The following is a 104,007-nucleotide window of genomic DNA, read 5'->3' as shown; positions in this document are numbered from 1 at the left end:
AATAGCTGCTTTTTAGTTTTTATGAGACTCTTTCTGTAGGCCTGCATGCAGGGGAACAAATTGATTTTCTCCACGCTTTCCGCCATACATATTTTTTATGTCCCATCCATGGACAGGGTGCATGGTTGGGATAAGTGCTTCTCTGACCGCAGCCTATTTTTAAGCATAAGTATAAGCAGTGCTCAGCCCATAAATAAGCACAAGAGTTTTTAAAGCTGTGATCTGAAAAGCATTAGAAACTAATTACAATATTTCCTTATACACCCAGAAACTGACTAGAAAGGTGTAAACAGATGCAATCAGCAAATGCCTAAAGCTATAGGACTGAGGGTATGTCTACACCTACAATTTTGCAGCGCTGGTTGTTACAGCTGTGTTAGTACAGCTGTATAGGGCCAGCGCTGCAGAGTGGCCACACTTACAGCAACCAGCACTGCAAGTGGTCTTAAATGTGGCCACACTGCAGCGCTGTTGGGAGTGGTGCATTGTGGGCGGCTATCCCACAGAGCACCTCATCCCATTTCGGCGCTGTGGCTTGTGGGAAGGGGAAGGAAATGTGATTGTCTTTCCGCTTCCTGTTCCAACGCCCCGTGGTGCTTTGGTACACATTCGGAGCAGTGTGGCAGCATTGTGATTGTACAGCGCTTTTTCTGCGATTTTTTTTATAAATGGATCCTGAGCAGCTGACAACCTTATTGATGAATGTTGCCAGCACATCGCGCTTGGCAGTGGAGCTATTCCTTCAGCTGCAAAATGAGAGTGAGAGTGAAAGCGACAGTGAGTGACAGTGAGAGTGAGGAGTCAGACGATGATATTGAATCGCCTCACTGTGAAGACAGTAAATTGCTTGTAGCAGTAACAGACGTGCTCAGCTCCATGGACCGGCGCGTTTGGGCTCGGGAAACCAGCACTCAGTGGTGGGATCAAATCGTCCTGCAATCCTGGGATGACGAGCAGTGGCTGCAGAACTTTCGGATGAGAAAAGCACTTTCATGGCACTGTGTGCTGAGCTCGCCCCTACCCTGCGGCGCAGGGACACGAGATTGAGAGCTGCCCTGCCAGTGGAGAAGCGGGTGGCTATTGCAATCTGGAAGCTGGCAACTCCAGACTGCTTCAGATCGGTGGCGAACCAGTTTGGAGTGGGAAAGTCCACCATTGGAATGGTGCTGATGCAAGTTTGCAGGGCCATTAATCGCACCCTGCTAAGAAGAACCATGACTCTTGGGAACGTGCAGGACATTGTAGATGTCCACCTGGCATCAGAGTATGTTAATCGCAAGGGGTATTTCTCCGTGGTTCTGCAAGCGCTTGTGGATCACCGTGGGCGTTTCACTGACATTTACTCAGGATGGCCTGGAAAGGTGCACGATGCATGCATATTTCGGAACAGTGCCCTGTTCAGGAGGCTGAGGGCCGGGACTTTTTTCCCAGACCGCAAGATCACAGTAGGGGACGTCGAAATGCTCACTGTGATCCTTGGAGACCCCGCTTACCCCTTAATGCCATGGCTCATGAAACCATATACAGGGAAGCTTGAAAGGAGCAAGGACTGGTTCAACTACAGGCTGAGCCGGTGCAGAATGATTGTGGAGTGTGCTTTTGGCCGTTTGAAAGCTCGCTGGCACTGTCTTTATGGGAAGCTAGATTTGGTGGAAAGCAGCATCACCGCTGTTATATCCGCGTGCTGCACCCTCCATAATATTTGTGAAGGGAAGGGTGAAAGATTCAGTGAGGAATGGACCTCCGAGGTTCGACGCCTGGAGGATGAGTTTGCTCAGCCAGAGGGCAGGGCTAATAGGGAGGCCCAGGAAAGGGCTTCAAGGATTAGGGATGCTTTAAGGGAGCAATTTGATGCTGAGAGCCAACAGTAATGTTTGATGCATTTGATGTGCTTTGCTTTACCTTGCTGTTTAATATTTACCACTTCCAGCAACAATAAAACATAGTGAAAGAAATAGAAAAAAAAAACTTTATTCAACATACAGTACATAACAGGCAAGGGGGTAGAGTGGTGGACTGTACATTTACAGGTTTTAATATGTCCTATTTTGATCAATATTCACTGTCTGCTGCACTTCAGGATTACTATGCTGCAGAATAATGGGGGTAGAGTGAACAGGGTAAGAATTATAGTTATCAGGGCTGGTAGGTGATCTTATAGGTGTTGGGGGCAGCTGGGGATAATACAGAACTGGCTGCTGGAGAAAGTTGTTTTGTGGAAATACTGGGGAACAAGGAAGAGGGCTTTGGGAGGGCTGTGGGTTACCACGGTACATATTTGTCTGCATGGCTACAAGAGACTCGAAAGACTCAGTTTGGCGAGACAGGAGGCTTATCATCTGCTTTGTGGTTTTTTTGGCAGACAATTCCTTTCTCCTGATTTCTGTTTGCCTCCATTCGTGTACACTCTTTCTCCACCCATGTACATTGCTTCTCCATTCATAGGTCTTCTCTCTCCATTCCTCTGTCTTCCTACTTTCTCTGTTGTAGTGGCTCATTACAGACTTGATCAATTCCTCTTTTGATTTCCTAGGATTCCGTCTCAAGTTCTGCAACCTACGTGAGGCCGGTGATACGGCTGCAGTAGTCAAGGTCCCTAGAAAACAGAGAGATAGAACCATGTAATACACAGAGGCTTCATTGTTTATTATCACAGTTTGAAGGACTTTTTAGACTTTTGGTAGCATCCTTCTCACATACCTCACATAACACAGGGAGGGCAGGCAAGCTAAGTCATGGCGAGCAATGGGGTGAGTGGTTTTGCCCCAATTTCCCCTTGGGAGTGGGAATTGACCGGGGGGGGGGAACACGGTGCTGGATGCCTGCTCGGAGGGTGGGTGGGGAACACCAGAGCACACCGCGGGGCAGGATGCCTGCTTGGAGTGGGGGTCGAGGAACACCGGAGCACACCGCGTGGCTGCCTACGTGCTGGGGGGGGGGTGGGAAACACGGGAGCACACCGCGGGGCTGGATGCCTGCTTGGAGGGGGGGTCGGAGAACACCAGAGCACACCGCGGGGCAGGATGCCTGCTTGGAGTTGGGGACGGGGAACACCTGAGCACACCGCGGGGCTGCCTACGTGCTGGGAGGGAGGGTGGGAAACACGGGAGCACACCGCAGGGCTGGATGCCTGCTTGGAGGGTGGGTGGGGAACACCAGAGCACACCGCGGGGAAGGATACCTGCTTGGAGGGGGGGTCGGGGAACACCGGAGCACACCGCGTGGCTGCCTACGTGCTGGGAAGGGTGGGGGTAAAAACAGAGTGCCATGGGCTGGGGAACCGCGAATCTGGTGCCCTGCACTCAATTATCCCTAAACTCTCAACAGGGTTTCCTACTGCCAGACATATCATTGCTGCGTGTTACCTGGGAAGAGAGGGAGGGTCTTCTACAGGAATGTGGATACCGCCCTGGCCCCTATGCAGCTTGCCTGTGTGCAGCCATGGTCCCCCCACCCCTCTCTGCACAGTGGATCGGATGAGTTAACCTGACCGGGACAGGGACCACGGTGGCTCTCCCGATCAATTTGAGAAAGCAAATTGCAAACGCTCTTGCAGCATTTCAAGAGATTACCGAGGCAGATTACAGAGACGTTATAGATCAAATCAGTGGGCTATTCCACGTTTACGCATGCATGCAGGCAGCGATAACCAAAATCCTCCTCTCACAAAACATTGAAATCTACTTACCACGAGCACGATCCTCAGCTTCCTCCTCAACATCAGCTTCCAGCTGCTGCGACTGGCTAGCCTCCTCCGGGCTTGAGAAGAGCTCCTGGCTGCATGTGTCCTGGGACTCCGGGGTGTCTCCCTCCACGCCAGTAGCCTCACTGTCTCCGTCCTCTACAACATCCCCCACTTCTCCCTGCTCTGAACTCTCCATCGTGCTCCTAGGATTTGCAGTGAGGTCACACCCAAGTATGGCATCCAGCTCCTTGTAAAACCGGCAGGTTGTGGGGGCAGCTCCTGAGCGGCGATTTCCCTCACGGGCTTTGCAGTACGTACTCCTCAGCTCTTTAATTTTTACCCTGCACTGCAAGGCGTCCCGTTCATGGCCCCTTCTCATCAAGGACTGCGATATCTGCCCATACGTATCATAATTTCTCCTTCTGGAGCGCAGCTGTGTTTGCACAGCCTCCTCTCCCCAAACACTAATGAGGTCCTGCAGCTCTGCATTGGTCCATGCTGGGGCTCGTTTGGTGCGTGGAGGCATGGTTGCTGAGTGATTGATAGATTAATTGCACTCCACACCTGGCTGAGCAAACAGGAAGGGGATTTTTAAAATTCCCGGGGCATTTAAAGGAGGGGTCAGGTGAGCACAGGGCAATGGAGTTTGCTTGATTACCAGAGAGGCTTCTTCAGGTATGCTGGGATACCTGCTTATGCCACGGAGGTCAACAAAAACACTGGTGAGTGTCTACACCTGATGACCAGCGCTGGTGATCCAGAGCTGGATCCTCTACACCCGAGGCTCGACCGGGTGTACTGCCAGCGCTGCAAACAGGGAGTTGCAGCGCTCGTAGTGCCGTGCAGGTGTGTACACATCCTAAGTTGCAGCGCTGTAACCCCTTCACCAGCGCTGCAACTCTGTAGTGTAGACAAGCCCTAAGTAAGGACTCTGATCAGCGTAGACTGGCACTCTTATTTTCAGTGCAGGCCTGTGCTCCTTTGAAAGAAGAGGTGATGCATTGAGTACAATTAAAGGTAGAGTGCACTGTACTGCAATGCACTCAGGCTAAGGCAGAATGACAGACAGGTTTGAAGATTCTTTGTTATTTCTCAAAAATACTAGAGTTGGTTGGGGTGGGGGGAATCAACATCTTTCCCCCACAAAAAATTATGGGGAAAAATATCTATTTGAATTTTCTCAGTAAAAAAGTTGTTTTCTGTGAGAAATTTTAAAAACATTTTAAAATGAAACATTAAGTCAAAATGAATTTTTTTCAATTTTTGGAAATCAAAAGATTTCGGTTTTACCTTTTCAGATTGCTTCTCCCCCAAAAATCCAAAACCTGAAAATGGAAAACTGATTTTTTTTGGTTTCCAAACACTGAAAGAAATTTCAAATGTGTTTAATTTCAAAACATCAATTCAAAATTGAAAAAAAAAGTTTTGAATTTCACATTTATACAGTTACTCCAAACTACTATAGACTTTTCTAGTAAGAAAATAAGAATATTTCATCAAAATTTTCCTATAGAAATGCCAGTGTCAACAAAAACTACATTTTCTGATGGAAAAACAACGAAGAGTCCTGGTGGCACCTTAGACATAAACAAATTTATTTGGGCATAAGCTTGTTGTAATATATATACTGTTTACTGTTTCTTTCACTCCATATAGCTGATGAAGTGGGTTTTAGCCCATGAAAGCTTAGGTCTAAATACATTTGTTAGTCTCTAAGGTGCCACAAGGACTCCTCGTCGTTTTTGCTGATACAGACTGACACGGCTACCACTCTGAAATCTGATGGAAAAGTTTTTCAGTCAAGTTTTTGTTTTTTGACTCTCTCTAATAATTATCCTACAACTAGTCTGATCAATATTTTTAAAATATAATCGTTTTTTGAATATTGTCTTGTCTGGAGTCTTATACCATTCTTGACACCATTGCATTGGAGTAGCTTACACCAGCAGCAGATAAAACATGTGTAAACCTGCAGTCCTGTATGTCAACAGGATTCTGTCCAGAAGTAAAGCTCAGTTTGGGAATGTGATCATCAGAGAAAGTGCTTCCAGCCTAGAGTGACTCAGCTTATTTTCAAAGTTCTATTTCTGGAAGATGGTCTCTCTCTCTCTGAACTCTTTCTGCTCCCACTCTTCCTTTTGGGCAGGGCTGGCTCTAGCCATTTCGCCGCCCCAAGTACGGTGGCACGCCATGGGGGGGCGCTCTGCCGCTCGCCGGTCCCGCGGCTCTGGTGGACCTCCTGCAGGCATCCCTGCAGAGGGTCCGCTGGTCCCGCGGCTCTGGTGGACCTCCTGCAGGCGTACCTGTGGATGCTCCACCGGAGCCGCGGGACCAGCGGACCCTCCACAGGCAAGCCTGTGGGAGGTCCACCGGAGCTGCCTGCCTCCCTCCCGGCAACCGGCAGAGCGCCCCCCGCGGCATGCCGTCCCAAGCATGCGCTTGGCGCGCTGGGGCCTGGAGCCAGCCCTGCTTTTGGGATTATCTTTTACTCCTTTTTATCTAGAATTGTTAATTTCTATGGGCCCTGAGCCTGGTTTTTGTATACATTTATAGCTGGTTTGTATTAGGCACAATACTATACCCTAAAGACACGATTTGTTTCTTCTCTAGTTATGATGTGAAACAAGGATAGCTCATCCTGGTGCTGATTACATGATGGGACTTTTAATATCCTCTCCATCCCACCCCCTTTGGTGGACTTTTACTCCTCTCTCCCAAGTTGGCCAAAGAGACTTCTTTCAGTTTGATTTCTTGAGAGTTTAGGGCAAGAGTGGGAGGAAGGAACACCTAATTGAGCAATGTTACAAAGGCAACCTCTGTTCTTCTGGGAGCGTGCCTGCACATGCGTCAGCAGAAATGGTGCCAGATGCCATAGGCAGGCTGGTGTCTGTCAACATGGAAATTAAACAACATTCCCCCAAATACTTTAAACATCCCAGGCTGTGCAAGGTCTACAGCTAATATTTTAATCTATTCACCACAGGGTAAACAGCCAAAAGGACCTATGGAAAAAGAGGGTCTGAAAGCCTAATATCAACATCAAGGGATGTACACGAGGACAGGGTAGGGCAGACCTCCCAAGAGTCCCAGGTTTCATGAGACGGTCCTGCTTTGACCCACAAAATTCCCTGTCTCGGTTGAAGTGGCTCTTGTCCCGGAGGGTTGGCTAAGCTCAGCTGCCCTTTGCGGCCAGGCCAAATCTGTATGTGCTGTGTCCCTATACATCGGGTCGCAATGCCTTGAACAGGGAGCTGAGCCCAGCCAGTCTGGCAGAACTAGAGCTCCTGCAGCGTGGGGTGGTTTGCTCTGCAACTCTCCTCCCCCCAGGCCTCCCAGCCCCAGCCAGCAGGATCCCTGCTGCCTTAATGTTGAGAGGAATGATAGGCTCTATAGATTCTTCCTTTCCTCCCACCTATATTCGTGGCTGTCAAGGGTAGGACAGCTCCTTAAGTTACATGTCACAGGAGCAAGCGTGCCAGGAGGCCAGGGGATGCTCCCCTCATTTATAGTGTCACCAACTCTCAGGATACCTTTGCAAGTCATAAGATTTCAGCAAGGGCTGAATGGAGCCAGACCAGTGAGGACACCAGAACCTCCAGCCCTGTGGAGCATTTCAGCACTGGTCGGGAAGAGGGGGGGAACCCCTCTGACTGGCTGACTTCTCCACAGCCCCTGCCTCCCCCTCCTCATCCTCCACTGTCAGGAGCCAACACCATTCTCACAGAGACAAAGAGGGGAGAGGATTGGGACACTGTGGGAGTGAGGGGGACTCACTGGAGGTCGGGGGGGCAGTGTTGTTCCCTGTCACGGTAGCAAGCCCGGGACACAGTGAGAGCCATCAGTCAGCGCCACCCTGTGGGACCCTCCCCCGAGGGCTGGGAGCTGTTTGGGGTCCAGCAGCTGTGGTTGTCGGAAATGGACCTGATGCCAATGCAGGGGAGGGACCAAATCGCGGCTCTTTCTGAGGTGCAGCCTCTGCTCTGCGAAAACCCTGGACATTTCATGTTATTTGAAAAATTCCCCTGGCTAGAGGCTCAAAAAAGAGGCTATATCCTGGAAAACCCAGATGTATAGTAACCCAAGAAGGAACAGAAAGAGCCCTCCTCTCCCTCCTGCGAGTAACAGGGACAGCTCCTCTCCCCTCCCTCCCTGCAACACCCATCCTGGGAAGGGGCAGGGGCCCTCTACCCCTCCTGCAGCTCCCCCGCCCCCGACCTGGGAGAGGGGGGTTAAGCAACTCTAGAGCTGCAAGAGGAGTAGAGAGAACATAAGAACAGCCGTACTGGGTCAGACCAAAGGTCCATCTAGCCCAGTATCTGTCTAGTGACAGTGGCCAATGCCAGGTGCCCCAGAGGGAGTGAACCTAACAGGCAATGATCAAGTGATCTCTCTCCTGCCATCCATCTCCATCCTCTGAAGAACAGAGGCTAGGGACACCATTCTTTACCCATCCTGGCTAATAGCCATTTATGGACTTCACCACCATGAATTTATCCAGTTCCCTTTTAAACATTGTTATAGTCCCAGCCTTCACAACCTCCTCAGGTAAGAAGTTCCACAAGTTGACTGTGTGCTGCGTGAAGAACTTCCTTTTATTTGTTTTAAACCTGCTGCCTATTAATTTCATTCGGTGACCCCTAGTTCTTGTATTATGGGAATAAGTAAATAACTTTTCCTTATCCACTTTCTCAACATCATTCATGATTTCATATACCTGTATCATATCCCCCCTTAGTCTCCTCTTTTCCAAGCTGAAGAGACCTAGCCTCTTTAATCTTTCCTTATATGGGACCCTCTCCAAACCCCTAATCATTTTAGTTGCCCTTTTCTGAACCTTTTCTAGTGCTAGAATATCTTTTTTGAGGTGAGGAGACCACATCTGTATATAGTATTCAAGGAGGAGACAGAAGTGGGGGAAACTGAGGCAGGATTGATTGGGGCGAGAGCTTCTGCCCTAGAGGATCAACATCACCTTTTGGGGGAGTTGGCACCACTAATTGACATAGGCTGGGGATGGGCCACAGGAGTTCAGAAAATAAAAAAAAAGACAGACCCAACCCCTTCTTTTTTTTTTTGGTAAGTTTCAAGATTTAAGGTCTGACTCGTGATTTTTGAATTGTTGGGGTAGGTGATACCACATTCCCTTTTCTTTCATTGTGAAAGAAACCTCTAACCTGCCCTGAGCGAGAGACACTGCAGCAGCCACCTCTTCTTCCTCACAGCCAAGTGGGAGCAGTAGCAGGAAACAGAAAAGAGGCAGCCTGGATGCCTGTTCCTCATAACAAACCCACGAATCCCCAACTAGTCTCCCAGATGCCTGGCAGTTTGTGATGGGAAACCCTGGGGAGCTGAGGGAGCCTGGGGTCAGTACTGGGCTCCTCACCTTGGGCCACCACTACAATACCATCTCCTCCCAGTTGTTCCCTCCTGGCTGTGCTGCAGCATGGGAGCCACTGGAGCTGAGACACAAAGGGCAGATGAATATCTGCACAATGGCCCCAAGTGGCCAGGAGGCACAGCCATAAGCCTGATGCCTGCCCACAGCTCAGCTGGATGGATGCATGCCAGAGAACCCAGCTGAAATGCAGGCAGCTGCGAGAAGGCTGTCCAATGTGAGAGTTTCACAGGCCATACAGGACACCTGCCAGCCCTGTTTATTATGGACAGGGTTAAATTTTGCTCTCATATCCCTCTTTTCACCATGTATGTAACCAAAATAAAACCACATTCCTCAGTAGTTACACAGAGTTCAGGCATGGTATGTAGGATCAGCTCCCTCATTCACACTCTGACTCAGAGTGTAATTCTACCCGTTTGCAAGAGAGAGGGGCAAAGTCTAATAAATATTGCACTTGCATAGTAACCTTTCATTCAAGGGGTCTTACAGCACTATATATCATCCACATTTTATAGGAGTGTAAATACTAAAGCAAAGAGGTGAAGTGACTTGCTCAAAGATATATGATGAGTCAGCAGCAAACAAATAGTAACTAAATCCCTGGCCCCGCTTTAGCCACTAGACAACACTACCTCATAGCAGCAGGGATGCCACCACATAAACACTGACAGAAGCACATCCCCAAACTTTCAGGCTCAAGGTTGGTTAGGCCCTTTTGGAGGGCACTTAAAAGGAAATTGCCAGGTATTACAGGAAGTTCTGTCTGAGATTCCAAAGGGTAAAACTTAACCCCCCGAGTCAGAACTTAACAGTATCCCAGTCTGGCACTTCCAGTCATCAATTGCTAGGTGTTAAATAGCCGGAGTGTGCCATTGGGTATGTACATATCATACACATAGCTATCAGACTATGTTCAGACTTGGGTGCCTAAAGTTAGGCATGTACAGTAAGTGGCCTGATTTTTTCCACGAGAGTCGGTCACCCCATCTCCCACTGATTTCTATGGGAGCTCCTGGTGCTCCGTACATTAAACTGCTGGAGACAGAAAAGTGCCGTTAGGTCTTCTAGCCCATTCAATGGCCACTGTAGGATTGCTCCTACAGTTTTAATAGTTTTTTTTTTTTTGTTTTGGTTTTTTTTTGGTCATCTACCTCCCGTTCAGACATTGTGGAGTGAAAGATCTGGAGAGCGGTTGTGGGTACACAAGCATATCCGTATGATCTTTTGGCTAGCCTTCCAAATGCTGACCTCTGTTCTAACATGCCTGTCTTTTTGACAGACTTTGCTCCCTCAAAGTGCAGTGTATTAACTTACAACTTGCTGTATCAGGGCCGTAGCTTTTTGAAACAAGACCAGCCTTGTCTGTGAATTGCAATACAAATGTATAGTGTCATAGAAATAAGACTCAGTTCCTTGATACCTCTCCACTCCCCCCCTCCCATTATGACTGGAGAAAACAACTTGTACATTTCACGTTTTATTGCAAAATATTAAAATAAATTACATTTGACACAGAGTTATCCAATATTTACATACATTGTGATTCCAGTGACAATCACCAAACAAAGAACAAACAGATGTTGTATCTGTTCACGTGACAGAGTGACAGAAGTGAGATCACCAGGACTGTATAGACTAAAAATTAGGGGCTCTTTTACATATTTTTATAATTTTTAAGTTAAATGCATCAAATTAGTAGACTGAAGCCTAGAAGGCAAGAAGAGTATAGAAAAGATAGAGCTCTCACGCTCCTGTTAAGGCCAATAGGTTTCTGTATAACTTTTTTGTTCCTATTTTACTGAGAATGTTGGTATATTTTTTATCTGTGCCACTCAAATCAAATGGAGAAAAAAATCATATCTTATGCAGGATGACAAGGTGTCTGTCAGTAAGCACTGGTTTTGGTTTAAGTTTTGTGGCATCCATTGGCAGCAATGGATGCACACAAACCCCCAGCACTGGAAGAACACGGCTCTTTTTTTCTACTACTCAGCAGTTTCGTACCAATGTATCAGATTTGTTAGTCTGCCTGCCACAAAACACACACACACACACCCACATCATTGAAGCCCATTTAGTCACCCTCAAGCCAGTCTAATTGGCATAAGACAGAGGGGAGAGCAAAGTGGAAGATGAGGCCCCCTTGTCTTTTTAATTTGGATGTAGGAACAACATTTTAAAAACACAACATAAAGACCTGGTTGCAACCGCCAATGCCTTTTACAACATTGGATCGTCTTGGCAAATGGAAATCAGGCATGAAAGGGGAAACCATGCTCAGATTTAATGGCCCAGAAATGGCTGGAAATAGGTTAGCAACTGGAAGGATTCTCCCCTCCTCACCCCCACGTCTATATCTGCCATAAATTTGTTTTTTTTATTAAAGGTCGCACCCGACCCACATAATCCCACCTATAAAATTTAAATTATTGAGGAATAAACCACAGCCCCAGTTCACAAACCCCAGTGAAATTCTAAATGGTGGCAAACAGTAAACTTAAGTTTCCTTGAACTACTTCACATTATACAAAAATTTTCCACAAGCAGCATCTGGGAATTGAAACTAGCTATAGGCACTTTTATGTTGAAGAGCTAAAATACTGGACACACTTCTGATTCATTACATGAGAATCAAAGGGCAAGAAGACAATGCTAGTTAAGGCCCCAGGTTGCTGCTTTTCTTAAAATGTGGAAGACGGGTGGACAAAGAGGGCTGGTTGGCTTAGAACTCAAGCAATTCTGAGATGGCACCAGATCTGAAAAATACTGGCGGAGGAGGAGGAAATCACCTCTTCGGTTTTGTGCTGGCCCTCTGCAATGTACCAATTAAATCCCAATTAATCTTTGGGTGCAAAGCAGGATTTAATTGCTGCACAGCCCTTGTGCTGGCCCACTGCAAAGAGGTGAATTTTGCCCAGTAGCATTACAGTAAGGCACATGGGTGGGTTGTCTTGAGTGAGATGTGTTTATGTCTCAAAAAAAGAATTCTGCACTTAGTTCCAGGAAAGTTAATCAGTACCTGAACATTTATGGTGTTTATAATGTAGACTTTTATATTTTATGTCGGGAAGGTCCAACTGAGGGCCACGTCAGCAGCTTGGCAGAAGGCAGAGAGCTGCACCTAACTTGATAACATGAAACAGATTACATCCCTCCACATCTTTAAAGACACAGCTGCAGTTTGATATGGAGATTGTGCAACATTCCATCTCAGTCAGAGCAGCCAAGAGAAGTGTCTGGGTCATGTAATTTCTGTATTAAAGAGAAGCCACATTCTAAAGCTTCATGGACCACACTTTGGATGCTCCTCTTCTCTACTTAACAGAGAATACCAAGCTGGACTTACTTTCTCCATCTTTTTCAGTGTGCTTTTCTGCATTACCCTAACACTGCATTAACTGTCACTAAAACTTTGATCTGTGTGTCAACAATGGAAGACAAGCTGGAGAACAAGAGTAGTTTTTTGGAGTGTTTTGTTTTGTTTAAGTGATGTGCATTTCTTTAATGAGAATATTAGACTTGCCACAGTAAAAGTCACACCTCTATAAATGGAGCACTGCCTCCCATTTCTTATGGTTGAAGGAAAATCCCCCCAAAAATAGTGGCATCAAGAAATAGTTATCATCCAAAACCTTCTACACAAGGAGGCATACCTGAGGGGCTTGGAATCATGATGAAAGGCTGTGAAAAGAAAACCTTATTAGAACTCATCAGAACCTTTCTAGTACAGACACTCATTCATTCCAGCCTGTTGCAAATCTGGTCACCTAGTTACCAAGACTCCAAAAAGCAATAAAAGTATGAAATTACACTTTGAGTTAGATTCTCTCTTCAGCTATAATATTGTAAAGGTGGAATAACCGCTGCAACCAATAAAGTTAATTCCACATTTTTGCCAACATTTTTAACAGCGCGGGATCTTGTCCTTTGTTACAATTAGGTTACACACCTTTATGAACATAATACAAGTTTCCATAGAGCAATCAAAACAGACATTCCTTGTTTTACAGTAGGTGGCTTCAGAACTTCTTGTCAATGTGATATCTAACTGGAGTGCTGGGTTCCCACAGTTTCTCCTCCTAATGTGTAAGGAGAGACCCATGTTTCAAGCAGCGGCCAATATTTACAGTTATTAGTACATGTAGTCATTCAAGATTAGTATTACAAAATTCCACACAATCCTTCTCATCAAGTTCTAGAGGCAGCAATATTTACCCCTCTCCTTCCCAAATCCATATATTTCAGTACTGTTCTCTGAACTTTCAACATTTCTAGGGCATCTTGGAATGATTTAGATGCTGTAAAACAAAAACAAAAGCTTGCCATTTTAAGTCCAAAGGTCTTGACAATTCTATGTTCTAAAAATACTTTGGATACTGGGACACTGTCCTTTCCCCTCCCTCAGCACACCCTCTTCCGCAGTGTCCCCACTCTCCAGAGTAGCAGCACCTCTTGCCAACACGTAATTAAGAGCTTATTTGAAAGGGTTTTACATGGTGTATGCATGGATATCTTTTTTTTTAAAAAGGGAAGAAAGATATATTACCGTTTTCTTTTTACTCAAAACATCTGGGGTTAACTTTTTCAAAAAACAGCCCATGTGCCCCACAACCACTCAAAAGCTCTAATTAGAGGCAAGAAATAAAATTTTCAGATATGCCCAAGTAACTTAGGAGCCCAAGTGACTCAGACTCCTAAGGGCTTGTCTATACAGAGAGTTAGCATGAAGCAAGCCAGGGTATAAAATCTACAGTGCACTCGCTTGGTGCACACTAACTGGCCAAATGGACCCTGCTAGAACACTAAAAGTTCCACAGTATGCTTTCATATGGGAATATGTCAAAGCACACTAAAGAGATTTTAGTGCATGGTAGCAGGGTCCACATAGCCAGTTATCATGCAGCAAACTAGTGCACTGTCGATTCACATTCTTATCTCTTGCGCACTAATACTTTGAGTAGACAATCCCTAAGTCAGTGGCACTTCTGAAAATTTTACCCACGTCTACGATTACACAACCTTCTTGGAAGTGGGGTAGAATAACCACTGAATACCCAAGTAGGTCATGCTTTAAAAAAAAACATTCAAAATGTGACTGTTTTTAAAACCATCTCAACTTCAAGTCTAATCTGAAATATCAAGTTGGGGAGGTACAGCAAGAGTTTCTGAACCAGAGATAGTGATCATACCGTACAGGTTTCTGTAACAGCTCTTCAGGTCCCTTTGACAGGTATTGCAACATTCAGACAGGATTTGATACCCAAAAGGTGATTTTACTCAAAAGGACAGTTTAACTAAAACTTCATCTGTACAGACAAAGTGTATTCAAGTATTTTCTCTAAAATATGGACAGTGGAAGGACACTTTCCATGTAAAAAGTCTGTCATATCCTTTGTGCTCCTCTTTATTTTGATCACGGTGGCTTTTCCTCCCAACTTCTTCTTGCACAGGTCTTGGCTGCTGGACACAGTGAATTTTAGCCACAAGTGCTTTTCATGTCCCTAAGGATGATTTCATCCCAGGTAGGTTCTTGTTTGCTAAGCAGGCTCTCTAAGTCAGTTCCTTTGGCGCTTTTTTAATTTAATATTTTTGTTCATAAATTCACTGCTCCCCATTTACTAATAGCACTGGCATAACCCAGATAAACACCATGGTAGCTCTGAAGCTTTTTTACTCACCACTGCCAATGCACCTCAACTCTGATCTTAAGTACATTCTGCTATTCCAATCCCAAGCTTCTCCTGGAGAGAGACTACCAGTTATGCCACATCTAGTGGTAGCAAGTTGGTGATGTGTGGCTAGGATAAGACCACACACTTATTTTCACTTGTGAACTAGGCAGGACTTGAATCCAGCTTTCCAGAGGTGAAGGCTAGTGCAGTAATCTAACATGTTCTATATGCCTAAACCAGTTTGTCTGCAACTGTACAGTTTTACACCCAAATGAATTCTCCCATGAAAAGCAAAATTAAAAAAAAAATAGGTCCAGTGTAACAACTTTAGTCATTTCCTGCCACTTTCTTCAAGAACTAGAGTCCCAAGAGGAAGCAAGATGCCTCAAGCTTTAAATTGTCATCTTGCAACTGTTCTAATGTAGACAAGCAAAGCTGATTGGCTCCAAAAAGCAAACAACTGTTGATGATATTAAGACATAGGAGGTTTTTGGTTTGGGTGTTAGACAGGAGGTGCTAGCAATAAATCTGCCTTCCTCCTGCATAAATTTTGAATAGACAGTATTAACCACCTTCAAAAAACCATTGCCAAAATGTGTGCTGCTTCACGTTGTAGCTGTTACATTGTTTACTGTGTTGTACACATTCATCAGTTGTTCATAAGGCACAGAAATTTCCGACTCATTACTGGTAAAGGTAGATTCATCAGAGGATGGGAAATTCACCAGTTTTTTGGGAGTCTCAGGTTCCTCTGCAAGATTGTCATCCATGGAGGACTTCGAAGTTTCCTCATCATCTGAAAGATCTTCCTCATCGTCTTCTTCCTCATTTACAAAATTTATATTGGCACTCTCAAAGATTAAGGGTCGGTAATCCCTGGAGTCCCAAACTTCCCCTTCTTCCTCGCTGATCCGGTCCAGCTGGTTTATAAACACGGTGCCCTCCAGGGGGCTGTCTCCAGTGCGTTTGTCATTTAGGTGCCTCATGATGTGACTGTTTTTGAGTCCTAGGGAAACATTGTCATACTCGAATGATTTGCTCTTTGTATATGTCACCAGGGCATCCCTGTTGGCATTCTGGATATTTGGTTTGACATTTTCTGCTTTAATCATTTTGTCATTGCTTGTCTTCAGAGCCTTCTTCCCAATCTGCTTGATGAGATCATTGTATGTCTCTTCCTTCTTGGAAAGGAAGCTGAAGATGTTCACATCCTTGGAGCTGCCCATCTGATGGGCTTTTTTAGAGGGAGAGTGATTTTCAAAGGACTCTTTCCTTTTTTTCCTCCGTTTCTTGATTGCTTTGTGGACTTCCACAAACATACTGACCTTCCAATTGACAAAGAGCGAAAGCCAAGCTAGGCCAAGGTAGATCCATAACTCCACAAAATATCTGTAAAGGGCATGGTAGTTCACGTCCGGGTTCACACCTATAATGAATTCAAAACAAGAAAGGTTATATAACAAAAAGTATATACAAAGTTTAAGGAAGTTTTAGTCTGGATATAACTTGAAGTCCAATGAAGAATCTTCAAGGAGTTTGCAGACCACCATTTTCATACCTGCCTTCCAAGAGGAAAGCTGAAATAGAAAACATGTGGAGGTTTGCATTTAAACTCTCCTAGAATGAGCTACTGCATCTGAATGATCTTTCGTTAAAAAAAGCATTTTTTTTTAAAATTGGTTAGGGAGAAAGGACAATCTAGTTATCAAAGCAGAGGTCAGTAATTAAGATTCCGGATTCTGTTTCAAACTCTCCTGCATGGTTTTGGACAAGCTATGCCCAAATTTTCAGGAGTGCTCTCTAATCTAGGGCATTGTACTCTAGATATCTTGGGCTCAATATTCAGAGGTGCTGGTCGCCCACAGCTGCCACTGACTTCAGTTAAGTTATGAGTGCTTGGCACTTCTGGGGAACAAACACAACTTATCAAAGCAGAGCCTAGCTGGCTGAAGTTGGGCACCCAAGATTAAAGGTAACTCCTTAAAGATTAGGCCTCAACACCTCTGTGCCTCATTTTTCCCATCTGAGAAACAGGGACAATGCTTGTGCTTACCCCAGTGATGCTATGAGGCTTGTTTCTAAAAGTTTTATTTGCTCTAAATATGTATGTATGTATGTGTGTGAGAGAGAGAGAATACTTAACTCAAATTAGGATTATTGAGACAGGTATAAAGAATTCAATTGACTTTCTTGAAAGGGGCTCTATGGTTTCCCAGAGCTTTGGCCTTACCCAATACTTTTTCACTGATGGGGTTAGGTCACAAGCCTTCTGGGTCACTCCCACATGAGGAGATACTAGCAAAATCCTGTGGTTGCTAGGACCAGTGGAAGCAAGGGCAGGAATGGAGCAGCGTCTCCCACTCCACAGTGCTGAGACAACTCTCTTTATCTCCCCACGCCTATCTGTTTCCCACAACCTCTGCAGAGCACTGAGCTCAGGGTCTAGGAAGTGCCATTTAGAGAAGTTGCAGGGCCAGCTCCAGAGTCTCTTGGAGTACTGCTGATCTTTAATAAAAGCTTCAGTAACGCAAAAGCCTCCAGATGCACCCAGACCTCAGGAAGTTAAGTACATACACCAGAGCACTGATATTTACATTGAAGACAGACACATCTCAGGTAATATACAAATAATAAAATAGGAAGTAAACTGACCAGCAACAAAGTCTCCAAATCCTATAGTGGTGATTGTGATGAATGAGAAATAGAGACCTTCAACGTAGTCCCAGCCTTCAGTCACCATAAAGACAAAGGGAGGAATGACCAGATGGACTAAGACTCCCCAGACAATGAAAATAGCTGTGCATGTAATTTGTGCCTTTCGCTGTGAAGGATAAAGAAAAAAAATTATTCAGAAAACACAAGTCAAGTTTTCTTCCACCCCAGTGCATTTTACAGTGTGTCCATCAATGTTAGCCCAAATACTGAAGTCCATGAGCATATCACCAACCCTGCACAGTGGCTGCTGGAGCAAAAGATAAGGAGTGCTCTGGTAGTAAGGAAGGGGGTTGTAAAAGGCCAGTGGAGGTAGAGGCACAGTTGACAGAAGAGGAGCAAGTGATCAGTGAAGCAGCACTATGGGACTGACAGGAGATAGCACTGGAGGGTTCAAGAGAGAAAGGAGAGCCAGGGCATGTTACATGAACTAAACCTGCAGTATTCTGAATTCCTAGGCTTCATTTCTATCAAAGCGTTTTGAGAACTACACAACCCACTCAAGCTGCACTAAGGTGTAGGTGACACCACTAACAACTTTGAGAGAACAACAGCCCTGTAATCCATATCAGTCTATTAATTCTCTATAGGCAAAACTCATCCTGTTACAGAGAGGCAGAACGTGGTCCCCACAGCGCTTAAGCTCTGTGCTGGAGAGATGGGATATTGTGGCTGGAGTAGCCATAAGAGTGATCACCACACACACTGCAATTCATGGCACACATGGAGGGAATTTTAGCACTTTCCTTCCCATTCTCCCCCAATGCCTGCACAAAACCTATTTACCTGCTTGTGTACATACATGTATTTCACCCTCAATAGTTTCCTGTACCTGCTTGGTTTTACTGCATTAAACACTCAGGGCTTGGCTACACTCGAAACTCCAAAGCGCTACCACGGGAGTGATCCCGCGCAGCGCTTTGGAGTGCGAGTATGGTCACGGCGCCAGCGCTGGGAGAGAGCTCTCCCAGCTCTGCAGGCACTCCACCTCCCTGTGGGGATTAGCTTGCAGCACTGGGAGCCGTGCTCCCAGCGCTGGGGCACTGTTTACACTGGCGCTTTGCAGTGCTGTAACTTGCTGCGCTCAGGGGTGTGTTTTTTCACACCTCTGAGCCAGAAAGTTGCAGTGCTGTAAAGCGCCAGCGTAGCCAAGGCCTCAGTTATGTATACCGATTATACACATTTCTGTAACAATGTTTTGTAAATGTCTTCATAGTGACTATGATATCATCAAATGTTTGTATTGTCATATAACCCAGAGGGCCCAATCAGGGCCCCATTGTGCTAGGTGCTGTACAAACTCTAGTGGTCACAGATCCTGTCTCTTACAAACTTACAAACAGGGCTGAGTCCTTTTCTCAGTTCAATCCATGTAATCCCATTGCAGAATACGGTCCTTAATAGCCAAGTACACTACCTAGATTAGCAGACAGCTGAAGAACTAGAAGTTCAAGTCATACACCAACCACACCCTGCAAGAGGAAAAACAAGCAGAAATCCATACCAGGCTTACTCCTCGCTTTGTTAGGAACTGGCCCAGCCTCTTGGCACGCCCACCAAAGAACTTCCCCAAAGCACTGATCCATGTCAAGCAGAGAGGAACTCCAAAAAGCCCATAAAATATGCAGAAGACACGTCCAGGGGGTGTTTTAGGAGCAACATTTCCATAGCCTGAAAGAGATAAAAGACCATTTACACAGATGACAATTCAAGGCAGTTCAGCATATACATAGGGAATTGTTCCCTGACATCTGCTGTACGAGAAGCCCCAGGTAAGACAGCTCTTTTATGAGAACCATTATGAACATCTACGCCTTGGCCTGGTATTTCTGCAGATAAAGGAAGCCTGGTAGTGAAGAAGTAGAGGAAAGGTTGGGATAGAGCAAGTTGCCTTGGTGAGGGCTTTGGCCCTCTGATAGCAACTGAGGTGAGCAAATATTCTGAGCACGGATCCAGGCAGGGCAACTAGTCAGATTTCAAACCCTCTGCCAGAATTCTCTTGATTAAACCAGTTTTTGCTTTCTTGAACTTTTTTAACTTCTTTAACTGGAATTTAAAGAACAATGAAGTCAGGGTTTTTTTCCCCAAAAGGTTTTTAATAATAGTAACAAGCAGAACATGATGCTGTATTTGGTTTCACAGTAAGGTTTCCATCTCCCCATGTCAATTTGTGATTGCAAACACTGTGTGTTCCTTGTCAGGACAAAACAAACAATGCCCCTGATGTTTTCTTGCATCTTGCAGGGTTCTCCGGACATATTAGCAAAGACCTTCTGCAAAAGCAAAGGCAGATTTTTGCAAAAGGGTAGCAGCTGATTTTGCAAGTCCTGCAGCACAGTCTGTCTGCATTTCTGAGATGAGGAATAAGCCTTACAGTGCAATAGGATTCCACATGAACAAATCAGCAGTGAGATTAAGGAGAGTGCATCAATCTGCCCAGCTTTCTCCAAGAAATACGGGAGACAAACAGGAAGGCCTTCTGATCTGTCTCTTTCACTAATGACAATGCATTTATCAACAGCTTGTTTGGGAGTGTGTGGGATTGTACGGGATAAGCGAGTTTCACAAAATCTCATGCATGTGTGGATGTGCCAGGCCCCAAAGAATATGTCTTTAAGTTAAAGGCAACATTCTGTGCTAAATTTATATCACACAGACTTGAAAGTGTAAGCCTTGATTTGAACTAAGAACACATTAATCCCACATTGTCAGCACATAGGATTTTAACTACTCAGTAAGGGAAATATTTCTATTACGTATTTCAAGGATTTGAGTTCTGTGGGCACAAAGTGAAAAACTGTGATCGCCTCACCAAACGTGCCTTAAAGATACATTTTCTAAGGTTTTTATTGATTTGTATACACTTCCTGTAAGTTTTTATCTTCCTTCAATGGACAGCCAGTTTGACAAGAGAGGGTACCAGCCCATTGGACTTAAAGGCCAGGAGACTTTACATGCTAAATACCCACCGATTGTTGTGATTACTGTAGCAGCAAAGATGACAGCATTAGGCCAATTCCAGTTGTTGAAGGTGGTGTTCCCAGTGATAGCAACCCCTTGCCCAGCAGCATCTGACACCACCTACAAGGAAACAATTTATAGATAAAAATCATCTGGACATAATGCCCAACACAAAGCTTGAAGTAGAAAGTTATACCAGTCAAGACTTCCCCTTAGTTCAACCTTGAAAAATGGTAATGAAATTTTACTGGACACCAGGTACAAAGTTTACTCACCCATCCTTGCTAAGACTGGGGGAACGGGGAAAGAAGGAGACACAACCAACCACATGAATGGCCATAGTGGGTCAGACCAATGGTCAATCTAGCCCAGTATCCTGTCTTCTGACAGTGGCCAGTGCCAGGTGTTTCAGAGGGAATGAACAGAACAGGCAATCATCAAGTGATCCATCCCCTGTCACCCATACCTAGCTTCTAGAAAACAGAGACTAGGGACACTTCAGAGCGTGGTTTTGCATCATAGCACATCCTGGCTAATAGCCATTGATGGATCTATCTTCGAGCTTATCTAGTTCTTTTCTGAGCCCTATTATAATCTTGGCCTTCACAAAATCCTCTGGCAAAGAGTTTCACTGGTTGACTGTGTGGAGAAATGTTTCCTTTCGTTTAAACCTGCTGCTTATTAATTTCAGTGGGTGACCGCTAGTTCTTCCATTGTGAGGAATAAATAACACTTCCTTATTCACTTTCTCTATACTAGTCATGATTTTATAGACCTCTATCCTATGCCCCTCTTAATCATCTCTTTTCCAAGCTGAAGAGTCTTACTTAGTCTTATTAATCTTTCCTCAGATGGAAGCTAATAATTTTTTTGTTGCCCTTTTCTGTACCTTCTCCAATTCCAATATATCTTTTTTTAAGATGGGGCAACCAGAACTGCACACAGTATTCAAGGGGTCAGCATACCATGGATTTACATAGAGGGAATATGATATTTTCTATATTATCATTTATCCCTTTCCTAATTCCCAACATTCTATTGGCTTTTTTGACAGCCGCTGCACATTGAGTGGATGTTTTCAGAGACCTATCCACAGTGACTCCAAGATCTTTCTTGAGTGGTAACAGCTAATTTAGACTCCATCATTTTATATGTATAGTTGGGATGATGTTTTCCAATGTGCATTACTTTGCATTTATCAACATTGAATTTCATTTGCCATTTTGTTGCCCAGTCACCCAGTTTTGACAGATCCTTTAGCAGCTCTTCGCAGTCTGCCTGGGACTCAACTATCTTGAGTAGTTTTGTATCATCCGCAAATTTTGCCACTCCATTGTTTACTCCTTTTTCCTAATCATTTATGAATATGTTGAACAGTGCTGGTCCCAGTACAGACCCTTGGGGGACACCACTATTTATCTCTCTCGATTTTGAAAACAGACCATTTATTCCAACCCTTTGTTTCTTGTCTTTTAGCCAGTTACTGATCCATAAGAGGATCTTCCCTCTTATCCCATGACAGCTCACTTTACTTAAGAGCCTTTGGTGAGGGACCTTGTCAAATGCTTTCTGAACATCTAAGGATACTATATCCACTGGATTATCCTTGTCCACTTGCTTGTTGATCCCTCAAAAAATTCTAGTAGATTGGGGAGGCATGATTTCCCTTTATAAAAACCATGTTGACTCTTCCCCAACAAATCATGTTCATCTATGTGTCTGATAAGTCTGTACTTTACTATACTTTCAACCAATTTGCCTGTTACTGAAGTTAGGCATACCGGCCTGTAATTGCTGGGATCACCTCTGGAGCCTTTTTTAATAATTGGCATCACATTAGCTATCCTCCAGTCATCTGGTACAAAAGCTGTTATAAATGACAGGTTACATATCATAGTTAGTAGTTCTGCACTTTCATATTTGAGTTCCTTCAGAACTCTTGGTGAATACCATTTCGTTCTGATGATTTATCACTGTTTATCAATTTTTTCCAAAATCTCCTCCAGTGACACCTCAATCTGGGACAGTTCCTCAGATTTCCCCAATCCACTAATGAAAATTTTCTTGCCTATTTAAACTTCTCTCCACACAAGTAGTGTTTTGCAAAACCACAGCAGTGTTTAAACAGGTTTACTTGGGTATAAGCTGTGGCTAGAGTTACATGGTTCCCCACACAGCTCATCAGCTAACTCCCACATTATGTTGGTGAAGTAATATTCAGCTGGTGTCTAGCACAGCTACTGAATATGGTTTAGTGGGAACATATTCTGCAAAACAGTCAAACAAATTGTAAAACTTTCAAACATTGTTACAAGGCCTAGAGTAGCTTGGACGTGAACAGGGCCTAATGGAATCCTTTGGCCAAGTTAAATAAAGCATAGGCAAGTGCTATTTCGCCTGCTGTCCCTGGCAAAGGCTGATGAGCCAGCACAAAACTGGGCTCCTTTTGGTTTGTTTTCCTTTGCTTAACTTTTCCAAGTTATTTCATGCTATCTGGTCTCTATTTTCTTGAATCAGCCCTGCTTTTCATTCAGCTTTTTTTCTCATAACATGTCTTTGTATTAACTGAGCTGATTTGAATGCTAAATGTTTGTTTATAATATTTTGTGGTGGGAAAGATCAATATTTTTGCTTTGCAGAGCTAGCAAATCAAAAGCCTAGCAAATCAGCTCAGGTCTACAGGGCACTGAAGACTCATGGAGAATCCTCACATTTGTAGGGACAAATCTTTGGAGGTATTTTAGCCTAGCCCAGTGCTTCTCAAACTGAAACACAGGGAGGCTGCACTGGAAACCCCAAAGCCCAGTGACAACAGATAATTTGTATAGAAGTTTACAAGATTTTAAATAAATTAAATAAATAAATAAATAAATAATGCATATGACCAACAGTTCTGATATATACTTGAACCTTCCTCACTAGAAATTGCTTACCCAGTTCACTCTTATGCCCTGTCTACACTAGCGAGCTTACAACAGCACAGCTGTACCAGTGTAGCTGCGCTGCTGTAAGCTCACTTGTGCAGCTGCTCTACACCGATGGGAGAGAGCTCTCCTGTCAACATAGTGCTGTCCACTTCCATGGCACTTCTGTTGGTGTAACTTATGTCACTCAACGGTGTGTTTTTCAACACCCCTGAGCAACCAATTATATCAACGAAAGTGGTAGCGTAGATATGGCTTTAGGATACGTCTTCACTAGACTTTTGATTGCAATTAATTCGAGGTAGTTAACACATTTATAAAAGCTGGCATGCACCTTCCCCGCACCATTTGATCCCGACTATAAATGTTTGTTCTTTACCCTTAATTGGCAATTAACTCAATTAATTAATTCAGAAGTCTAGCAAAGACAAGCCCTTAATAGAAATCCATAACTGATTAGTTAGTCCTCACTCTTCAATTCAAAATGCAATTTAGGACTTCTGAGGTTGCACTCCAGGCACTTTTAATGTAGGCTAGTCTAATCTAAGCACAGAGAAATGATCTCTTCTAGGGTCAGAGACAACATGGGGGAGGGATAGCTCAGTACATTATAAACGGGTGTTCTGAGGAGAAGACTCTCCTTACACTGGGCAACACCATGCAGGTAAGTCTCTCTCTCTCTCTCTCACCCATGCACCTACCCTTCCTTCCTTGCCAATGTAGATCAGATACTGTACTTAACACAGACACTCAAACCCAATTAATAAACACACAGCACTAATTAAATAAATATAATAAACCCCAGGTTATTTAATTTTGGGCCCTAATACATACAACTACCCCTCCTGCAACAACATTGTCCTCAGAGTGCATTTATTAGGTATGTGGTGGAGAAACACAATTTTTTTAAAAATTAAAATGCATTTCACTATTGGAGACCATTTAGAGATAAAAAGAAGGGAGCTTTGGAGTCTGGATGAAGGAACTACAGAGCTCTGTACTGGGGAAGCTTGACAAGCAGGCAAGATTGCGCACAATATTTGTTGTAGGCTAAAGGTTATATAGCTAGAGACGCAGGTAGAAAATGGGTCTGGCCTGCTGAGGATTGTTATCAGTTTATAGAAACCACAAAGATGGGTGTTGCTATAGTCAGATTTGTTGAAGCCACAAGTGCCCCTAGAAGAGGCAGGTGTTCTAGACCAAGGGTCAGCAACCTTTCAGAAGTGGTATGCTGAGTCTTCATTTATTCACTCTAATTTAAGGTTTCGCATGCCAGCAATAAATTTTAATGTTTGTAGAATGTCTCTTTCTATAAGTCTATAATATGTAACTAAAATATTGTTGTATGTAAAGTAAATAAGGTTTTTAAAATGTTTAAGAAGCTTCATTTAAAATTAAATTAAAATACAGAATCCCTTCAGATCAGTGGCCAGGACCCAACCAGTGTGAGTGCCATTGAAAATCAGCTCGTGTGCCTCCTTCGGCACTCGTATCATGGGTTGCCTACCCCTGTTCTAGACACAGCAAAGTTGAGGGAAGAATGCTTCCATTAACCTAGTTAGTGAGGCTGGAGCTCCTACAGTGATAGAAAAACCTGTTCTTTCATTGTAGGAAGCATTTGCGCTATGGTGCCACAGTTAAGCTGCTGTAGCCTACACTGTATACATGGCCTAAGTCTTTCAATTACAGCTAGGGTGACCAGACAGCAAGTGTGAAAAATCAGAACAGGAGGTGGGGGGTAATAGGAGCCTATGTAAGAAAAAGCGCCAAAAATCGGGACTGTCTCTATAAAACCGGGACATCTGGTCACCCTAATTGCAGCAGCTAGGCAGATCATACGAAATAGAAATGCAGAGCTGAATGCCAGCTGACAGCCCATACGCTCTTCATATGCATGCTGAGCAGGAAGGAAATGAGAAAACTAAGGCCTGCATGAGAAAGTTGCACTGGTATAAACTAGGGTTACCATACATCCATATTTTCCCAGACATGTCCAGCTTTTTAGTTCTTAAATTGCCATCTGGGAGGAACTTTTAAATATCTAAAAACATCTGGGAAAATACGGACATCTGGTAACCCTAAGTCCAAAGTTCCAGGGCTGGTGGCGCTTCCTTGGACAGCTCCCGGCGCCCGCCTGCCGGCAGGAGCCTACAGTGTGGGCAGACCCTAGGCACAGAGGCGGAGGGGGTCTCTGCGTGCTGCTCTGGCTCCCTCCTGCTCAATCAGAGCTGCGGGGGCAGGAAAAGCACCAATGAGAGCTGCCGGAGCCGTGGAGCAGGACTTGCAGGCGCCAGCAGCACGCAGAGAGCCCTCTGCCCGCCCACGACCCGACCCCAGGAGCCAGAGGGACCTACCAGATGCTTCCCGGGAGCCGCCCCAGGTAAGCATCACCGGGACTCCCTACTTCTCCCCCCAGCAGGTCCCTCTGGCTCTTAGGATCAGGTTGGGGGGGTATGTGTGGTAGAGGGCTCTCTGCATGTTGCCAGTTCCTGCAAGCCCCGCGGCTCCGGCAACTCCCATTGGCACTTTTCCCAGCCAATGGGAGCAACGGAGCTCACGCTTGTGGCAGGTGCAGCATATGCAGACCCCTCGGCCGCCCCTGATCCTAGGAGCCAGAGGGACCTGCGGCAGGAGGGGTGAGTAGATGAGTAGGGCGGGGTGAAGAGGTGAACAGTGAGCAGTGGGGGTTGAGTAGGTGAGGGGTGTGTAGGTGAGCGGGGGGGACGCCAACAGAGGTTGAAGAGGCGAGCAGTGAGGGAGCCAGGAGTGGGTAGGCAGGCGGGGGTGAGGAGGCAAGACGCGGTGACCAGTGGCAGGCGGGGGTTCTCGAGGTGGGCATGGGGGTGAGGAGATAAGTGGCAGGTGAGAGGAGGCGAGCGGTGGGTGGGGGACTGAGGAGGGATGCAGCAAGCCAGTGGTGGGCCAAGGGGTGAGGAGGGGTGCGGTGGCAGGGCCGAGCGGGGAGGGGGCAGGACCTGGGGCAGAGTGGGGGCGGAATGTGGGTGGGGCCAACACCCCCTGTGGAGTGTCCTCTTTTTTGAATGTTCAAATATGATAACCCTAGTATAAACTAAGGTGTCAGTTTAAACCGATGTAGTTAAACTGCGTGCGCATGGACACTTTTTTGATGCAAGAATGGCTTTTCTGTTTAGTTTAAGTCAGTTGGGAATAGGTTTAAGTTAAACTGAAATAAGCTACTCTTGCACCAAGATCAGTGAATGTCCATACAGGGCTTTGTATGAGTTTAAGTTCAACAAGTGCGCTTTCTCTGTGTAGACAAAACCTCAGTGAAATCCCAGAATGAGGAAACTCTTGGAACAGATTAACTGCTTACACAATCCTCTGTCCCCCCTTTTTTTGGGAGGTGGGTGGGGGAGATGAATGGAGCCATTCCAAAATGGGCTTCAACTCTTGCTAGGGACTGCAGATAGCTTCAAACCTCACAAATCAGTGGTGTCCAAGGCAGCTGACAGATATGGGGAACTCTGCATGGATGCCTGACCTTCATCCATCACCGGAGAAGATGTATATTAACACTGCACTAGATGTTGGTCTAATACCATTCACTCTCCAATTACATCTCATGCTCCAAAATATACTGAATTAGTTTAATTCCTCACAAGACAACTGACCTCAAAATACACACTAAATCCTACATGTTGAAATTTCAGTCTGCATGGTCATTGGGCGATCATATCATACCACATTATTGCACCCTCAACTTGAGCTAAGGAGCTCTGTTTACAAGTCTATGAAAGCAGTTAAGAGCACTATCTGCAAGTGGTGGGGGAGATAGCTCAAGAGGAAGGAAGAAGGCAGCTAGAATGGAAGAGAAGCCCACCCCTGGTTTAGTGACCTTCACAATGATTCAATTAGTGTCCTAAGAAAGACACAGGGCCAACTCTTCTCAATGCTTTGTAAACACTTCACAATTTAGATTCATAGACTTCCCTCCCACCAAAGCCACACCTCCCTCTTGTCCACAATGACATGCAATTATCTATTAACTGCAGTCTTGCCTGTCCGTCTCCACTTTCATTCTTGTCTTAGTACTTTTTGGCTGTAATAAACTTGCGTGTGGATGTGAGGCCACCAGGCACATTCATCTTTTACAACTCAGCTGTAGAAGCATAAGATAAAACATGCCCTTCTCCTTCCCTCCTCCACTTTGTATAGAAGTAATGTCCCTTAAATAGCACAATGTGAAAGTTTCTTGGTAGGAACCAAAACTATTACTATTGGTATTTGACTGGACAATCAAAATAAGGTTATGGACTTCAAACAAGAACAAAAGAGCACTTAAAAAAAATTAGTTTGCAGGAAGATAAAAGAGTAAGGAAAAAACATTATGGACGGATAGATGGATCTCTCTCCTGACATCTTTCTTTTCTGGTAGCATGGAAAGGAGGGAGAAAGAAAGCTTAGATAGCAAAACAAGAATGTGTAAGGAGGCTGAGCCTTTCCAAACAACCAAACCATACACGCATATACTTTGCCTGTGCCTACACCAGCATTTTCCTTTCAAATTTCCCACCACTGCAATATCAGCACAGCTCCAGTGCTAGCAAGGATGTGAATGTGTCACTAAAGACAAGACACCTGTATTTCAACTTCCAGGCTGTCTGATTATGCTCAGAGCAGGTCTTTAAGGTGGTTCAAAAGCAGCCAGTGGGTCTGTTTCAACTATTGCCAGACCTGCTGTTAGTGTAGTGGTCGGAAATTTGAATAAAAATGGTACTGTAGACAAGACCTTTGCGTTAGTGCAAAGGGGACAAAGGAAAGCATGCACCCAGCCCTCTGAGAAAAGAGCAAGAGAATGGTGGGGACTTGGATGAAGAATACAACTGTAGAATGACAAGCAAACTTGGCCACAGTAGCCCCCGGGCTTGTCTATGCTATTAATCAAAGCCACTTGACCATGTTAAATTACAACAGTTGGACCCTGCCTGTGTGAATAGGAGTGAGCCATACCATAGCCAGATATACAAAAAGCATGCTGCTTTAGCCCCCATTTTAAACTTTAAAAAAAAGTAGACTTTTACGTTTTGTCTGTGCAAATAAACCTGTACATGATTCATGGCTCCCCCTGCCCTCTTTCTCCTTTTTAAACAAACCAAACCAAACCAAACCAAACATGTAACATAGTTATGGTCACATCCACAGCAATAAGATGCAACTTTGTTAAACAAATGTGGTCAATTCTGCAACACAGCGGGCCTCTACAACCACAGAATACCATTCAGGAGCAAATGGACACTTTATTTTAGGAAAGTCTGGTCACATATACATTAGGGAAAAAATCCACATTACATCTCTCCTCATGAGGGAGAAGAAAAATTGACATTGGTCACACACTGTCTCCTGTTTAGACACCTGCAGTGATTTTCTGGCTCATCTCCCATCCAGGTAAGCTCTTTAATTGGAGTGTTATGGCTGTAACTGGCACAGCATTATCTGAAGATAAGTCAATACATTCAAAATTTTAATCTGCCCAGATAAGGCAGAAGAATGAGATGTACATAAAAAAAATCTGCTTTGTTACAGCAGCAACATGTTTTGGCCAGGTAATGCCTGTTATCGCTCTGTCCTTGGGCACAAGGCTGACTGAATGTCAGTGCAAGTAGAACACCCAGTAAGAAATACTACAGTAAGAGTTAAGGAATAGGAGAGGGTTGTATGAACCAGTCCCCATTAACCCTTTAGGAATCATCACCCCCCTACCCTTTTTTTTTTTTTTTTAAATAAAGTAAACTTGTATATGTTTGGAAAGGAATGGCTGGGCAAGGTTACATAAGCAACAGAAAAGGAGATTTCCTGAGCATTAGCCAGGTGGGAGAGCTGAACATGGTAGGTAACTACAAGGATGCTACAAGACAGAATAGTTCACCTGCCCAACAGGCACTTTATTTTCTGCCTGGAAAGGACAGCAAGAAACCATTTGGCTTAAAGACTAGATCCCCCTTTAGATTAGCTGCATTGCCTCTCTTCCCATAAACCCACTCAAGTCACACTGGACAGATCTGATCACACAAGGCAGCGGCAGTTGCAGAGATAATCTCTGCATATCCTTTCCTACATTTACCCATTAGATTCAGCTTGGCTTTAACTTGCAATTTGTTTTATGTCGCACTCATTGAGCAAAACAGTTCTCCAAGTTTCCCAGTTTCTTTCATGGCATTTTAAAACTCCGCAGTGTGAACAATGATCTTGTCCTAATGAAATAATTCTCTTAAGTCAGAGCAGGTCAGAGTAACCGAATCCCGTAAGCCTAGAAACAGGGCAGTCAGCTTTCATTATACTCTCACACTGGCATCACCATATCTACTCTATATGCCACAGAGGTCAGTACTGAATACTGCATTTGAGAGCACATTCTATTGGTTAAAGCAGTGGTTGTGATGTGCCCCATCAGTAGCCCGTTGCTCTGTCGCCTGCTCTGACCCCAACACTGAATGACCCTAAAACGTTGGGCTTTGTTGACACTGGAACTTCGTTGGCAAAACTTTTGTTGTTCTGGGGTGTTAAGAAAAGTGCTGGTGTGAACAATGCTTTGTTGGCAGGAGCGCTCTCCTGCCAGCAAAGCTGCTGCTGCTCATTGCGGGGTGGAAGTTTTTTGTCTGCAGAGGAGCTCTCTCCTGCCTACAAACAGCAGCTCCGCTGCGTGCCTTGTAGTGGCACGGCTGTAGCAGCACAGCTGTGTCACTTAAAGGTGCACAGTATAGACAAAAACTTTACTTCAGTTCTCAATACCTTATATATTCCTCATTTGTGAAATTAGGACAGCCCACAGGAATGTTCCAAGAGGTTAGAGGTTTTTAAAGTGCTTTAGAGACCCTCCAGTAAAAATATGCTAGACAAATGCAAAGCATAAGGTAAATGGAAACTAACTGATAACACTGGTCTACAATTTTTGAGAAGTCGTCTGCTTCAGAGATAAAATGTGATATTTATTATGTATTTTGATGTGCTGAATTCAAATATGACAATTAAAACAACTGATTGGCTACTGTTTCTTAGATATTTAAGTTTTTACATTTTATGTCTATGTATATTGTGTAGATAGTAGAGTTTTAATCATAAGTTGTAAACCTAGGTCTTTTCATGTGTTTATGGTTGCTTTACATGATAATATTTCACCTGTCCTGTTTATGTAACACTTTAAAAATCAGCAAAAGGGTTATATAAATAAAATTTATTATGAAACAAAAGGCAAAAAACTATTATGTACATAGTTTAGTCCTATTCAGTGTTTACTCGGCGCTTCTTGGCTTGTCTCTTGTATTCATTAAATGGAGCATCTCTTGTCACTGTCCAGCAATAGTCTGCAAGCATTGATGGGCTCCATTTGCCCTGATAGCCTGCCAGGAGATTCCACTGCTGTAGTCTGGAGCCCAACAGCTCTGCCTTACTCTTGGGTAGTTCCAAATCCCTGACAAGGTCATTCAGTTCACCTTGTGTTATGAGGTGTGGTTCAGAGGAGGAGGATGGGAGAAAATGTGGGTCCTGTGACATTGATGGTTCAGGACCAGAAGTTTCATCCTCTTCCTCGTCTGACTCAAGTGAGAATGATTCTGGTGCATCAGGAACCGGCAGTCCCTCTCCGTGGGGTACTGGGCGTACAGCTGATGGAATGTTTGGATAATGCACCGTCCACTTTTTCTTCTTTGACACACCTTTCCCAACTGGAGGCACCATATAAAAGTAACAAGTGCTGGTATGATCTGTTGGCTCTCTCCAAATCATTGGCACTGCAAAAGGCATAGATTTTCTTTTCCTGTTCAACCACTGGTGAAGATTTGTTGCACAAGTGTTGCAGCATATGTGTGGGGCCCACCTCTTGTCCTGATCTCCAATTTTGCAGCCAAAAGAAAGGCGATAGGCTTTCTTAACCATAGTGGTTAGACTGCGCTTTTGTGATGCAAAAGTCACTTCACCACAAACATATCAGAAGTTATCTGCACTGTTCACACAAGTACGAGGCATCTCTGCTCACTTTGGCTAAACAGAAATGTGTCCCTTTGCAAAATCAAACACTGACAAATAAGAGAGCACGACACTGTATGATTTCTAGAGCTGATATAGGGCAATTTGTTCAGCAGAGTGATGTAAGCTTCGTTATGATTGCATCATCCATGACTTCTAGGAATAACATGATGCAATTCATATCATGTATGACACAATACCAGCTTCAGATTGCATCATTCATTCATTGTTTTGCCTAAAAAAAAGTACTGTCCAAACCCAGTCATAGATTTATTCATAGATCCAGTCAAAGATGTATTTTAGTCATTTCTGGTTTAAATTGAGATCCCTTCCCTTTATAACTCACTTATCCTCCGCCATTCCCAAGTCACGGGTCGTATATACTGACCCAATAGCATAGCTTGAAAACTAGAGCCAATCAACAATTTTAAGCATCATTTTCGTTCTCAGTGACCCAGAATTAGTAAAGTTGGACTACATTTATTTCAGAAGCATTTTGGCTGTCGAGCAGTGTAATGTGTACAGTAACAGTATTGCTTCTTGGGATTGCATCCTATTCTATAGATTGTTTAGCTTACAAACACTGGAACATATGCCAAGCAGGCATCTAAAGGTTTGTATGCAATCGTCAAATCCGTTTCCTGATCAACTACCTTCTACATAATACGCACTTGGTATTTGGCTTCTTTACAGCAGACTCAGTTACTATTTACTGGCCTAAGCCACCAAAAGGCTCTGAATTCCCATAACCTGCTCATGTTTCTTTCCATTACTTGCTGTACCTCAGATTTTAACAGAGATCTCATTTTTCATGCCTACATCCGGAGTCTTGAATGTAAGATTTAAAGATAGAAAACACTGTGGATCAGTTATCTAATCATGAGTACACACAATACCAACAATTTAGCCAATCACAATAAAATGTCCAGAGGCAAGGGGTTTGCATTTATAATCAGATGAAACTTTATACTGCCATTCCTCTTTCAGCAGTTTTTATTTTAACAGAATCCAGCAGCAACAGAGTGAAATAGCAGGAGACGACTAATCCTCAGGCAATCGGCACCGCAGTCACGTCTTTGATTTTACTATATCCCATTTCAAGAGGGGAAAGAGAGATCAAGTCAACAAATGAGGAAGGAGACCCAGGGTGGAGGAAGAGCCAGATATGCTTGTACATATGCATCCACAGGGTAGCAATGGCTCAGTCCAAGGGGAGTGACGTCTCCACCTGTACCTATTGAAAGAGAACTTCCATCCCTCTTCTTTTTTGTCCCTGGCTGTCAGGAAAGTCTCTGTAGTAAAAGCATTCATGTAAAAAGAACCTGAAGTGGGGTGCAATGGTAATGATGGAGCAGGCTATGGTGGAGGGAGCTATATTAAGAGGGGGGGAAATAAAATAAACTTACTTGGAAAGCACTTGCTCAGACCCCTCCAGAAAGTCCTATATTAATGTAGGTGAGCATATGCACATTCCCCAGACAATAAGAGACTTAATCCCAATGTGTAGAGGTGAAAGCAATTCATGTTGCATTATCTTCATATCCAGCCACCTAGAGACAGAAGCCTAGTCTATATTCAGAGTTGCACCAGTTTAACTCTAGGCGTTATTTATGGAATTGAATTAAAATAAAATCAATATAAACCAGTTTATTAACCTAATTTAAATAGAATTAACAGAGTGTCGGCACAGGATTTTGCACAATTTGAACTACATTGGTTTAAAGACACACCTAGGATTAAACCTGCGCAACTAATGAACATGAGTAAGCCCAGAAACCAAGAGACAATATTAGAAGGATGCAAAGCTCTTCGTATGCTAGTAAAGAAATAAGTGTCTGGCACTGAAAATAATCAGAGTTTATACATTCAGCAGCTTGAATATAACAACGTTGACCTTGGCAATATTGAAGAAACTGATTCACAGGTTCAGTTATTCACTAAAACTATCTTCCTTTGGGAGATTCACAGTAAGTGTCAATGAGTTTAGGCACATTACATATGATGGAATTAAAGTCTGAAGATTTCAACAAACCTTGAGTGTATCCGTACTGGTGGACAGCATTCCCCACTTGTGTGTTGCAAACAGAGATCATTGTGTTAGTTTTTAGCAGTTAAAGTTTCATTTTATGAACTCTCACAATCTAGCCTTTGCTGTGTGAGCTGCAGTACTACAAAAAAGGATTTAAAGCCAACAGGAGGACTTTTATGTACTGTGACCTGATACAGTATACAGGGTAAAAAAATATTCTCATCTGTAAACACTCTCGGGCTAGGGGTGGAAGAGAAGGTGATAATCTGATTAGTGGCTTTATCGAAGTGTAAACTTAGACAAACTGTTTTCTGCCTTTTTCCTCTTGATTAAAAAGGTTATAATGGAAGGTCTGTGTAGCAAAAATGCAAGAATGGTGGCGAAGGGGGAGATTATAGCTTATGATTTCAGGGACAGCTGAGAAAGCTGCAAAGGAAGGAACCAAACCACATGTAGCCATGTACAAAACAGCTGCACCCTTTTAAGACTCTCCTTCTACTTTTGTATATTTCTTCCAGTCATTTGGTATGAGGTAAGTTGTTCATGGTATGTGTGTAATGTATGAATTCTCAGGAATACAGGACGACTCCTTCCAAATGGATCTAAATCAGCAGGAAAGCACACACTTTTGGTTACTGCCCATCCCAGTTTTCCATCTCAGACATAATGATAGCATCATCATGATTGTTTACTTGGCCCTTCAATCCTCGGCTGCTTGAAACATGCTGGCATGTGACCAGGGTCAGTGTGCACAGCCAAGCAAGCAAGCCCTTCAGGAAGCCTCAGGCACTTGATAAAGTGTGTCTGCGACTCTGGAAATCAACAGGACTTAGGATGGTTGACCTTTCATTTCCCCTCTCTTTCAGCATTATCTGGGGCTGGAATATGATTCTGATGTTCATCAGGATAACAGCCATGCCAGATGAGGAAAAAAAAATTTTTTTAGGAGAGTCCTGGATTTCCTAGTTTGCTTTTGTGGGAATGGTTTGTGACATTTCTTTGTAGAAAGAAAAATAAGACAGGTTAACCACATTGTCTCCAACTAACAGGCAACACCCTGGTGCCGTACAAACTTGTGAGAGTTTAACTGTCATTTATGATCTATGTAGATCGTAGCCATTAGGAGGTGTGTGGGGCAAAGCCTCCAGGATATGAGTCAGCAGCAGCATTCAATTGCACCTGCACGAGGGAAGGATGGTGAGTGATAAATCCAGTGAGAAATAAATTCCAGTTTTTAAAATGAGCACAAATTCAATTCCTGATCAACTGAGCGTGTTGTAAACGGACCCTCAGTTAGAGAAGATGCTTTGAGAGGTGTCTCCTCCCCACCATCTAATCCCAGCACTCCAGACTTCTAGGATATGCAGAGACCCTTGAATTCCTGTAGTAGTTTTATTCTTCCCAAGGAGAACATTAGCAGGATTCCATCTAGCGGCAGCATATGATCATTGCATTGAATAGTTTATGACACAATGGGGCCAAAACCAGTGATTAAATGATATCAGCTAGCAACAATCATTTCAACAATTGTTTTAAATGATTTTTTTATCTTAATAAATAGATTCCCACAGCAGGCCAAAAGCAAAGTTAACTAAGTTTAAACTGCTCTTTTCCCAGTCTTATTCAATATATAGCTTTGTGTACTACAGTGGGACACTAACAGGCTTTACTTTAGGGTGCATCAAACATAATCCAGTCATGGGTGTGTCATCATTTTAATGTACAATTCTGAAGTGTGCATGTGACCTGTTCAATTTTCCTCAATCCTCTGAGGAAGGGGAATGTATTCTCTAAATAGGGGTCAAGTCAACATGATGTGACAAGTTTCAGCAAGACAAGTAGCAACTTCCTGCTACCTACACTAGCAATTCTTTTAAACAAACCACAGATATCTTTACAGGCAGAACATGAAGTTTTAGTGAGCCCTTAGACAAGTTGTATGCAATTTAGTTATCAAATATTTAACTCTTATCAAAATAAGATAAAAAATAAAAACAAAGAACCTTGGCTCCATGGTACCTAACACCTGTAAGTTGTTAAGCTAAAAAGTTGCTCCTTTTCCATTTGCCCAGTCAGTTTCTCGGCTTTTCATGCTAATTATGCAACAGTGCAGCTCTGCACATAGCATAGGAGGATCCAAGTTACGCTACTTGTACTTATTGCTCCTAACTTTACTCTGTCCACAACCAGGACTTAAATGTGAGCAAATTTCTCCTTACCTCATAGAGCCTCCAGCACATATAGAGCCTCCAGCTTCATATAGAGCTGTCCCTGCCTCTGAGTCTGATATTTAAAGCATGCAAGTAAATATATGCCTGGTTGCTGCTTTGCATATTGGTTTTGAAAAAGGACAACAAACCAGATATGATTTGAGAGATGACAGGCCAAACTATTTTTCTGCTGTTTTTACAACCTAGGTCTACTAATTCATTGCTCAGTATCTTCAGAATTCCCTACGGGTTTTTAGAAACTACTAATGGGGATTTTTTGTTTCTTTCCTTCCCATTTCTACTCCTCGCAGTACTACTTTATCAGCAGATTGGCTAGTTTCGCAGAAGGAAGAGAACGCCTAATCAGCTTGCACTGCACAGGACTTTAGAACCAGTCAGGTTCCAAGGAAAGCAATCAAGCATAGATTAGGAGGGGAGACTAAGGATCAGTGCTGGAGGTTCTTCCAAAAAATCACTGATTAGCCAGAAAAAAAAACAACAAAAAACGAACACCACGGAACAGATTGTCCTAGCATAAATACATGAAGCCCAAGATGACAAACACAGCAAAGCACGTAAGATACTAAGACACCTAATGATGAGTTTTGATATGGCAAAAATATTCTGCCTCAATGACTGCACCACCCACTCCTTGCCTTGAGGAAGGCCATGTTTAGTTCCAAAATAAAAATCAACATGGTTATCTAGAACAAGGGATTAAAAGAAAGAAAGAAAAAAAGCTATGCTCTTGCAACCCCAACGTTAACATTATTGTGGTCCTGGGGAAGTTAGTTTCAGGGCTTTGTACAGGAGTGAACAACTACTAAGGGAGATGACCAACAACTGACAAGGCTTTGAGTTTCAAGAGTATCTATTCTGGGTGCCCAAAACCACTATGATACATATCATAACTGGACTAAGGAAGACACGGATGTGAGTCAGTTATCCAGGACTTCATCTTGCAGCCTCTGACTACATGAGCACTAGCCTCAGTAAAGTTATTGAAAGGATTTCGGGATCAACCTCCTACAGACATTGTTATTTGCATTTCCATTGAGCTTTAGACCTGCTTGCGTAGTCTATACAACAAGTAGAAAAATATAGGAAAGGAATCTCCTTTCATTTCTACATCACTGTATTTGAAGAAAACTTTTGTTACTTCTTTGACTCTGACCAATACTAGCCATTTCTGGTTAATAAGTTACAGGTCACCCTTGAAGAGAATGACTTGTTCTGATAAGGGGTTGATTAACCAATCTTCTTTTTAAGGATCACCTGTTCTGGTTAAATTGTAAACCTCTGACAAGAAACAAATGAGCAACCTCTCTAAACAAGAGAAAGTGAATGTTCCTGGTTATTACAGAGATTCCTGTTCACAACACTGATTCTCTGTGACCTGTCAGGGGAAAATGGGTAGGAGTTTGTTTGGTTGAATCCCTCTTCAGAAATCAAGTACAATGATGCAACACCATAAATACAAAAAACAGTGGATTAAGATTCTGCCTCTAGCCACTGTCTTTACTGCAGATGTTCCTGTTTCACAAGCAGAACAATCAAGTTCCTCTCGAACTGCAGCTGCTGGAACAGTTACAAATGAAGTAATAAGCTTGATACTCAGCACCCAGAACAGTTTCTCTTTTTAAAAATCCTCCCTCCCCCCAAATACCATATTTTTCTCCTTTCTATTGCTCATAAGACCCTCTCCACACCACAAAATTCTCATATAAACATACAGATAATTCATAATGTGGTGTAGAAGAAAGGGTCTACAGCAGGGGTGGGCAAACTTTTTGGCCTGAGGTCCACATCTGGGAATAGAAATTGTATAGTCATCCATGAATGCTCACAAAATTGGGGTTGGGGTGAGGGCTCTGATTGGGGGTGTGGGCTCTGGGGTGGGGCTGAAGATGAGGAGTTTGGGGTGTTGGAGGGTGCTCTGGGCTGGGACCGAGGGGTTTGGAGGGCGGAAGGGGCATCCGGGCTGGGGCAGGGGTGTGGGGAGAGGCTCAGGGGTGCAGGCTCCAAGTGACTGTGGCGCTTTCCTCAAGTGGCTCCTAGAAGCAATGGCATGTCCCTTCTCCAGCTCCTACGCAGAGGCACAGGCAGGTGGCTCTGCGTACTGCCCCATCCACAGGCACTGCCTCTGCAGCTCCCATTGGAGCATTGGAAGGGGCCATTGGAGTGCATAGAAGCCAGAGCAGGACCATGCCGCAACTTCTGGGAGCCGCATGGTGCGGCCGCTGACCCCGTTTCCTGGCTGGAGTACTGGAATGGGGCCAAGCCACGTGGTGCGGCCCCCAACCCTGTGTCCCAGCTGGAGCGCCAGAGCTGGGCAAGCCCCAGACCCCGCTCCTCAGTGGGAGCTCACAGGATGGCTTAAAATGGGTCATGGGCCAGATGTGGCCCATGGGCCATAGTTTGCCCACCCCGGTCTAAAGAGAAAAATACTGTCAACAGCACTTAGAAAGAGGGGAAAAAAGACCTATTTAAGAAATCCTGGAAACAGAATGGTACCAATCAGAGTAGAAAAGACCACTAGATCAGCGAGTCTTTCCCTTCTGCACCTCTGCAAAGGTAGGATAGATTTCTAGGCTCTTACAGAGAGAACATTTTCAAAAGGCTCCTAGATTCCATTGACTTTATGGGTCTTAGAAACTGAAGTGCTTTTGAAATTTTACCACAAGCACATTTACATGGGGACACTCAGGGTAGGTCTATACTACAAGCGCTACGGTGGCACAGCTGCTGTGCTGCTGTTGTAGTGTAGACAGTTAATACAGTGACAGAAAAAACGGTTACTAACCTTCCGTAACTGCTGTTCTTCGAGATGTGTTGCTCATGTCTATTCCATTGTAGGTGTGTGCGCTTGCCACATGCACTGGTGCCAGAAATATTTCCCTCACTGCTATCCATAGGGGACTGGTTCTGGTGACTTCCAGAGTGGCATGTGTATGCGCCCTTATAAAGGGTGCCACCAGCTCCCCCCACCAAACTTCCTTCTTGCCTGAACTCTGACAGAGGGGATGGAGGGTGGGTCATGGAATGGACATGCCAACACATCTTGAAGAACAGGAGTTACAAAATGTTAGTAATCGTTTTTATTCTTTGAGTGACTGCTCTTGTCTGTTCCATTGTAGATGACTCTCAAGCAGTACCTCTGGAGGCAGGCAGGAGTTCATGGACGTGTCGATTGCAACACAGCTCTGCCAAGTCCAGAATCATCTGTGGCCTGCTGGATAATGGTGTAATGTGGTGAACGTGTGAACTAAAGACGTTCTGGATAGGGACATGCGCCAGAAAGGCAGCTGAAGATGCCTGAGCCCTAGTAGAGTGAGCCTTTACAATCAGTGGAGGCACACCCTGCGCCAACTCGTAACAAGTGCAGATGTAGGTGGTGATCCAGTCTGAAGTCCTCTGAGAGGACACCGTAAGGCCCTTCATCCTGTCAGCGATCGCAGTAAAGAGCTGAGTCGATCTGCAGAAGGGCTTGGTGTGCTCCAAATACAAAGCCAGGGCATGCCTGACATCTAGAGTGTTCAGGCGTCTCTCCTTGTTGGTCATGTAAGGCTTTGGACAGAACACTGGAAGGAAGATATCCTGGTTGACATGGATGTGCGACACCACCTTTGGCAGCAAGGCTGGATGGGGCCACGGCTGAATCTTGTCCTTGTATAATACCGTATATGGAGGCTCTGAAGAGAGGGCTTCAAATCTCGAAGACTCGCCTTGCCTCAGGAATGACTACAAGGAATGCAATCTTCCATGACAGGTGGGAGAGGGAACAAGAAGCCATAGGTTCAAAGGGTGGACCCGTAAGCCTGGAGGAGGACCAGGTTAAGGTCCTATTGGGGAACTGGGCCCCGGATCGGCGGAAAGAGTCTTTCAGGGCCTTTCAGGACACTGATCATCTCATGTGAGAATACCGATATGATAGCCAGATGCACCTTGACTGAGGAAAAGGTGAGGCCCTGCTGTTTCAAGTGAAGCAGATAATCCAGGATGGACTGTAGGAGATATCTGGGTTGGGAAAATATTCCACTCTGACATCCAGCAGGAGAAAATGCTCTCACTTTGCCAGGTAAGTCTGGTGGAGAGCTTTCTGCTCTCCAAGACAGCCTGCCTCTGCAGGCTTGCTCCACTAGGTTCAGCCACACAGCATCCAAGCTGAGGTGGAGAGAGGCACGGTTCGGGTGCAAGAGCTGACCATGATCCTGCAAGAGTAGGTCTGTTCCCGCCTGCAGAAGGCCCTGCACCTCCTGACTGAGTAGATGCTCATGAGAAAGGTCCCTGAAGAGGGACTGGGAGGGAGAGTAGGAGGGAGGAAAATAGAAATAAGTAGAGGGTATATCCCCCAGCTACTGTGCTGAGGGCCCACTAGTCTGATGTTCTAGAGGCCCAGGCAGGGAGGAGGGGAGACAGGCAGTTGAAAATAAATAGGGATGTTGGATCCAAGACAGAGGCTGGAAGGTCACTCTCGAGCACACCCTCAAAATGCCTGCGTATTACCCAACTGGGTACGGGTAGAACTCGAGTGAGCTGAGGCGGATGGCTGATGGCTTGGCCGGTGCTTGTAGCCCATGCCCTTTTTATGGAAGGGCTCTGAATGGGAAGGGCCTCCGAACCTGTGGGACCGTTGCAGCTTGAACCTCTTCCTTGCAGGCGCCTGCATGTACAGGTGGCACTAGAGTCTTTTAGGCCATGCAGCTTGCTGTGTCTGTCTATTCTGCAAACAGCATCAAGCTATCGAAGGGGAGATCCTGGATGGATTGTTGGACCTCTGCTGACAAGCCTGACGACTGAAACCAAGATGCCCGCCTCATTGAAATGGCCGAAGCCATAGACTGTGCACAGAGTCCACCACATCTGAGGCCACTTGGAGGGCTGCCCTGGCTACTGCTCTGCCCTCCTCCAGAATAGCCAGGAATTCCTTCCTGGGCTCCTTAGGCAGCAACTCTGAGAACTTGGCCATTGATTGCCAAATGTTAAAATCATAGTGGCCAAATAGGACCTGATGGCTGGCCAGTCTTAGCTGGAGGCTGGCTATAGAATAAATCTTTCTACCAAAAAGATGGAGCCTCTTTGCCTCCTTATTCTTAGGGGTTGATCCCGGTTGGCCTTGTTTATCATGCTCATTGGCTGTTGACACCAGTGAGCTTAGGGCGGGGTGTGTGTACAGGTATTCAAACCCTTTGGCGGAACATAGTACTTCCACTCCGTCTGCTTAGAGAAGGGTGGCAGGGAGGAAGGGGTTTGCCAAAGGGCTTTGATCAGTTTCACAATTCCCTTGTGGACTGGTAATGCCACCTTTGAGGGGCCTGCTGCACTAAGCACATCCAACAGGGAGTCCAAGGGCTCTGTCAGCTCCTGGGCTTCTAGTCTGAGGTTCAATGCCACCCTCTTTAAAAGCTTCAGGTGGGTTTTTGCATCTTCCTGGGGGACTGCGTGAGAGGACCTCACTATCACCTCATCAGGAAAGATGATGATGAGGCAGGTATAGATGGGCCTGGTAACTTCACTGCGGCTGCCTAGGGAGCTTTGGTTGGAGCTGGCTGTCCCTGGGGAGCTTTCTCTGACTCCGCTTCTGAGTCGTGGGCAGGCAGGGGACTGTGGCTGACCATATTTCTGATGCCTGAGACCGACTGATGCCCCTGCGACCGCTGGGGAAATGCCCAGGGGTTCCACAGGTGGCCTTGGCCCGCAGGCAGTTCTTCGTACTCACTTTTTCAGAACCTGAGGATGCGGAGGCTTGTCTGGGGGACCAGGACAGGACTGATGTCACCTGTCTAACCCATTCCCATTGGCTCGCTCTGTGGACTTCTGCTGGGGAGCTGCATTGTCTCTTGGTGCCGCGATTCAGGTGACTGCATTCAGCGGATTGGCGACGGTACTCCGACGATCGACATGTCACGCTAGGAGAGCGGTGGTGCTCCGTGGACTGGAAGCGAGAATGGGAGCTGGAGGATCAATATTTTGGAGACCGTCGACACGCCTGTGGGAATCCATACTGGTGAACTGGAGACGGGACTCTGGGGACAGCATATCAACCCTCCGGAATGGTGCTGTGAGCCTGGAGACAGATTTGAACACTCCAGGCACTGGACCTCTGGGGACATGCCTCCAAGGGTCAGTGCCAGGCAGCCGGCGATTGACACTGAGATCCCAGCGAACACTGCCTAGAAAGCGGGGAATAACGCCGGGAACTCTGGCAGGTAAGTCAACGCACTTCCGGGTGGTGGTGGTGCTGTTCAGGTGGAAAGTTGGCGGGACACTCCCTGTGGTGGGGAGTGGTGCTGCACTGATGGATATGGCTGGAAGGGTCCCTAGGCGGGTTTTCCCCTTGAATGAGGCACCTCAGTAGCTGGCATGGGCAGCACTGGCAGGGACAATATGTCCTTAGCAGCCTGAAAAGCCTCTGGTATGGATGGCACTGTCAGGTGCCGAGTGCCTCTGCCACTTTCTAGGGTGGTGGGTGGGTCTCAAAGGGAGCTCAACAGCTCAGTAGGTGCTGGAGCCCAGCCACCATCCTCAGAGAAAAAGAGCCGCCACTCGTGATCTTTGCTGTCCTCCGGCTGCCTCCTTCCCTTTACAGGACGCAGGAGAATGCCCCCTCCCAGTCTTTCTTTGCTTTTCAGCTGGTACTTGGGATAGGGATCAGCGCTGGTCTGAGGTTGCTGCCAGCAGCGCGCTCTGCACAGAGGCTGCAGTGCTCGGAGCAGAGTCTGGTCTAGTCGGCTCCAATGCCAGTATGATGGCTGACTCCGTAAGGAGTGCTGGAAGACGAATGTCGTGCTCCTTTTTTGTTCGAGGCCTGAAGCTCTTAAGGATGCGACACTTGTCGCTCACATGGGTTTCCCCCAAGCACTTTAGACAGCTTTTATGGGGATCACTGGCTGGCATAGGTGTCTTGCAGCAGACACAAGACTTTAAGCCCAGGGACCGTGGCATGCTCTGTCCCAAAGCTATGAACCGTCCGGTACTAACCAACTAACTCTAACACTAAGGAAAAAGTTTTTAACAACTATATACAAAAAGTCAGGGCCATTCCTATTTATGGTGGTTCCCTACACAGCGCGAGCACCTGCACCCCCTCTGCGGAGGGGGGGGGAAGCCCTCCACAGGGGGTGGAGAGCTGAGTTCAAGGGCCACAGTGCCACGGGGGCAGGAACTGTGGGGGGCAGTAGCAGGGCAGAGAGGCCCAGGGCAGTGCAGAGGATTAATGAGGGGCCTGGTGCCGGCAGCAGGAGTCAGGCCCGCCCCCGCACTCACCAGTGGCAGCAGGAAGCAGAGCGACCCGGCCCCAGCCCGCTCTGCTGCCCCAACTCCCAGCCCTTTTTCTTGGGGGAGGGGGCTTGGAGGAAGGGGTCAGGTCCACCCCTGTACTCACCAGCAGCAGCGGGAAGCGGAGCAACACGGCCTGGTCACTCTGCTTCCTGCCGCTACTGCTGGTGAGTGCGGGGCTGGGCCCAACCTCAGTTTCCCCATCTGTAAGAAAGGGATGATACTGACTTCCTGTGTAAAGTGTTTTGATATCTACTGAGCCAGGTATCATCATTATTCTGGAATCGGAATATCCAGACAGAGTTATTTTGTAACATCTATTATTCCAGAATAACTTCATGTTTAGACAAGCCCTGAGTGACTGATTCTTAAAGTGTCATCAGAAGCGACTTGAAGAGCTACTTTGTATTCGACTTTAAGACATTATTTCTACAGCACCATGCATGCACAGAGACACTGCTTTATACATAAACTTCCTGCCTTGGAGAGCTTACAATCAGAGTTAGTCACAGGATAGCTAGGGAGAAAATGCACGAGGTACAAAGAGATGAGCAATTTAATCTTGGGAATTTCTAGCGTGCTCATTCTCTGCATACTTTTAAAAGTTATGTAGTCTAAATACAAAAGAGCAAAGTACACCCCATCCAGATCAGACAGTTATGTGCTAATTGCCTTAAGAGTTCATGTTACCAGGTGCTCCTTAAAATAAAATATGCACTTAGATACAATGAATTCCAAGGGATCTATATCTCTTCAGAGAGACAGTGTCCTTCAATGCCACTGTAAAGTAGTCTAAACTATTTGTTCAACCAGCGTTAGGTGGCATCTCCAATAAAAATACTCTGGCACCACCAGTTCTGACTGATGCTGGTATTGTTCCCAGAGTGTGTGTAGGTGGAGGAGGGCGAATAGAAGTTTCGGGGAATTCTGTGACATTTCCAACTATCACATAGAAAATTACCGCTGAACAAGAAGCACTAATGTAGTGAATCTAGCTGAGGACAGGATTCTTCCCGAGACATAAATGCCCTCTCTCTTTTTTGTTTTAATTTTTGTCCCTTGGCATAGAGAACAAGGGCTGAGAATTTTAAAGGAAATGGAAAATATCTTGGGAAATAATGATCATTGACTTGACAAGAAAACACTCTCCTGTGGGACATTATCTTATTACAAATAAACAGGCGGAGAGTAAGTGAATCTCCCCTCACTTAACCCTCCCAACTCCCCTTTTCATTAATCTTTAAACACTGCAGAAGTCACAAATTGAGAAACAAGAGTCCCAGGAGGGGATTTTAACTGCTCTTAAGCCACAGATGTATTATTAAGTGATGGCTGTTACACACACACACAATTTGTCAATGGAAATGTGCCTGTCCAGGTAGATTAACATACAGAAAGACAAAGACAGACCCACTGGGAATCCAACTGGCTTGGCTTAATTCTGTCCTCTCACAGAAGGAAGCAGGTTCAGGCAAGATGAAACTTACAAAGATGACGAATGGGTACAACTTTTCTCTTGCTGGTCTGAAGACAGAATCAAAGTAGAGAAGATGATGTCAAAAACTCCATCGCTGTTTTGGGCCTTGACCGTATGCCCTTTGAAGCCAATGGGAGTTTTGCCATCAATTGGAACATAAGAATGGCCATACTGGGTCAGACCAAAGGTCCATCCAGCACAGTATCCTGTCTACCAAAAGTGGCCAATGCCAGGTGCCCCAGAGGATGATTACCTGTTAGGTTCACTCCAGGTGATCTCTCTCCTGCCATCCATCTCCACCCTCTGACAAACAGAGGCTAGGGACACCATTCCTTACCCATCCTGGCTAATAGCCATTAATGGACTTAACCACCATGAATTTATCTAGTTCTCTTTTAAATCCAGTTATAGTCCTAGCCTTCACAATGTCCTCAGGCAAGGAGTTCCACAGGTTGACTGTGCGCTGCGTGAAGAAAAACTTCCTTGTATTTGTTTTAAACCTGCTGTCCATTAATTTCATTTGGTGGCCCCTAGTTCTTATATTATGGGAACAAGTAAATAACGTTTCCTTATTCACTTTCTCCACATCACTCATGATTTATATACACCTCTACCCCGATATAACACGAATTCGGATATAACGTGGTAACGCAATGCTCTGGGGAGTGGGGCTGCGTGCTTCAGCAGATCAGTGCATCAGCGTGTCTGGCTCCGACACGCTGCTCTGAGCTGTGTGTTAAGGGTGCTGGGCTGGAGCCAAGAGGCTGGATAAGGGGCAGAGGGCCCTGGGGGAAGTGGTCAAGGGACAGGGGGGAGCCACAGCCCAAGGTGGGTAGCTGCAGTGCAGGGGAACATCACACGGGCTCCAGACAGTGCCGAGAAGTTGGGGAAGACTGGTCCACATGGGGAAGTTGCAGATCAAGGGCAGGGAGAGGTGCCTGTCCTAGACAGTGCTGTGCAGGTGCCCCTGTCCCGGAGCTGGAGGGCTTGGCACACAGCAGGCCCAGCTGGCAGGCTATACCCCATTCACAGCAGCACCGGGCAGGCTCTCTGGGTCCACAGCATGCCGCACTACCTGCCTGCAGTCAGGGACTCCATGTGCCCCAGCGAGCAGAGATGGGCTGTGCAGGGCTCTGCGGAGAAGGAGAGATGGGCTGAGCGGGGGCATGCACAGCAGGAGCTGCCCGCTGATGGCTCACCCTCCCTCAGCACTGCATGGGCATAGGGTAGGGATCAGACACATGTGGCATCTTGGGCAAGGCTGCCCACCCTGCTCCCCCTCACGGGCTTAGCGGCTGCACCAGACTGGGTGTGCTCCGTGGACAGGGCAGCGGCCGCTGGGCCACTTCCCCCTGTCCCGCCCCCATGGGGCTCACCCCAGCTGATGTGGTCAAGCAGGTGTGAATGCCTCCGTGCGCCGGCTTCCCAGGTCCTAGTGCCTGTCCCTGTGTGGCGCATGGCTCAGTGTTGGAGTCCTGGGGGTGATTAGAGACGGGGGGGAGAAGTGAGTTGAATGGGTTGGGGGTTCTGAGAGGACAGTCAGGGGGCAGGAAGTAGGTGGAGGTCAGATAGCAGGCTGGGCTATTTGCTGACTATTAATAATGGAGATGCTAGAGGCCAAAGCAAGTTCGATATAACGCAGTTTCACCTATAAACATGGTAAGATTTGTTGGCTCCTGAGGACCACCTTATATCTAATATATTCCCCCTTAGTCTTCTCTTTTCCAAGCTGAAAAGTCCTAGCCTCTTTAATCTGTCCTCATATGGGACCCATTCTGAACCCCTAATCATTTCAATTGCCTTTCTCTGAACCTTTTCTTATGACAGCATATCTTTTTTGAGATGTTGAGACCACATCTGTACGCAGTATTCAAGATGTGGCCACACCATGGATTTATATAAGGGCAATAAGATATTCTCGGTCTTATTCTCTATTCCTTTTTGAATAATTCCTAACATCCTGTTTGCTTTTTTGACTGTTGCTGCACGCTGAGTGGACGTCTTCAGAGAACTATCCACTATAACTCCTAGATCTCTTTCCTGATTAGTTGTAGCTAAGTTAACCCCCCATCATATTATATGTATAGTTGGGGTTATTTTTTCCAGTGTGCATTACTTTACATTTAATTCATATTAATTTGCCATTTAAAGGTCCTTAATTTGTAGTGTACCATTTTGAGATAAGCCACTGCAGTCCTTCAGTAAGCAGAGAGGTAATGATAGAAGCAGTCATAAGGCAGGTTGGATTTACCTTTCTGCATGGTTTAAAAATGAACAGATATGGGAGTGATGCCATAGGAAAAATGCCTTTGCGGAGATTGCTCATATTGCTCTATGGCACATGCTGTTAATAATAAAATAGAAATCCTGAGTACAGCCAAGCATTACCACCTCACTGGGTTTGTGGACAGCATATGTTCTGAACTGATTTCAGCTGATTCGGCAAACATCTACACTCAAGTTTAACTGTACACATGAATAGTTCTATTGCTTTAATGTGAAAAGGCCCCTCTGTGGTTCATCATCCAGTTGCATTTTCCAAACGAGCTCTGAAACGTTCTACTCACCAATGGCAAGTTATTTCCCCACTGCCCTCCATTGGACAAGTACTTTGTTAACATTATCAATTGTAAACCACAGGAGAGTAGGATTTTCTGCCTGGCTGATCGATTTTATTGAGTTTTGCATGGCTGCTCAAAAGAATGAGGATAAGACAAAGGTGATGTATTCTGAGGAACAAATCATTCCAGCTCTGAAATTCTCATCATGATGACTGCTCTGAAAGTTTCTGCTAAATACTATTCACAGCTTTGGAACAAAGAGCAAGTTCTTTGTATAGAGCATACAAGGAACATCCAACAATCACACCTTTCCACCAGCATGTTACGAAGATATGCAGGAATTCTCCCGCAAGGGCTGCCAAAATGTTACAAAGGTGTATCAGAACAAAGGAAGGCCAAAGGGTGAAAGTCAATCACCTGGGCACATCACTATGGAAATAACATAGTTAATAAAAACAAACAAACAGCACACAATAGAAACTTGCTCATTTGCATTTCTGTCTGGGAGACTCATTACAAGATGCTAACTCTTTGGGCAAATTTTTAAAAAAGCAAGGAGCATGAATCACAAAATATATTTTCTTCTCTTGATGTGTGTTTCAGTGGGGTTCCAAAACTTATACATAATGTTTTATGAAGTCTTGATAGTTCAGTATAAACCTCTGCTATTAAAAAATAGAATCAAACTGCAGATTTCTTTCTGTGATAACCCGTATGATTCTTTACTTGTACAAACTTCTGCATTATCAAAAGTTTGGACATAGCTGATATAAAATACAAAGCTGTCCTCAGATTAAGGAAAGTTTGCATCTAAATATTTTAACTTGTTAATGGAGATAGGATCAAAATCAAGGCGTATATTGCAACTATAAAAAAGGAATAAAAATAAAAACAAAAATCAAAATATCGCCAAGCTACACATTAAACAAGAACAGGGTGTTGTCTACATAGTTGTTGTGGCAAGACAGACACCAATTTCATTACTTCCACTTTAAGAGATTCCTATAAACTCAAAATATAGTGTGTTTACAAACGAAACAGTTGGAGAGATGTTTAGTCAACATGTAAATGCTGAAAAAAATTATCCCCACTTTGTAAACCATAAACCTTAGTTGCACTCTGCTGAGTTCTAGCTTGATTCTGCTGATGGATATTAGCACTCCTTCTTCAGATTCATGTGAAATTTGCAGCAATTATAGAGCCAGCTTTTTTTTTTTTTTGCCACACAGCCCCTACACCCCTTCTCCCCCCCCACCCCGCCTCCAAAAAGAGATTTAACTCTCAACAGGAATTCCAGAATGATTTTTTTTATAATCTTCCTTGTAAAGGTGTTCAGCATCAGAACCAGGGTTAGTTTTTGTTCCCTCTCTCCCTTTTAAAAGAGAAGCAGAGACCAGACCACTGCTCTTAGGCTATATTTACACTACCAGGACTATGCGGGCTTAGCTATGGTGCTATTGCGACGCTGGCATGAACCTGCAGACACAGCCTACACTGAGGGAACGCTATTTCCCCAGCCAATGATAGCTAGATTGACTAAAGCGTTCTTCCACTGACTTAGCTGCATGTATACCAACAGGTTAGATTGGCACAGCTGTGTCATTCAGGGTCATGGATTTTTCACACCCTGCACAATGTAATTTAAAAAAAAGTGTAGACCAGGCCTTAGTCTCACTCCTGCTTTTAGAAAGCAAAAAGCGTTAGCATTTTTGTTTCTTGTTTAATGTACTAAACAAGACATATGAAAAACAATTATCATATGGGATGACCATAAAAAAAAAAAAGGTGGGACTGTATTTGGGTTCCTAGATAAGAAATATCGGTTGTTCTTTCAGTGCATGACTCTGTTGCCTCTTAGGGGGTTGCCACTTTCGTCATTTTTTCAGTTTTACTTTACATCATGTAACTACTGCGTCCCTGCTGGAAGGTACAGCAGGGCTGAAAGAGGTACCTTTATTGCTAGAAATTAGTTTCAAAGTTGTTGTAAGGCAAGTCTTTAACAGGTCGAACTAACCAATTTTTTAACAAGACAAGACCATTCTCTACTCTACCAAAAGATACAGAATGGTAAGAGAAGGCAAAAATTTTGCATGTTTCACTCCAGACAGGTTTCCTCACACTGGGACTGAGACCACTGTTCTTGTACAGCACGATGGGGTCCTGCCAGCCCCATGGAACAGGCAAAAGATTCAGCCTCTAAAGCAGAAGACAGCCTGCAGGGTCACCTGTGCCTTAGCACAACCTGCTCTGCTACCCACCTTTCCCCATAGTATTACAGGTCCTTAAGAAGTCATGCTGTTGTTGGTTCCAAGAACTATGCAGTAGCAACCATGAAAGGGATATAGTGATTTAATACTTCTTGGAACAACAGAGAAATAAAAATAAAACAGTAAAGTTTAGAGTATTTGTCATTTGTAAGATGAAGTGTGAACAAGACAGTAAAAATCACTTAAGTGCTTAGGAAGACGGAGAGGACTGCCAGGAGAAAGAACGACGAAATGTGAAGGGGAGGTTAAAACTTGGAGCTCTTCCATTCTGCATTCAGAACTAACTGGATATGTTACTATCCTCTCTGGGAAGAATTCTGATGGGTTTGTGCATTTATCTCTTGGAGGCATGTCAATATTTTCACAAAAAGTACTGTTTAAGATCTGCTTGTGTATGAAGAATGCCAGACAGTTTTCCTATAAAGCCATAATTCATAGGACAGACAAAAAAATGAGGGGTATTAATGGGAAGAGAGCAAAGAGGTGATTTCCTCTTGTACTTTTCTGCAGCGTTAAACAATAACTTGCTGAATTATGAGTTTTAGTTGGATGGAACTGTTCTGTCATTGCAGTAGTGAAAATTGGAACTTACCACTCCTGACACTCACAAGTCCCACATGTAGATATATCTATCAGCCAGTCAAATGCTACTTCACTTCATACAGAATTTCCCTCATTTGCTTGTGAAGTACTTTAAAAGGGCTGTACACTCTATATAAGCCATTGGCATCTTTGTCACATGACACGGACTACACAGTTTAAGGGCCAACATTGACTATTGAAAACAGACACAGTCACTCTCACCTAAAGATGTATGCAAGAAGGCTAGGCTTTTTTACCTGGGCCTGGTCTACACTGAAAAACTAGTTTGATCTAGCTATCGTGCTGAGGGATGTGAAAATTTACACCCCCAAGAGCTGTAGTTAGGTTGACCTAATCTCTAGTGTAGACGCAGCTAGAGTGGATGGAAGAATTCTTCTGGTGACCTTACTATAGCCATGGAAGAAACCCTTCCATTGCTGTAGGAAGAGTCTACACTACGGTGCTACAGCAGCAGTGCAGTATCTGTGCCATTATAGCAACTGCAGTGTAAACAAGCCCTAGATCAGAACACAATTTCAGAAATTAATGCTCTGAGTAGCCATTTAGTGCCTCACAATCACTGTTTTTGTGATTAAGAAGCAGAGGAAACTAAGGCTGTATCTACTCTAGAAAGGGTTTTCCGGTATACTTATACTGGTAAATCCTCCTAGTGTAGATGCAGCTTATGTGGGCAAGAGTACAGTTTTGCGAGTACAGTTTCCTGAATGAAATAAGCTAGACCAGCAAAAAGACTCTTTTGTTGGTCCAGCTGTCAGCTAAGGGTGTGATTTTTCATAGCTAAACTTAAGTGCTGACCAAACCTAGTTTTCATTAACAGAGTTGATTGACCCATGACAGCAGATGTCATGAAAACAGAACGCTAACAGGGCTTTTCAGTCTCCTCTTCCCTATGGAGTGCTTCAGACTCCTTTTCCTTAGGTCTTGGCTACACTGGCGCTTTACAGTGCTGCAACTTTCTGACTCAGGGGTGTGAAAACAAACACCTCCCTGAGTGTTGCAAGATACAGCGCTGTAAAGTGCCAGTGTAATCAGTGCCGCAGCGCTGGGAGCGCGGCTCCCAGCACTTCACGCTAAACCCCATGAGGATGTGGAGTACGTGCAGCGCTGGGAGAGCTCTCTCCCAGCACTGGTGCTGCAACCACACTCGCACTTCAAAGCGCTGCCACAGCAGCGCTTTGAAGTTTCAGTGTAGCCATACCCTTAGTCAATACTTGGGACATTTACTTAGGCCAAGTCTGTACTAGGAGTGCTTTGCCATATAGTTATACTGATATAGTAACAGCACAATGCTATTAGTGAGGACACTATCTGTATCAGAAAAATTTCATTTTTGCCAGTATAGCTTATTCAGTCCCCTAAATGAAATAGCAAAACTATGCTTTTGCCAATATAGGTCAGTATAACTGTCCACACTAGTGATTTTTGCCAGTACAGATATGTCAGTCACAAATCTCATCTCTTCGTATCCCTGACTGACACAGCTATTCCACAAAAGGTTGTAGTGTAGACTTATCTTAGTCATGATCAGGACATGAAAATATGAGGCATAATTGTGTGTATCGATGCCTCTTAGGGCATGTATACTCAGGAAAATTAAGCTGAATTAACTGTATGTATAAATTTAAAGAACATTTGTTAAGGTGCATTAGACCACTGAGGGGATGCTCTGACTGAAAAAAGAAAGTGGCCATAGAATTAAGCTAAAGTGAACTGACTGCTTTCTTTTCTGAGGCCAGGTCCACACTACAGCGTTAAATCGATTTAAACAGCGTTAAATCGATTTAAGGCTGTAACTGTCCACACTACAAGGCACTTAAAATCGATTTTAAGGGGTCTTAAAATCGATTTCTGTACTCCAGCTAAACGAAAGGAGTAACCCTAAAATCGATATTACTAAATCGATTTAGGGTTAGTGTGGACGGATATCGAAGTTATTGGTCCTATTCTTTTACTGAGCTACCCAGAGTGCACCGCTCCGGAAATCGATGGTACCCTGGGACCATGGACGCACACCACCGAAGTAATGTGCCCTAGTGTGGACGCGTAAAATTGATTTTATAAAACCTGTTTTATAAAAATTGATTTTATTAATATCGATTTAAAGCTGTAGTGTGGACGTAGGCTGAGTGAGAGCATCCACACAGGGGTTTAATCACGGTACTTTCACTAATGCGCTTTAAATTCACACCTTCAGTTAATTTGGCTTAATCTCCTGAGTGTCCCCATATAGACATAACCTTTCTTTTGCAGGAAGAAAGGTTGTTCAAATACTGTTGTGTTGCATCAGCTGAACCAAGAAGTTGGTAAGGAGGCAAATTTAGTCTGCCAGTGGATCTAACAAAATACCAATATGATGGGTAAATACCTCCCTTCTGGCTCAGCTTGAGTAAATGCTGTTGCCTCCCATTTTATAGATAAGGAAGTGGAGGAACAAAAAGGTAAACCCACACAGCAAGTCAGTGACATACCAAGGATTAGAACCAAGATCAAGACCTTGTCTACACAAGAAATCTGTATAGTTTAACTAAAGGTGTGATTTTAAACTGATTTTGGTTAAACAGGTGCAAACCAGTATGGAGACTTATTTCAGTTTAAGAGTGGCTTATTTCAATTTAGTTTAAACAGATTTTTAATAGACTTAAGCCAAACCAATATAAGCCTCGTTTAAACCAAAACTAAATTGGTTAAAAAAAAAAAAGTGCACCTTTCGTGCAAGTAGCAGAACTTCCTCAAGCAGACAAGGACTCATGAGCTCTTGACTAGCACCCCAGTGTTAATTTCACTATACCACTTCACCCATTTGCAAAATGCAGCTCTAGAAGTGTCTCTAGGAGAAGTAGTAAAATTGAAGAATAAAGTTTCCCCTTATAATTTCAATTGGATACAATTAAGCAAAATGAGAAAAAAATTCAGATGAACCACCAGGCTATCTAGCAACTTAACCTACAGAATTCTAAAGACCCACTTAAGTCACTGAATATGATGTGGTATAAGCTACTGAAAACACTGATGTTTGTATCTGTCAACCTCTCACTTTACTATAGTAACTAATATATTATACATAGATCAGACCTTAGTGAAAGCAACTAGAGGTTATTTGAAAGAGAGAGATGATTTAACTTTTATGTGAAAGATCTAACACAGCTAAAAGTAAAAAGGTTAAAGATTTTACTTGTCTCAAGTTAGTTTTGAAGGTTAACAAATTTAGCAATTATTGTCAAGGTCTTGCTTCGTTAAGGAAGAAAGCTGGAAGATACTGTCCAGATATTTTAATCAAAGAAGGACTCATTAACATTAGTCCTCCCACTTTAAAACTACCACGATACGGCACACAGTTAGAAAGTTAACAGACACAACAACTTACATTAAGAATTTTCTCAGTTTACAAATCCAAATATGATATTTTCCTAATGCGTGGCAACCCAAAACCTACAACGGGATGAGCCAGAACATTATCAAGAATTTGAATGTCAAGCCAGTGTTATTGGTGGTTTTTGTTTGTCTGTGGACGGGGGACTGATATCTCCAGTAACAGTGTCTGCAGAACAAAAACATTGGCCTAACAACTGTGGAAGAATAAAATCCGGCTCCTCTTCCACAGCTCCATGGGTGCTACAAGCTAACAGAAGTAAGATCAGCAGATATGACTCAAACACACACAGGGTGCATAGGTGCTGAGTAAGGTGATGGCATTTTTACTGGGTGACTTTTTGGGCTACAAAACAGAGGCAGATACTGCACTGTAGGCTATACAGGTGTTCCGATGCAGTACCTTTACTAACTTTCACCTACTTAACTATAGGGTGACCAGATAGCAAGTGTGAAAAATTAGGATGGGGTGGAGGGTAATAGGAGCCCATATTATAAAAAAGCCCCAAATATCAGGACTCTCCCTATAAAATCAGGACATCTGGTCACCCTAGTTAACTACCATGGAAATATTTCTGCTGAAAAACCAAGCAAAAGTCTTAAACACATTAGTTACTCTTCTGCTCTGTAACATTTCAACAAATGAGAGAGGGAAGCAGGGCAAGTTTCCAATGTCAATAATGACAGGATGCATTTTAAGAGCAGCGAGGTGATAGTTTTATTTTAACAGGAATGTGGGAAAAATTCCACAGAAAAACTACAGCTACATCTATACTACAAACACTACAGCTACATTGACGGAAGGGGTTTTTCTGTCACTGTCATTAATCCACCCCTCCAAGAGGTGGTAGCTAGATCAACAAAAGAATTTTTCTGGCAACCAATCCGTATGCTTAGGTCAGCTTAACTACATCTCTCAGGGGTGTAAATTTTTCACACTCCAAGCAACATAGATGGTACAACCCAAGTTTTCAGTGTAGACCAGGCTAACTTTTCTTTGAGACTTACACTACTATGCATCCAGTTTAATGCATGTCCTGACCACCACACCATAATGACCCCAGTTTTCCCAATTGTTAGGGCAAAACACTGGCCAATATCCACCGCAGTCCCATCTATCATGTCATGATTCCCTCCAACACAAGTTCCGCACTCAGCTCTAGACGCTTTCAAAATGAAAGAGGTATTGCACATCTTGGATGAATATTTGTGAACAAGTGAAAACAAACAACAACCACCACCACCAGCACAACATACACTCTTCAGTTAGTTTCTCACTATGTCCAGCACAATTGTGTTATTAACACTGTGCTCTGTGGTGTTCAGTACACAAGAATAAAGACATTTTCTGCCCCCAAAGAGCATCCAACCTAAAAGCCAGACTCTCACACACACAAAGAAAGGATGCGCTGGAAATAAGTTTGTTTTTGTAAGCAGTTTCTTGTCAGTTTTGCATCACATTCAGTCCTTGGGCAAGAACCCATTGTAAATAAGTTGTCACATTTAACTGGGATATATCCTGTGGAAAATATCTTGAATAAATAAATAAAAAGCCATTTTGTTTGACTGTGACAGCTTTAGCAAACTTACTTTCACAGCTTGAGTTCAGCTTTATAGTTTGGCCTATAATTGTTTTTACTGCTTTATTAAATTAACAGTTCTCAGTGGTTAACTTGATTATATCTTCATGTTGAGCCTTAGAAACACAAAGTTCTCACATGCCGGTTTTAACATGCACTCCTACCCTCAAAAACAAGACTAGATTTGTTCAGGTTTCAGCATGGCAGTATCTTGCAAGATATTTCAAAGTTGTGCCATCATGCAAAGCTGCATCATTATATCCTCAGAGGTAGTAATGATGTTAACACATTTCACAACAAGGGCGATTTTCTAGTGTACATTCAGGGCTTGACTACACTCGAAACTCCAAAGCGCTGCTGCGGGAGTGCTCCTGCGATAGCGCTTTGAAGTGCGAGTGTGGTCATGGCGCCAGCGCTGGGAGAGAGCTCTACCAGCACTGCAGGTACTCCACCTCCCCAAGGGGATTAGTTTACAGCGCTGGGAGCTGCGTGCTGGGGCACTGATTACACTGGCACTTTACAGCGCTGTAACTTGCTGCACCCGGGGGGGGTGTTTTTTCACACCTCTGAGTGAGAAAGTTGCAGCGCTATAAAGCGCCAGTGTAGCCAGGGAAGAAGCCAGCTTCCAGACTGGGAATAAATAAATAAATAAATAAATAAATAATCTGAGGGAAGGGAGATTGGGAATCCCTAAGGGACGGGGGGAAATCATGAGCCTTCCTTGCCTGAATCAAGAACTTACAACACAAGTGGCCAAACTTTCTGGCCCTCAGAGCAACAATATGACAATTTTCAGAAGTTCAAGAAATGGAGTACACCTGCCGGGGCTAAGGGCTTCAGCCCCGCAGGAGGCAACTGTCGGGGCTCAGGGTTTCATCACTGCTCCTGCTGAAGCCCCAAGCCCCAGCAGGCACACCCTGCAGGGCTGAAGACACGAGACTCCCCTCCCTGCTGGACAGAAGTCCCTACCCCTACCACAGGGCAGAAGCCCTGAGCTTTCCACACCCCCCAGTCTGGGAGGTGAAGAATAGGGGAGGGAGTGTGGGGGCTCTGTGAGCCATAACTTTAACTGTAAAAGAGCCGCACGTGGCTCATGAGCTGCAGTTTGGCCACCCCTTAGGAGCAGGGGTAGGCAACCTATGGCACGCGTGCCGAAGGTGCCACGTAAGCTGATTTTCAGTGGCACTCACACTGCCTGGGTCCTGGCCACTGGTCCAGGGAGCTCTGCATTTTAATTTAATTTTAAATTAAGCTTCTTGTACATAAAGTAAATAAGCTTTTTAAAATGTTTAACAATAGTTTAGTTATATATTATAGACTTCTAGAAAGACACCTTCCAAAAATGTTAAAATGTATTACTGGCATGCAAAACCTTAAATTAGAGTGAATAAATGAAGACTCAGCACCCCACTTCTATAAGGCTGCCGACCCCTGTCTTGGAGTGTACAGTAGTCAAAATCCCAGCTTCACTTCATTCAAGTCACATAAGGCAAATGATACACAAACAGGAGAGAAGGTGCGTGTCACTATAGTTTCACAGTAGCCACTATTCCTCTAAGACTCTAGAAGTCTTGAAGACTTGAATCAAGGCCCTTTAGCGTTTTTTTTTTTTTAATTAAAGAATCCACAGCTTCTGGCATAATGGTGTAGGAAGGAACGAAGAAGTCTCAGTGGCGTCTTTCACATCTATACTTGCAACTATTCCTCAGCAGGAGGTTAAATCTCTCCCACCTCAGAAATAACCTAATTTGTATAGTTGCTTTTTGTGCTTGAAATTGGTTTGGTTGAGGATATCATTTTGCTCCAATTTCTCTTTAAGAGAAGAAACACACTACAGCAGGTGGATGTTTTCCATGGTATATGGCCAAAGCTGACTATTCTATGACACTTGGAACAACTGAAGAGCTTCACAGGTGTTTTTAAAAAAATATCGTAGAACATTGTCAAAGGCATGGAGGTGGAATTCTTGGCTGCTGGAAGGAGCTGAGATGAAGCCGCTCATCATGCTACTAAGGTCATAAAAGGAAGTCATGCTGCACCTCTCTATAATGAAAGCTCCAATTAATTTTTAATCTCATTGAGAAGCTGGGACACGTATGTCAAGGTTATTTTGATCTATATCCTCCTAACTCTACAAAAGAACTAAAATTTACTTCCTTGAGAGGGAACAATTAAGTGAAGACAACTTTTGTTCTAGTTTCCTCATCTCTGCCATGGACTTGCGAAGTACACAGTGCCTCAAGGATTCGCAAAGCTTTTCACACTACAGACCTCATCTTAACATACACTGCCACATGAACACTTCCTTTTCCAATCTGCTATCTCACAGACCACCTCCACAACCCTTCACAATTGCATAAGATCCCCATAGAAACTACTGGAATCTTTTGTTATATTTACTTAATGTATAAAACTAATTTTTAAATAATCCTCCATCTACAATTCCTGATTTCTCCTCTCAAGGGGAGTCAGCGGGTACATACAAAAAATAATTAGTCAAAAGGAGCTAACTGGAAATAAACCTACAAACATTTTAAATAATTTCCCAAATGTCCCATATGACCATCACAAGTAGTACTTTGCAAATGGTTTAACTAAGTGCCAAGAACATTTAAGATTACACTCAAATCAGCAATCAAAACCTTCACAAATTCATAGGTCTGAGATTTCACTAATGACTCCACTTCAGCTAGCGGATTTTACAACACAGTAAAGTAAACTGTGGGACAGTAATCACTTAATTTCAAGAGCAGCACTTAGCATAGAACAGTTTCAATGTATTTGGAACAAGTCCAAAACGTCATATGAGAACTATTGCCTGTTGAACTGTGTGCACTTCTAGAGCAGCAAGATAGTTTCTATGTATTTGCAGCATATTCTTACATATCCAACAGATTGCTATTGGAAGCAAAAGGCAATATTGATACACCTCTACCCTGCTAAAACGCAAACCGATATAACACGGGTTTGCGTATAGCGCGGTAGCAGCAGGGCTCCGGCGGCGCTTTAAAGGGTCCGGGGCTCCAGTTGCTGCGGGGAGCCCCAAGCCCTTTAAATCCCGCTGGAGCCCTGCCGCCCCTACCCCGGGGCTGTGGCAGCGGGGCTCCACCGGCAATTTGAAGGGCCTGGGGCTCCCTGCAGCAGCTGGAGCCCAGAGCTCTTTAAATCACCACCAGAGCCCTGCTGCCCCTACCGCGATATAGCGGGGTTTCAGTATAACACGGTAGGGATTTTTGGCTCCCCACAACCACGTTATAGCAGGGTAGCGGTGTTCTTAAGGGTAAGCAGCACAGAAAAAAAAAAACCCCAGAGGATATGGAAAGCTGAGTCATACTTGATCTTCTAACTGAAGAAACGATCAACTAGCTAGCACAATTACTGTGAAATTGCAAGCTTCCATTTAGGACGCTTTCTCTCCTTTCTGCTTCTGTAACAGACTCAGCAAGTGACTCTATTTACTCCTCCTTACATGCCACAGGGTAAAGGAAGTCATTGCTCAATTAAATTTCCCTCTTTGCTATGCAGAAACATCTTTAGCTCAAGAGCTGCTCACCATCAGGGCACTTTGAAGGTCATCAGAACCCTAGAAAAATTGTAAGCAGATGAACTACACACCCTTCCTCTCAAAGACACACAAGTTCAGCAGCAAGTTCTTTCTAGCATCTAGTCTGAAATTACATTACAAAAACATTCTTCAGCCGGAAAAGAGAAAGCAGCTGTTGTGACATCTGTCCAACTGACCAGCTGGCCATATTGCTGCAAAGCTGAGCATGCATTCTTAAGTGTTTGCCAATAAAGCCAGGAAGCTCCAAAAATATAAGCTAAATTTTACTTTTAACGAAAGTAAAATAAAAAGAGGTGTATCTACACTAGTTTTATTGAGTAAGATGTAAGGTGTAGGACCTTCCAAACAGATACTGTACAGCAAAGTTATCACAAATAGACCACATATACAACACGCAGGTGATGAGTGTAGTATATTTATTATTTATATCATTGTAATACCTAGGAGCCCCAGTAAAAGACCAGGACCCACATTGTGGTAGGCACTGTATGAAACAGAACAAAAGGATAGTCCTTGTCCCAAAGACCCAATCGTTTTCTCTTACGATCATGCCTTGAAAATCTAAACCTGCTTTACAATTTACCTACAAAGAGGTACAGTGAACTTGATTGTGGCCTTTTTTGCAGCTTTATGGTGAAGACAGGCAGCCAAGAAGGCTCCCACATTAAAAACAAAAACCACACACACTTGGGTTCCGTCCAGATGGCCAAAGAAGTGTCACTAACAATCATTTGGGCAGAAGCTGTCGCGGGTAAAACCTCCTCATTTCTTCAGATGCATGGATCTGCATTTTTCTACCCATGAAAGACTATGCCCAAATAAATCTGTTAGTTTTTAAGGTGCCACTGGACTCCTCACCCAGTTCCACCCCCTCCCCTGAGTGCACTCCATTCCCACTCGCCCCCCACCAAGGGCCTTCTGCATGCTGCAGAACAGTTGATCGCAGCAGGCGGTAGGTGCTGGGAGGGAGGGGGAGGAGTTGGTTGGTGGAGCTGCTGGCAGGCAGGAGGCACTGGGGGGAGAGGGAAGAGCTGGCTGCTGATGGGTGCTAAGCACCCACGGAGTCATCACTTATGGTAGTTTGTAAACTATAGAGACTGTCAGATGAAAGCTGCTTTGGGAATCCAAAGTACCGTTAAATAGCAGATAAATATGTAGAGCCTTGTTGTTACAGAGAGCCATGATTCATATTTCTAGGATAACAGAGGAAGTTTCCCTTGATGGAGCCAACTGAGACATAAAATTAGATAATGGATATTAGAGTATTGCACCTGCTGCGACTTCAAAAACAAGCTAGTTTATATATACATCAAGCAGACACACAAGTCTGAAAGGCTTGGGTTTTATTTCTGAGCAGCTGGAAACTGGTTATACATAATCGTGGGAGGATGCATTCATAAAACACTAACAGAATCCCTTCAGCATTTGCCAGCTTGTGCAAGCCTGCCCAGCTCTTATCTCTCTTCTAAGAAGGCAACTCGATCCAGAACAGGGGTTCTCAACCTTTTTCTTTCTTAGGCCTCCCAACATGCTACAAAAACTCCACAGTCCACCTATGTCACAACATCTGGTTTTCTGCACATAAAAGCCAAGATCGGCATTAGGGGGTAGCAATCAGGGCAACTGCCTGGGGCCCCCACCACAGAGCCCCACAAAGCTTAGTTGCTCAGGCTTCAGCGTCAGTGGGGGCCCCATACAGTGGGGCTTCATCTTTCTGCCCTGGGCTCCAGTGAGTCTAATGCCGTCCCTGCTTGGCAGATGGCCTGAAACCAGCTCATGCTCCCCCTTCTCCCCCAGCCTCAGTGGGCCTCGGACCCCTGGTTGAGAACCACTGCCCCAGAGAACAAGTTACTGTAACACCAACCCCACAGCAAGTGCTAAGGCCAAGTGAGTATGGAGAAAACGCTACAGACCTGCATGATGATGGAACAGGAACTTTTGAAATATCTAATGGTGTGATAGATTCAGCCCCTTCTGAAAGGCTCTAGTCTACAATGTGTTTATATTGCTTCCATGCCCCTTCCTTCTTTATGCTGTTTTCTTAGGGAAAAGGAAGAAACACCCAAGGTCTTTGAATTAGCAAACAGCTTTCAGAAACTAATTGACGATCAATGGCTCCTTGGGTCACAGAACTTATGTGAGAGTCAAATAGGGACGGATGTGAAAACAGAGCTGCTTGGGCAGAGTGCTGAGGAATGGTTTATCCTTCTGTTAACTCAGATTTTTAAAATTTTATTTAAATACATAATTTATGCAAATATATCCAGGGCTACAGTTATGCCACATGGTAAGAAAATATTGCCGAAATGTATGGAGCAGAACACAACTCTTTGGAAACCGCAATATGTATCCCAACTACTTGTTAATCAAAGAGGAATAGGAGGACTTCATACCAACACCAAGCTAACACACCAGAGTTCTGTCATGTCCTTGCTTAACAAACCTGAACCTGAGGTAGAATGGAGAGTACGGAAGACCAAATTCTGCCCTCAGACCACTGACTTCAGTGAATTTAAGGGCAGAATTTCTTCCAGGGTATTTAAATAACTCTGTGATAAATGTTCACCATTTTCCTTATTTCTGCTAGGTGATAGATCAAACCAATGAAGCTGAAGTGAAGTTCACACATGCAGGTTTGTAGGGATATGAACAGATAAGGGCACTTGCATCCAGATTCAGCAAATCATATGCTTAAGTCTTGTAGACCGTCAGTAGAATTTAAGCATGTGTTCGAGTGATTTTATGAATTGGGGCCCTTTTGCCTAAAATGATGTGCACAACTTTTTTTTTTTAATTAGTCATTAAATTGAGGTCTTAAGCCAAGGTAGCTGAGAAAAAAATTCAGATACAGTTAGTTATATGTAGGAAACTTGTCAAAAACGTTAGTAGCGAGATATTAAGTGACAGGTAATGAGCATTCAAGAATTTTCATTTTGCATTTGACAAATTTACATTTTGAAATTCCAGTTTATTTTTGATGAACATAAACTCCCCCATAGATTTTATCGTTACATTAAAAAAACCAAACCACTGCCACCCAAATCAATTCCCCCAATATATACTCCACTTATAGTCAAAATGAAGTCTTAGCATGATTTACATCCTTTAGAAACCAAGTCACCTGGATTTTCAGTTGGGTTAGTATTTTTAAAGGAATTTTGCTGCACAAGGTGATCCCTCTAAGACAGTAGTTCTCAACCAGGGACACATGTACCCCTGGGGTACATCAACTCATGTAGATATTTGCCTAGTTTTACAACAGGCTACATAAAAAAGCACCAGCAGTCAGTACAAACTAAAATTTCATACAGACAATGATTTGTTTATACTGCTCTACATATTAGAGCTGACCGTATTTCCCTAAGTAAAAACAGGACACTGCACGGGACTGGCCTGAGCTGCCAGGTGGCGATGCTTGCCTGAGCCCTGTGCTTGCACGAGGCTGACCTGAGTCTCTTTCCCCTCCCCACCCCCATACCCATTTTTGCCAAAAAAAGTGGGGGCATCCAGGACAGGGCTTAAAAAGGGGACTGCCACAGATAAATGGGACATATGATCACCCTAATGTAAGTACAATATTTATATTCCAATTGATTAATTTTATAATTATATGGTGAAAGTGAGAATGCAAGCATATTTTCAGTGCTGTGACACTTCTGTATTTTTGTGTCTGATTTTGTAGGCAAGTAGTTTTTAAGTGAGGTGAAACTTGGGGATACGCAACACAAATCAGACTCCTGAAAGGGGTACAGTAGTCTAGAAAGGTTGAGAGCCACTGCTGAGAAACTACTATATCTGTAACTACTAGCCCCCCAGGAAGGCTACCACATGATTCAAGTAAAAGCAGGGCCAGCCTTACAGAAAATGGCACTCTGGACAAACCTGTATTTTGGCTCCCTTTCTTTGTGTTTAAGTACAGATACCCTGTACGATCACATACCTTGAGTTTACTGGAGAAGCTTTTAAGTTACCGTAGGGACCGTGTGCACCTACAACAGAGACCGCTGCAAAAGGCACTGGCAGAGCCTGGCACCAGTGGGCAGAATGCCAAGCTAGTGACAGTGTGACATGCTGGGGTTGGGGGAAGGCAGCTCTGCAAGGCACAAACTGAAGCTTAGCACCACACACGTCCATCACAGGGTCTGTTTCCCTGAACTGCCCTGAACCTACCCCCCAGGGAGCCCCACCGGCTCCGCTCCTCAGTGCCACTCAACTTCAGGCATTGCTGTGTGCTCCCAGGAGCTCTCGTCACTAGCCTGGGCACACTCCAGCTGCCCCTGCTCCATTGGCATCTGGGGGCAGGTGAGCAGCTACCCTGGCTGGCAGACTGCACCAGGCAGCCCAGCATGAGTGCAGGAGACACCAGGAAGAAGTAGTTCTTTCTCTGGCCCTCTCCTAGGCCCCCCACACCAGTGCATGGCACAGCCCCAGGGGGAAGGCCAGCCCTGGCTCCAGCCTGCCCTGCAGGGCACTGCCCTGGGCTCATCAGGGCTCCCCTAGCTCATCGCTGGGGCAGAGCCTCACCAGAGGCAAGTTGCAACAACCCCTTCACCTGCAACTTCAGCCCCCTCTCCAACCTGGAAGCCGGCCCAATCCACCTGCTTGCTCTGCTGAGCTGGGACTTTGCATGGGCCAACGAAGCCACCCACAAGTGGCAGGGGTTACTCTGCCTGGGTGCCAGCACCCTCTTGATCACTGTGCCCTGCTTTTCCCAACCATGGTCTCCTAGGCAGTCACCCATGCTGCCCACTGTAAAAGCATTTTTAAAATATAGCACTATGTTAACAACTCCGTGAGAGGGCTACAAATGCAGTACTTTGTTTAAAGAGGGACTAAATACGAACTTTCAGCCATGTGTCCCAACTATGTCTTTTTTTTTGGTTTGGGGTTTGTTTGTTTTTTTAATAGCAACAAATGTTTTAGTTATTTTCTAAAGAGACTGCACAGTTGCTTGACTGTTAATGTCAGTTGCAACGTAGTTTGTTTCTGGTTGTATTTCTGTTTTGTTAGTATGTTTGTTCTAAGGATTTAACAGCATTGTGGGAAAATAAATCTAATTGAAAACAAACTGAACTCTTATTTATGGTGAAAGTAAAGTTTTGTTCCAAAAAGGAGATCATTGAAAAATGGAATGCAATCCTGAATTTTTATAAGCTTCTGAAGCAAGGGGGGTGATGCAACAGCCATATGGTGGCATGGTGTAATGCATTATTTCCTAAAATAATCGGGGGAAGACTATGTAGTCTGTGCCAGGAAAACTAGGTCTCAAGAGTTTTCCACAGATAGTGGCGATAGGGGAGGCTGTAGCATTGATAGGGTTCAGGCATTTTTCTGCCTTGCCATTTAACCCTGCTCCAAATAAGATTAGACAATAAAGCAACTAAAAAACAAACAGCAACAAAAAAAGCCCACAAGACACCCAGCCCTTCCCCAGCCTCCACCTACTCACTCTGAAGTTACTTAAACTACAGAGTATTGCAGTGCTGTCTTCTATTGGTGAATTGTGGGTCTCAATTTTCCTAGTATAGATATTGCCTATTAAGCAGTATAACCTAGTAGTTAGAGCAGGAAGACTAGGATTGCTAGTTTTAGTTGGCTGTATTCTTGGAGGTTTCATCACATGACATTAAAGATTAATCTTTAATTCCTGGAGACTCCAGGACAATCCTGGAAGGTTGGCAACCCTAAAGAAGACAGGAGTCCTAGGTTCCATTCCCACCTCTGCAACTGGTTGCTGAGCAACCTCAAACAAGTCAATTAAGGCCCAAGTTCCTAGTTTCCCTATTTCTAAAATGTGTAAACCAATACTTACCTTTCAGAGATAAGACTTAATTCGTGCTTTAAAAATTCTTTGGCTCTAGACATTAACAACGATAATATTTTCCCTTAAGAAGAATTTTGTATTAGCAATCTCCTGTCCCATTCCTGCGGGAGGTGGCTTGATTTTATTTTTTAAAAACTACGTAAGATTTGGAAATATTTCATGGATTTAAACAATGTTGTATTTTGCTTTGGGAAAAATCAGACAGCCTGGTGCAAACTATGAAGTTCAGATTACTATTAAATTCTGTCCCCTCCTCTCAATTCTTTAGATAGCAGCAAATCAGGAAATCAGGGCAGCTATGTGGTCTGTGACACAATGTGCTCAATTTACATGCAATACAACTAACTTGGAAGGGAATGAATCACCACTAAAAATCTCTACTCTCTTTACTGAGCGTTGAGCAAGTGGAGTTAAATCTCAATAACCTTTCAAGTTTTGGAAAAGTAGTTGACAGATGCTCTCAAACCTGACAAATATTGTATGCAAAATTAAACCATATGATGTTAACTTTGAAGTAATGAACTCTGGATATAGAGCATTCAAAAGAAAGTATTTTATTTCTTTTATAAAAAATGCAATATGAGAGGGAATCAAAACACCACAACCACATCTACAAAATGGTATTGAGACAAAAATCCTTAAATCCTGCCTGAAGTTGTCAACTTCTACATCCTCCTGTTTGCATACTCTCTGAACTGCCTTGCAGATATTTTTCTTTAGCAACCCCCTCACACACACACACTCCCTCCACTCCCCAAAAAACACCCAAGCACACTAATCCAAGCTCTCCTTGAAGTTCTCTAGCACTTCTTCACAGCACTGGGCTCTGGTCCAAATAGTCAAGCTACCTGGTTACTTCAGATATATTTTAGGGCTTCTGTTTATAGCGTTGTAAGATTTTTGAATAAAGACCTTAATTATTTGTTCAAAAACCTAAAGGAAGCAAACATCACTAGCTGGAACAGGCAGTTTCTCTCTTCCTTTTGTATGTTTTTTCTCCCAAAACAAGTTTCCTACACATAGCTTTGAATTCTTTCCTTCACTGCACCAGCCAAACTTTTCGGTTTATCAAAGATAAATATTTTGACTGCCCCCACCACCGCCAAAAGAAAACGTTCCCAATAATCAAGGTCAGTAAGACTCACCACATGAGTATAGCTCCCAAAGGTTACCTCAGTGTTTCACATGCTGGGTGGGGCAATAAAGAGCAGAAGACAGAAATTGGAGTCAAGGGGGAAGACTGCATAGCCTCCTATCTACTCCTGCTCTGAAAATGCACTCCCACAACAGAGGAAGACAAGCAGTCAGCAGGTCTTCAGATGTCACCACCTGGTCTCACTGCTCTATCAGAGGCTTCCTCCTGCAACTGGCTGCAACAGCAGGTTGCATATACAAGTTTGCAGATTTCATTGTCTGCACACAAAAAGTTGTACCACTTTATACTATTATGGTTGAAGTGCTACAACCCCAATAGAGTGGATGCAGTTTTATACTGGTATAAAAGGGTCCATTACACTATAGCTATTTCCATACAGGAACAGGAATAAGCTATACTGGTATAAGGCACCTGATACCAGTATAACTCCATTCATAGTAGTGGGGTTATACCAATACAACCATACTGGTTAACTCCCTCCTAACATAGTTATACCAGTAAAAAAAAAAAACTGTGTTTTAGACCAAGCCTTATGCTACTATCCCAGCAGTTCTCAAACTCGGTCATGACCCCATTTTAATGGGATTGCTGGGACTGGCATAAGAGTTGCTGGGGCCCAGGACTGAAGTCAATGCCCAAGCCGAACTGCCTGGGGCTGAAGCCAACGCCCGAGGGCTTCAGCCCTGGGCATCGGGGCTTGGACTTTGGGTTTGACACCTCACTGCCTGGAGTGGCAGGACTTTGCCCACCTCCCCCCAGGGCAGCGAGCTCAGGCTTCAATCCCCCCTCCTGGGCTCATTTAGTCACTTTTGTTGTCAGAAGGGGGTCACTCTGCAATAAAGTTTGAGAACTGCTGTAAACTATCCCAAGCTTCTCTCCTATGCTCCTGTGGTAGCCAGCTCAACTACAAAATCATGCTGCCTGGCCCCATGAAGCTAAATGACAACCTTCCTCACTGGAAACAACATGCAGCCTTCTGTGGAGTAAGCTCTGGCAGATTTAGAAAGCAAAAACTTAAAAATATAATTCTCAAGGGCATTTGGGACCCTCTACTTCGTGTGTTCATCACTTGTTGGTAACTTAGTTAACTGTAAATCATAGTTATTCCAGATCAATGACCAATTAACATGTGCAGTTTTGAGATTCCTCAGAATCTTCTTGGAGGTGGAAAATTACACAAGGCATTTCACGAAGTTTTGGGAGTGGACCCTCAGACACCATTTTCCATCACTGAGTATGTGAGTGCCTCCCCACTAATCCCCAACTTTTCCTTGCAGGCGTATGTAAAATTGTCAAAACAAAGACACATAGGGTTTGATCAGAGGAAAACTGAAACATGGCTTAACTGCATTATCTAGAAGCATAGCGTCACCTGGCTGAAAGCAGCCATTTGCACAACCTAGAGACTCACTGTGCACATTGGTATAATTCTACATGCCTCAGTGAGACACACTTCAAACATAGCATTTAGAAATCCTTAATAGGGAACAAGTGTCCTTACCTTTATTACAAACACTACATAAGGTTATTCGAAGAGTAATTTTTCTCTCAGTGCAGGTGGTGAAAACAGACTGGCTGGATCCATCTGTAGGTTCTCATGTTCTAGCATTTACTGCAATGTGTCATTTGGAAATTCTGTAGGGAATGTTTATTAACCTTTTTCCATGAGAATGTATTTTAATTCTTTGCTTTCTATTATTAAAGTGTAGTGAAACCTTGTTTTCCAGAATCTAAATTTTAGGCCAAATTGACCTGACGCTATCCCCCTTAAAAGCAATTTAGTCTGTTAATATAGAAATGCTAGTCTAAATGGGACTTGACAAGCAAATAAATTGATAAGGTCTCTGGTTCCTTGGAGCTTAAGATCATAAGACCAGATTCTGCAGCCACTCCACAAAAAGAATTTCCATTGTTCCTGTGCCCAATGTGTCCACTTAATTGGACACTAAATCAGAACACAGCGTGCTGGGTATGAGACAAGACAGCACGCAGCCCTGCTCTTGGGACAAAGTTATTTCTTGTTATTTTTGTTTTCTTTCCCACCATCCTATTACATAAAGCAGGTCAGCAGAGCTAACCTTTTCTGTGTGTTTTTTGTGGTTTCCTTGGGGTTGATTATTAGAAGATAAGCTAAGTTTGGTGGACACTTGTCAAAAGGCTTCACAGGGAAGTGGGTTTTAAGAAGGGGTATTAAAGAAGGGAGGACAGTTGACTGATACACACAAGATCAAGGAGGCTATTCAAAGCCTCACAGGGCTGCATTGCAGAAGGCAAGTACTGAAGGGAAGGGATACAAAAAGGAGCAACCAAGCAGAAGGCTTAAGAAGAGTAGAGGGAGAGAAGGGAAGAGACAAAAGTAAAGATGTGAGTGGGCCTGGAGTCATGCAGGACCTTGAAGACAAGTTCAGGAAAGCAAATGAAGGGACTCAAACAGGGGCATAGCAGTGGGAGAGGAAGATAATTTTACCAGCACAGTAGTTTTCGATGTGCTGGAGGGGGAGTAAGTTGACAGTTTTCCAGTGGTTAAGGCAGGATGACCATGGACAGACAAAAGAAGGATGGAGTTTAGAGATGTTTTAAGAACCAGCAGGAGTCAATAAAAGCACAGATACTGGTTGGGGAAAGGAAATTTAAATATGACCCAGACTGTAAGTGATGCAGTTACCATGTGTGAAATCCTGGGCCTCATTGAAATCAATAGGATTTTTGCCTTTGACTTCAGTGGGGCTGGATGTCACTCCATGTTTTCATTCTCTGTGAGAAATGCCATGCACACTGTGACACTATATACAATAGTCTAACAATAGTGACAGCAATATTGTAAGCCTAGATGACCTGGAGGATAACAACATCATCATCAACTGTTACCAAGAGGAATGAAGGAAGGGAAAAATCAGCATCACATTTTAGCCATGTTGAGTTTGAGCTCGCAACAGAACACCCAGGAAGAGCTATCAGAGAGGTGGGACTAGATATTGAAATGTGTGGTTATTTTGGAAGTAGTCAACGTGGAGATGGTGAATGAAGCCATAAGCGCTTGAAGAGGTCTGACAGGGATAAGGGTGTAGAGCAGTGGTGGGAAGCCTGCAACGCACATGCAGCCCATTAGGGTAATCCGCTGGCGGGCTGTGAGACAGTTTGTTTACACTGACCATCTGCAGGTACAGCCGCCCACAACTCCCAGTGGCCATGCTTCACATTTCCCGGCCAATGGGAGCTGCAGGAAGCGGAGCGGGGTGCAGGGACATGCTGGCTACTGCTTCCCGCAGCTCCCATTGGCCGGGAACGGTGAACCACAGCCACTGGCAGCTGCTGACAGTCAATGTAAACAAACTGTCTAGCAGCCCACCCACAGATTACCCTGACAGGCCGCAGGTGTAGACAGATAAAGGCATAGACGGGGATAAAGGACAGAATCCTGAGGGGCAACAGAAAGAAGAGTCACTGGGTATTGTCTTCACTGCACAGTTGGCCAAGGTGACTGACTGGCATCGAGGTGAGGCTAATCTGGGTGTGAACATTCCCACAGCAAAGCCTACCCTCATTACTGTGTCCTCACTGTTTCTGCATTCACCCATGTGTGTCTGGAGATGTATCCCATAGTTCTTTTTGCCAAGACACTCTAGGATTCACTCCCAGTTAGTTGTCAGAAAACTTGTCTGTCCTTTGAGGCAGTGTCATCAATTTGGAGGTGCTGGGCGAGCTAATGCCACCCCCACCCCCAACGTTTTTGCACTTGCTTGAAGTTCCACAGGCTGCAGAGCCAGCAGGGGCCCTCGCCCAGCCACTTTTAAGAAATGGTCCTGTCCTAAATCAGCACAGCTGCTGCCAGAGCATTGCTCCAGCTGTGTGGTCATAATGCCACTAAAATTTGACTCAGCTGTCCCTCCATAAACATGGAGGGGCAGCCAGGCCAGTCAGAAAGCCGGCTGGGCCAAATGGTGTTGCAACCTGGTGCATGGGGAGTCTGTTCCTGTTTGTTGAAACACAGGGGAGTCTAACAAGAACCCAGCTTGTGGCAGCACAGGCTCATGTACCATGTGGATAAGAGATGGGAGATTCCTCGATTCGGGGAGATGCAGCATCCCTGCAGGAGGACAAATGGGGACCAGAACAGGGTCCTTGCTGGGGGTTAGGGGGAGGTCAGAAGGGAGGGAAGGACCAGAATTCTCCCCTCCCAAATATCTGAATTGACACTATTGCTTTGAGGGGAATTGTGGGAAGGGCATTGGAGGACTATTGGCACTTGAGTGATTTTGCCTGCATCCTCATTGCAATGTGAGTGGGTTCCAATCTGAGTTAAAGAGGAGTTTAGGCAGTAAGCTACAACCCAGCTATATAAACTAGTCCAAGGTTTAAATATCTCTAAACTCAGGTCAGAGGTTTTTCTGAATGGACGGTAAGGATGGTTGGGCTAAAATGAAGGCAAGAGTCTGGGTTAACTGTGCAGAGAAGACATACCCACAGAGGCAGATGCTGAAGGAGCATTGCAGAAATAGAATGAGATCTCAGTGAGCACCGAATCACAAAAGCCCAAGGAGGAGAGCCCGACCTACTGTGATAGAGATAGCAGGCTCTTGTTTTCTTTGTCTCTGCATCTTTAAACACACACACACACACACACACACACACACACACACACACACTTAACTTTCATGGATCCCTTAACACTCCTGAGCTTTCATCAATCCTCTCCACCACAGCCCACAAGGATATGCTTCATAGATAGAGCCCGACCAAATTCACAGTTCATTTTGGTCAATTTCACAGTCACAGGATTTAAAAAATCATAAATTTCATGATTTCAGCTATTTAAATCTGAAATTTCATGGTGTTGTAATTGTAGGGGTCCTGACCCAAAAAGGAGTTGGGGGGGATCATAAAGTTATTGTAGGGGAGTTGCAGTACTGCTCCCCTTACTTCTGCACTGCTGCTGACAACAGCACTGCTTTCAGAGCTGGGCAGCTGGAGAGTGGTGGCTGCTGGTCGGGAGCTCAGCTCTGAAGGCAAAGCTGCCACCAGAAGCAGTGCAGAAGGATGGTATAGTAAGGTATTGCCACCCTTACTTCTGCGCTGCTGCCTGCAGAGCTGGGCCCTCAGTCAGCAGCTGCCACTCTCTGGCTGCCCAGCTCTGAAGGCAGCGGCGCAGAAGTAAGGATGGCCTGGTATGGTACTGACACTCATACTTCTGTGCTGCTGCTGGTGGGGCGCTGCCTTCAGAGCTCGGATCCTGCCCAACAGTCACCACTCTCCGGCTGCCCAGCTCTGAAGGCAGCACAGAAGCACAGCAACCCCACCTCCCACCCCCCAAAAAATTAACCTTGCAACCCCCCTGCAACTCTCTTTTGGGCACCATGGAACTGGACCCATGCTCAGAAGGAGTCACGGCCTGCTCTGCTTACACTGTGCCTTGAGACTCTGCCAAACTCTGGAGCGATTCCCCGCCCCAGGACCAAACAGGACTGTGCTATTGGCTCAGCCCGGCAGACACAGTCACCTTCCAGAAAGGCCAGTGACTGTGGCCAGGAGGCAGGGTGTGGGTCTCTGGGAGGTCTGGAGGGGGTGCTTGGTTGTGAGAGGGACATGGAAGATCTCTGTGTGTTGGGGCTCTAGGGAGTGGGGGTTCTGTGTGGGGTGCTGGGCAGGAGTGATGTGCAGGGTGCTGTGCATTTGTGGCAGGGTCTGTGGGGGGTGCTGGGCATAGCGGGTCCAGGGGGCTCTGGCCATAGGGAATTGGGGTGGGGGCGTGTTTGGCGGGGGGGGGGGGATGTGTGGTGCAGCATGGGCCCATCCCTGAGGGGAAGGGGCATGCTGGCAGCACAGGACCAAGCAGGCCACTGTGCATCTGGCAACTGCTGGTTTGTAAATAGTGCCCTCACACTGGGCTGAGCGGACATGCCATGCCCCTGTCTGGGCCCTCACTCCAGGGACTGACACCCCCCCCATGCCATGCTCCATTGCCCCCATGGGGACCCACAAATATGTTTGGCGCCAGGCCCACAAAAGGTTAATCTGGCCCTGCTGGGACCAAACATATGGCCAACCTCATTCTCTTAACTCTCTATTTCCCACTGTTCACCTCCATACACAGCTGCACTTAGTGTATGTGTTATTTACATTAAAAACTATTGCATGATCTCCAAAGAGACAGACTACATGGTTTTGCTAATTAATGCACACACTAGATGCATAGCAAGGCACTAACAGATTAGTATTACGGCATGATCTGTTGAGTCTTATTAAGTAGCTGTAAAGAGGAGTTATACATATACGGAACCCGTCCCCTCCACCACCAACCACTCCTTATGGGTAGCAAGCGGTCCAGTGCTATAGATGTAACAAATCATGGAGGTTAAGCGAGATGCAAAGAATAGACTTGCTATATATTACAAAGATTAAACATACGCTTCATTTACTCACCATATTATAAAGGGGTTCTCAGTAATTGGTGTACTAAAATACCCAGTATTTACCCCTTTGCACATACTAAGCTTCATAAAAATGAAGCTCAGACAAGCAAACCATACGATTTTGACAGGTTTCCCCTTAACCCAAGTTTTTCCCAGACCAAGTTATTAGAGCTAAACACAGATCCCAGGCAAACTTTTCAAAGCAGAACTTACTAAGCACATAGAAAAAACAAAAACAGACCAAGCAAAGAAGAGGATCAAGTACACCAATTGCTTGGCTTCATCTTTTGTTTCCCTGATTCTCATGCCACCACCCAGGGTCCATTCAGATATCCCAAAGTATCCACAGAGTTTAAAAAAAAGAAAAGGAGAATCTGTTAGTTTTGGTAGCTCTGCTAATTTCATCCCTTAAAGAGTTGCTACAGTAATGCATCGGCAAACAGTTCAGTAGTGTAATTCCACCAAGTAATACCTGACTGAGACAGCCTAAGGAGGAGTCAATACATTTTTGAAACCAAGGGAAATGAAATTAACATTCTAACCACTGTTTCACAGACAGTACAGGCAAATTACGCAAATTCTAAACCAATTGCATTTTAAAAATTAGCATCTCTCCCTTTGGTGGAAAACCTCACATTTTTATTGTAAATTTAACTATTCCTTTCAGTTAGATGTGTTGTAAAACTATACAAGACACTACATTGTCTTAAAAAGAAAAAAGAGGGGGAAAAAAAACCTACCGAGCACATCACCTGCTGATATAAACCCAGTCTGCTGGCCTGTGCCCCAGGGAAGACACATGCCCAGCCTGCAACTGGCACAAAAAACCTTGAATGCTCAGCACTGTGACTTTTGCAATGTGAGAAATTTATAGGAAGTTGATTCAAACTCAATACACCAATTAAGAGAAAGTATTTGTCAAACTCCTTTCTCATTTTAAAAATAAAAAAATTCTTCATGAAATCTCAAAATGTTAAACACACACACATACCTCATAGGTATGAATGAAAATACTTTGTTAGAAAACCAATTCCCCTCCCCCTTCCTTAAAGACATGCACACACCTATTTTAAGTGCACCCTGCTTGGGGATTTACTCTCCAAAACACACACCCCCACGAAGACCGGCCCTCCCCTGTTAGAAATCTCCCCCAGAGGTAAACTTTTGAGTTACTTAGGACCTAGGTTTTGCATGGCAGGCGTCCCAACTAAGTCAGGAACCTGCTTGGGGCAGGGACTTTTAAAGAGACTTGTAAGACGTTTACGGGAACACAAAGCACTCTTGCGGTGTAGCCCTTCATTCAAAGTTTTGGCTCAGAGGGCTAATCGCATGACACGCACACGTGTCTTGTTACTGGGAGGATGTTGGTCAAGGAGACATCAGCCTTAGCTCTCCCTGTCTCAGCTACGGGTTACTAATGCTGCCTTGCCTCACAGGGAGGATTTGTGAAGCTCTCGTAACCGCGCTTTGAGATCCTCACGTTAAAAGGGTCACAGACAATGCAGGGAAACTCTCAAACAGCCACGCCTCCATAGTCACCCCCAGAGCAGCCCAAACAGGCGAGAGGAAGCAGCTTCCCCCACTTACCTGCAGGATCTTCTCCAGCCCCTCCTGGCTCAGGCAGGGAAACTCCTTGAGCAGCTCACTTTTCTTGTCCTTGTAATCTTCCGTCGCTGCTTGCCAGTTCGGCTCCTCCAGGACTTCAAAGATAGCTGCCCCAATGGACAGGTAGAAGATGATGGCAGAAGTCAGCAAGGGGCCCCTGTCTACCATGGTGCTGGAGGGGGCGGCTCGGGGACAGTGACAAGCAGGGCGCTGGCAATGCCTTGGCGGGGCGCAAGGAAGGGAACAGCAGCCTTGGGCTCTCTCTGGAGAGTGACTGAGACGCTCTTCCTCCTCCCCCCTACACCTTTCTTCTCTCCCTCCCTTTTTGTCTGTGTGGCTCCCTCTCTCCCTCCCCTTGGCCTCTCGCTCTCTCTCCTCCCACCGTCTCCTCCCCCCTCCCGCCTTGCGCCTTCCGCGGCTGTTTGAATTTGGTGCCCCTACTCTCCCCCTCCCCTTCCGGGACGGCGCATGCGGGGCGGCCGGCGGGGAAAGTTCCCCACCTCGCCTGAGCAGCTGTGGGGCAGGCTCGCACCCCGGAGATCCGGGACTGGGGGAGGGCAGGGGACCTGCGTTCAGCCGCGCTTTACCCGCCCGCTGGGCTGTCCCCTCCCCGCAGACACGTGTGTGCGCCCCGCCGCGCAGCCAGCCCCGGCGGCCCCACGAAGGGCGACTAGAGCCCCGGTAGAAAGAGCTGGGAGAGAGCCTGATCTCCGCAGGTGCCCTGTGTGCGTGAGAGAAAGAGAAAGACACCCCCTCCGCCTGTCCTATATGTGTGAGTCACCCCTCCACCTGTACTGTGTGGAGGGTGGTGAGAGAGTCAGTCCTCTGCCTGTACTGAGGGCGAGTGAGAGAGTCACCCCTTCGCCTGTACTGTGGGGTGTGAGAGAGAGACAGACACACCTCCACCTGTACTCTGTGTGTGTGTGTGTGAGGCACTCCACTGCCTGTACTGTGTGTGTGGGAGAGAGAGAGACACCCCTCTGCCTGTACTGTGTGTGTGGGAGAGAGAGAGACACCCCTCTGCCTGTACTGTGTGTGTGTGAGGCACTCCACTGCCTCTACTATGTGTGTGGGAGAGAGAGAGAGAGACACCCCACTGCCTGTACTGTGTGTGTGGGAGAGAGAGAGAGAGAGACACCCCACTGCCTGTACTGTGTGTGTGGGAGAGAGAGAGACACCCCTCTGTCTGTACTGTGTGTGTGAGGCACTCCACTCTCCGTACTGTGTGTGTGGGAGAGAGAGAGAGAGAGAGACACCCCACTGCCTGTACTGTGTGTGTGGGAGAGAGAGAGAGACACCCCACTGCCTGTACTGTGTGTGTGGGAGAGAGAGAGAGAGAGACACCCCACTGCCTGTACTGTGTGTGTGGGAGAGAGAGAGAGAGAGACACCCCACTGCCTGTACTGTGTGTGTGGGAGAGAGAGAGAGAGAGACACCCCACTGCCTGTACTGTGTGTGTGGGAGAGAGAGAGAGAGAGACACCCCACTGCCTGTACTGTGTGTGTGGGAGAGAGAGAGAGAGAGACACCCCACTGCCTGTACTGTGTGTGTGGGAGAGAGAGAGAGACACCCCTCTGCCTGTACTGTGTGTGTGAGGCACTCCACTGCCTGTACTGTGTGTGTGGGAGAGAGAGAGACACCCCTCTGCCTGTACTGTGTGTGTGGGAGAGAGAGACACACCTCCACCTGTACTGTGTGTGTGTGAGGCACCCCACTGCCTATACTGTGTGTGTAGGAGAGAGAGAGAGACATCCCTCTGCCTGTACTGTGTGGGTGTGAGACACCATAGTGCCTGTGTGGGTGTGTGAGACAGTCACCCCTTTGCCTGTACTGTGGGAGTGTGAGAGAGAGTCATCCCTCCACCGGTACTGTGGGGGTGGGGGCACCCCACCGCCTGTACTGTGTGTGTGTAGGGGGGAGAGGGACACCCCTCTGCCTGTACTGTGGGGGCATGAGAGTGTCACCCTTTCACCTGTACTGTGGGGGTGAGATACCTGTGCCCTGTGTGTGTGTCTGAGAGAGACCTCTGCCCTTACTCTCTCTCTATGGGTGTGAGACACCTCTGCCTGTACTGTATGTGTGTATTGTCATCTGTGACAGGGAAATGGGGATTTGAGCACAAACCTCTATTTAAAACTAGTAATGTTGGGGTTAGAAGGGTGACCCACGTTACGGGAGATTGGATGAATCTAGAAGATAACTGACATTTATGGTGCCTGGGGGCTCTACACACCTCCCCCATATATGTGAATGACCAGCCACATTAATGGGGTGTGAGATCTGATCCTTTTTTCTCCTGGAGCTGAGCAGGTGTAAGAGGATGCAGCTCTCCTTTCTCCTGAGGAGGGAATAGACTGTCACTAGACAAGCTTTTTGAACGTCTCTAGTTTTCATCTGAGCTTGCCAAAGTGGCGAGGACCAATAACATGGGCAAGGGGCCAAAAAACAGGGAAAGGAGCCACATGCAGCTTCCTTCACAAATTCCCTTTTCTGTTTAGATTGTAAGATCTTCAAGGAAGGAACCCTGTCCTCCTCTGGTGAAAAACCCCTAGTACATTTCGTGCCTTTAATAAATAATGCATATGAGAAAGAGACCCCACCAGTGTTTTTCCATGACATTCAAAAACTCCCAGCTTGAGATAGTTCAGTGTGGCTTGTTCATAAAACCTTGCCCAGGAATTGTATTGACCTTTACTTTTAAAAAAGAGGTTAAAGAGAGAGGAAAAGTTGCAGCACTGTGTTGGATGAGAGGAGTTGGAAATGTGAGACGGGGAGGGTGACATGTACTGAGAAAAAGGGTGGAGGGAGAGGAGAGAAGGGAAGCCGGAAAGAAGAGACAGCGCAGGAAGGAAGAAAAACAGCAAAATAAGAAGAAAAAGGTGGAATAAGATAAAAATGAGAGAAATGTGGGGGAAAATCCTGCTGCAGGTATGCATTTTCAGTTATTGGTGTGTAAAACACAAAGTGATGTCAAAGCAGTGCTCTTGTGAGACTGCTTATAGAAAACTAAATTGCTCCGTACATAGACAGCCTTCTCCAACAATGTATGCATTCATCACAGGCAACTATAACCTACAGTAGGTTCTTTTTTTTTCAAGCTCAGCAGTTTATTAGCAGGGTAAGAGAAACCACTAATGGGGAATAGGATAGAGGTCTATAAAATCATTAATGATGTGGAGAACGTGAATAAGGAAGTGTTATTTACCCCTTCACATAACACAAGAACTGGGGGTCACACAGTGAAATTAATAGCAGGTTTAAAACAAACGTAAGTACTTCTTTGCACAGTGTACAGTCAGCATGGTGAAATCGTTGCTAGGGGGTGTTGTGAAAGCCAAAAGTATAACTCATAAAAGAATTAGATAAGTTCATGGAGGATAGGTCCATCTCTGGCTATTGGGCAAGATGGTCAGGGATGCAGCCCCATGCTCTGGGTGTCCCTAAATCTCTCACTGCCAGAAGGTAGGACTGGATGATGAGCAGCGCCATCCCTACCTATGGTGGTGCCCTACACAGCCTGAGCACCTGCATCCCCCCTGTGCTTGGGGGAAGGGGTTAGGCCCACCCCCACACTCACCAGCAGCAGTGGTGGGAAGTGGAGCAATGTGGCTGGGAGCTGGCGGAGCAGAGCAGGCTGGGGCTCAGTCGCTCTGCTTCCTGCCACTGCTGGTGAGTGCAAGGGCGGGCCTGACCTCTTCTGACAGCTTCAGTAGCCCCGCTAATCCCACGGGCCGCATCGCTCAAGGGAGGGAGCTTGGTGGAAGAGGCAGGGCCACCCAGAGGATTCAGGGGGCCTGGGACAAAGTGTGGGAGCTGCAGCAATTGTACTCACCCGGCAGCAGTCTGAGTCTTCAGCAGCATTTTGGCGGTGGGAGGGCCTTCAGTCGCTCCGGGTCTTTGGCAGCACTGAAAGGCCTCCCACCGCCGAAATGCACCAAAGACCCAGAGCGACTGAAGGGCTCCCCGCCGCTGAAATGCTGCTGAAGACCCGGACCGCCGCCGGGCCAGGGCTTGTGGGGCATTTTGGCGGTGGGGGGCCCTTCAGTTGCTCCGCGTCTTCGGCGGCACTGAAAGGCCCCCTGCCACCGAAATGCCGCCAAAGACCCGGACCACTGCTGAGCCAGGGCTCACGGGGCTCCTGCAGGGCCAGGGTCTGGGGCAAATTGCCCCACTTGCCCCCCACTCTGGGCGGCCCTGGGAAGGGGTGGAATGGGGGCAGGGTGGAGGGGAAGTGGTGGTGGGAAGAGGTGGGGGCGGGGCAGGGGTTTGGGAGAAGGGGTTGAATGGGGGCAGGGCGGAGATGGAGCAGGGAGGCTGGCCGGGGGATAGGACTGGCTGCTGGAACCAGTGCTGCATATGCAGCATGCAGCTGCCTAGGGCACCACAAAATTTGGTGCCCCAAATTACGTGGTGCCCTAGGCAGCTGCCTATTCTGCATATGCCTAAGGATAACCCTGATGACGAGGATGAATCACTCAATAAATTGCCCTATTGTGTTCATTTCCTCTGAAGCATCTGGCACCAGCCATTGTCAGAAGACAGGATACTGGGCTAGATGGACCATAGGACTGACCCAGTAAGAGAATTCTTATGTTCACTATGACAGATTTATGTTCTATATATTGATTGTTCAGTATCTCTGTCTTCTCTTGGGAATCTACAGTTGTGTGCAGGCTTCTTCAAAAGGGGTCACAGAATCATGGAAAAACTTCCATATGAAGTGATATTAGAAATATTGTGTTTGTTTAGTTTAGAGATGAAACGAGAAGGGAGATGATAAACACAGTGGATGGGATAGAGAATGTAAATCAGGCAAGTTTATTTGTTTTCTCTCCTAAAGCTAGAACAAGAGTACATTTAATGAAATTGGAAAGCAGCAAATTTAAGTCTGATAAAAGGGGGGAAAAAATTCACAGTGCACATTTACCATGTGGAACTCTCTGCCATGTGTCATTTGGACCAAAAGTTTAGTATAATTTAAAAAAACACTGGATGTTGATGGATAATGAAAACATCCACAGTTACATCACATAGGATTTAAAAATAAAATCAAATTTAAAGAAAGGATTGGGGCAAGTTACTGTATAATTGCCTATTTGGGGAGGTTTGCAGCTTCCTCTGAATTATCTATGAGAGACTGCGCTAGATGAACGACTGCTCTGATCAGGTTATGGCAGTTTTGTGTTCATAGATTATAAAGCCAGAAGGTACCACTGTGAACATCTCCTCTGACTTCCTGCATAAGACAGGTCATAGAACTTCCCTGAATTAATCTCTGTTTGAACCTGAGCATATCTTTTAGACAAGCATCCAATCTTGAGTTTAAAATTGCCAGTGATTGAAAATCCACCACATGTTCCTATTTTCCTGTTCTTGTGCCTCATTACTCCAGGGTTTTTGATATATGACAGCATTTTTGAAATTGTACCTCTTTTACTGACTACCTATAACTCTTTACATTGCTGAAACAACCATATTAAGGGAACAACATGAATATCCCAGAACATAGTGCAGATCTGCAGAACAGATAAAGCAGGAGTGAATAAAGTTTCAACACAGTTATGGAACATATGCTTAAGATTGGGTGGATGCTTTCTACTTTCCATCTCAAACTCTACCTCATCTATTCTGCTGATCTTTCAGGAAATTGAGTCAGTTGACATTTTGAAATATTACTACATATCAGACTGCCTCTTTGGGTTTTAGAGAGGTAACCCACACGAGAAAACAGTTAACCACAATTCAGTGGGAAGCAAATTCTACCCTCTAGAAGCAGAAGTGATCTTATGAGTCTGTCAGTAAGCTCCTTTTGCTTGGATATTTCACTTCAATTTCTTTTGTCTGCAACAGAACAAAATACAAGGCACATTTTCATACTACACTGAAAGTGAGTGTAGCAAGAAAGAATGGGTGGTTTTATTTGATACTTATAGTGCTGTGCTTTTTATAAGTGGTTTTCCATAGCTGGCACCTCTCTTTGTTGCTTTTCTTGCCCTCATAAAAGATCCAATCTCCTTTTATCCACAGACCTTTTTTACTCCCTGTCTCCCTCAAATTAAATAGTACCCCTATTGTTCACCCACAGCACCTGTCATATGGGCCCCACAGCTTCCCAGGCCAGTTGAGATAATAAAAAGGCTGGGATGGCTTACTCAAAGGCTGAAAAATTTCAGGGCTGAAACAGCAGATAGTACTATTGTGAGCAAAACCACAAATATCAACCGTTCGCACTGTTTGCAAAAGTCATCATCATTTCAGGCTTTCCAGTCCAAAAAGGAAATCCCTTTCAGCCAAGCTATATGTCTAAGACACATTTGCTGTACAGATGTTTCCTAGAACAATCCTGAAATAAATAAATAAATGTTAGAAAATATTTTAGATTGAGCACATGAAAATATTTTATGGCAAAGGAAACCTGTTGCATAGTGACAAGTGCTGCAGTTTTTACTGAGTATGAACTGTGAAAGGTGCAATTAGCTTCAGGCATCTGTCTTTTCATGCTGCAACACTTCTCACCTGGAAGTCCTTACTGTCCAATTGGCTCATGATCTCATTCCAGGTGATGTCCATCAACTCTGCAGCTCTCACTCTTTTAACAAGCTTTGACCCATCTAGATTTGCTTCTCAGGTCTTACTGCCAATCTTGTCTTACTTTTTTGTACATAGAGAGGTGGAGGGGGTTGTAATTTGTTGCTTTGCTGCCTAAATCCTCAGTTGCAGTTTCTTTTTTCCTCGGGGTAATTTTTAATTTTCATGGGCAACTTCCTGATGAGGGAACCCAGATATATTATTTATTATCTGTGCATGTCATTGACTGTCTTACTCATTGTCTATCTACAACAGAAATCTGACCTTCAACGTTGGTCAGTGTAGTCCTGCTCCTCTCAAATTATTGCATGAAGAAACTCTAAACTTCTTCCATCTCACTTCAACTCTTGCAGACAAATGTTCATAATACCAATTTCTTCTTATAAATCTTGATTTTAACATGCATATCAACCTGGAAAAGTCTAAATCATCGCTATAAAAATCAGTCAATTGCAGTATTTTCAGTCCTTGTATTCACTTCCTTTTATTACTTCACTATCATAATACCTACAAAACTTTGGCAGTCAGGCCTCATGATCAGTTTTAGTGGGACATTGTAGGAGAAAAATGGTGAAAATTGCCAAATATTCTGCTATTGTTTGTAATATAAAACATCTAACCTCCCAGTTGCAGATAAGGGCCCGATAGGGACATGTATTCTGGAGATGAAGGCATAACTGCACAGGTGGTGTCAAAAGGGAGAGCTTTGGCTTCCTTGACCATAGGAGGCTGTTCCAGGAAGAGATGGCGTCCACCTGACCAAGAAGTGGAAGAGCATCTTTATACACTGACTCACCAATCTGGGAGAAGAGCTTTAAACTAGGTTCACAAGGGTTAGGTGGAAAAGGCCCACAGGTAGGTATTAAAAAAAAGTGACCTTAACAGAGGGCTTAGTGTTGTGGGGGGAAATGGAAAATTACACTAGGATTACAGAAGCAATGAAAATGAGAACAATGGGAGAAACTGCTCAACATCTTAGATGTCACATATGTAAGGAGTCTGGGTTTGGAAAATCCACAGGATAAGTTGAAAGTCTTAGTACACAAGCTAAATTATGCCTTTATCATCATCGAGCCTTGGTGGGATAACTCTCATGATTGAAATACAGGTGTATAGCTTGTTCAGGAAGGACAGACATGGAAAAAAGGGAGGAGGTGTTACATAGTATATCAAGGATATATACACTTGTTCAGAAGTCCAGAAGGAGGTGATAGGCAGACCAGTTGAAAGTCTGTGCGTGAAGATAAGAGGAGGAAAAATGGGCAATGTCATAGTAGGGTCTACTGCAGACCACCAAATCAGGAGGAGATGGTGAATGAGTCATTTCTAGAAAGTCGACTTTAATAAATATGGTGAATTTGTAGGTAAACTCCCAAGGGAAGAAAAATCTAAGGGAAAAAGGAGTTCAGGAAAGCTGGCAGTTCCTCAAAGAGATAATATTAAAAGCACAACAGCAAACTATCCTGATGCAAAGGAAAAGTATGAAGAATAATAAGCTAATAATAAATTATGGCACATAATGAGTACACTCAGCAAGGGATGTAAAAGTAAGAAGACAAGATTCTGGAAATACATTAGGAGTAAGAGAAAGATGAAGGAAAAAGTGTAGGTCCTCTACTTAGCAGGGAAGAATAGCTGTTAACGGGATGACATCAAGAAGGCTTAGGTGTTTAATGCATGTTTTGCCTCAGTCTTCACTAAAGAGGGTTAATGGTAATCAGATACTTAACTCAATTAATAACAACAACAAGGGGGAAGGAACACAAGCTAAAATAGGGGAAGAACAAGTTAAGGAATATTTAGATAAGTTGGATATCTTCAAGACAGCAGGGCCTGATTAAATTCACCCTAGGGTACTTAAGGAGCTAGCTAAAGCAATCTTGAAACCATTAGCAATTATCCTTGAGAACTCCTGGAGGACAGGTGAGGTCCCAGAGGACTGGAGATGGGCAAATATAGTATCTATCTTCAAAAAGGGGAACAAAGAGGACCTCAGGAACTATAAACCAGTCAGCCTAACTTTGATACCTGAATGATACTGGAACAAATTATTAAACAATCAGTTCACAAGCTCCTAGAGGATAATAGAGTTATAAAGAAATAGACAACATGGATTTGTCAAGAACAAATCATACCAGACCAACCTAATCTTCTTTCACAGGGTTGCTGGCCTAGTGGATAGAGGGGAAACTGCAGATGTGATATGTCTTGATTTTTTTATAAGGATTTTGAAACAATTCCAAATTATATTCTCATAAGCAAATTAGGGAAATGCTGACTAGATGAAATTACTATAAACTACATGCAAAACTGGTTGAAGACCATATGAAAAAGTAGTTATCTATGGTTTACTGTCAAACTATGGGGACATAACTAGTGGGATCTTACAGGGATCAGTCCTGGGTCCCATACTATTCAATAATTTCATTAATGACTTGGAGTGTGGAATATGCTTCATAAAATTTGCAGATGGCACCAAGCTGGAAGGGGTTGCAATCACTTTGGAGGACAGGATTTGAATTCAAAACAACTTTGACAAATCGGAGAATTGGTCTGAAATCAATAAGATGAAATTCAATAAAGATAAGTGCAAAGTACTACACCGAGGAAGAAAAAAATCAAATGCTGAGATACAAAATAGGGAATAACTGGCTAGGCAGTAGTACTACAGAAAAAGGATCTGGGGGTTATAGAAAAAAGGATCTGGGGGTTATAGTGGATCACAAACTGAATATGAGTCAACAATGTGATGCAATTACAGAAAAGGTTATTAATAAATTAACTGCAGTGTAGTATGTAAGTCATGAGAGGTAATTGTTCCACTCTGCTTGCCATTGCAAGGTCTTAGCTGAAGTACTGTGTCCGGTACTGGGCACCACATTTTAAGAAAGATGTGGACAAACTGGAGAGAGTCTAGAGGAGAGTAACAAAAATGAAAAGAGATTTAGAGCATGGGCGGTGGGTGAACACGCCCTTGGGGGAGACTAGCCCTCGGCTCCTCCCCTTCCTGACTGGAGCCCAGAACACCACCAGCCCCAGCACTGGGCGGGCAGGAGGCATTCTCATGGACGGAGCATTCTCAGCCCCAGAGTGCTGGGCGCGCAGCGTGGTCTCTGTGCCAGACAGATGGGCAGCATGGCATGGCCCCAGCTCCAGGGTCTTGTGCGCACCACGGCCCCAGCCCGCCTGCCCCAGACTCTCGGCCACACGAGGGAACAACAGGCAGGAGCGGGTCTGGGAGTGGAGCGTGGGTGGGCCACTCCAGGCTGTTTGGGGATGTACAGCCTTCCCCTACCCATGCTACCTGCCACCCATGATTTAGAGAAACTGACCTGTGATGGAAGACTAAACAAAACTGGGCATGTTTAGACTTGTGAAAAGAAGACTGAGGGGTGTGTCTGTGGGTCTGTAGTTCACTTTGCAACATCAGCCTTTGTGATGCAGTTTAAAGGTAAGGGAGGGGCTGCAAGGTTTCATTTTACCCAAATGAGAGCTGCATTGGCAACATAACAAGAGCCTGAGGGCTGCCCTCGTCTTTCATAAAAGGAAACCGATTGCAGGTAGCAGCCCGTATCTGAATATGGAACTGTGTCCTGCAGATACTGCAGACCTCAGCATGCACTGTTTCATCTTGCTTCAAAGAGAGCTCTAAATTGAGAATTGCAGGCTGGGTGCTATAATTTTGCATTGCTACCATTGTATGTTATTTATGGGTAGCCTTGAGCTGTGTTGTAGAGCTTTCTGGGATGCATGGAGCATGCATCATCACCCACCCCTGCAACGGAGACTATATCATCTCACTAATATGAAACGTGAAAATACTGATCTCGTTAAGCAGAAACTTGACAGGTAGTGTTACTGTGTTTTATGTTATTTAAATTTGTGCCTATATAAACAATGACAATGAAACTTGCACTTTGACTGAAGGCGCTGATAACTGATCTAGACTATAAAAACAATTAACAAATGAGTAATGTTTGTCAGTTCAATAAAAGAACTAAGATGTGTACCTTTCACCTATTGCATTGTCTAGGTCAAGTAAAGCAACCTTTTCTTTGTAATATAAACCTAATTTCAGCTATATCTACACTTAAACGCTACAGCACTGCAGCTATGCCGTGACAGTACTTCAGCGTAGACATTCACTACAGCAATGAGAAGGGTTCTCTCATCGCTTTAGTTGATCCACCTCCCCAGGAGGTGATGTGTAGGGCGACAGAAGCATTCTTCCATCGACCTAGTGCTGTCTACACTACGGGTTAGGTCAGCATAGCTGTGTGCCCCCCAAGGGTATGCAGAGGAATATTTGGGGGGCTGCACAAGCCCAGGCCAGCCACCATGGGGGGCAGGGAGGGAGTGCCACCCAGCCCTGTTCCGGCCCCAGCCCCACCCCAGTCCCAGCTCTGGCCCTCGCCGCAGATCCCAACCACAGCTCCCAGCCTGCAGATCTTGGCCCTCGGCTCCCGACCACAGCTCCCAGGGGGGCATAGACAGATTCTATGATGGATAGAGGGGTGGCATGACAGAAAAGATTTGAGGACCATTGGTCTAAACAGTGTGGGAAAGTGGATATTGAAGTTTATTGACAGGGCAATGTTGAAAAACTGGCATTGGAGTCAAGTGGCTGGACAACATGAAAGAGATGGCATTAGAACCTACTGGTAGGGCTGTGTAGGCCAGTTGCAAGTCATTTGTAGCAAACTAAAGCATATCTGATGAACAGATAAATATTGCCACTGTATTCCTTGCCAAAAAAGTTTCTTTTCTATTTGGAGTGGATTACTGAATCTGACTTTCCTTAGTTTTATCTAAATGAAAATTCCCATCTGTCTCTGGATAGAGTCCCCAACATTTATGTATCCATTCAGATTCTAACCTGTCTTTTGCTCAGTTGCCCACTGAATGGAAAACACCTGTGAATAAGTTAAGTGTGGGCGAGAGACTGTTAGCTAGGAAAAAACGAGGAGTCCCTTGTGGCACCTTAGAGAGACTCTAAGGTGCCACAATGACGCCTCGTAGTTTTTGTTGATACAGACTAACATGGCTACCACTCTGAAACCTGTTAGCTTGGAAGTTTCTTGTGACATCTAACCAACAATTTTTCAGATTCCAGCATTCTGGTATGATCATGTCATAGACAGGGCTGCCCAGAGGATTCAGGGGGTCTGGGGCAAAGCAATTTCGGGGGCCCCTTCCATAAAAAAAAGTTGTAATACTATAGAATACTATATTCTTGTGGGGGCCTTTGCAGGGCCCGGGGCCTGGGGCAAATTGCCCCACTTGCCCCCACGCAGCCCTGGGCATAGATTAGATTTTTTTTAAAAAGCCATTCCTGCTTACAAAACAGAATCTAACACTTTCACACAGTAACATACTCAAAGTCCTTCCAAGCAAATGGCACATCAGGGTGATGTGGTTAAGACATATCAGTTTGATAGCTAACAGAACAGAAGGGAGTGATGTGACCAACAACTTGTCCAACTGCCTTTGACTGTCCTAACATAACTATTATGCAGTTGTGGGAAATGAAGCAGGACTCCAACCCATAACCATCAGGATTGTAGTCAAGGGCCTTAACCACTCAGCCACCCTACCTCATAGTACTATGCCCCTAGTACACTACATAGTAGCGTAGAAAGAGAGAAAATAAAAAACACTGGACTATATACTACATAGGGTACAGACTGTCATTGGCAGGGAGCAAGACTAGATGATCTAATAGGTCTTTTCCATTTATGACTTCTGTTCTTCCAAACCATCTTTTCATTTTGGTTCAGTTTGCTAATCACAGCCTTTGTGCAGGGATAAAGAATAGCTCATGGCTGATCCCTAAAATATGCCAAAGGATGCATCCCTCTGAGAGTCATTGTACTGAATTATGGTTTCACTTCTACTCAATAAAGTGAATAGCAAATAACTCCAGACTAAATAATTCCCTCCCACTCTCCCATCAAAAGAATATACTGTACCATACAGTTAATGGGAGCATTTAAGTGTTTGAATAACAATGGAAAAAATTATTCAGAGAATCAATCTGTGCTGAGCTAACTGCAAAGTGCATATCCAGCTCTTTGCCTTTTTTGGTCAGTATCTTTACATCATTTATCCCTATTTTTGAAATAGAGTAGATAGGACAATAGGAGAACCCTGCACACCTGGCCCAGTTTGTTTATTTTTCCACACTGAGATGCACAGAAAGAAAGACATTATGAGGTTCTTTCTATTTTCTGCTACAGCAAGGAGCTGTGGAATCTGTACTAATCTCCCTGCATTTAAATTTAAGTCTGTCCAAATGTGCTCACTGTGTGAATGCAGGTTCAAATGAAAGTGAAAGCTTAGAAATTAACGGAAGTGGAGGACACAGGGGGTCAGACCCGCCAGCTATGATGTGTATTGTCTTTGAACATTGGAGGCTACTTAACATTCCCCAGGCACCAAATCAAAGAACACAAATGCATTTGGAAGTGCTGTCAAAAGTACATTGACACTGAAAGTTAAAATCCAATTCAGAATATTTCCATAAACCTGTAAAGTGCGTAATCTGTAAAGTGTAGTGTCACCAGGTTTACAGATTATTATCAGGTTTATGCAAATATTCTGAAAGTGAAATGCTCACAATCATATAGTGGAACTACAAAGGCCCCAGTATTATTGTTCTTTCTTGGGTGGAAATGGGGCAACATCTCGCTCCCATGGAGCTCTGAAAAACTCCCATTCCCCCCATTCTCTATAGAGCCAATCTTGCAGCCATTAGCTTTCCAGTTTAGTGTGCAGCTTCCATAGTGATCCCAACACTTGTTGGACCAAGTGGGGAGTTGATGCAACTGGAGATCTAGGACAGAGCATTAGCACTAGAGCTCTCTGCTGGCTGTCCCTTTTTCCATTTAACATTCTCTCTGAGTATGTTGTAGAGGGTGAAATTTACCCTATGCAGAGGGCCAGCACAAGGCCTGTGCAACACTTAAATCCTACTTAAGCCTCAAGAGGGACAGGACAGGAGTGAATTTCATCCTGAAAGAAATTGCAGGTTTGTTCCTTGTGGCAGGGACTTTACTTTTGTGGCTGTAAACCACACAAGCCCTTGGGTCTGTAGGAAAATACACATAAAAAAGAATAAAGGTTGCAAAAGAATAAAGCAGCGAGAACCCCTCCCATGCCATTTAGTTGATTATCTGCATGCTTTCCTAATGGTTGGAGTCCGCTTTCTATTCAGAAACATTCCTGCTTGAGTGTCTGCGCCATAACATGCTTGATGATGATTAATAGAACATTGTGTCAGATTCTTTGCTGTGTACAGTACATTGTTTTCCCTCCTCAACCTACTATGCAAGAGCTCAGAATGCCATTAAAGACAGCGGCTGTGCTATCACAGTTCAAGGCTCCCAGCTGCACTTGCCGAGGCAGGGACAGGCCTGGCTTCTCCAAAAATAAAGCCCCAGAATAGAACAGAAAGCCAAGCAGAAAACAACAAGAGTTTCAATGTAAAAAAAACAAAATAAACTCAATGACCCAGGTTTTTCAGAAGTCTCCTCTCCTGTTAGATAGCTCCACACAAGAACCTGCTGCTTAATCCCTGAGGGTGAAATTCACTCTGTGCAGTCAATCAGCATGAGTCCTAAGTACCAATAAGCCCTGAGGGACTTCAGTGGTGGACAGGACTCCTGCTAGTCCTCTTCACAGGGGTGAATTTTACCCTTAATCCAAAACCAATTCAGCATACCCTACCCCAGGCAGTCCATGTCACTGGCCACACAGCCACATCAATAAAGCATCAGACTGAATGTTTCCCTTGTTTTTTATGTAGGAATCTCATTTCATAACAAAAAGTCAATCCAGACAGCATGTTTCTTGGGTATTATTTCACTTCCCAAGTGGTCAGAGTCACTTACTTTTACAGCTTCAGGCCAAGACCCTTGGTAATCCCCCCAAAATTGTTCTGTCTTGTGTCTTATTGCTTAAATATTACTTTCTGTATGCTATGTTGGAAAAGGACCATGGGGACATGTTATCAAAATATTCACTAAATCTCTGGTAATTTTCTTGTACAGTAGAATACTGTTCTCATTTCCCTATGGAGTCCTATCCTGAAAACCTTTGCAAGTGCCAAGGGATAGGTATCTTTCAAACAAACAAACAAATTAATTAATATTCTGCTGAGCAGTTCAGAGGACACACAATTTCCCTGGTTCCTGTATTCAGGGCTAACACCCTGGAAATGGTTCTAAACACTGTGTTAGATTCCTATACACAAATGAGAAGGCTTTCAGCACCACCAGTGGCTAACCTAGAGTGAAACAGGAGTGGGAACTCTCATTGCACCAGCCAAGAAGCTGGGGGAGCTGTGGAAGGAATGCTGCTTCTTTAAGTCAAGCAGAGATCACCTCTGCTTTTAGCAGAATGAGAGAAGCTGTGCTCCTTCTTCATTCCCCCTTATTTTAATCTCTGCATGCCACAGAAAATAGGTGTCAGGGGGCCAAGGTGATGGTAGTGGAGGGTTATTTATGCCACAGAACAATGGAAGGATGCCCTCGATACCTGAACCCAGAAAGAGACATTTAAAGAGATTCACTTTGCAGGGTTATTGTGGACTCAAGGTGAGCTTCAAAGTCTGATTGCTAGTTTGAACTTTCCCAGAGTTCAGGTGTGTTCAGAGCTGGGGGTTTGGTTCAGGTCTCTCTCTATTTTCAACCTTCTTAACCTCCATAGTCATGGAAAGTTCATTAAAGTGCAAGTTCATTGAGAGCAAGCTATCACTCAAGGTTAAAATGCAGAAAAACAAGTTGTGAATTTATTAGCCATAAGTATTTCATTGTTTAAAACCCTTTATAACTCATTTGGTTTTGAAAGCCAGGGACAAATGTCAGCAAAGAGTTTTTATTTAATGTGGTGAACTTTAACCATTGTAAGTTTGTACAGGATGTATACACATACCCACATCACAAACACGTCACACACCAAACAAAATATTCCAAACCCTGCAGAAAAGTGAAAAGTTATCATATTAGAAATTCTTTAAAGCCCTTGTTCAAATTTGGCTCCAAAATGTACGTAGGTGGCATAAAGCGAGAAGCTGATTGAGCAGTCACTATATCAGTACTTCGTATTTACATAGCACCTTTCATCGAAGGGTCTCAAATTGCTTTACAGACATTATTTAATCCTCACTACATCCCTGTGAGGCAGATGGGTATTTTCACAGAAGGGGAAAATGAGGTGCTGAGATGTTTAATGACAGGTTTCAGAGTAGCAGTCGTGTTAGTCTGCTGGTCTGTCCTCACAGACAGCCCCCCAATCTGAACCAAATACTCACCAGCAACCACACAACAAAAACACTAACCAACAACTATCCTTGCAACAAAGCCCGATGCCAACTCTGTCCACACATCTATTCAAGTAACACCATCCTAATCACATGAGCCACACCATCGGGCTCATTCACCTGCACATCTACCAATGTGATATATGCCATCATGTGCCAGCAATGCCCCTCTGCCATGTACATTGGCCAAACCAGACAGTGTCTATGCAAAAGAATAAATGGACACAAATCTGACATCAGGAATCATAACATTAAAAAACCAGTAGGAGAACACTTCAGCCTCTCTGGTCACTCAGTAACAGACTTAAAGGTGGCAATTTTGCAACAGAAAAGCTTCAAAAACAGACTCCAGCAAGAAACTGCTGAACTTGAATTAATATGCAAACTAGGTACCATTAACTTTGGCTTGAATAGAGACTGGGAGTGGCTGGGTTATTACACACATTGAATCTATTTCCCCATGTTAAGTATCCTCACACCTCTTGTCAACTGTCTGAAATGGCCATCTTGATTATCACTACAAAAGTTTTTTTTTCTCCTGCTGATAATTGCTCATCTTAATTAGTAAGCCTGTTAGAGTTGGTATGGCAACTTCCATCTTTTCATGTTCTCTTTATGTGTATATATATCTTCTTACTATATGTTCCATTCTATGCATCCGATGAAGTGGGCTGTAGCCCCTGAAAGCTTATGCTCAAATAAATTTGTTAGTCTCTAAAGTGCCACAAGTACGCCTGTTCTATTTGAGATGTTTAAGTGACTTGTCCAAGGCCACAAAGAAAATCAATGGCAAAGGCAGGAATAGAACCCAGGAATTTTGACTCCCAATACTCCCTCCAAACAAAACCATTCATATCAACAATCTCATCACCAAAATATTTGGCTATACATTATCATAAATCCTACTGGTATATGGTATTTTTGAGATGTATTGTTTTAGTTCTTGAATACTGTGGAACATATTACTTACCAGGAAAGATCAGGGTTAAATCATAGGGGGTCTAAATCTTTTCATACAGGCAAGACCACGCTGTTATAAACATGTGGTTCACAAATATGTTACAGGACAATTCTTTACCATGGTTTGATATTGTATACAAGCCCTTAGAAAAGGCTGGGTGGCCATATATCTTAAGTATCCTAAGCACTGGGCAGCTGTGTAATCTTCTAAATATATGTAACTATTGTAGCACATGGTTGAAATATAGCTGTAATACATGTTATGAGACAACTGCAGTATAAATGGTGGTTTTATTTTAAATCACTGGACTGGGGCTCAGGATGCTGAGTTCAATTTGTGACTAGGCTGTAGATTTTGTGTGTGATCTTGAACAAGTCTCCTTCTCTCCATGTTCCTGAGTTTTCTATCTGTCTAATGGGAATGCTAATTCCCTAACTCATGTGGGTGCTGTGAAGATAAAAACCTTAAAGTTTGTGGGATGCTGAGATATGATGGCGAGGGGGCCCTACAGGTATATAGATAATTCTATGGGAAATATATAATATAAAAATAAAAAAGAACAACTATTTAGCAATGAAAATTTGGAGAGCTCTGCAAGTGAGAAAGGCTTTGGCCATATGAGCCAGGAAGACCTTTCTGGAGAACCAGTTCTTGTGAAAAAGCTGCTTATACAGTTTCCCCACCCAGTGTGGACTGGGCCAAAGTGTTTGCAGTTAGTTGGTAGAGAACCTATTTCTTGACATAAGCAGGCACTGATGTCAGGGTTCAGTGGCTAATGCTGATCTTGCCAGCATTTCTAGTTAATGTGTTTGTACTGCAGATACATCAATATGAACAAACTTGAGTCAATGTTTAACTCTACTGTTAAAAGCAAGGAGAATAGGAGCGGGGAGCTGATGGCTTAAAGGGGGCTTGATAGCCAAAGACTACAGTCCTTGCAAGATTGATAAATAACAGACAGTCCAAATTTTTGTAAGAGCTCCAAGGTTTCCTGCGGGATTCCTTTAGATAAGAATTTGAAGGGCACTGGTCATTTCTGAAGGTACATTCCCCTCTCAAGGTCCAGCATACGAGAGGAAACAAAGCTTTTTAAAAAAAAAAAAAACCAACAAAACAAACTATTTGTCCCTTGCTCTCAGAAGAATGGACTGTTTACAGGTTCTCCACAGAAGCCTGCTGCTGATGGGTCACACAATAGGAGAAAATTGTGGTGGGGAGTAGAAACATAAGGAGCAGCAGAGCTTTAAAAACAATCCCCCCCCAAACCAAATAAAAAGCTAATCATATATTGCCCTTTAGATTAGCATCATGTCCTAAATATACAGTACTGCCTGAAAGAAGTGAGGCACATAACATTTATATTTCTAAATACCTGCTTAGCCCATACTTGTGAAATATTCATTATGATGTAATATCCCTGCACTTGTACAGTATGTTAATTTGATGGAGAACTATGGGCCAATCCCACAAGACACTGAGCTCATCACCTTACAGGAGGTGCCAAGATCTCACTAGGCTCAGGTCAAAGAGTGCTGTAATGCTTATACTCAAATCAACCAAGTTCAGAGCAGTCTTGATGGATTATTTCATGGCTTTGTCTTGAGTCTTCGGGCTTTTCTACACTACAGCTGCTACAGCTGCGCAGCTGTGGGACTACAGCTGTGGCACTACAGTGTAGACACTTACTATAGACTCATAGACTCTAGGACTGGAAGGGACCTCGAGAGGTCATCGAGTCCAGTCCCCTGCCCTCATGGCAGGACCAAATACTGTCTAGACCATCCCTAATAGACATTTATCTAACCTACTCTTAAATATCTCCAGAGTGGAGATTCCACAACTTCCCTAGGCAATCTATTCCAGTGTTTAACTACCCTGACAGTTAGGAATTTGGGAGTCCATCACTGTAGTTAATCCACCCCCATGAGACATGGTAGCTAGGTTGATGGAAGAATTATTCTGTAGACCGAGTGGTGTCTATTCTGGGGTTTAGGGTGCCTTACCTGTGTCTCTCATGGGTTTGAATCTTTCACATTCCTGAGAAACATAGGTAGGTCAACCTAAAATTTAGATGTAGGCCAGGCCGTAGGATCATATTTTCAGTAGTGTTCCTTAACTGTGCCCACAGTGCCTGAAGGTGTATTTGAAAATAATCTCACATCTTATCATATAAGTCTGGTAACTGCACTCAGCTAATGCAATTTGACTGTGTAAATGAGTTTTGCATTCACAAATTGATCCAGGTATGTATTGTGGGCAATTAAGAGAGGTATCTGAAAAATCTGCTCTGTACCAAAGTGGTTCACACACACACACACACACGCCCCATTTGCTTTATAAAAGTTGAAGTACCTGGAGTCACTTAGTTGTTTTAAATTAACTTTTGGATCTGTTATAGTACTAAAACTACACAGAATAGTACTATGGAATATTGCATTTGATATGTGGTTGTCTCAGAGCTTGGGAAAATGAGGGAGAACCCAGCATTGCCAACCCATGCTAGTTGTACTGGAGAGTCAAAATAGTTGATTTATCGCATTGGATGCTTGTATTTTAATTTGCACATCACTGTAACTTTTACTAATACTTTAAATGGAAATTTTCAGTTTACATGACAAATATAAAACAATATTTAATCACTGCTGAAATTCTTTGAACACTTGAAAGGGAAATGTATTTCTTTATTAGTCTCATTCCCTCTGACCACTCGCATTTGCTGACTTGGCAGTGGAGAGTTGCCCATGAGTGCTGAGTTGCTGGCACTAAATTTTTATTTTCTTTAGAAAACACAGGTACAGGACTGGGATTTTATAAATAGATGTAAGGACCTGTCATCTTTACTGCCAGTTTCCATAGCAGTGCTTCCCCTCCAACAGTGTAGACATAGAAGCAAGTTCTTTTATACACATAGGCCAGAGAGAAAGCTGGAGGAGAGGCATCACCAGCACTTCCTTTGGACATGGAGAATTCAGCTTTCACAGGTTTCCTGGAAACTCAAGTCACCTTCTAAACCCAGAGCTAGCTCTGAGTTACAAATAGGCACCAAGTCCATGGGTGCTGTGGGGCTGGAGCACCCATGGGAAAAAAAATGATGAGTGCTGAGCACCCACTGGCAGCCCTTCCCCGATCAGCACCTTCTTCTCCCCCCAGTGCCTCCCACCCTCCAGCAGCCCCACTGATCAGCGCCTCTCCCTCCCTCCCAGTGCCTTCCGCCCACCACAATCAGCTCTTCTGTGGCATGCAGGAGGCACTGGGGGAGGGGGATGAGCGAGGGCAAGGCACGATCAGGGAAGGGACAGAATGGGGCAGGAAGAGGTGTGGCAGGGGTGCAGCAGGGCAGAGTGGGAGTGGGAAGAGGCAGGGACGGAGCGGGGTCAGGGATAGAGCAGAGGTCGAGCACCCCCCAGCACAATAGAAAGTCAGCATTTCTGGTTACAATACCCCACCACTCCCAGTCTCCCCCTTCAATATATGTTCTTGTTTCCAGAGCAGTTCTCCACTGTTTTGTAGCTTTTATTGGGCTAAGTGAGAATATATGACATCTCCCTGGAAAGGTCTTTCAATAGGACATCCTAAGCCTGGTCTTTAAAGAGCAGACCAAAGATCAGCTAGTAGTAACAATGCCTCTGACCACCTATTATTTTGCTAGCTGCTGCAGATTACTTTCAGGGTAGTGGCCATGAAACATACTGGGTGGGGCTGGATGCTTATGGATAGGGTTGGCAATATTCTACTTTTATTTTATTTATTTTTTATATAATTTTAATGTTTGTTTTTAAGATTTTTTTTTTTTAGATTTTTATTTTTACAGGTTCCAGAAATTATAGGGGAGAGGGGTGAGACAACTAAATGATGACAGTAGATGTTAAGGTTTAAAAAAATTAAAGCTTTATAAACTGTTAAAGCACAAATTGTGAACATCACATGTCAAAATATACAAAGCAAATACCCATAGACCAACAAATCATATCTGTTTTACTATTCATTTACTAGTCCATATGTAACAAGCTGAACTCAAAAGTCTAAATAACTTAATTTTGATTCTAATAAGTCCAAGCACAATTTTTCCTACTTTGACCATCTGTAAATTTTGATTATCATTGATGGAAATATTTTTTCTTTGGTTTGTGTGTGTTCAGTGAAATCAAGTTCATCAGTATTTACTGAGAAGAATCTACTCCTTCCAAGCCTACTTATGGGTAACAAGATTTGAGAACTCCCCATAAAACAGAAAAACCACTGTAAAGAATTCTTCTTTCATATGGCTTGGGTAGGTAGCAACAACTACTAATTTATATCTAAGTTTGATAGCTAGCACATTGCCACTGCAGTGAGATAGTGAACATTCTTCAGGCCCCTAGCGAAAGAACAAAGGGGACATTCAGATATGATGTGCTCTATCATTTGTGTCTGGTGACCACAGTCGCATACAGGTGTTTGGGGTACTGGTAGTGATTTTAAGTGAGTTTTAAGTGTGGTGGCTGGAGAACAGACAAAGTGGCTACTGGTTTATTATTTTCTGTTTGCTTATTTTGGGCAAGGGAAGTAGGGATAGAAAAGGAAGCAAAATAAATAAGATTGAAGATGAGAAGAAGCTAGAACTATACAAGTTGCAAATTGCCCAGAAAGGCTGAACACTGGGCACTGGGAAAGTCTCTGTTAACTAAGAAGCCCCTGAACTGAGTGCATCTCAGGGCTTGTCTACACTACAGAGTTGCAGCGCTGGTGAGGGGGTTACAGCGCTGCAACTTAGGATGTGTACACACCTGCACGGCACTACCCGCGCTGCAACTCCCTGTTTGCAGCGCTGGCCGTACACCTGGTCGAGCCTCGGGTGTAGAGAATCCAGCGCTGGATCACCAGCGCTGGTCATCAGGTGTAGACACTCACCAGCATTTTTGTTGACCTCCGTGGCATAAGCAGGTATCCCAGCATACCTGAAGAAGCCTCTCTGGTAATCAAGCAAACTCCACTGCCCTGTGCTCACCTGACCCCTCCTTTAAATGCCCCAGGAAATTTAAAAATCCCCTTCCTGTTTGCTCAGCTAGGTGTGGAGTGCAATTAATCTATCAATCACTCAGCGACCATGCCTCCACGCACCAAACGAGCCCCAGCATGGACCAATGCAGAGCTGCAGGACCTCATTAGTGTTTGGGGAGAGGAGGCTGTGCAAACACAGCTGCACTCCAGAAGGAGAAATTATGATACGTATGGGCAGATATCGCAGTCCTTGATGAGAAGGGGCCATGAACGGGACGCCTTGAAGTGCAGGGTAAAAATTAAAGAGCTGAGGAGTGCGTACTGCAAAGCCCGTGAGGGAAATCGCCGCTCAGGAGCTGCCCCCACAACCTGCCGCTTTTACAAGGAGCTGGATGCCATACTTGGGTGTGACCCCACTGCGAATCCTAGGAGCACGATGGAGAGTTCAGAGCAGGGAGCAGTGCGGGATGTTGTAGAGGACGGAGACAGTGAGGCTACTGGCATGGAGGGAGACACGCCGGAGTCCCAGGACACATGCAGCCAGGATCTCTTCTCAAGCCCGGAGGAGGCTAGCCAGTCGCAGCAGCTGGAAGCTGATGTTGAGGAGGAAGCTGAGGATCGTGCTCGGGGTAAGTAGATTTCTGTGTTTTGGGAGAGGAGGATTTTGATTATGGATGCGTGCATGCATGCCTAAACGTGGAATAGCCCATTGATTTGATCTATCACGTCTCTGTAATCTGCCTTGGTAATCTCTTGAAATGTTTCTGCAAGAGCGTTTGCAATTTGCTTTCTCAAATTGATTGGGAGAGCCACCGTGGTCCCTGTCCCGGTCAGGCTAACTCGTCCGACCCACTGTGCAACGAGGGGTGGGGGGACCATGGCTGCACACAGGCAAGCTGCATAGGGGCCAGGGCGGTATCCACATTCCTGTAGAAGACCCTCCCTCTCTTCCCAGGTAACACGCAGCAGTGATATGTCTGGCAGTAGGAAACCTGTTGAGAGTTTAGGGGTAATTGAGTGCAGGGCGCCAGATTCGTGGTTCCCCAGCCCATGGCGCTCTGTTCCACCCCCCCTTCCCAGCACGTAGGCAGTCACGCGGTGTGCTCCGGTGTTCCCCGGCCCCCCCTCCAAGCAGGTATCCTTCCCCGCGGTGTGCTCCGGTGTTCCCCAACCCCCCCCTCCAAGCAGGCACCCAGCCCCGCGGTGTGCTCTGGTGTTCCTCAACCCCCATCCAAGCAGGCATCCAGCCACGCGGTGTGCTCCGGTGTTCCCTGACCCCCCCCAAGCAGGTATCCTTCCCCGCGTTGTGCTCTGGTGTTCCCCGACCCCCATCCAAGCAGGCACCCAGCCCCGCGGAGTGCTCCGGTGTTCCCCGACCCCCCCCCCAAGCAGGCACCCAGCCCCGCGATGTGCTCTGGTGTTCCCCGGCCCCCCCTCCAAGCAGGTATCCTTCCCCGCGTTGTGCTCTGGTGTTCCCCGACCCCCCCCTCCAAGCAGGCACCCAGCCCCGCGGTGTGCTCTGGTGTTCCCCGACCCCCCCCTCCAAGCAGGCACCCAGCCCCGCGGTGTGCTCCGGTGTTCCCCGACTCCCCCCCTCCAAGCAGGTATCCTTCCCCGCGTTGTGCTCTGGTGTTCCCCAACCCCCATCCAAGCAGGCATCTAGCCCCGCGGTGTGCTCTGGTGTTCCCCGACCCCCATCCAAGCAGGCATCCAGCCACACGGTGTGCTCTGGTGTTCCCCGACCCCCCCCTCCAAGCAGGCACCCAGCCCCGCGGTGTGCTCTGGTGTTCCCCGACCCCCATCCAAGCAGGCACCCAGCCCCGCGGTGTGCTCCGGTGTTCCCCGACCCCCCCCTCCAAGCAGGCATCCAGCCCCGCGGTGTGCTCTGGTGTTCCCCGGCCCCCCCCCCAAGTAGGCACCCAGCTCCGCGGTGTGCTCTGGTATTCCCCGACCGCCATCCAAGCAGGCATCCAGCCACACGGTGTGCTCTGGTGTTCCCCGACCCCCATCCAAGCAGGCATTCAGCACCGCGTTTCCACCCCCCTCTCACCGTCAGGACGGCGTGAACGCGGACCAAAGAACCCCCCCCCCCCCAAGCAGCTAGCTCACCACCTTCCTGTTCACTACTGTCCCTTCTTCAGGACACCAGCTACCCCCTGTACCCATTGCTGATAAACCGCAGTGACCCAGTGGTCAATTCCCACTCCCAAGGGGAAATCGGGGCAAAACCACTCACCCCATTTCTCGCCATGACTTAGCTTGCCTGCCCTCTCTGTGTTATGTGAGGTATGTGAGAAGGATGCTACCAAAAGTCTCAAAAGTCCTTCAAACTGTGATAATAAACAATGATGCCTCTGTGTATTACATGGTTCTATCTCTGTTTTCTAGGGACCTTGACTACTGCAGCCAAATCACCGGTCTCACGTAGGTTGCAGAACTTGAGACGGAATCCTAGGAAATCAAAAGAGGAATTGATCAAGTCTGTTATGAGCCACTACAACAGAGAAAGTAGGAATACAGAGGAATGGAGAGAGAAGACGTATGAATGGAGAAGCAGTGTACAGGACTGGAGAAAGACTGTACATGAATGGAGAAAGAGTGTACATGAATGGAGGCAAACAGAAAGCAGGAGAAAGGAATTGTCTGCCAAAAAAACCACAAAGCAGATGATAAGCCTCCTGTCTCGCCAAACTGAGTCTTTCGAGTCTCTTGTAGCCATGCAGACAAATATGTACTGTGGTAACCCACAGCCCTCCCAAAGCCCTCTTCCTTGTTCCCCAGTATTTCCACAAAACAACTTTCTCCAGCAGCCAGTTCTGTATTATCCCCAGCTGCCCCCAACACCTATAAGATCACCTACCAGCCCTGATAACTATAATTCTTACCCTGTTCACTCCACCCCCACTGTTCTGCAGCATAGTAATGCTGAAGTGCAGCAGACAGGGAATATTGATCAAAATAGGACATATTAAAACCTGTAAATGTACAGTCCACCACCCCTACCCCCTTGCCTGTTATGTACTGTTTGTTGAATAAAGTTTTTTCTTTCTATTTCTTTCACTGCGTTTTATTGTTGCTGAAAGTGGGAAATATTACACAGCAAGGTAAAGCAAAGCACATCAAATGCATCAAACATTACTGTTGGCTCTTAGCATCAAATTGCTCCCTTAAAGCATCCCTAATCCTTGAAGCCCTTTCCTGGGCCTCCCTATTAGCCCTGCTCTCTGGCTGACCAAACTCATCCTCCAGGCGTCGAACCTCGGAGGTCCATTCCTCACTGAATCTTTCACCCTTCCCTTCACAAATATTATGGAGGGTGCAGCACGCGGATATAACTGCGGTGATGCTGCTTTCCATCAAATCTAGCTTCCCATAAAGACAGCGCCAGCGAGCTTTCAAACGGCCAAAAGCACACTCCACAGTCATTCTGCACCGGCTCAGCCTGTAGTTGAACCGGTCCTTGCTCCTGTCAAGCTTCCCTGTATATGGTTTCATGAGCCATGGCATTAAGGGGTAAGCGGGGTCTCCAAGGATCACAGTGGGCATTTCCACGTCCCCTACTGTGATCTTGCGGTCTGGGAAAAAAGTCCCGGCCCTCAGCCTCCTGAACAGGGCACTGTTCCAAAATATGCGTGCATCGTGCACCTTTCCAGGCCATCCTGAGTAAATGTCAGTGAAACGCCCACGGTGATCCACAAGCGCTTGCAGAATCACGGAGAAATACCCCTTGCGATTAACATACTCTGATGCCAGGTGGGGTGGTGACAGAATAGGAATATGAGTCCCATCTATTGCCCCTCCACAGTTAGGGAACCCCATTTCTGCAAAGCCATCTACAATGTCCTGCACGTTCCCAAGAATCACGGTTCTTCTTAGCAGGGTGCGATTAATGTCCCTGCAAACTTGCATCAGCACCATTCCAACGGTAGACTTTCCCACTCCAAACTGGTTCGCCACCGATCTGAAGCAGTCTGGAGTTGCCAGCTTCCAGATTGCAATAGCCACCCGCTTCTCCACAGGCAGGGCAGCTCTAAATCTCGTGTCCCTGCGCCGCAGGGTAGGGGCGAGCTCAGCACACAGTGCCATGAAAGTGCTTTTCTCATCCGAAAGTTCTGCAGCCACTGCTCGTCATCCCAGGATTGCAGGACGATTTGATCCCACCACTGAGTGCTGGTTTCCCGAGCCCAAACGCGCCGGTCCACGGAGCTGAGCACGTCTGTTACTGCCACAAGCAATGTACTGTCTTCACAGTGGGGCGATTCAATATCATCGTCTGACTCCTCACTCTCACTGTCGCTCTCACTGTCGCTCTCACTTTGCAGCTGAAGGAATAGCTCCACTGCCAAGCGCGATGTGCTGGCAACATTCATCAATAAGGTCGTCAGCTGCTCAGGATCCATTTATAAAAAAAATCGCAGAAAAAGCGCTGTACAATCACAATGCTGCCACACTGCTCCGAACGTGTACCAAAGCACCACGGGGCGTTGGAACAGGAACAGGAAGCGGAAAGACAATCACACTTCTTTCCCCTTCCCACAAGCCACAGCGCCGATATGGGACGAGGTGCTCTGTGGGATAGCCGCCCACAATGCACCACTCCCAACATCGCTGCAGTGTGGCCACATTTAACACCACTTGCAGCGCTGGTTGCTGTAAGTGTGGCCACTCTGCAGCGCTGGCCCTATACAGCTGTACTAACACAGCTGTAACAACCAGTGCTGCAAAATTGTAGATGTAGACATACCCTCAGTTACAGAGAACTGCAGATGGGTGTGGCCCAGCCTCTGTGACTGGCTCAGCAAGACAGGATGCTGGAGTCCTGAGCTGACAGGGAAAGCAGGGGTAAAAGTAGTTTTGGCACATCGGGTGGTGGCTCCCAAGGGGGGTTCTGTGTTTCAACCTGTCACACCGATCTGAAACTAAATCTTGAGTAAATCTATTGGAATTTAACTGGATTCACATCAGCGTGACAGTGATCAAGATGTTTGTACAGGACTTGACTCTAAAAGTTAGTAAATATTCAAACAGCTGATGAATTACACATAGAGATTTATGAATTTAGATTTAGTCCTAAAAGTGGCACACAGAATCTGGTCCAAGAGTTGAATGCAGCCAAACCATTTGGTAATAGTGACCATAATGTAATTCAACTGAACATCCTTGTAGGGTAGAAAATACCAAGGAAACCTACCACAACAACATTTTAACTTCCAAAAGGGAGATTTTGCAAAAATGAGGAGGCTGGTGAAATGGAAATTAGAAGGAACAGTCACAAGAGTGAAATGCCTGCAAGATGCATGGAAACTTTTCAAAACCACCATTATAGAGGCTCAAACTATATGTATATCCCAAATTAAAAAACAAACAACAACAACAACAAAAAACAGTAAGAGGACCAAAAAACTGCCATCACAGTTAAACATCAGAATAAAAGAGGCGATTAGAAACAAAAAGACAGCCTTTAAAAATTTGAAGTCAAATCCTACCATGGAAAATTGAATGAAATATGAACTCTGGCAAGTCAAGTGTAAATATATAATTAGGCAGGACTAAAAAAAACTTTGAAGAGCAACTGGCAAAAGACACAAAAACTAAAAACAATATTTTTTTAAGTACGTCATCAAAGCAGGAAGCCTGCCAAACAATCAGCGGAGCCAGTGGAAGATAGAAGTGCCAAAGGAGCACTCAAGAAAGACAAGACCATTGTGGAGAAGCTAAATGAATTCTTTGTATCAGTCTTCACAGCAGAGTATGTGAGGGAGATTCCCACAGCCAAGCTATTCTTTATAGGTGACAAATCTGAGGAGCTGTCCCAGATTGAGGTGTCAGTAGAAAAGGTTTTGGAACAAATTGATAAATTAACAGTAATAAGTTCCCAGGACCAGATGGTATCACCCAAGAATTCTGAAGGAACTCTCATGAAATTGCAGAATTGCTAACTGTGGTATGTAACCTGTCACTTAAATCAGCCTCTGTACCAGATAACTAGTGGATAGCTAATGTGACACCAATTTTTAAAAAGGCTTCAGAGGTAATCTTGGCAATTAGAGGCCAGTAAACCCAACGTCAGTGCCACACAAATTAGTTGAAACTACAGAAAAGAGCAGAATTATCAGAAATGTAGATGGACAAATTTTGTTGGGAAAGAATCAACATGGCTTTTGTAAAGGGAAATCACGTCTCACCAATCTATTAGAATTTTTTGAGCGAGTCAACAAATATGTGGACAAGGTTAATTCAGTAAATATAGTGTACTTGGACTTTCAGAAAGTCTTTGACAAGGTTCCTCATCAAAGGCTCTTAAACAAAGTAGGCAGTCATGAGATAAGAGGGAAGGATCTTTAATGGATAAGTAACTGGTTAAAAGACAGGAAACAAAGGGTAGTTTTCAGAGTGGAGAGAGGTAAATAGCAGAATCCACCAAGGATCTGGATTGGGACCAGTACTGTTCAACATTCATAAATGATCTGGAAAAGGGGGCAAACAGTCAGGTGGCAAAATTTGCAGATGATATAAAATTATTCCAGATAATTAAGTTCAAAGCAGACTGGAAAGAGTTACAAATGGATCTCACAAAACTGGATGACTGGGCAACAAAATGGCAGATGAAATTCAGTGTTGATAAATGCGAAGTAATGCACATTGGAAAACATAATCGTAAATACTAATACAAAATGAGGGAGTCTAAATTAGCTGGTGCCACTCAAGAAACAGATCTTGGAGTCATCCTGTATAGTTCTCTGAAAACATCCGCTCAATGAGCAGTGGCAGTCAAAAAAGCAAACAGAATGTTAGGCTCCATTAAAAAAGGAATAGACAATAAGACAGAAAATATAATACCACTGGTACGCCCATACCTTGAATACTATGTGCAGTTCTGGTGATCCCATCTCAAAAAAGATATATTAAAATTGGAAAAAAGTACAAAGAAGGGCAACAAAAATGAGTAAGAGTGTGGAACAGCTTCCCTATGAGGAGAGTTTGGAAAGACTGGACTGTTCAGTTTGGAAAAGAGATGGGGCTAATGTGAGATGTGTTGAAGTCTCTAAAATCATGAATGGTGTGGAGAAGGTCAATAAGGAAGTTTTATTTACCCCTTCACATAACACAAGAACCAGAAGTCACCCAATGAAATTAATAGACAGCAGGTTTAAAACAAACATAAGGAAGTACTTCTTCACACAATGCACATTCAACCTGTGGAACTCATTGCCGGGGGATGCTGTAAAAACCAAAAGTATAACTGGGTTCAAAAAAGAATTAGATATGTTCACGCGGGATAGGTCCATCAATGGCTATTACCCAAGAAAATCAGGGATGCAACTGCATCCTCTGGATGACCCTAAACCTCTGACTGCTAGAAGCTGAGACTGGCCAATAGGGGATGGATCACTCAAATTGTCTTGTTCTCTTCACTTCCTCTGAAGCATTTGTCACTGGCCACTGTCAGAAGACAGGATACTGGTCTAGATAGATCATTGGCCTGACCCAATATGGCCGTTCTTATGTTGGGCTCCCCTGCTTGTCTCTTTCTGCATTATGAAGTCATCTTGGGTGCCAAGTGCCTGATACCAAAAAGAGTGCTGAGTGTTGCCAACTCTTGTAATTTTTAATATGATTCTCAGAATATTTGTTTGTCTTAAGGTGCCAGTTTCCCGATTCATGTGATTACATGAGGTCAGCTGTCATTTTAAAAAAAAAGTTTCTAGTCCTCATGGTCTTTTGATGTTTGAATTCTCTTTCCCATCTCCAAATGCATGTGACAGAGAATTAGTGTTGCCCACTGTCCCAAATGTACAGAATAAGGTGATTTGTGCCAGAGCTGAGGGAGCTCTCACCAGCTGCCTAAGTGTGCAGAGCTTCCAGCTTCTCCCTAAACCTCAACACTAATTAATTATGTGCCTCCTCAGCCCAGCAACTAATTATGTATGCCCAGTTCCCACATCAATTCTTACACCCCCCCCCCCCGACCCATCCTCACTTCTGATCCCCATGTAGCTCTAGAGGGGTTTTTCATGCCCTGTCCCAGGCCTGGTGGGGGAATCTGCAATGGGGTCCCCTTCTCCCCCTTCCTCAGCCTGGGGGACAGCTCCAGGGGTTCTACCTCCCTCTCCCCAGGCTGAGTATTGCCAGGATTTCAGGGTAGTTGGGAGCATGGTGACCCATTGTTCACAGGAGAGAGGTGGCAGAGCTGTCCTGGAGGCTGGGCTATTTCTTCTCTCATATCCCCTATCCAAACACTGCTCCTGGTTCTTGAGGCTGGGGAAGGGTGGAGGAGGAGAGTTCTATCTGACTCCTGCAGCAGATCTGGCTGGCTGCTCTTCCCCAAGAGGCAGACAAGTGAAGAAAGCAGCCACTCAGAGGGTGGTTTCTCCAGTGCAGAGCTGAAATTCATGAGAGGGCTGGAGCTTCTTGCATCATTGCAGGATTGGCTCTAGCCCCTGACAAAAATCACATAACTCATGATGAAATCACAGGAGTTGGCAACATTGGGGATGTAAAATAAAAGTAATGAACATATTAAAATGCAGGAAGATCAGTGTGAGGTAGAATTTAATGTTACAAATCATCTCACTTCCCCAAATCATCATTTCTGATGTAAATTTACAAAAGTGAAACCTATCTCAGCTTTTGTTATAGGGCTCATCACCCTGACACTTAGAATGGCTACACTGGCGCTTTACAGCGCTGCAACTTTCGCGCTCAGGGGTGTGAAAAAAACACCCCCCTGAGCGCTGCAAGATACAGTGCTGTAAAGCCTCAGTGTAAACAGTGCCGCTGCAAGCTACACCCGTAGAGGAGGTGGAGTACCACCGCTGGCGCTGCGACCACACTCGAAGTGTAGCCATATAGACCAAGACACTTAGCTGCCACTGAGGATCTGGGCCTG

The 104,007-nt window shown here is 44.8% G+C and overlaps 3 protein-coding genes across 4 annotated transcripts; 1 reads left to right on the top strand and 2 right to left on the bottom strand.

The window, feature by feature from the left end:
* Positions 1-1,670: 1,670 nt before the first annotated feature.
* On the bottom strand, positions 1,671-4,276 carry LOC127048729 (zinc finger and SCAN domain-containing protein 29-like). The gene is made up of 2 exons (XM_050948608.1): positions 3,689-4,276; positions 1,671-2,596 (listed from the first exon to the last, which is right to left on the bottom strand). Exons 1-2 carry the CDS (start codon positions 4,209-4,211, stop codon positions 2,034-2,036), a joined length of 1,086 nt encoding a protein of 361 aa, XP_050804565.1. The 5' UTR covers positions 4,212-4,276; the 3' UTR covers positions 1,671-2,033.
* A 6,831-nt stretch (positions 4,277-11,107) lies between these two features.
* KCNK5 (potassium two pore domain channel subfamily K member 5) lies at positions 11,108-73,552 on the bottom strand. 2 transcript variants are annotated; one of them, XM_050948571.1, is made up of 5 exons: positions 73,252-73,552; positions 20,437-20,548; positions 18,972-19,138; positions 17,408-17,576; positions 11,108-16,181 (listed from the first exon to the last, which is right to left on the bottom strand). In XM_050948571.1, exons 1-5 carry the CDS (start codon positions 73,435-73,437, stop codon positions 15,361-15,363), a joined length of 1,455 nt encoding a protein of 484 aa, XP_050804528.1. In that variant the 5' UTR covers positions 73,438-73,552; the 3' UTR covers positions 11,108-15,360. The 2 variants fall into 2 exon arrangements, with proteins under 2 accessions (XP_050804528.1, XP_050804529.1); XM_050948572.1 differs by lacking the exon at positions 73,252-73,552 and adding an exon at positions 65,244-65,277.
* A 21,278-nt stretch (positions 73,553-94,830) lies between these two features.
* Positions 94,831-98,349, top strand: LOC127050047 (zinc finger and SCAN domain-containing protein 29-like). The gene is made up of 3 exons (XM_050951582.1): positions 94,831-95,746; positions 97,506-97,541; positions 98,333-98,349. Exons 1-3 carry the CDS (start codon positions 95,224-95,226, stop codon positions 98,347-98,349), a joined length of 576 nt encoding a protein of 191 aa, XP_050807539.1. The 5' UTR covers positions 94,831-95,223.
* The last annotated feature ends 5,658 nt before the right edge of the window (positions 98,350-104,007 follow it).

The sequence above is a fragment of the Gopherus flavomarginatus genome, chromosome 4, assembly GCF_025201925.1.
Source record: "Gopherus flavomarginatus isolate rGopFla2 chromosome 4, rGopFla2.mat.asm, whole genome shotgun sequence".
Taxonomy (NCBI): Eukaryota; Metazoa; Chordata; order Testudines; family Testudinidae; genus Gopherus; species Gopherus flavomarginatus.
This window is presented reverse-complemented; position numbering and strand designations above follow the sequence as displayed.

Bases quoted from the DNA above. Each gene is read 5' to 3' on its own strand.
- LOC127048729 (XM_050948608.1), bottom strand. From the start codon at position 4,211: ATGCCTCCACGCACCAAACGAGCCCCAGCATGGACCAATGCAGAGCTG. The intron at 2,597-3,688 runs GTAAGTAGATTT...TCTGTTTTCTAG, and splicing joins AGCTGAGGATCGTGCTCGTG to GGACCTTGACTACTGCAGCC.
- LOC127050047 (XM_050951582.1), top strand. From the start codon at position 95,224: ATGCCTCCACGCACCAAACGAGCCCCAGCATGGACCAATGCAGAGCTG. The intron at 95,747-97,505 runs GTAAGTAGATTT...TCTGTTTTCTAG, and splicing joins AGCTGAGGATCGTGCTCGGG to GGACCTTGACTACTGCAGCC.
- KCNK5 (XM_050948571.1), bottom strand. From the start codon at position 73,437: ATGGTAGACAGGGGCCCCTTGCTGACTTCTGCCATCATCTTCTACCTG. The intron at 20,549-73,251 runs GTAAGTGGGGGA...GTTTCCTTGTAG, and splicing joins GGCTGGAGAAGATCCTGCAG to GTGGTGTCAGATGCTGCTGG. The intron at 17,577-18,971 runs GTATGGATTTCT...TATCCTTCACAG, and splicing joins CAAAGCGAGGAGTAAGCCTG to CGAAAGGCACAAATTACATG.